Source organism: Camelus dromedarius, chromosome 22 (genome assembly GCF_036321535.1).
Source record: "Camelus dromedarius isolate mCamDro1 chromosome 22, mCamDro1.pat, whole genome shotgun sequence".
Lineage (NCBI taxonomy): Eukaryota > Metazoa > Chordata > Mammalia > Artiodactyla > Camelidae > Camelus > Camelus dromedarius.
The window spans coordinates 21,761,253-21,905,431 of record NC_087457.1 but is presented as its reverse complement, the minus strand read 5'-3'; the positions used below and the strand labels follow the sequence as shown (position 1 = coordinate 21,905,431).

At 36.6% G+C, this 144,179-nt stretch overlaps 1 protein-coding gene across 4 annotated transcripts; it reads left to right on the top strand.

The window, feature by feature from the left end:
* Positions 1-48,717: 48,717 nt before the first annotated feature.
* MSR1 (macrophage scavenger receptor 1) lies at positions 48,718-110,934 on the top strand. Of its 4 annotated transcripts, none has more exons than XM_010995701.3 (10): positions 48,718-48,869; positions 56,034-56,140; positions 57,472-57,585; positions 61,247-61,659; positions 65,367-65,553; positions 74,376-74,456; positions 79,866-79,946; positions 83,103-83,156; positions 98,037-98,225; positions 108,158-110,934. In XM_010995701.3, the coding sequence occupies exons 2-10, from the start codon at positions 56,038-56,040 to the stop codon at positions 108,289-108,291; spliced, it is 1,356 nt and encodes a 451-aa protein (XP_010994003.1). In that variant the 5' UTR covers positions 48,718-48,869; positions 56,034-56,037; the 3' UTR covers positions 108,292-110,934. The 4 variants fall into 4 exon arrangements, with proteins under 4 accessions (XP_010994003.1, XP_010994004.1, XP_010994005.1 ...); XM_010995702.3 differs by having other exon boundaries at positions 48,787-48,869; positions 56,037-56,140; XM_010995703.3 differs by lacking the exon at positions 48,718-48,869 and adding an exon at positions 51,688-51,794.
* The last annotated feature ends 33,245 nt before the right edge of the window (positions 110,935-144,179 follow it).

Below are 144,179 nucleotides of genomic sequence, written 5' to 3'. Positions count from 1 at the left end.
CTAGGATCATATTGTTATGAGTCAAATCCTGGACTAGAGATGAAACTGTTTTTTAGTTTCTTTTGCTTAAGGTTTTGATAAATTTCAGGTCTACACACTTTATAGATGTCCGTGTGCAATTACATCTAAAATAAATTTATAATTTGGGGAAATTGATGTCTAAATCATTCCTTTTCAAAATTTTATTTATTATAAAGTATGACATAAAGAAATGCACAAAACAAAAACTACAGCTCAGTGAATGATCACAAATGGACTGTTCTCTAACTACCACTCAAGTCAAGCTCTTGAATGCTGTCAACGTGTTGAATCTTCTCAGAACCCCTCCTTCCCTCCAAAAGTAACCATTGTCCTGGTCTTTGTGCTAATCACTTCCATACTTAAATTTATGATATCACTTATATGTGGAATCTTTAAAAAAGGACACAAATGAACTACTTATTATTTACAACTTAGATGATTGATTTTGGAATATGTATAAGCACGTTTGACTGTTCTTTATGATTGGATTACTGCATTCTGTTGATTCTTATTTTGTGGTTGACTTTATTCCTTTGATAACTATGTAAGTTTAAAAAGCTAAAGCTCTAAACTATTCTTAGAAACAGTAATCAGTACATATATGTAAACTAAAAAAAGTACAATATATTGCATATATGTATTTACATTGCAATATATTGTGTATGTGCAGTCAAATTGTAACAATTCTGCATAATGAAATAGAAAGATGGAAAAAATTTCACTAATGAATGTTGAGAAATGTTACCATCACGGAGATCAAAGCAATTGAGTCAGCATATCAGCATATATTCTCTGTAGGAGCAGGTTATATACATTTATTTATGAACAGATTTAGAACAAGGGAAGCTAGATGGATCAAATAATAAGTAGTATCTAAGATAATCAGATTCTCGATTTAACAATGGGAATGATATTGCCAACAGGACAGGATATAGTCAGATTATATCCTCTGTGTGTCTCTACACCAGAGAGAGTCTTGCTGTTGGGTCCATAAATACCCAAACTCTTACTGCAAAAATTTCTTCTCCCTCAGGAAAGGCTTAGAACTTCTAGTGTTTGTCTCTGTTGTTCATGTAGATAAACTGTTGAAGACTGAGATAGAGTATCTATTTTTTATACTTAATCTTTTAACATAATGGCTATTGCATCTTACTGGCAGAATTTGAAGTAAAATGGCTTTGCATGTTAAAGTGTAGGATACTAATTCTAATTAAAGAAACATAGATTTACTTGCATTTGCACTTTTGCTGTCATGTTTGGAACTTTCCAGTGATGGTCTCTTTAAATATAACAGAGCAGGTCAGCCTAAGCTGTAGCCAAATGTGAATGAACCATGGAGACTGGTAGAGCCTGAGTAGAATTGGATGTACTGTCAGTATTAGGGGGAAAAATTTGTGATACTCAGAACATGATGCCAAAAGGCGTGGCTATGGCACACATGATGATTGGTAACCAGCCCACTGAAGTTGGTCATAACTGATGGAATTTCTGGGAATGACTCAACTCAGAATCCTCATCCTCATTTTTGACAAGAATGCCAGAAGTGCGCCTGCCATCCAATGATGCATGCCACCAAACCCAAGGAAAAGTATTAGGGAGCAGTTGCAAAATGAAGTATCCCAACATGAACAGAGGACACCACCAAAGGCTACATGGGATTACATTTGCAGCAGGTTGGAACCCCAAAGCAAGATTTTTTTTTTTTTTTTTTTTTTTTTAGTTGATAGCAAAGCTTCAGCCACCCACCACACCTGGCATGGGGTCAAAGGAAAGAAGTAGGGTCCATGGGATGCCACAGTTGCAAAACCATGCCAAAATTGCAATACAGATATTCAGGAAAACATCTTCCAAGATGAAAAGAGGAAGATTTTTCAGCTCCTCAGTTATAAAAACCAGGACTCCAAATGGAACTGGAACCCAGCAAGGTGACATGGTGATACATCCGGAAATTCTTACCTAAATTTGGAATGTTTGGAATTAGACTCTATATGTTTTTTAAAAGGCTTTATTAAAAGAAAAAGACTTTATAGAAATTTTGTAGTACATGTATAATAGTTCACTTCTGTGACAAAACAAAACTATCAGCTGTTTGAATCTAATTAGTAAACAAGTAAGAACTATTTGAAACCAAATATCATGTGGAGAGAATACAAATCTAAAATACATCATTGGATGAAACAAAATTGAAATTAAACAGTGTCTGAAAACATTTATCTCATTTCACTATGAACTTTCTTCTGAAAACATTCAAATATTGGAGGAATTAATTTCATGGTATTTTTAAAAACACATTCTGAATGAAGACTTAATTACAGAATATTAAAATTTGGTATGAGAAAGCAAAACATAGTATTAAATAAATAAACAAGTTTGTAAGATAGATATCCTCTGTGGCTGGTATACTTTGAACAGAAAACATCGTTCATAATCAGAAGTGTTTGTCTGTTGCATGGAAAACAATTTGGGGAACTCTTTGCAACATATATGACATACAGAGGTTTACTGTATATCAGATAACTTAATGTCCATAAGAAAAAAGGCAAATACCAAACCAGGAATATCAGCAAAAACTTGGAAAGGCTATTTCCTACAAGTCACAAATGACAAAGACTATATTAAATTTTTTCAACTGAATTAGTTATAAGATATATCGAAATAGAAATAAAGTATCAGTAGGAGTATAAAATTGACAAAAATAAAGAATATAATACCCATTTTAAAGATGGGGCTTCTGGCAAATTATTTGCACAGTCTTTTCATTTGGCAATTTGGAAATGAAGTAGCAAAAACCTTAACATTTTATGAAGGAAATGTACGTTTAGAAATGTGTACTAAGGAAATGGTTAAAGTATTATAAAAATGTTTAAATATGGAAATAATCCCCATGGATGTTTTTTAATTGAGTTATAGTCAGTTTACAATGCTGTGTCAATTTCTGGCATACAGCACAATTTTTCAGTCATACATGAATATATATATATTCATTTTCATATTCTTTTTCACCTTAAGCTACCACAACATCTTGTATATATTTTCCAGTGCTATACAGTATAAACTTGTTTATCTATTCTATATATACCTGTCATTATCTACCAGTCTCACACTCCCAGTCTGTCCTTTCCCACCCACCTCCCCCTGGCAACTACAAGTTTGTATTGTATGTCTGTGAATCTGTTTCTGTTTTATATTTAAGTTCATTTGTCTTCCTTTTTTTTTTTAAGTTTCCATATATGAGTGATATCACATGGTATTTTTCTTTCTCTTTCTGGCTTACTTCACTTAGAATGACATTCTCCAGGAACATCCATGTTGCTGCAAATGGCATTATGTTGTCATATTTTTATGGCTGAATAGTATTCCATTGTATAAGTATACCACAACTTCTTTATCTAGTCATCGGTCGATGGACATTTAGGCTATTTCCATGTTTTGGCTGTTGTAAATAGTGCTGCTGTGAACACTGGGGTGTAGGTGTCTTTTTGAATTAGGATTCCCTCTGGATATATGCCCAGGAGCGGGATTCCTGGGTCATATGGTAAGTTTATTCCTAGTCTTTTGAGGAATCTCCATACTGTTTTCCACAATGGCTGCACCAAACTGCATTCCCACCAACGATGTAGAAGGGTTCCCTTTTCTCCACACCTTTTCCAGCATTTATCGTTCGTGGACTTTTGAATGATGGCCATTCTGACTGGTGTGAGGTGATACCTCATTGTAGTTTTGATTTGCATTTCTCTGATAATCCCCATAGATTTTTAACAATTATATAATTTTTCAGTTGCTTGAAAGTAAATTGTTGATTGTTTAAATAGACAGTTTCCTTGCCATGGAATACTTGCACAAGTAATACCATGTTATTGTAGAAATTTATTTTGCTATAGACGTACTTGATTAGAATGTGGTTTAAAAAAGAATATATTACGATTTTGTTTATGCTAATCTGCATGGTACTCACAACATGTTAAGGTGATTATTTTTTAGTGGTAGGATTATAAATAGTTAGACCCTTCTTTCTAGGTAGCTATCCTACATTTGGGTTTTTCTAAAATGTAAATTATTCATTCTTTTCCCCATCAATGATACACGTTCTATCATCATTACATGTAAATAGTTTCTCGGCTTTCTGTTCTAATTCCTTTTATTTTTATTTCTGAGCAAATAACATTAGGAGAGGAAAGTCTTCTTTATTTTCATCAAAAAATGTATTTTTGAATGATTTGTTGTTCTTGTTTCTTCAGATAACTTTATGATTACTTCATGAAGGTTTAAGTAAAATAAAATATATAAACAAAACATTCCATTTCTAATCAGATTAGAAAAGCATTATGAATATATTTAATCTCTTCATCTAAGAACGTTAATAATTAAATCCCCTTTGAATAAGTTTTGTGACTTCATGTTTTTCTAGACTATTCTTGTAGTTTTATAATTAATTTTTGAAAATTGTTTAATTGTTCTTTCTGTTGTGAATGGAATATTCACATTTTTAACTCATCACTATAGGTAATATATTTGACTTTATCTTGAAAAAATGAAGAGCAAAACACATGCTTGTTTTTTATAGAACCGGAAGGAGATATTTTAATAGTTTAAGTAAATATACTCATTTTAAAAATGAATAATTAAATCCTAGCAAGTTATTTGCCCCGAGTCACGTGTAATTCTCTGCTTAGTATCAGTAGATCATAAACATTTGCCCTGATAACTTTTTGTAAAATAAATATCATCATTAATACATAACTAGTTCCTAATTTAAAGGAAAAAAAATCCATGCTCTCACTGTGTATATTTCCATTCATGTGTATTATGTAATTTCTTTTACGCAATCCTTAGTAATCAAGAAAATCTTCAGGTATTTTATTTTAGTTCTGTTAGTCTGAGGCTGTGATAAAAATGTGAAGAATGATTATTATATCAATGTCCGGAAAAGAGAGATGCATGACCAGAGGATAGAGAGCAAAACGCCACAGAAGGCCACAAGTCTGTTTGTCTTGCCAGGAGGACGTCACTCCATCGGTGTAGACGATGCTGCCAGCAAATGTCATAATGAAACATACCAATGCCTCCCAGGACCTTAAGCTGCAGACATCTTTTTCATCTGACTTTCCATGGAGTTTTGAATAGACCACTGCAAGACAAATTGTTCAAGCCTTTGTGTTGCCTTTTCATTGTTAATGCAGCTGATATCTTTACAGGGAAAAAGGCCTTTTATAGAATATAAAACACTTTTTTGTTACCTTCAACTAATGTTTTATTTGTTTTGAAGGCAATTTATCCTAAATTGAATATAGGGGGTCTAGAGTGCAGTTGAAAATATCACTGCATCCATTTGCCAATTAATCAGGAGTTAAAAGCACTCGAGCAGAGAATTGGCCAAACCCTCCAGTCAGAGGAAAGAGGAGACCTTCTTTATCATATAAATGAAGGCATTTCCCATTAAAGAAAAAAAGTCAGAAAATAAATAGGCATTATTGTCACATTACCCAGATCATTTAATTTTGTTTTCTCCTCTCTTATAAAATTTGTCACAGAACAAGTGGGTGGCATTGGATCTGTGTGTACTGCTGCTGGTACCTTAACCACCAGCGTGATTTAGGGATTCTTCTATCACTGGCTGTATCTTTTCCTTCGATGCTTTGACAATTCAGGCAGATTCTATCGCCTCTCCTCAGCCATAGTTGTTTGCATTTTTGTCTTCCTCCTTACTTTTAGGGGCTTGAATTTAGCAGGGCTGTTATTCCCAAGTTCAAGGAGAAACGGTCTCTGTCAGAATGTGATCTTGCATTTGCATAGAAATAGGTTGATTCTGACTATTGTTCACAAACACAACAGAAACTTTGGGCACAGCGAGATGTCATCTTACACTCTGGGATGAATGTAGCTGCAATCTTAGTATAATTCCAAATATAATTCCTGTTCTTCCTTAAACAGCTCATGTCTTGTCTGCCATTAAACTCTGTTCTTATATAATCAGGAAGGGAATATCTTCCCAGTGTCAGGCTGTAGGGGCATCACCTGTCTCTCGGGCACTTGAAGAATATTGTTGAATTTAAGACATTTTTGGAAAAAGTCCAAAGCAAAGGGATAAAGGTAGAAGGATTAATACATGTACCACTGTCCTTGGTTTTCGCAGAGTTTACTATAGATAACGTTGCTATCAGAGTGTGCAAGTCTGGTTTAAAGGGCTACAAAGGCTGACAGGCACTGGTTTCCAGCTGCATACAAATGAAGACTGATTTTGCTCTGTTGTCAGACTCAGAGCCTCCTTTCTTTTCCTTCCTCTCCAAGATTTGCCCGCAGAGAAGCGCGGAGTCATCTCATGATCATGGGCTATCTTGCTCCATCGGCTACTGTTCTGCTCCAGCTTCTTTGCATCCCCAAAACTTGGATTCTTATGAAAGCTGACACTGTGTCTTACCTTCTAGCCTGCTGGGGCTTCTTTTGCCCGCATTGTCTAAAGTAATTTCGTTTTACCTGCAGTATTGCAGTTGTTTGTGTATCCTTTTGTCATCCATCCTCTACCCATTAACCCAAGTTCTATATCTCAAAGGGATAAAAAAGTGACTTTACTGCTAATAAAAAGGCTCTATTCCAGGAATTCATTTGGAGATAATCTACCTGAAATTTAACAGTTATTAGAACCTCACTTAGGGCTTACAAAACACTTCCGTGGTATCCTAATTTTTGCTATCATCATCAACATCATAAACATATAATGGAGCAGTTATATAATTTTTTTGGACGACACTGAGCTAAGGGATTTACCAGAATCATCTCATGTAATTTTCTTCGTCATAAAAGCAACATAAAACTTCAGAGAGAAATGATGAGAAAAGCCATGATCAGATCACATAAGGAACTCTCCTAGAGTCATAAAAATTAGTCATCACATGGAGCAAAATTGTGTGTAGAGTACTAAGTTGCCCTGTTGAGTTGTTAGAAATACAAATGAAATTGCCTGTGGAACCAAATATTTCAATTTTCTAGACCTAAATTTTCTCTTCTTTAAAATGCATATAAGGATAATACTTTCTTCATAGGCTTGTTTAGGGTTCAAATGAGTTAATATATTTAACACGCATATAACGTTTCCTGGTGCATAGTAAGCATTTATAACTGTCAGCTATTTTGCTGGTTCAGTTTGGGGCTTGTAGCTACAAGGATGTAGTTATCTTTCAAATACCCAAAGGAGAAACTAAGCCTCATCATTTTCTCTAAGTAATATAATTTCAGGGTTATTAATTACTTTTCATTCATTCACTCAGTAGACATTTGTGTCTGTGATGAGTGGACGTTTAAGTACAGATTTTCCTCATACATATACTTGCTCTCCATGTGTCTTTGTGGTCAGGCTTAGTTGCACCCTAATTAGCTCAACTCTGTCTACAATACTATGTGTAATCTTGAGAATGCCTCGTGAAATAAATGGTACACTGGCCAAATCAGCCACAGCTATTGTGTAGAACTTAAAGGATTGTTGAAAACTTTATGGGATTATCAAAGTCTTCAGCGGTATTTATATCAGGTTTGTTAGCATCCAAAGTATCTTTGTTTTGAATGGCAAAATTGCCTTCTTTTTAACGGTTGAGTAATAGTCTATTGTGTATATACACCATGTCTTTAGCCCTTCATCTGTTGGTGGACACTTGAGGTGTTTCCATATCTTGGCTATTGTAAATAATGCTGCTACAAACACTGAGGGTACATGTATCTTTTCAAATTAGTGTTTTTGTTTTCTTTGGGTAAATACCCAGAAGTAGAATTGCTGAATCATATGGTAGCTCTATTTTTAATTTTTTGAGGAACCTCCGTACTATTTTCCATAATGGCTGCACCAAATTACATTCCCACTTGCAACAACACAGATGGTCCTGGAGGGTACCGTGCTAAGTGAAATAAGTCAGACAGAAAAAGACACATACTGTATATTTTCACATATATGTAGAATTTTTAAAATAAAATAAATATAGCATAACAGAAACAGACTCACAGATACAGAGAACATACTAGTGGTTACCAGAGGGAAGGGGGTAAGGGAAGGGGCAAATTAGGTGAAGATTAAGAGGTACAAACTACTAGGTGTAAAATGCATAAGTTATAAGGAAGTAATGTTCAGCACAGGGAATATCATCAACATTTTATAATAACTTTATAGGGAGTATACTCTGTACAAATATAGAATTACTATGCTGTACACTTGAAACAAATATAATACTTTAAGTCAACTGTACTTCAATACAAAAGGGGTAAAAGTGTTCTTGTTTTTGACAAAGTGCAACGTTGAAATATTCTGAGCTTACATTATTCTGATTTATTTTGTTGAAATTCCATTGGTTTAGATCTTTAAGTCCCCTGTGAACCCATGAATACTGCACCCTCAGTGGATGACTGCACTCAAAAGGCACGTCCTTCTGCAAAACCAATTTCTTCATGCTTTTTCTTACCCAGTTCTCTCATTCTCTTTGTCCCCTCCACCCATGCTCCTTGTGTATAAGTCATGAAAATGCACTGTGGACTAGTAGAAACTAGTTCTTGCAATAATCATGATAATGCAATATTTCCATTTGGTCCCATTCCACTGGCCCACCTTTCCTTGGAATTAAGTTTCCAAAAGGGTTGTGGTATAAGCTAGATGTGCTGACATTGGCATAATTTCACAATATCATCTTATAGTTCACACAAGTCAAGTTACACCTACTCAAAGTATAGACTTTATTTTTGAAATAAAGAAACACCTGAACTTTTGTTTGGATTATGCCCTGCTTCAATCAGGGTAAAAGAAATAGCATGTATACGGCAAAGATGAAGGGCTATTTCTAGATTTCTCAAGTACCTCTTTGGGAAAATTGAACTTAAATTTAATAAGACTGTCATATTGATTTTATGTTCAGTCATACACATACTGATTTTATATTTTCTATTTTTTAAATTTATTTGTGGCCTCATGGTAGTAAAAACAACCAATGAAATGAAAAAACAACCTCACTGAAGATTACCTAAGAGAAAAACAATTATTTATAAGCCTCTGTAGAGATTTTCAGGATCCTCCTTCCTCTTTTTAATTTTCCAGAGTTCTGTAACACATGTCACATCTTGATAAAATAAACAGTACTTAAAAAGATACGTACTGTATTTCTCTGAGGAATGGTAACAAATGGGATATACGTTAAATCTGTCAAAGGGTAAAATAAATAATGAAATTTCTCTCAGAATGGGAAGGAAATAAAAAGTACATATTTTTATAGTGATTCATAGCATAGTATAGAGTTAGTGAAAAAGTAGAGAACCGGCTTTGAGTAAATGTGTGATCTTTTAAAACAACATCCATGATACAGAAAGAATAGATACTAATTCTTGTCTCAAATAGTCTTCCAGTATCTGAACTGTACAGGTGCATCTTTTTAGATGTATTCATGTCTCCACTGGACATTTTTCATAATTAATAACATAGCATTTCATTTTATTCTTTCTAGGACTAAAATGTACAACTAGGCAAATAATATAGCTTAATTTCTTTCCCTGGAAAATTTGGCACTTCCCACCAAGTTTACATGTCTTCTGATCATTTGTGATATTGTGGAAGAATGGTGGCTACCGTGGGGAGTCTGAAATAAGTGTGGTGCTGTTAAAATCAGAAATGTCAGAGTCCATCCTGTCCTTTCATCCCTGAGGAGTCCATGGCCTGCCAGTGTAAGTGTACATTTTAGTGCATGGATGGAGTTTAGTGCTATTGGACTGGATGATGAATCATATGCACAGGGAACGTAAAGAGAGAAAATCAAGAACAGCACGGGCTTGACAAACTTGAAACTGAGATAAAGGATGAACTGGCAAGGGGACCAGTGAAAGGGGGCCAAGATTGTTGCTGAAACTATGAAGAATATGGCATTTCAGAAGTCAGTGAAAGTGTTAGAAGTGGTAAACTTTGTGAAACACTCTAGAAGCACAAATACAATAATGGTTGGGATGTTTGACTAGGGATTGGTGGTTGGGAGGCTATTGGTGACATTAACAAGGGGCGTTGGGTCACTGGTGAAAATGAAACAGACGGGAGTGGGCTGCACAGTGAAGTGTAGGTGGGAGACTAGAAAGTGTGCCCTAGTCTTCAGTGCTTTTGAGTAATTAGTGTGTCAATTAAAGCAGAAAATAGGAGCATGACAACAAAGAATGCAGAGTTAAGAAGAGCTTTTAATTCCATGAAAACAGGCAGCAAATATTAGTTAAGTGTCTTCGTGTTCCAGGTCCTCTTCCAGGTGATGGGACTATCACACTGACCAAGACTGAGAAAGCCTGCCTTCTCAGAGGGCCTACGTTCCAATGGTGGGAGACAAAATATACTTAACAATTAAATAAAACGTGTAATTTGTTACCTGGTGGTGCAAACTAATGAGAAAAACAAAGCAGAGAATCAGAGAAAGCTCATATGAAATTATGAGCTGAGATTGGGGAAATGTATAACTAAGAAAAGTGCCTTTTGAGTGGAAACTTGAAGGAAACGGGAGAGTGACCTTGTGGGTATTGGAGAAGAGCATCCCAGTCAGAAGACTCAAGTCCAAAGTCCTCCCAGAAGAGTGTGTCTGATGTGTTCCAGCAACAAAAAAAAAAGCTACTTTGGCCGAACGAAGAAGAAAAAAAATGAGAGAAGCTCAGACAGATACAGAGGCACAGAACATGCACATCTTAGCATTCTGGGGAGTCATTGTGGAGAATCTGCCTTTTACTGTGAGACTAGAAGACCCTGGAGGAGTCACACACCAAGTCTTACATTGTGACTGAATCATTGTGAGTGTGGCGTTAAGAATGTTCTCCAGAGTCAGAAGCCTGTTTCAATAACTGAAGAGACTATGGTGCCAAGATCAAAGCAGTGCCAGCTGAGTTAGTGCTGAGTGATGGAATTCTGTGTTTATTTTTAAAGGTAGAGCTGATAGGATTTGCTGATGGAACAGATGAGTCTTTTGCAGGAAGGGGAGTGAAAAGTGGACACAAGGATTTTAGCATCAGAAAGGGAAAGAGTTGAGTCATCATTAAATGAGATGTAGATGGCTGAGAAGGGGAGGAGTTTCTGGAAGTGAATGGAAAGTGTCCGGAACACAGATTTTGTTAAATTGAAGTCACCGTTTCAACGTCCGTGTGGAGACATCAATTCGACTATTATTGGATGTCTGGGCCTGAAGTTCAGGGGAGACGTGAGCTGCAGTTGTAAATGTAGTTATCAGGTTGTAGATGGTATTGGAAGCAATAAGATTGGATGAAACCACTGAGAGAGTCAGCATAGACAGGAAAGAAAGGAGGTCAGTAGCTGAGATCAGGATTACAGAATTTAGAGGTTAACACACAAGGAGGATGTAGGAAAGGGGTCTAAATAGAAATAACCAAAAAAGGTGAGAGGAAACCTAAGTGAGATGATACTCTGTGAAGGAAATGTGTCAAAAGGGCAAAAAGATCAATTATGTCGAGTGCTGCTGTGTTAAGTAAAATGGAGACTGCAAAATGGGACTTGGATGTCACGTCCGTCCTTCAGAAGAGCAGGGAGGCGGAAAATGCAAATTAAAACCATGAGACTTTTAAACCAAAGGGATTGGCCTTTTTAAAAAATCTGTCATCACGAGTCCTTCACAAGCACTTTTTTTAAAAAATGGGTGAAATTGAACAGTGCTAATAGGAATAAAAAATGATAAACCTTTAGGAAGATAATTTCTCATTATTTTGGAAATGTGAAGATAAGCATGCACTTTCACCCTGCAGTTCTGCTCTGGTTCTATACCCTGGGGAAGTGTTGCAAGAGGAAGGAATATAAAGAAATGTGGCAAGAAATAGCCTGGCAAACTCAAGGAATAATAAGAAGGCATATGGTTAGAGCAGTCCTTGTGACAACAGTCCAGGTAAGAGAGGCTCCACCAGAATGGATTGTGTCGGTATTGTAGACCTGGTTTAAAATTTGGACTATGTCTCAGCTGCGGTGAGATGCCATTGAAGAATTTTAAGCAAGGAAATGACATGTGAAGGAGGGACATTAAGGGCACACGAGGGGAAAAGCGTACTATCATCACATTTTTGGAAAAGAATATTCATTAGAGTGATGATAAATCCTGGTTTGTTAAGGATTGTTCTGGTTTATCCATGTTGTCCCAAAAGAATTATTAATATCTCTCATGTTGGATGATACATTTTCTGGTCTTTCTGCTATCAGTTCATATATTGGCAAAAGTTTCTGAAGTATCTGTTGAAACACCGCAACACGAAATATTTTCCTTTCGTTCTGTTTTGGAAGAGGATGGAGGGTAGTTTTGATTAGAGTGATTTAGGCATCACTCCATCCAGATACCACATGCTACTTCGCACTAGACCTCTCTCTCAATTGCACTGCAGCGCCAGGGTCTTATGAATTGTATTATTTCACATTAGGTGGAGAATTATGAGACGGTTCTAAACATGCTTCAAGAAATTATCCAAATGGATTGTAAATCATCTTTTTATTATTCCCCACAGTTGCTGCTGAATTGTTTAGATAGGAAAGAGGTATCAGACCCTTTTATTAGCTTGGACAAAAGTGGAAAAGCAATAAAATGCCCAGCGAAGGGCCGCACAGGGGAAATAAAACTGTGATAAAAGTGACTAGGATTTTGTTATTCATATTTGCTGTTTGGCATCCAGTGCTTAGAGACCGACAAGGGGGCCTCATTTTATAGACAATGAATTATTTAAAACCTTTGGATTGTAAAGTTAAAGCACTGAAATTCTAAGTTTTTTTTTTTCTTTTCTGCTCTTTCCCATGTTACTTAGTTACTAGGTAGGTAGGCTTTATCCACTTAAAATGGAATCTGAGAAGGAAAAAATGAGTAAAGCTGGAAGCAGCTGACCTCCACCAGAGCCATGAAAGGCAACCAAACTGTAGCATTCAAATCTAAAGTATTTAAAAATCTCAGAAATCCAGTCCAACTGAAGTTTTCTAGGAACCAAGCCACATGCTGGCTGTTGGCAAGTTTAGACGTTTTGCTATTTATTGTCTACTGCAGTCAGTGTGATGTAACTTTTCTTCTGCTGTTTTAATATTTTATCTTTATTGTGGCAAAGTGCCTGGAGTCTAAAAAGTATTGATGTGGGGTCTGAAACACAAGTTACATGGAAATAAACTGTGAACAGAACTGTATACAAAAGGGGAAAATGTAAATATCACACTCAGCTTTCTACAAACAACCCTTGAATTTTACTTGGAAATGGTTGTTTTATTCCCACTTGTGGTCCATGGGCACCACCATCCACCTCCTGAGAAGGTAACTCTTCAGGATTCTCACTTAGGTTGTGATAGCTTTAGCATTAAGAAAATGACAATAAACAATTATTTTTGGAGTAGTCAAACTGAATTGGGAGTTACCCTTCTAAAACCTTTTGTCCAATCAACTCATTACTTTCCTTTAAAAAAAGAAAGAAAAAGCCCAGTAATATCCAGTTACCCACGAGGTAAAACCTCTCAATGCATGTGTGCTGTAATAATGTCATTTCACAGACCAGTCATTCTGTCTGTGACTTCTACCCCGAGCCCCGCAATCAACTCCAAGTTCAGAGTCATGCATTTTGCTCATTGTATTTTTCTTCTGATGCTTTATTTTTCCAACCATATTAAATGCCTTCTTTTCTTTGAAGCTTTCTGTGACAGTGAACCCCTGGGAACAGTGAATATCTCTCCCTGCCATTTCCCCTAGCACCAGATTCAGGGAAGTAGCACTAAACTGCCTTGAGCATTGTGCCTGGATGGGTGGCATTCGTCTTGAGACAGTATTAATCCCTAGGACCACACTGTGTGGAGTAGATACTGTTTTGACCACCCTACAGTTAAAGCCATTTGGACTCAGAGACAGACAGTGAACATTCCGAATGTGAAACACAGTGCCATGGTTCACTGCCGGTTTTGACTAGTTCCACACGGCATGCAATTTCCATCATGCAGCTCAGCCTGCATAAGTATAAAATAATTATGTTTTATTATGTCCTTCCAGTCACCTCAGTAGGTGTCTGTGAGTGCAAAGAAAAGGGCCCATATATTTATGTCTGAAGTATTTAAAGTTCTCAGTGATCTCCAATGTCCAGCTGAGGCCTGACCCCAGGGCCCAGCAGCCAGCTCAGCCAGCATCGCCCCTGTCCCCGCAGCCTAAAGTGAAGGGGGTTGAGCTCCACCATCTCTCACTTCCCTCCAGCCCTGCGGCCTGTGAGCTGTGTGCTCCCCATTATCTGCTGGGCCAAGCCTGGGCCCAGGACCAGATCTGCCTGAACCAGAATAGGGGGCTGGGGCATGGGGAGTTCTCTCTCCCTAAACTTCCATTCTTAAATAAGTTTTCCAGGCAATTCCAAGTGCTTCCACCTGGACAGAGGGGAGTGAGGGAGATGGCAATCTGCAGAACTGGTCTACTCAGGCACTGTGCTGGTGATTGGAGGAGGCCTACTCTAAAAGACACAGTTGTCCTTGCTCTGGGCCAAGCTCCATGCGCACCCAGGCACTCAGAGTCCCCTCCTCTTGCCTGGGGGTGCACTTCTGCTCTCTGCATGTTCTCTTGGCTTTATAGGTCGCTGAACTGTCACAGAACTTTCTCATAAGATCCAATCAGGGAAAAAAAAAAAAAAAAGGCCCTGTGTTTCCATGTTTGTGAGAGATGTGACCGAATCTGATGGTGGCACCGTCCTCAGCTAAACACTGATTGCAAGGACTGGGCTTTATTCATCTTTTTTACTGTCCCTGGAAAAATTAGGGGCTGTGTGATTACTAAATGAATTTTAATGAGGTAAAATATGTTTTCTATTTGACTCATCATTATGGAGAAGTTGCGTTATCCTCAGGGACACATAACGTAGCAGAAGTATAATTTCAGAGCAATGAAATAGTCAATTAAAAATTCACATGCTGCCATTTCTGATTCATAGGCTCTGTAAATGAACACTGTATTGGGGTCATTTTCTTCCTCTTTTTCTCTTTCTTTTCTTTTGCATATTTTACCAACATGAGTGTTCACTGAAGTTACTCAAACCATGATTCCACATCTCCAGAGTGTCTTTCTCATGCCACCTGAAGAGATAGAGAGGACTAATGTGCCTGTAAAAGCTATTTATTTTTAAACATACAATTCCAAGGACTCGTAACCTGGAAATTCATTCATTTCTTCATTTAGCAAATACTGAGCACCTATTATGTGCTGATCAGAGGCACAGAAGTGAAAGGTTTTTTGACTGATCTGTATCATTACATTTTCCCCCCTTATAATCCATTCTTCTCAGAGCAGCCAAGATGGGATTTTAAAAAAATAAATTGGAAAATGCCATTTCTGTAGTTAAACCCTCCAGTGGCTTCCTGATGCACTAATCCAGGCTCTTGGCCAAAATTTACTAGGTCCTTCCTGATCTCTGGTCCTTTAAAGGCTCTACTGTGTAGGTTACCATTTGTTTACCATTGTCTGGACACCCAGGGCTTTCTATTCTAATACACCAAGCCTGTTCCTACCACAGGGCCTTTGTATGTGAGGTTCCTCATCTCAACCATAATGTTATCTCTTCAGAGACAGAAAACTAGATCCACCTTTCAAAAGTTGCTCTCCACCCACTCCTTGGAACCCTCCATTACTTAGTGGTATGTCCTATATTCTGCACAGCAATGATGCATGTATGACAGTATCTTACTTATTTCCAAATAATTTTATTAGAATGCCTTATAGTTTCTTCTACACCTACCTTATTTCTAATTCCGGACAGGGGGAATCTGTGGCCATGGAGCTATGGAATCTTCCAATGCGCTTGCTTAGTAAATAAATAATGGGTTGAGGTCTTCCCATGGAGATGAGATTAAGGGTGCCTTCTACTAAAATAAGCTGCCACAATTTCAGGAAATGACATTTTCTATAGTTAAATGATTTCAGTTCTGCTTTTCTCATTTAAGTTACCCTGAATGTGGGGTTTTATTTTCCGTTTGAAGTTCCTTTTGTTTTACTGTCTTTGTCTTGAGATGTCAAATGCTTATTTAGTTATTACTTGAGGATATATATATGTGTGTGTGTGTTTGAAAATTATTTTAGGTACACCTCAGTGTGCATTTGAAATCCCATTGCCTTTGAAAATGCAAAGCAGCCTGCTGCAGATCTTTAGTATACATTTAGTGTTATCTGTTATGGTTTATTAAGCATATATATCCTGAGGGAAGGTGGCAGAAATACTCAAAGGTACGTAACGTGCTAAGATTGTAAAAGCAAAAACAGTTTTACTGGTTTCCTCAGGAGGATGTTACATTTTGAATTGAGTTGCCCTTGGTTTTGTACTTTTTTTTAATGTTTATAATCTAACTTACAGAATGATGGGTTGTTTTTTTTCCCCCAAAATGCCTTGCTTACATTCTTGTGAAGAATTACTCATGGATGATCCATGTTTTCCTTTCTAATCATGTTTCTGAATTTCCTTTTGAATACCAGTCTTTATATTTTAGAGAAATGCACAAAAAGTAAAATCATATATTTCAAAAACATCAAAATATTTGATAGCTCTATTTTAAAGAACTGTTTGTGTCTGAGAACTGATGAAAAGATTTTCTTAAAAAAAAGTAACGTATCATTTAAAATCTCCAGGTAAAATTTTTTATGGGTTCTATTAGCTAGCTAGGGTCACAGCAAACCGTACCACAAACTGGGGTGCTTAAACAGAAATTGATTGTCTCACAGTGCTGGAGGCTAAAAGTCCAAAATCAAGACATTGCAGGGTTAGTTCCTACTGAGGGCTGTGATCACGGAAGAGTCTGCTACAAATGCTTGGTTTGTAGATGGCTGTCCCCTACCTGTGACTTGTCACCTCATCTTCCCTGTATGCATTTCTATCCCTAAATTTCCCCTTTTAGAAAGGACACCAGTCATACTGGATTAGAGCCCTCTGAAACAACCTCATTTTAACTTGATTAACTCTGTACAGAGCCTCTCTCCAAATAAGGTCACATTCTGAGTTACTGGGGATTAGGACTTGTACGTGAACTTGGGGCTACACAGTTCAACCCATAACATTAGCCTGTTACAAAGCTCTAACTTTTAACATCACCTGACTTTCCTTAAACTGTTTATATGATTATGCTATTTTAGATATATTCCAAATTAATTTGTATTTTATTCCCTGCATAGTTTCAAAGGGAAAATAGAAACAAAATTCCTAACACACTGCCTTTTTTTCTTTTTTCTCTATGGAAAGAAACTTTGTTGAAACAGGAAGCACTGAGGACATGTTCTGTCAGTGAGAAGTGAAGCTGTCCTTTTCATTGCTTAGATAGTTTCACTCCATTGCCCTCTATCTTTCCTGCAGTTATCTTGTCTATTTTAATATAGTGTCTTTCCTATCTACATGAATTATGAAAATTCATTTGCTAACTACATCTTGTAAAATTCTCTCACCAGTGACATAGTGGATGTTTGAAGATTTGGCATCAAAATCCTTTAAAAACCAATTTACAGGATTTTGTTTTGTTTTGTTTTTTAATTACATATAGAAAAAGTTCAATTTGTTACATGGTAGGACCAACAGCTTTAGATCTGGCGATTATGATTCCCCTAAAGTCATTTTACATCTCATTTCAGATTTTAACTCTTTCATAGAATGACTTGATGAAAACAATTTAATTGAATATTCACATATATTATTTTTACATATGTGTTTTTTCATATATAAAATAATTTTTTCTGGAAGTTGTATCCTTCTTCAGCATTTTACAATCAGTGTAGTTTAAGGACATTCTTTTGGTCTCTAATGTCCATCCATTTAAGAACTTTCCCTGCTCTCTTTTCTGTATTTAAGTTTTATGTTTCAATGTTTTTAATGCAAGTGACTTAAATTTTATTTCCAAATGTAAAAGACAATATTAATGATGAAAGTTCATCCTACAGATAAAAGGAGATAGTTTAAAACATTCTAAATCTATCATCCAGAACCAAATAATGTAAACATTTGGATGAACGTAATTTCAGATATTCTGTGCTTATCCATCTATTCTCTCTCTAGCTACATGTCTATAAAATCGTAATGACTAAGAATACACTTTTATAGTTAGACTTTTTTCCCCTAGCCATATGCCATGAAAAAGTTGCATATCAATAAATATATACAAACATATATATACACACACACATATGTATACATATAGATACGTATTTTTATTTTAGCAGTTACCATATATTATATATATACACACATATATATATGTAGGCATCTATATGTACCTCAGAGGCATGAAAATTGGATAATTAATTTGTATTATAGTAACTATGAAATATAGAATAAATATGTAATATGTACAATAATAAGAGTATAAATAATTATAATAATAATGTGTTTATATATCACACACACACATACACTTAAACAGTTGATTATTTATAATTCCCAAAACTTGGAAGCAACCAAGATGTCCTTCAATACGTGGATTTACAAACAGCTATGGTACATGAATACAATAGAATATTCTTCAATGATAAAAATAAATGAGCTATCAGGTCCCAAAATGATGTGGAGGAACTATAAAGGCATATTGCTAAGTGAAAGAAGCCAGTCTGAAAAGGCTACATGCTGTCTGATTCTAGCTATATGACTTTCTGGAAAAGGCAAAACTACGGAGAGAGTAAAAAGATCACCAGTTGCCAGGGATTGAAGGGGAAGGCGGGGTGATGACTAGCAGAGGGGAGTTTTAGGGCAGCGGAACTCTTCTATATACACTGTTACGATGGATCAGTGGCTTTCTACGTTGTCAAAACTTATAGAACGTGCAACATGAGAACTGAACCCTAACGAGAACTATGAACTTTAGTCAATATTGACACATGATCATTAACAAGTCCATTCTAACAAATATACCACAGTAATATAAGATGTCAATAGTAGGAAAAAACTGAGGGAGGAGTGAAAGGAGAGGTTTTATGGGAACTCTCTGTCTCTGTCTGCTCAATATTCTATAAACCTAGAAGCTGTTCTAAATAATACATTTATAAATAGAAAAAAAAAAGTATCACTAGTATCTTTGATATTCTCTTATGTTCCCCCAGATTGCAGGCTGAAATTTATCCATTCATGATTCTGAATTTTGAGTTAATAATTTACCTGTTTTCCTTCATGATTTTGCCACTTACCTGCAAAATATAATATTTATTTTTTCCAGTTTTAAAATTTTTATAAATGTAATCTAATTATATGTATCCATCTAGAATTAGCATTTTTTTCTTGATGCATTCCTGAAATAATTTATGCTGATTAGCTCTCACTTATTCATTTTCTCTTCTTATAGTAAGCCATTAAATCTGTAGACTCAATTTAGTTATTCATCCTACTGTCGCTGGATATTTGGATCTTTTTTGTTTTTTTTGCTTGTTTTCTGCCATAATGAACAATGCTACTATTAGTACTCTTATACAAGCTTCTTCCTAGTCTAACTTCCTAGTAAGTTGTCTTTGTATTTTCCTACCAGTGTCTTTCAAAGAGCAGACATTTCTAATTTTGATAAAGTCAGTTTAACAATTTGTTATTTTATGAATCATGCTTTCATCGTCGTGTCTTAAGAAAACTTTACCCACCCCTGGTGAAACGAATATCAATGGTTTCTGCCTCTCTGCTATGCAGGAGGTGAAATAGCCCTACAAATCCAGGCTTAGACCAGATGAGCCAGATTCATATTGCTGCCAGCTTTGTGAGTCAGTCCTTCGATGGTACCTGGTGGCCTCCCCACAGCTTCTGGGTGAAAATGAATGCTAAGTGGAAGGACGAGGAAGGGACTGCTCTGAGAAAGGAAACCCATAAGTCATCATTCAAAAAAACAATGTTTATACAAACTTGGTGCTTTGCGAGAGCTGAGAACGAGATTATTATCTCTTAGCTATATTTACTGATGCCCAATAAGGGTTAGGCTATTTGCTTACACCTCTTATGTTTCAAGCTGAAAGGCTAGCAAGGACCCCAGCTGGTTTAAGAGACATCCATCTGGAGCCATCTATATGTTATGTGTCAATGAAACCAGCAATACATTGTGAATAAATTGAATAATTCTGATGTTGCTTCATCTGCTCAAGGCCAGTGGCCTGGGATCATGACAGTAGACGCACAAGGAATGTTTTTGTGAGAGACTTATGGTCCCTCTAGCCTATGCGAATTCATAACTGGACAATGTAATTTGCATAGGTGTTCTCTCACTGCCAAGGTCCACTGATAAACAAAAACCAGGTGCACTCAATTGTACAGTTAGTTGGAATTGGAAATCTGTTAAACCTGACTAGGATTTTACCAGTGAGGAAACATGGGCATTAATTAAAAATTAGGCCCATTGGGAATCAATATCAGTACAATCTTATAGCATGAGACAAGGCTTATGTTTATGCCCATAAAAGATCTGGAATCCAAAATCGGCTGAAATTTCAGTTTTGATTTATACTCTAATCCGTCACTGTATTTCTTATATAGACAAGGGCTTCTTTGGTTGGAAAGGCTGGGATCATGCTATTATGTTTAAAACTGACTAATTTTGAAAATAATTTTATTCTAACTCATAATGTAACCACTTTTCATCATAATATTGGTGTAGTTGGCACAATTAAATTGAATTGATAATAGTAATATTCACATTCACACATTTAATATTCACATTAAAACCTCCACAAAATGTTCTCCAGTTGAGAGTTGGTTGGACAGAGAAGCAACTGGGTTTAGTTAATAGTTAAATAAGTATTAATTAGTTAATCTATTAATACTGTTCCCAGAGTTCAAATTTGAGAGGGGAAAGGAGGTAAAAGAGTTGTCAAGTTTCGAGTGATTACAAACAAGTTGGGGTTGGAATATTTAGAAGTGGAAATGTTTCTTTGAAGCAGCATGTATTTCATTGAGTGATACACATAATTAGCACTTTGGTGATTGTTCTTTGCTTTTTCTGTTGTAAATGGTGTAGATTTACAGCAGATGTGATTGTGAACAGTTTATAATTTTGAAAATCTGCACATGAGTCAGAAGTGGGGAATGTGTTAGATCAAGTTACCCTACAGCTGGGCTGGGGCAGCTTTATGCTTGGCCTTGGTGATGTAGGGAATTCTGGTACTGCCCCTTGGCCAAGATTAAGATGAGATGCGATAGCCAGTGATTCATGATGTGCTGTTTAAAGTTCATTCTTGAGACCCCAGGGGCTACCGTTCGAGGATTATTTGTGAATATATGGAATAATGCCTTACACCCAGTTTTACCAATTTTATAGCCTGGCTTGGCTATGTAACCAGTGAGGCATACAAAATCCCATTGGAAACTTTTGCTGAGGCTCCCCTGGAGCTGAGATTCCCAAGGCATATCATGGTGTGTTACAACCCAGAGATGAAGCCCATGCTGTGTTCTCAAGAAAGGCCCCTGTGGGGCTGCGCCTGAAAATCTCTCTGATTCCAGTGCTGCCTGCACTGTCTCCTCCTCTGCTCTGTCCTTCCGCCTTTAGTAAGAGCCGGACATGCTTCAGGGCACAACGAGAAGTCTGCGAGTCCTTTCCGCTATCCCCAGCTGATGTCAGTGACACATTTCCATACAGTTTCATCTCTGTGAAATTTGTTTTCGTACTGCCTACAATTATATCTATTTTTACAGTTTCTGATTCTGCTAATATTAGTAACAGCTAGTATGTATTGAGTGCTTTTTATGTGTCAGATAGTGTTCTAGATACTTTCAAAAATAGTAATTCATTGATCCTCAAAACAACCTTGCCTGCAGGTTAAAAAAAAAAAAAGTTTTAGTATTTCCAGTTTTCACATGAGGGAACTGAAGTGCTAAAATCCAAGAAGGTAATTCTCACAAGTCACTCTTACTTGTCAAGATACGAACCAAAGCAGTGGGACCCTAAGGTCTATGTAATTCCCCTCCATTCTCCGCTGCCAAGTATAGTATCAGTGTCAGGATTAGAAATGCTTTTTTCAGCCCCAAACTATAAAAGCACTTGTATATCTTTTTTTCTTCTCATTCCTTCTGTACTCAATTATTTGCAGTTTCTCAAATATTTTGTATTTTATACCACCACCACCTTATTTTGTTTTTCTCTCTATACAGAAAACCTTTTTTTGTTCTATAATCTTCTTTTATTTCATTCTGCTCATTAATTAGGACTCACCCCTTCCCACAGCAGTCCAAGCTCAGTGTCCCTGTGAAATATTCCAATGACAAACTGTTTTCTGTGTTATAAGGATTCTTAATGCTAGGTTTTCATCTTCTTTTTTTTTTTCCTAATGTGTATGTATTTTCCTAATATGTATTTTTGCCTCAGAATGGAAGCATTTGAGATCAGAATTATGCCTTAAATTTTGCATCTGCAGGGCCCAACACAATTTCTGAGACATAGTAGTTGTTAAAGAAATATGTGTTAACTAAATAAGTATGCTAAGGTTTATATTTTTGCTACAACAGTTCTGTCCTTTTGATAGGTTTTTCCCACTTGCTTTTATTATTTGGTCATTTACTTTCCCTGCCTTCTATTCAATCAAATACCATTGGTTTAGTTAGATTTTTCTTAATGAAATTACTAGCCACTAAACCACCAACATTCACTTTACTTTTTTTGGTTGAAACAAATATAGTATGCAATAATATATAAAAATAACTATCCCAAAAGATTAATCAAAATGTAACAACATAAATTGATATTTAGTATATGTTAAAGTTATAGTTTTTCAAGAGGGAAAAAAAGAGATTCCACAAGTCCTACTTTGACAGGAATGCTGTTTCCTGTTCTGTTCTGAACTCTCAGATACATCATTTTCAGCTCATTCCAAGAATATGCACTTTAAATTTCCTGAAGAAAATTGTCAATTATCTCTTCTTTAAGAAAGGTAAAATGAGACTCTTAGTGATATAATTAGATTCATTTATTAAGTATGCTTGAGTTAGAATGCTAGGTCTTGAATTAATGAGTTATAGACAACTTTGGACTGGTTTTAATCAATCAGGAAGCTAAAGCAATTCTAATCTGGTTTAAGACTCAATAAACCAGTGAGACTTGAGACCCTGCCATCTTCTGTAACATCCTTGCAGTAGATGGGCCATTTCACATGGAGTAGTCCCAAGTTTGGGGTAGAACTGCAGTTTTCATTTATAGATTCATTGGATTTGAATAGGACCCAATCCTACTCTACTTCTAATGGAAGCCACTCATTGACAGAGAGCAAGTCAAATCCAAGAGGAGCCATGAACATCACACATATCACCAATCTCATTTGGGCCAATAGGAATAAACACTTAGATTGTAAGAGTTTCCTGCCCTACTTCCAGGTGGGAGAATAGTGCCATCTCTTATTCTTTGTACTCAGGAGACCCCCTTTGTTCTTTATTTTTACTTTTTTTTTTTTTAATTTTGATTTTTATTTTCTTAGTATTTAATTAGTATAGGGGCCATCCTTAGCAATTTGGTAACTTCAGTTTTTAATTATGTCTCATGTTTTATAAATCCCTTTTGCTCTCTTTTTCCTAAGACTCAATTCTCATCCCCAGATTGATGGGGCTTCTCTGGACATACACATCTGGGTTTCCCCAGCTGTGGCAGGATGCCTGCCCTCTCTTTCAGAGTGGAGACAGCCACGCCATGAACTATCCCCACTCAGATGTAGCAGTATCGGAGCTGCTTCCTTCTAAATACAGGACCTCATAACACAGCTTGAATTTCACTGACAAAAATTCCACTTTAGAGTTGGGCTTCTTTTCTCCTATGATCCCAGGTGCTTTTGTTCTTAATCCCTTCTCCGGAAACATTTCTGAAGTGTGGAACTCTGTTGGTTTCCCCTTTCAGCTCACGTCTAGCCATCTGTCAGTGAGTTGGTCTCTCAAGAGCATTTCCTCTCCTTGCCACAGGTCCGGGTCTTTGACTCCTGGTCTTCCTCCCTCTGCAGTTCATCCATCCAGGGTTGTCCCCTGACACCATTATCAAAGCAATGTGGTCACACTCACATTGAGATCTGCAGGGGCAGCTAACAAAACCCCCCTTGTTAAGCTAGCTCCCAGTCCTCCTACTCTTTCTGTGCTCCTCCAGCCTCATTCAGCTGCAACATATTTTTCTGGAGTGGCTCAGGACGCTCTTTGGGCTCATTCACTCCCAGACAGAAGAATTATAAGAAGCACTAGAAGTCTCTTTCCCTGATCTGGTCATCACTCTTAAGTGCCCCTCAAAGGAAATCTGAAAATGCAGGTACAGGGAAAATGCCATTACCTAGGCAAGGGTAGAGGTTCAGACCAAATGAAATTTGAATTTAATTGTTCACATATATTTCTCTGTGACTTTGCCCGCCTTTGGCCTCTTACAAAGGAAGAGAACCTTAATCTATCGTCGCATTTCTGATGCAAGATGTGAATATCAAGGAAGTTTCGCTAAATCCCCACAGCAGTTCAGAAGTTAATGATTTGTAAGTAGGTTATGGAGCCACCAATTCCCTGTTCCCCAAACCATGCTGTGATCTTTGGAGACCTTTACTTAGTACATTTATGACCTCAGGGTGTCACTGTAGGAGCAGGGAAAATTCACTCTGATGAACTCTCATTCCCTGAAGTCTTTGTTACAGTTCCAAGCAGAGAGTTCTGGAAAACTTGCTCTCCAATCTAGCGATTGGAATGAAATAAACTCAGTTTCCTTATGATGGGAATGTATATGAGTTTATAAATGCTTGCTTTCTCTCCTGATCTTTTTTCCCCATAGCAGCAGGCTTTTGTAAAGATTTACTGTATCCTGGAACTAGCTAAGCGCTCTACAAGGTTCTAAAGGACTCCTACAAAACCCTATGGACTGACCTTGTTAACACCTTGGTTTTAAAGATGAGAAAACTGACACTTATAGGGATAGTACCTCCACTTTTTCAAATTCTTATTTAGAGTTTAAAATTATCATCATCAAGTGGTTAGTAGATTTTATAAAAGAATTTTTTTCCTATTAAGGTACTTCAAAGTACTACATTAGATGTGAAAATTAATATATATATATACACATATATATACACACATATTATGTTATATACATATGTATGTCATTATAAAAGGCTTCAGAATAATAAAAAAAGTTTTAATCTGTGCCCATTTTTAGCTCCTATCCTAGCAAATATATCTGGGCTCTGATGCACAAACTTAAAAAAGAATTTATAAAAGTTTACTTGATTAATTAATATTCCAAGGAAGGTATAAGAGCAATTCTTTGCTTCAATAATGATACAAATTTAGGCAAAGGTCCAGGTTGATTGTCTACTCGTGACTCTGGGAGTTAATCAGTATTAGTTCTGAAAACTACCATATTTCTGCTCCCAGTTCATGCCCATTAGTTAGGAAAACCATTTGCTAAAACTTATATAGAGATTCAGCTCGTGAGTATCATTACCTCTGTTAGATGTGGCTACAGTAGAAAATGCCATTGACCAAAGTGAAAGGATTATGATTGTACTCTGCTTACTGAAGTGTTCCACAGTGAGAAATCCAGTAACCAGGAAACCTAGCCTTCCTTTCCATCACCTTGCCCCTTTGTTCAGTTTTGTTTGTGCATTTCATGGGCTGGCATACATCACTACGTGGACCCCCATATATTGGGGCTTTCCTCCTACCCTGAAGTGCTACTGAGGCCAAAATTTTTAATAAAATTATTATAATTTATAGATTATAAATTAGTAAATAAGTATAACTTATAGATTAGATTAGATTATAATTTATAGATAGTTAGGTTTTTATTACCCTTGAAAAATAGTCCTTATTTCAAATGCTGCTGTATCATTTGTTAAATTCAATGAGACTTTCCCATTTCTTCTTCATCTGTACAATCTAAAATATTTCCTCATCTTGATTTAGTGTCAGTTGGAGTTCAGCATTATGTAGATGGAAAATGTGGGCCAACTATCTGGCATTATTTAATGTGAGAAATACATCCATTTGCTTAGATTTATTCTTAGCATAAACTCTGTTTTCTTAAAGCTAAAAATTTGGATGAATACTCAATTTTGAATCAATTGATGAAATAATAGAAAGTAAAATTATGCTGCAAATTTTCTCTTTAATAAAAGTATAAAGGTGCAAATCCAGGTGTTTTGCTTCCCTTGGATCAGTTCATTTTTTTCCAGATCAAATCTCTTAAACACCCGTTGCTTGTTCTTGATGATAATAGGTCAGGAGCATATAAAGTATACAATCCCATACAAGATTATCATCTTCTATGAACACAAAATAAAATTACTCTATTATTCACCTTTATTTGTTTCTTAGTATTTAGACCACACTAATGGTGTTTGCACAGAATCAATCAAACACCTAACAGTAACTCAAGTAAGTACGAGAAGACATACTTTGGTCTAAATAACACATTTTTATTAAAGTTTTGAAAGGTGTTTCTAGATCATTCTTTACAGAATCTTTCATAGAAATGCTAAAAGCAGACACACAAAAAGGGAAGGACACCATTCAACTCAATTTTAGGTAGTCACTTAAGCAGCAAGGAACTAAATTAATTTCTTCCTCCACTGCACAGTGGTTCAAATGGAAGGAAAATTTTTGAGAAGCAGAGAACGGAGTGTCTTCTTCCCTCATTATCCATTTTCTTCATTGAAGATTGCACGAGCTTCAGTGGGTTTTACTGTAATTGGCCATAACTGTTTGGGATTAAGTATCACTATGGAAACATTGCTATGAAGATTATTATACATGTGTTTTGGAACATTCCCACTATATAAAAATATATATTAACATTAACTTCTTTTGTTGTTTATAGAACTTTTTATTTTTTGTCATAGTTCTTAAAAAGTATACAATTCAGTGGTTTTTAGTATACTCACAAAGTTGTGAAACTATCACCCCTATCAATTCTAGAACATTTTTACCATGTCAAAAAGAAACCCCATATCCATTCGCAGTTTATTCCCCAATCCCTCCCTCCCCACCTCCCCCCATCCCTGGCATAATATATCTACTTTCCATGTCTACATATTTGCATATTTTGAACATTCCATGTAACAGGTTCACAAAATATTAACATTAACTTTTTTGTGTGTGAATATGAAAGAATGAAATTTTTTTGAAAACAGAGTATGTGGATATTCAGATTTGGTAGATAATGATCAGCAATTTTCTGAAGTATTTGTATCAATTTATAGTCATGCTATCAGGGAATTAGCCTTCAGGTGCTCTTCATTCTTAATAATTTGGTATTTTCTGCCTTTTTCATTTTAGCCCATCTGTTATATGTATGACTTTAATTGGTCTTTCTCTGATGACTAATCCATTTGTGCATCATGTAAAACGTTCATTGGCTTTCAGATATCCTCGTCTATGAAATGCTATTTGAGTTTTTTCCTCCATTTTTCCATTGGGGGATATTTTGCCTTTTTGATTTGTGGGAAAGTTTTTTCTGTGTTTTGTATAAATTATTTGTCAAATAATGTATAGCAAGTATCTTCTTCCAGGATAGTAGTTGGCTTTCTCTCTCTTACCTCTTCTTTAACTTTGTGCCTTTCTAAGGTCTTGAGGGTATTCTCTCATATTTTCTTTTAAAAGCTTTATTCTTTCAGTTCTGTATTAAATCTACAATACAGCTGGAACTTATTGTTATATTTTGTATAAGAGAGATTTGCTTAGGTCTGTTCCGTGTAGCTCTCTAATTAACCTGGCCCCGCTTACTGAAAAGACACTCTTTTCCCAGCAGCACTGCAGTGCAACCTGTGTCACACATCAAATGACGCTCTATGTATGGGTTTGCTTCCGGGCTCTTGTTCTGTGCTACTGGTCTTTTTGTTGTCCTCTTTAAATATCTCACTCATCATGAAGTTTTCACCGTATTATTAGCTAATATCTCAAACATAGAACCCATTCAAAATCTACTTTTTTTTTCACATTAAGTGCAATTTTGTATTTCAGAACACTCAATAATTTAAAATTTTCAAATTTTCGAAAATATTGCAAGTTGAGTATATGCATTTATATCTCATTTGCTCTTATACATCATATTAGTATACTGCTGGTGGAAATGTAAACTGGTGCAGCCACTAAGGAAAACATTATGGAAGATCCTCAAAAAACTGAAAATAGAACTATCATTTGATCCAGCAATTCCACCCCTGGGCATATATGCAAAGAAAATGGAAACACTATTTCAAAAAGATATATACACCCCAATGTTCATACACCATTATTATAGCCAAGATATGGAAACAACCTAAGTGTTCATCAATAGATGAATGGATAAAGAAGATGTCATACACACACACACACACTGGAATACTACTCAGTCATAAAAAATAATGAAATCTTGCCATTTACAGCAAGTAGATGGACGTGGAGGCTATTAAGCTAAGTGAAATGTCAGACTGAAAAAGACAAATATTATATATAATATATAGTATATATTATCTATCACCTATGTGTGGAATCTAAAAAATAAAACGAATGAATATAGCACAACAGAAACAGACAGGTATGGAGATCAGACTAGTGGTTACCAGTGGGGAGAGAAGGAAGGAGGGGCAAGATAGGGGTAGAGGATAAAGTGGTACAAACTACTATATATTAAATAAATAAGCTATAAGGCTATACTGTACCACACAAGGAATATAGGCAATATTTTATAATAACCTTAAATGGAGTATAAGCTGTAAAAATACTGAATCACTATGTTGTACTACTATGAATTACTATGTTGTAAAATTAATACTATATTGTTAATCAACTATACCTCAATAAAAATTGTCATAATAAGAAAACATGCAATTCTTAAAAATAACCAAACTTTAGAGTTAGAAAGGAAGGGAAAAGATCTTAAAATATCCATAATATTTAAGTGAATTAAAGAGGGGAAAAAAGAAAAGTGAAGAAAGGAAAGAAGAAAAGAAGACACTGTAGAGCTCATGGGTTTAAAAATCTGTGTCAAGATTGTAAAGTATTGCTTAACTAAGAGAAATTAAGTTTAGGATGGAACTCACTTCCTACTAATATGGACAAGCCCACTCAGGATTTTGCAAATAGATCAGGGTCCAGGTAAAATTCTGAAGTCAGATTTGTCTTCACTACTTATTATGGCCTTTTGAATTGCTTCTGTCTTCTCTCACCCAGTGCCCATTACCATCTCTTGCTCTCTAACCCATTTATCCCATCTCCACAGCAGCCACCAGGGTAGTTATGTGTCTCTTTGACCCAAGGTCCTGAATATGCTGTTACTGCTGAGACATCACTTGCTACTCTCTTATTCAGTCATCTTGTTTCTTGCCCCAAGTCCCCTCCTATGCCCTGAATGATTGATGATGATGAATTTTTCTGCTGCATCTACTGTTCACCAAAATTCTCTGCAAAATGTCTTCTGGGCTCTGATTTCCCTCTGGAATCTAATTCCAGCTGCTTTTTATTGTTCAAGTTGACCTCTCAGATTTTGATCTCTTTTAAAAAAGTTCTTAATTATTTCTTAACAGTGAGCATTTATTTTTCCTCCTCTGTTTTGGGTTATTTGTATAGATTTGGTACAGGAAGAGAAGACTTCAACATACAATCAGTCTGCCATCTTGAATTGGAAGTATTGTCTATGTTTCTTTTTTAAAATTGAAGTATAGTTGATTTACAACATTGTGTTAGTTTCAGGTGTACATTGTCTTTGTTTCTTGAAAGAGCCACACCTGAAACAAGGTGATACAGTGAGGTGACCATGAGAATGCACCTCTCAGATCTCTGACTACAAAGATCAAATTGACTGACGTCAGGACTCCTTCCTGAAATCCAAGTGTTCACACTGAGGCCATGCTTTCTATAAGCTGCTCACCAACAATTGCCAGTGATACCAAGGCAAGCTGGGAAGACACAGGAGTCCCCTGACAGACAACTCTGATGTATCCCCCAATGGCCTTGAACTTTCTTGAGAAACTCACTGCAGTCTAGGAAGCTTCCCTTACCAGCAAAGGATCTGACTTCTCACTTCACTTTCTTGCTGATTTGGAGGCAACAACAAGGCTCCTAGACAAAAGGGACACATGGAAAGAGAGAGGAGTCATGTTCCAATCAAGGTCAACTTTTGTCAGGGAGAAAGAAGTTTTCCTCTACCGTTCTATAGTCTTCTGGCTGGTCTGAGAGTTAAATTGACGTGAGATAGATTAACAGGAGAAAATCAAACTGAAGTTTAATAACATGTATACATGGAAGAGACTCAGGAAAACTGAGTAACTCATCAAAATGGCAGAAACCCTCAGCTTAAAGACAAAAGAGGATGTGGTTTGGGACTTCAAAGGGGTGGAAAGCAAATCACATCACTTGGAAAAGCAAATGTTTGGTAAATAAATGTTTGCTGGATCCTGAAAAGACAATAGGATACAGAGAGGAGTTTTAACAAACTTTGCTAGATTCCTCCCTGTCTAAACACCTAGTTCATCCTGACTCACCTATGCTGATGCTCCATTCCTGGAATAGGTCCGCTGTCTACATTCTTTTAGGCAGTTGGGGGAGGGTCAGTGTTTTCTTCTTCAGTCTTTTGGGCCTTGATTGCTTTCAGTTCAAAATAATCCACATACCAAAGAGACATTTTGAGGTGACATGATTTGCTCCCCTACATTTTCAAGCTGAAATTACAAATCACGTGAGGAAAATGAACATCAAGAAAAGATAAAATCAAGAATAAGAAGCAAATGTTTTCAAAATGATTTTTTTTATTTTAAAAGGTACATAACTTTAAAATATGTTTAAAATCTTTAGAGATAAAGGGAAGAATAACATACGGAAAATAAACAAGAAAATATGAAAAAATTCTCCTAAATAAGGCCGATATATATTTGTTTTACTTATTTTTCATACTTCTGTAAGAAGAAGAATAAATATATATTTAAAGCATTAAAATTATGTATAAGATAGGTTTGGAAGCTCCTAGATACAAGTCAAAGAATAGTTCTGGGAACAAAAAAGCTGAAATTGAAGAGAGAAAGTTAGAGATTTCCAGAAAAAAAGAAAGATACGAGTTTTGCAAGAACACACCATGTAATGAGAAGAATTGGAAAAAAATCACACCCACATACATGTCATTGTCTACAGAACACCAAGAAGGATAGAATGATAAAAAGCTGACAAGGACAAATGAGATAACCAGGAAAAAAACATAAAATTACTGTGTATTATTCATCCTGCATCTTGGGCTGCTATAATAGCAAAACACCAGGTGACTTAACCACATACATTTATTCTCACAATTCTGGAGGTGAGAACTCTGAGATCAGGGTGCCAGGATGGTGGGTTCCTGGTAAGGGTCCTCTTTCTGACTTGCAAGTGGCTATGTTCTTGCTGTGTGCGCACATGGCGGAGAGAAAACACTGGTCTCTTTTCTTTCTCTTAAAGGCACTAATCCCCCCACATGAATTAAGCCAAACTCCTTTCTTCCTATTATTTTCTAACTCCCAAATTTGGAGTGGGAGGAGGAGCAGTATACATTTTTTCTAATTGCATTGTTGAATAATATTTGAGTCTTTAAAACCAACAATGAAATAAATTTGATAGAATTGATGTGTCTGAACTTCCAGAGTCTACTTTGAATGTTTACAGACAGAATTAATTTTATAAAGGAAGAGGCACAAGGTGTAAGAAATCCTCAGAAGGAAGGAGAAGCCTGAAAAAACATTAGTACTTGAACAAAAACCAGAACTTTGCAATTCTGTGAGAAAAAGGCTGGCTGGGGGCAAAGCAATCTCAGAAGCCAGGGAATTAAAAACCAACTTGTCTTTTAATCTCTGTGCACACATCTGGAAAATGTTGAGCAAATGCTATCGTGGTACCATGGGAAACTGTCAATATTGATATTGCTTATAGATAAAGGAAACTCAAAGTGTAAAACAGGCTAAGCAAACCAACTTAACTATGTCAAAGAATTCCAATTCAGTCATTTTTGAGAACTACTCCACCTTGCCTTTGATTAAATGTGTCATTCAATCTGTATCAGTTTAATTTAATTATAAATTATTTGATTTTAAAAATGGTGTGTTTGTATTTAGTTTCTTGATCACAGCCTATACAGTGATACCATCTTGCTGGTGGAGTTCAGTCAATCAGAGCAATGTGTTTAGAGTTGTTTTTGTCATTGTGTCTGATATTTTAGAAGAAAATTGTCCGTAAGTAACATTTTTCTTCACGTAGACTGTCATGATCATATCTTAATTCTGTTGTTTTCATAATATGTACAGCCTGCCAACTGGATAAAACACCATTTCCCTGTCTTATGAAAATGCTATCATTAGAGATAAATTTGTAGCATTCACCATTATATTAGAAAAGAAGGACAAATTTATCCTGAAGAATATAAAAGAAAAGGCATAATAAAGATGTGACTAGAAATGCATGAAATTAAAAACAAAAAACAAACAAACAAACAAAAAGAAGTCAATCTAACCAAAAGTTTTTTCTTTGAGAAGAAGAATAGAATATGTAATACTCTCACCAGACTAATCGGTATAAAAAGGGAGAACACATTAAAAAAAATGGTGAAGGGGGTCAAAAGGTACAAATTTCCAGTTATAAAATAAATATCATGGGAATGTAATGTATAGCATGATGACTGCAGTGAGTAACACTGATTGCATGTTTGAAAGTTGCTAAGAGGGTAGATTTCAAAAGTGCTCATTACAAGAAAAAAAAATTTGTAACTGTGGATGGGGTTGGATGTTAACTAGACTTATTGTGATGATCGTTTTGCAGTATATACAAGTACTGAATCATTGTGTTGTACATGTGGAACTAATATACTATTACATGTCAACTGTACCTCAGTTTTTTAAAAAAGTCACTAGATATCTCAAAAAAATACTTCATCCTAGTAACTTCATCAATCTTCCTGAAAAAAAAATAAAGGAAAAACACAAATAATAAATATCTAACATGATATCTAGCAGTTGATATCCTAAAGACTTTAAAAAATAAGTGGGAAATATATTTTTATGATAATACATTTGAAAACTTAGAAAAAATAAATAAATATCATAAAAGACACAAACTAACAAGCTTCACATTGGAAAGAATAGATAACCTGAAAAGCCCTTTAACTTTTTATTTAATTGAAGTGTAGTAATGTACAATATTATATAATTACAGGTACACAGTATAGTGATTTACAATTTTTAAAACCTATGTTTCTTTTAAAGTTGTTATAAAATATTGAATGTATTCTCTGCTGTAAATATATATCCTTGTAGTTGATTTATTTCCCTGATGATTAACAGTGTTGACCATCTTTTCATGTTGTCTATCTGCATCTCCTCTTTGGAAAAATGTCTTTTCAGGTCTTCTGTCCATTATTTAATCAGCTTGCTTTTGGGGGGGTGTGTTTTGTTTTTGTTTTTGTTTGATGTTGACTTATATAATTTGTTTATATATGTTGGACATTAACCCCTTTTGGTCATATTACTTGCAAATATTTTTCCCATTTATTAGGTTGTCTTTTCATTTTGTCAGTATTTTACTATGCTGTGCAAAAGCTTTAAGTTTAATTAGGTCCCATTTGTTTATTTTTGCTTTTACTTCCTTTAAGAGACAGATCCAAAAAATATTGCTATAATTTACATCAAAGAGTGTTCTGCCTTTGTTTTTCTCTAGGAGTTTTATGGTTTCCAGTCTTACATTTAGGTCTTTAGTTCAATTTGAGTTTATTTTTGTATGTGGTGTTAGGGAATGTTCTAATTTCATTCTTCTACAGATAGCTGTCCAGTTTTCCCAGCACCACTTGTTGAAGACACTGTCTTTTGTCCATTGTATATTCTTGCCTATTTTGTCATAGACTAATTGGCCATAAGTGCATGGATTTATTTCTGGGCTCTCTCTCCTGTTCCATTGATCTATGTCTGTCTTTGTGTCAGTACCATACTGTTTTGATTACTCTAGCTTTATAGTGTACTCTGAAGTCAGTGAACATGATTACTCCAGCTCTTTTCTTTTTTCTCAAGATTATTTTGGCTTTTCAGGGTCTTTTGTGTTTCCATATAAATTTTAAAATTATTTTTTCTGGTTCTGTGAAAAATGCCATTGTCTTGTCTTGTTCCTGATCAGAAAAGCCGTATAACTTTTAAAGACATTTAATTAGTAGTTAAGAGTCTTCTCACAAGAGGAACTATTTATAGATCTATTCTGTCAAATTCTACTAAACATTTTAGAAAGAAGTAAACCAATTATACTCAAAATCTGCTAGAAAATACGAAAGGAGAAAACACTTACCATCTGATTCTATGAAGTCAACATTACTCTGATACCAGAACCGAAGAACACTACAAAGAAAGAAAACTACAGACTAATACTTTTCATAAACCTAATCTTAAAATTCCTAACAAAATATTAGCAAATTTAATCCAGATGTATAAATAAGAAGGATGTGCTTCATGACCCAGTGGAGTTTATCCTAAGAATACAAGTATGATTTCAGTTTCAAAAATTAATATAATTTGTAAGATTAATAGGCTAAAATGAAAACCCATATATCCATATCAATACATACAAAACAAGGCTTTTGATAAATTTTATCACCTGTTCACACTAAATTTTTTCACCTAAATTAGGCTAGAAAAGAATTACTTTAAGCTCATAAAGGACAATTAGAAACAAAAATAAGCAAACAAAACTTTCACTGAGTGCATATTTAATGGTGAAAGACTGAATCCTTTACCCCTAAGTTCAATAGCAGGGCTAGGATGTCCATCCTTACCACTTCTATTCAATATCATACTAGAGGTCATGTCTAGTAAAGTATGGCAATAAGGAAGTAAAATTCATATACATTGGAAAGCAAAGGATCTTTATTTACAGAACATATAATTATTTGTAGAAGAAATTTTGTAAAAACATGCAAAAACTAAGAGAACTATTAATGAAAGTCAGCAAGATTTTAGAATACAAAATCAATATACAAATGTTGATTGCATTTTTATATACTAGCAATGAACAATCTGAAATGGAAATTAGAAATACTATTTACAATGCATCAAAAATGTGAAATACTGAGAGAAGATATTAAACAGAGGTTGCACAAAACCTGTGCACTGAAAACTGTACAACATTCCTGAGAGAAGTTTTTAAAGACCTAAATAAATCATTTGTGATACATACTGTGCTTGTGGGTCAGGAGACTTGATACTGTTTTGTTCTGACCTAATTATCAATGACCTCTTCATAGTATGCCAGGTGTCAATTAACCTGGCAATAATTATACATATATTAATTATATAGAAATACTTAGAATAATAGTAACATTAATATTTATGTAATATTTAAGTTTGCAAAAGGCCTTTACATGTTTTCTGATTTGATTAGACACAAACTACGGTTGAATGAAAGCTATCATAACTACATACTTGAACAAATGAATTAATGGATGCCATCACTGTTTAGAAACCAGTAAATAGAAATTAATCATTTAGGTTACTATTATTTTAACATAAGCTCAGATAATGTTTAGTGTAATCTAATACACTCCAGATCTATTACTGCTCAAAAGTAAACAAAGGAACAGAAATCAGAAGGTCCAGTCTCTACTCTTCAAAACACCTCAGTAATTAAACAGGAATGAGAATAATGGTCATTGGAGAACTCTAATAAATAAGAGAACACATTGGGTTTTTTTCTTTCTTTTTTTTTTTTTTTTTACCTGAAATAAAATTTCCCATTTCTATCAGTAATACCAGCGGGACTTTATTTTAAAAATTAAGAATGAAAAATCCATAGCAAACACAATCTTAATATACTATCCTTTGTCTTTAATTCATATATGTGAGTTTAGCATTCACTCAAATAATTTTTACACTATTATCTCAGTTTTTATCTTTTGTATCCTGAATCACTTTTTCTTACTAGCATCAATTGATTACATTCTTTTCATGGCCCCTGTTCAATGAAATGCAGAGTAAATTTAGAAGTTCCTGCCTATGTTGCTGAATAATAAATTCTCATTGATGAGTCTACATTGATGATGGTGTGTGATCCATTAGGTTTTCTCATTAGCTAAGTGATTTCCCACACACAACCCTCCCCAGCACGTGTCATCTAAATCCATGCCTCAGCTAATTTGCAAATCACTACATATTCTAAACCTTTAGGTCATTTACAAACTGTCAAACCTCAAATACCGAAGAAAGTCTACTGTCCCTTTTCTTATGCGGGCCAGCCTTCTCTTGACCTTCGGATTCTTTCTATCACTGGATAAAGGTTACAAAGTAAACTTCTTAGACATGCAAACTTACAGAGCATATGTTTGAGGGCACCTCATTTTGCTATCTTTGGAAAGACAAGAGGAATATATGTGGGCTCTAGTGACCCATAATGAGTAATAGGTAAAACAAATTCAACAGTGACTCTGCAGGCAAAAAAAAAAATTCAGAAAGAAGTTAAAGAAAGAAAGAAAGAAAGAAAGAAGTTCAGTATCATAACAATAGGAAATTTTACTGCATGTTACACATGGATATTTAGAAAGGGAAGAGTTATAAAGATGATGAACATTCCTTTCTAGTATGGCTTTTCAAATTAGTAGAGAAAGAATAAACCAGTTAAAGAGGGGTAGTGGCATATCTGAGTAATATTTGGGAAAGAAAAGCTAGATCCTTCCTGTACACCAACAAAGAATAGAAAACAAATATTTTTTTAAAAAATAGAGTAAGTGTTAGTTCACAAATTTTGTTACTTAATTTTGATGTATAATGAATATATAGGAAAGTAGAGTTGTCCTTTAGTATGTATGGGGGATTGGCTCCAGGACCCCTTATAAATAACAAAATCCTTGGATACTCAAGTCCCTTATATAAAATAGCATAATATTTGCATGTAGCCAGTGCACAACCTCCTGTACACTTTAAACCACCTCTAGATTACTTATAATACCTAACACAATATAAATCCTATGTAAACAGTTACTGATGTGTGGCAAATTCAAGTTTTGTTTTTTGGAACTTTCTGGAATTTTTTTTCCCCTGAATGCTTTTTATTCTTGGTTGGATGAATCTGTGGATGTGGAACCGGAAGCCACAGATTTGGAGAGCCATCTGTAGGGGAAAAAAAAAACATAGTATGTACAGTTTAATTAATTTTTATCAATTATTATTATTATTATCACCTATGGAACCACCCGTCAGATTCAGAAATGTATATTTACACCCTCTCAAAAGCCCACCATCTTCCTTTTGCCAATAAGAACTTCCCCAGAGGTACAGAGGTAACTACTAGTATGACTTTTGTGATAAATATGTATTTGTGATAAATACATATATACAGCTCTAGACTAGAGTTCAATTTTACCTGTTCAGAGTTTTATATGACTAAATCACATTGTATTATTTGAATAATCCTTAAAAAAAGTATATAGATAGATAGTTAGATATAAGATTAATCTGTGCTGTTTTCTACATCATTAGTTTGCCTGTTTTCATTGCTGAGTAATACAAACCACTGTAATAATACACTAAAACAGTAGTCCTCAAAATATGGTCTGCTGATCCCTTGGGTTCTTGAATCCCTTTTGGGGAGTCCACAAAGTCAGAGCTTTTTCATTATAATACCATGATGCTATTTGACTTTTTCACTCTGTTTCACTGGCATCAGTGTTACAAGGTCACAGGGAAGTAACGTTGCTGGTGTTTTTATGTGAGTCAAGGCAGTGAAACCAAACTGTCATGGTAGCCATCATAGTCTTCAGTGCCGCCCTTTCACAGAAACAAATGATCTGGCCAGTTTTACTAAAATGTACCCATCGTGAAGCCCTAAATGTTACTAATTTTTTTAAAAAACACTACACACTTTCAAAATATTCTGCATGATGAAATGAGAATATGTGAAGCACTTTGTCATATACCAAAATATGAAAGAAAAGTATTTGTGCAGTTGTTTACATTGTGAGCTAAACTAGCCACTTTTAAATGAAACACTAGTTTTACTAGAAAGAACAGCAGCAGACAAAATATGGTTATTCAGACTGGAGTATTTGACAGACATTTTCTCCAAAAAGAACAAAATGAGCTTACACTTCAAGGGTAAAGATTGAAACATATTGGTTACCAGTGATGTAGTTTATATTTTTAAGCAAAAATTTTGAAAATGTGAACCTGACAGATTTCCGGTACTTACTGACTTTTCTAATGGGATTAGTAGTGTTATTAAAAAATGTGATTTAAAAAAATATTGTATAAAGAAGCATATAAACATTTGGGAGATTTACATAATAAGCTATATTTTCTAAATGACTGTACATGACATTACAAATTCAAGTGAAGTAAAATGTCCATTCAAAGTTCAAGACAGGTCAATAATTTTTAATGGAACAGACTGTAAAATTTCATTATTATGGCTTAGATTCCATGCTGCAGTTAACTTTTAAAAAACTACTACTCATCAAATTTTGGTGTCATATCAACAGAGAATATTTTTTAAATATTTCTCATTTTTCCAATTATACATCTGTGTGAGACTGTATTTTCTTTTGTATACTTCAATTAAATATTATATCAGTTGAATGCAGAAGCTGATACGAGAATCTATCTTCTGATTAGTCAGACATTAAATTAAAAAGATGTACATTTTGTACAAATATAAAGCAATAACAGTCTTTCCTTCATGGGGAATACACTTATTTTTTAGTAAAATAAGATATTTATGATACTATGCAATGGATTTATTATTACCTTAAATACATTTTACATCTTCAATTTTAATTTCTAGTATGGTAAATGTTGATAGACATAACTCACATAAAAGCTCTTTGGGTCATCAATAACTTGTAGAAGTATAAAAGATTCCTGAGATAAAAAGTTTGGAGAACCAACACACCACAATATATATTAATTCTATTCTTAATAGACATTTGAGTTTATTCTAATTGAGGCTTTTACAAAAATGTATATTTGAATACAAGGGTTATATGTCTCTTAGTGCACATGAGCAGGAACTTCTCTGAGGTATTTTCATGGTTGATTGTCAGTCTGGCTACAGACTGCCCAGATTAAACATTATTTCTGAGTGTGTCTGTGAGAGTGTTTCTGGATGAGATTAGCATTTGAACTGTATACTCAGTCAAGTAAATGGCCCTACCTGATGTGTCCATTGGGCATCATCCAATCCATTGAAGGCCTGAATAGAACAAGTGGCAGAAATGTTCTAGCTCCATCAATGAGGCAGGGGAAAAGGGCTGACTTCCTCTTTCCTCTACCAGGATTTCCACAGTGGCTTCCCTGCTTCTCAACCCTTCAGACTCAGACTGAATTACACCATTGGCTCTCCCGGGTCCCCAGCTCACAGATGGCAGATCATGGGACTTCTCAGCCTCCATCATCACGTGAGCCAATTCCTCATAACAAATCAAGCAGTCTCTCTTTCTCTCTCTCTCTGTATATATCTCCCACTAGTTCTATTTCTCTGGAGTACCCTGACTAAAACAGAAATATACTTAGAAATAAAATTACTGAAATATTGTATCTTCTATTAACTAGATAATTATATATATAAGTATATATGTATAATTCATATAATCTGGATATCAGATTTTTTTCACATTAGGTATGCTACAAATGTATTCTCCCACACTAAAATTTTTATTTTCATTGTCCATTGTCATAAAACATTGTTTATATGATACTGAGTTGGGAAAGATTAATTTAAAAAAGTCATGAAATAAAACCATAAAAGATTGATATATCTGACTACATAAAAAGTTTTTAAAATGATATTATAAAATGGCATCAACAAACATAACCAAAATGCAAAAACGAAAAAAGGAAATAATTATAATACTCGGAAAACCAAGAATCATTATCCTTGGTACAGAAATACTAATAAAATAAATAAGGATAAAAAGAAAACAAACTTCTATTCAAGAGACTACATGATGGACAAGTAATAGATAAAATGAATGTAAGTAACCAGTGCACTGAGAACATAGGTTAACCTCTAACCCTCATCCTAGCCCTCACACTAGCCCTAATCCTAGCCCTAGCCCTAGCCCTAACCTTACCTTTACCCTAATCCTAACCCTAACCCTTACCCTAACACTAACCCTAAATCTAAACCTCTAGCCCTCTTCCAAGCCCTAATCCTAGACCTAAAGCTAACCCTAACCCTTACCCTGACCCTAGCTCTAATCATAGCCCTAACCATAAACCTTACCCTAACCCTCTAACCCTCGTCCTAGCTCTCACCCTAGCCTAATCCTAGCAGTAACCCTAATCCTTATCCTAACCCTAACCCTAGCCCTAATCCTAGCCTTAACCCTAACCCTAACCTCTAACCCTCTTCCTAGCCCTGATCCTAGCCCTAATCATAGCCCTAACCCTAACCCTAAACACTAACCCTAATCCTAACCCTTACACTAACCCTAAACACTAACCCTAGCCCTAACCTTAATCCTAAACCTAAACCTAACCCTTACCCTAAACACTAACCCTAGCCCTAATCCTAACACTCAACCTTACCATAGCACTCACACTAGCCCTAACACTAACCCTAACCCTAGCCCTAAGTTTAGCCCCAACCTTAGTCCTAACCCTAGCCTTAATCCACTGTTTTGATAAACTGAATTTTATTTTTGAAATAAAAATATTTTTATCTTCCATGCTATTTAATTAAGAATCCCATGTATAATAATAAGTAAATTACCATAAGAAAATAAAAATGTTTAGTTCCTGGAATACATTGAGGATTCTATCATGCCTTTCTTAAGTAAATAACTCCATGTATCTTTATTGTATATCTTTTTACTAGCTGATTTAAACTCTATCATTGAAGGTCTCACCTTGCTTATTGTATGAATATAGCAAGAGATTTGGGTGCAAAGTGTTTATTTTGAGATGTAAATATAATCATCTCAGTAACCAATTTTCTAACAATTCTTAATCTGCCTCAGCTAGTAGATATATTAAAATGTAAGAAATAGAGTGTTTTGGATATAGGGTTTGGAGCCAGGCTGGAATATTTGATATGCCCATGTCTGCCACAGTAAAAACAAAATAAAATACCAAATAAACAAGCAAAATCTCTTCCATATGATGTAAAAACAGCCAGGCAAGACTGTTCCTTTTGGCTAAGATCAATGCATGTGAATTCTTGTGTAAATTTATTGTAAGCATGATGACAGATGGGAAAGAACTCATTTAAATTAAAAAAAAAAAACAAAGTTTGCCTTGCAAAGGAATTTTCTTAAGATAGTTTGTATTCATGTCTAAATGGTAGAAGACTCAAGATTACGCCGTTTCTATTACAAAGAAAAATGCAGTTTTGAGCAGTTTCCGTGAGTTCCATTTCCTCATTTTTCTGCATCCTCCTTCTCTTTGAACTATTATTCAAAAGGTGATGTTGCTTTGTGTCCTTTGTGGGGTTTCTTCACTTTGGCTGATGATAAAAAGTTGCCATTTCTCTTGCCCCTATTATCATGTTCATTGTTCTCCTTGGTTGGGAGCTTTCTGGATGACGTCCTAGTCCTGCAGAGAGCTGCAGGACTGCATCAGATCTGCTCAGGCATCTGAGCCTCATTAACAACGTTCTAACTATTCTTTCATCACAAATATGGCAAATTAAGGTGTTTACCTCTAAGTCTCTAAGGATTGAATGAATATTTTTAAATGGATCATAACTGAAGATCACAAAGCATATCTCATATTCGTATGACATATCTAATGAAGAGAAATAGAATATGACCAATTTTTATGTAAAAATTCATTTATTCATACTGCCCATGATTCATTAGAGATAGTAAGCCATTTATAATGTCACCATTGAGATCGTGTAAACTACTGAACTTAGAACTCTTAACAACTGAATTGGGAAAAATAGAAAACGTCCTAGGCAATGGTGATTAGCCAGAGAAGAATAAATCAGTATTCTTGGGACTATCTGGTTTCTCTACAATGACTTCTACTTTGTTATCATCACTATTGTCATAGGAGGAACTCTGACTAATGTCAGCAGCAAAAAAATACAGCCAAAGACTATCTGGTCCCTCACAGAATTAGTGGGAAGATTGGAAAACCCAGCTTGAGAGGTAAAGTAGGCTGAGCACACAGGCCCAAACCACCTTCAGTCAAGGACGATGCTTGTAGCATCACCAGCACGGGATTCTTGATAAGAAACCTTTCTCTGAACTCTCATTCCTACCATTGCTATGAATTGTTTCTTACCTATCCTAAGATTTTGTCTTGTTTTCTCAGGACTCAGAATTCAGGCAGGATTGAGTCACTGGCATGGCCTGAGTCGCAGCCTGCACTCCAGGTATCAAGGGGAAGAAGACAAAGCTCTTTGAGCTTCTCTCAAAAGATACGTACTCACAATGGGGAATCAGCCAGCAACAAAAAGGGTCTCTAACGCTGCTGAGTCAACTTTTTGGACCCACTTCGGTCATCACGATCATATTCACAAGGAGTACAGTGCTGCAAAGAATGGTCAGTTAATGAACAATTTGGGTTCTAATTCAGACTTGGTCCTTTACCATCCTCATGAAACCATCCTCATGATTTTGGCTTAAGGAAGTTCTCTGAGCCTTTGTTTTCTTAGTTTTGAACTAGAATAATATTATTCTGTTTAGAATATAAGGTTGTTATAAGGAATAAAATGAGATAGCACATGTAATATTTCTTTCATTTTTTTCCATTCAAAAATGTGTAAGATCTACTAAGTGTGAGACCAAAAAAAAAAAAAAAGTAATGATGTATGCCCTAAAAATATCTTGAATATTATTATTAACATTTTTAAATCAAAAATATGTTGAGAATATGCATGTTCTTATTTGTTATTCTATTTGAAAAGCAGGTGAAGAGTCAAACAACACTATGTTAAATAAGAAATTTAAGGAGAACAGAAAATTGATGCTAGAGTATTCCCAGCACCTGCCCCTTCTCCTCTTCTGAGCGATATTCCTTATCCTAATTCAGCCATTTTGGGGGCAAGAGTTGGCATTCTTATAAAACCCCACCTCCAGGGAAAAGTCTAGTGGATGGGTCTCTCATCAAATTTAACCAATCAGAGCCCATTCCTGAAGCCTTTAAACTTGGAATCGTTTATAAAATACGCTCCTTGATCAGAAGCAATGCTGTGTGGGATCCATCAGTTTTGAATAAGGGATACCCTGCATCTGTTGACCGGTGCTGGGAAAAACAGGAAAGGCAAATTCACATCCTAAGCAAGTGTTTGTTCCAGTGAGGACTGAACATTCCTCCCTGAAGAGGCCATATTAGGAGGTTTCAGTGTCTCCCTCCACTGCTGAAATCTTGGAAACTCGTTAGCGACATCCAGATGGTCCTCGTTGAGAGAAAGCCCATGTGGCCCAGGTCAGGAGTCATTTCCATCTCTGTTGCAAGGTTCCTTTGCATATGTGAGCCTAGGGGAAGAAACTGGCTGACTTTCATCAGAGAACGTCATTTTGTCAGATTGTTGGTTCTCCACGGTGCATGCCCTCTAGTGGACTTTATCTGGGAAATGAGTGTTTTCACTCTTGCCCGTTCTGAAAATTTCATTCACATACCCCCAGAATCGCAGGTTTACAACATTAATATTTGATTGTGCCCTGATCTTAACTAATTCTCCCAACGACACAGTATTGCTTTTTACTGTCCTGGTGGGGAGGGGTAAGTTCAGTGGCTTCTATTTTCAGCCTTTCCAGCATAAGAGCTTTTGCTCGATAGATCAGGAAACCAGCAAGAATTCTGCTGAGTGTTAAATATATCTATTCTTAGTAACATTTTGTAGTTGGTGAAATACGGGTCTGTAGTCCCTTAGGATCCACTATGAGATGGACTTGCGCCAAGACAGGCCGTAAGTGCATGAAATGGCATGAGTTCTGAGCCTCTACTTAACAGCCACCAGTAAATCACCTTGGTATATATTACTGCCTTAGGGCCCTCTGGAGATGGTATCAAAAGAGGTTTATGATACAGTCCTTGTTAATAAACAGAGTTGTTTTCCCAGAACCCCTGTATCGAAGTCCTAACCCCTAGTACCTGACTGCTGGCCACCTCGTGCTTTTTTATTCCAGCCACGCTGGCCTTGCTTTGGTGTGTGGTGCTCTTCACATTTCTGTCTTTTTCAGGCATTTGGATGCACTCTTTTCTCCATCCCAGATAGTCTTTCTCCCTTTTCAGCAATTCAGTTTCCACTCCCTCTTCAGATGGTGAGTTTTTCTGAGCTGTCAGACCACATCGATGTTCACTATTGCTTTTTGCCTCACCATGGAACACCACCCTGTTCTTACCGTCCCGTCTTACCGTCCCATGCCCACGGGGGGTGCCGGGAATTACATTGCTCACAGTTACCTCCCCGTTACAGTTCCTGGTGAGAGTTGGCTAAGCAGTGGTGCTTTGGAGAGATTTGGAAGACGAAAGAGGAAGCCCTTTATTCTCCGAAAGCCAGTGCAGGCCTCTCAAACAGCAAGAGACAGGTTTGAGCTTTGGAAGCACTCCTGGAAAGCAGCGGCAGCAGCTTCTGAAGGTATGGGAGGAACGGAGATGTACAGATGAGGAACTGAGCATGTTCACAGACACTAAGCATCCATGTGGCTTCGTGGAAAGAACACCACAGAATGTAGATTCTGGTTTATGCCCTGTCCTGGGCCAGGTGACTCTAGATAATTTTTTTTTGAAGAATCTTTAAGTTCTCTCATTTTAAAATGAAGTGTTTTGCTATGAGGAAAAAAGACTCTGGTATGTATGAAGTTGCCGTGAGGTGGGGATGGTCAGTGGGCCGCGATTCTCTGAGCCGTAGTATAAAGTCCTGTTCTCTTTTTCAGCCCCTAGACTGACATCTCATAAAGATTCCAGGGGACTTCTGGGTAAGAATCTGCTTAATGATTTTTGCTCAGGCTTCAACTAATTGACACTTGGACCACTTTTAAGCTTCTTTAAACCACGTAAGTCTGTCGCTTTAATTCTGAAGCCAGACTTCCCTAAATTCAGAGCAAAGTGCATTCGTGTTTTTAAAAACAGCACTTAAAAATGAGTTGGCATTTCCTTTTTTTCTTAACTGGCACTTTGGGGCCTCTTTAATAAGACATGAATCACAAGGAAGGGTGAATGGGTCCTGTTGCCCTGGGGAGACGGCCAAACTTGCAAGGGACTTAGTCACTGTACCCTCTGCCCCCTCCACTTCCCTGACTATTCAAGGAGTGTGTGATTTTGTGGGGCTTGGCTCCTCTTTCTGGACGTTTAGTGTGACTTTTTATTTTTTGTAGAAAACTGGAGGTGATCTATCAGGTGTAGGAACTGAGGTACATAGGCCTGTTCGTGTGAAGTTTTCTGATAGCCTGGCTAGGAGTTGAGCTGTGTTTCATATTTGCTGGAGCTGGAGCTGTCACAGACTAAAATGTCCTCCAGTGTCCCTTTTTTTGACTCCTCTGTAGTTTTGGGGTTTCTCTAGAAACTTCCCTTAAAAAAAAGAACTCTGCAGCTCCTCCAGCTGTAGCGGTCACGGGAACCCATGGATGAGGGTAAGGTGTGGGGGAGGGGAAGTGTTTCAGAACTGCTCAGTCCCAGTCTTCCTGGGTCTGTGGACTGTGACCTCCCTGGACTGTGACCTCCCTGGACTGTGACCCTGGGCTGTGACCCACACAGGGGTTTCTTCTCTGCCCCCTCCCCCTTAAGTTGGGTGGAAGGAAGCTGGAGTAGGGTCAGTGCCCCTCAGCTGCCTGGGTGCTGTAAGATTCTGATAAAGCCTTTCCCCTAGAGAGTAAGGCTTTATTATGGAGAATGAGCCAGGTGTATCTAAAAATGGTTACTCCCGCCTCCCTCTGCCGGAGGCGCCTGGGTGATTTTTCTTACCTCTTCACTGTAAGAACCTGGTGGGTTCCTTGGGCATAAAGCCCAAGGAAGTCTGGGGGTCTCCCTAAGGCAGCAGCCCCCAGGAGTCTCTCACTCACACATTGGCCCCCACTTAGACTCCAGCAATTCGTCAAAATCACGCTTTAAGTCTTCTCACCAGTTTATGATTCTGGTGGCTTCTGCTCCAGGTAAGCTGAATGCAGCTGTGAGTTTATGTATTTATCCTGCTAAATTTGGTTGGGTTTGCCCTGAGACCTCAGTTCTCTGATGGTTCCAGAAAAAGTCACTGATACTCAGGTTGTTCAACTTTTTTTCTTAATGTAGGGACTTCCAAGGTCTTTAGTTATTAGGATTGGAACTGGAGTCTCCCATGCACTTTCTTCTTTCTTTTAAAAACCAGCAGAATGGTAAAGTGCATTGTTTCTCCAAGGAAAATAAATATATTGGTCCCTCTACCTCACTGAGTGTTGAAATATTATTTTATTATAATTATATGTTAAATCACAGAGACATAGATTTAGACCTAAATTCTATAGGTCTATAGTTCTCAACCAACTTTTGGTTAGAAATATATTTTGCAAATACAAAATTGTAAATTAAGTTAAAAAACCCTACAAAAATTCTAAAATTTTAATCACCAGCATCGCCTTAGAATCGTGTGGCTGAGCAAGAAACTTTTTGATAAGATTAACAAAAGGAAGATATGCTGTACTTAGTCTGTTACGTATTTTTAAACTTGTATTTAAAACTTGTATTTATCTTACTATGTAATTATTATTTTGAGTTCAAAATATGAAAAAGCATTATCTTTGCAAATGTGTCACATAAATATATGGTATCATGTGCCTTGTAATGACCTGTTGCAATTTTAGACATTCAAAAGTGTAACTTAATGGGTGTAAAATATGTCTTCCTTTGAGTTCAGCTTGCACGTCTCTACCACAGTGAGCCTTGTGAGACTCAAGTCAGTTCTTCCAACCCATTTCTTTGATTCTGAAACTTTATTTGAATATTAGGCACAATATCATATAGTCTTTACTCAAGACAAATACATCTACAAGCAGCAAAAATGAAGTCATTGAAATCCTGTGGGCATAACTGATGGGAAAGCACCTATTTTGAAGATGTGGAACGTGCCCGTGTTAGTGGTTCATTTTCAATGTAGCATTTGTGATAAAGGCTCCTGAGAATACACATACTGTTCTCAGACTGAGAAAAACGTGCATTTTGCCAAGTTTTGAAATCAGACTTCATCGGATTTGAATACCAGCTCTGATGACTATGGTCTTGACAAGTTTACTTACTATCTAAGCCTCAATATCTTAATCAGGAAAATGACCTGACAAAGTTGCTGTGAATTCAAATGAAACAATGAATGTCAAGACTAATTCCCTCCCCCTGTTCTCAATTTAGTTAATCATTAGCTTGACCTGAACATTTTCTACCGGATTGCCTGGTAAGGTATCTTACATATAGTAAGACCTAATAAATAATATCATATGATACATTATATGATATATACACATTCACAGAGGGCTTTTTTTTTTATTTTGAATGAATGGTTGGATTGCCTGAGGAATGTGGAAATAATCAAACAGAGAAGTGGTTAGTGTTGTGGAAGTAAAGATATTTACATGATATAGAGACATCCTAGAAATACATCCCACTCTGACAGAAATAAACCTCATTAGGATAGAATTTTGGAAAGTTGGTGTTTTAGCTTGTTATTTCCAGAGTCTGACTTTTCTAGTCATGTAGAATTAACAGGGGTATCCAAATTTAACAATCTACCAAGGATTTCTTGAACTCTAGATTTTTTTAAGACCCTCAAAGGGCCATATTCTATAAGATGTGTATGGAAACAATTATAAAAGAAATAGTGTGGCTTTGGATGTTAGTCTCCATTCGTCTTCACTAAGAATGTGGTGAACTAGTGTGCTTAGGGAATAGTCTCATGCTGGCCCCACCTGGGTCCGCTTCTGAGATCCATTACCCTGTCTAAAAGTGCCTGGCCAGAATTTGTGCTGTTTCAGCGCCCCTGTCACTAGTGCTGTTAGCCTGTGCAGTAATGACAATGGCTGTGTGATACTGCTTTCTTTCCAACACTGCATACTTCCTGCATTCTCTCTAGAAGGCATGTTTTCTGGGGATAGCGTTTTGTGGTGCCTGTGGGCATGGCGAGATCATTTTGTCCATATTTTGGTAGAACGTTTGACCCTTCCTATTTGGAGCACCAAGACATGTCCATGGAATATAAACTAAACACCTTTCCCCAGAAAAATTAGGAATTAGTTCTAAAAAACTTAGCTAATTAATGTAATGTTGTTTGGCTTTTTGTTTTTTTAACATGTGTCCTACTGGAACTTGAATGTGATTAAATAAATGAGGTTAAAAGGGTAAAACTCTGAGGGAGGTAGAAGATGAAGGCCATTCCTTTCCTCTGATCCCATGCTAAGACCCCTTCCCTCCACTATACTCCTGGGGAAATAAACAGCTTCTTAGGTGCTCAAAAGAGACCTGTAGATAATGCTAATAACATCAGTATAGACTGCTGAAGTGAGCAATATTGGATTACTACCTTTACTTAGTGAGTGTTTGTATCCTTTCCTCCTGTGTTTTGCATTTGAAGCTACAGATAAGGGCCACTGGAAAAAGGATTAAGAAAAACAAATCACTTAAGTGTGAAGTCTTCCCTCAGTGTTACATAGTGCAAAAGAGATCTTGGGAATTAATGGAGGATAAGGAGATTACTAGAAGATAAATGATATGAGAATCTAGAAGGCAGACATATCTTATAAAAAGGAAGAGTCATCTGCTATATATTATGTACCCTGTTACAATCACTCCCATTTCTTTTTCATTTCACTTCTCTTTTTCTTTTGTAATGTCCTAGATAGGAAGAGGAATGAGTTATCTGACAAATTTAGATTTTGCAAACTTGTGCACTGAGGAGAGTACTATTGAAATACATTGTTAAGAAAGATTTTCAACACACAAATGTGTCATTTCCTTTCTTCATATGCCCTGCTGAAATATTATGTGATAAAGCTTTGAGGTTTCAGTTGTTAAGAGAGGGAAGTGGATAAATCAGTGCTGCCGTCTTTGGGACACACGGTAAAGAAAGTTCATTATAATGGTTTTCCCCAATTGCTTCTGTTGAGTATATATGTCCACTCTGTGTCTTTGTGTGTTGATGTGTGTGTGTGTGTGTGTTTATGTGTGTATGTGAGATATGATATATATATATATATGTGTGTGTATGATCAATACTTTCTGGTAGAATTTTTTTAACCTACCATTAATAATTTGATTTGCCTGTTTGAATGATTAAAAAAAATAGAGCTTTCTGCTAGGTTTTCCATGAGTTAAAAAATGTGTATGTGTGCATAAATATATCTGTATATTTTGTACGTTGAATCAGCAAGAGGTTTTTTGTATATAATTGTGCATATTTGATTTAAGATTATTGCTTTATTTTTAAAATATGATTCAATGTATTTTAATGCATCTCATCTTCTTACTTGTCACGTAATACTTGTGACTTTAATCTAGTCCTTTTTATTACCTTTATTGCTCATGTAGCAAATATTGCCTGGGCAGTCACTGTGGGCACTTCACTGAGCTAGAAGTAGAGAAGGGATGCAAAAAATAAATAGAACTACCATGGGAATACAGGAGAAGCCAACATTCCTTCAAGGGGAGAAAGAATTATTTTTTAAAAATCTTCATGGAGATGCTAGAATTGAATTTAAGTGCATCTTGAAGAATGGTTACAATTTACACAGCATAGAACGGGGGTTAGCATTCTCCTTGGCCATGTGAGAGTAGTGCCAGAAAAGCCATAAAACCGAAATGATAAATGTTTTAGACAGTAATTAGAAGCTGATATTCTGGTGGTGCACGGCCTACATTCAAATCCCAGCTCCCCCACTGCCTTGCTGTGTAACGTTAACTGGTCACTTACACATTTTAGGTTTTGGTTTCTTCCAACCTTATAAAATGGAGAAAATACCTCATGGAGATGCGATGAGGATAAAGTAAAGAAAGTTCATATTTTTTTAAAAAAATGATATTTTAAAATAATGCTACTTCATTTGTTGGTGAATTGCTATATACTGGTCAATTAAAAATATTTTTAACCATCTTAATAATTTTTAAGTTGATATTATAACAATATTTTATGTATACATATATAAAGAATCTGCAGTCAAATAAATTAAAATATTTGCCAAAGGGCACATAGCTAGGAGAGGACACAGCCAACAGTCAAGCCTAGACCTCACATGAAAGAACTGACACCCTTTCTCCTTCGCTACCAAAGGTGAGCGTCAGGGATAATATGTATGTTTCTGTTTCTTACCTTAAACCCTGGATGGCTCTGTTCCTTACGTGGACAGCTGTTGGTTTCACAGACACGTTAATTTAATTTTCACTTCATATACATTTTTAACTGTTCACACAAAATCAGAGTTTTTGTTTTTAAATAATAAGGTTACAAAGTTATTATTTACCCCAAATCTTAACAGTGAAATTAACATTGAGAGTTTGATGATAACTCTGAATAAGAAGTAGTCTTAGAAAAAGAATAGTCATTAAATATATGTTACATAAAAAAGTTTCATATCTAGATAGATATGATACCCTGGGGATGTATGAGCAATTGATACGAATAAACAAAACCCCAAAAAAAATAAATAATAAAAAATTACATGGAAATATCCCTTCCACACTAAAAATTAAAAATGAAAATGAAAGCTACTTTTGAGGTGTCATTTAACTCTTCTCAAAATCTAAGTGGTTCCAAAATAAACCCTGTTAGTGAATAGTGGTGAATTTGGTTTTAAACATGTATGTCTGAAATCTTTGTAAATGTGATGATCTTTTTAAAGAGCAGTCAGTCAGTAGATACTAAGAAGTTTAAGACAGTTTTCCTGTCACCTGGCCATTCAACATATGGTGAATTATCGTCAAGAAACATTTCAAAGGAAGAGAGCTAAATTATGAAAGTATTTACGACATCATCATCATCTATATCAGTAAAAGATTGCCCTCCAAAGAAAAGGAAAATTAAAAAAAAATTATAGAAAAATGACTACATGAATAAGATATATATAAATTTGATAAATTATTATGCAGCCTGTCATTTTAAATTTGAAAAAATAATTTGAAGTATAAAAATACTGATATGATTTTAAGGGAAATGTATAAGACCAATGATACTGTACACTGTAGTGTCAATTATGTAGCATGAATATACTCAAATTTTTTCTTGTATTAGAGGGATAGAATGATAGAAATAGAGATTTTGTCCCAATTTATCATTGATAGTGTTATAATGTTTTTATAATAAAAACAGGAAAAATAGAGTATTGTTTCCAAAGAGAATAACACTGAAATTCTTTCATATGGTTTTTTTGTCGTAGCCTCTGTAAACTTTTCACCCACTTGGTGAAGAGCTGATATTGCAGAAATGTGTTTCACTTCTCATGAGAACATACTTCTGATAGATTAAACAAACTCAAAAGATTTCACAATTCTTTGTCAGTACGTTGATGTTTGGTAAGAAATTGTCATTTTCTGTGAAGTTACTTTTTCTCTTAACTTTGGAAAAGACATTGTAAGGCTCATTTGGATTGTCGTTTGTTCACAGGGGTATGTTCTCTAATATAACTGAAAATAATTACTCTGCTAGTCAGAGTAAGGGACTGAAGGACTATGGTTAAGTCTAACAAATGCCTTTGAGGCAAAAGTGGGAACTTGGTGGGGGAAATGATTTGTTTCAGTTTCCTATGTACACACAACTCAGAGAAAAACCTTTTATTTCCCAATGTGTAGCAGAAGAATTTTTTACATTTTGGAAATCTAGCTATCTTGCTAAATATTTTGTCTTTCATTTGTTTATGAAATTTCTTCTCAGATACTTATGTATGTGATGAACATCTAATAAGTGGCAGGAACTCTCTGGTCATTAAACCGAAGGGAGAAAAACTCCTGAATCATGGTTCTACCTTGGGTGAAAGGAGACAAACAGTAGACAAGGTACATAGGGAAATGTATTTTATGTTAGATGGTGATGAGTTTGGGTGGGAAAAATCAAGGCAGGAGGGAGAAGAGGAAGTGAAAGAGGTAGGTTGCAGTTTTAAATCTGATGCTGGAGAAAGGTCTGTCTGAGCAAGTGAGCGAGTGAGTCCGGACTTAGTGAGATGGGAAGGTGTTCATGGGTCTTGAGTAGAGGAGTCACGTGATCTGACTTACTTTGTAAGAGAAACACTCTAGAGGCTGTGTAGAGAATAAAGTGGAAGTAATAAGAAAGAAGCTGAGAGACCAAATGGGGAGCTATTAAAAGAGTCCAGGTGAGAATGATGACGAGGCAGGAGAGAGATGATGGGGAAACCAGGATGGCAGGAGGGGAGGTGATGGAAACTGTCAGTTTCCGTCTAGGGTCTGAAAACAAACTCACAGGATCTGATGGTAGATTGGGGTGTGGAGGATGAGAGAAAGTGGGGGACATGTGGGTCATGTTAGAAATTCAGGCTGTGATGTTGTTAGGCAGATGAATATACACGCCTGGAGTTAACGGGCAGTCTGGGCGGGAGATAAAGATGGGAGAGTCCTCAGAATTATAGACTGCTTTAAGCAGTGAGACTAGTGAGATGACCGAGGGGGTGAACAAATCTAAAAAGAGGACAAGAACTGAGACCAGACGCACTACAATGTTACTAGTTCAGGAGAGGAGGAGGGATAAACAGGGAAAAATAACCCCGTCCTCCATGCATGATCTCAGTATCATCTGCAGTATCTCTTCTCAACAGAAAAGCATGAGCAGGACCAGATTTCTGGTATATTCTCACCCTTAGTTCCTGCTCATTCTTCAAAACTCTGATCAAGCGTCATCTTTTCTACGTCCTCACCTTGACTACACACTTTCCCAAGAGTTAATCGTTCCTTTTTGGACTATGCCTGTGCTTTGTGGGTGTATATATTGCACTGGTTTTTCATGGAGACTTTAATCTTCCATTATGAGTGCATAGGATCTTTGGTGGTTGAGAGTGTTCTATACATATTGACTCAGACATCCCAGAGGCTTGCACGGTGCTTGACATCATGCCACATAGGAGGGGTTTGTTGGACTAGCCTACATGAAGGGACGGGTGTTTCCAAGTTAAAGTCATCGATTGTAAACATCACAATACTTGCCATCTATTTTTTTGTTTTTGTTTTTATGATGTAACATCTAGCATTCTAGAGCCACTTTAAGAAAAATGAGATTCTTTCTGTCTCCGAAGAAAATGTTTTTAAGCCAAGGAGGCCCTGTGGGTTCTGAATTGCAAATGTATTCGGAAGCTCATGTGGAGCTTTTCTGAGCAAGTGTGAATAAAAATAACGTTCATCCTGCTAGCTGTTGAGGCCGAGATTAGATCAGTGGGTTATCATTCTGGATTTGCTTTCTTTTCTCCTTAAAGTCATACAATGTTTAAGTTTTCTGTAAAAAACATTCATATAGGCTATGACAGAGGTCTGTAATATGTATATTTAAAGAGCTAAACACACAAAGAGTGATTTGAAGGATAGCCTCAAAAACAATTTGAGGAATCTGTATGGTTGCTTAAGCTCATGAAGATACTATATTTTTTCCTTGAAAACAAATCTTTATCAAAGATGTGTTAACTGTCAGATTACTCAAGACCAATAGTGCAGAGAGAGGAAGAGAGAAAGTTAAAGTTGAAGAGCTGAAGAGTGGTTCTCAAAGGCGGATGGGTGTTTGGAAGTGTGCAAGGATGACGTTTTTGGATTTTTTGCAGGGGAAGCAGTGATATAATGATTAGGGGACATTGTTGACATTTAGTGGACGGCAGCCAGGGGTGATAAACATCCTCTACAAGGAAGACAATCCTTCACAAAACAGAATTGTCCCAATCAAAATGCTAGTAATGTTTCCTTGAGAATACAATAGCTGCTCACTGATTAGAACTGACAAAATGAACATGAGTGCTGATTAGGGACAGGCTGGCGTGAGTGGCAGTGTCTCAACAGCCTAGCATAATCACCTGGCCCTAAGATTTGCTTCATGTTCAAGGAAAGTATCAAAAGAGTAAGAATGTAGAGAAAAATTATGGACAAAATTGAATTATGGACAAAATCTATTTACAAGTAAATTATCCATCAGAAGAAACAAACCTTTTTTGTCCCCTTATCTCCAAACATCCATCTTTAAAAAACAAACTATATGGGATGACTGTCTCACACAAAACAAATCAGATCATTCATCCAACGGATATTTATTAAAGATATTCCATATTCCAGGTTGTTTTCAGCTCTGGTAACATGATGCTGAACAACGCAGACATGGTGCCTACGCTTATGTAGCTCAGAGTCTAGAGAGATTTATCAGATTCAAAGCTTTCACCTTTTTTTTACAAAAAATATTCCCATCTAGAAGATTGAGTAATACGAGGTGTTTTCTTTGTATTTAAGTGAAAATAGAGTCATAATATCTCAACTATTAGAACCCAAGCCAAAGTCAAACACATGGAGATGGGGCCAGTTAGTAGACAGAGAGGAAAGGTTTCTAGGTATATGGCTGGGGTATCTAAGTGTATACTTTTGAGCCCAACCTTTATAAACTGAGTTCAAAGTTTAAAAGCCTTGCCACAGTCCCAATTCCTTTGAGCTATAGCTTTAAAGTGAATTTAGATAAGTTTCATCGTCACTTCATTGTAAAAAATTGTTCATCTGTTTTGCTTAGCCAGCAAAAAGCTGTCATCCAAGTCAAATAATAGGGTAAATTGAAAAGGGGGAAATGGCAGGAGAGTATGGATCTGAATTAACCATTTTGGTTTCCCATAATGGCCAGCGTTCCTGGGTAATTGTTTATTTCTTTTACTTTACCTCTGCCTAAGAAAAGAGGAAGTAGGTCTATAACTTCCCTGTCTGCCCACTTTCTCCACAGTGGCTGAATCATTTAAACAACACACTCCTGGGTCAGTCAGATCAACAGGATTTACAAAAAAACTAAAACCAGTGCACAGAATGATGCATGTACAAACTGCAGATTGCAAAATAAAGAATCCCCTTGATAATATTTAAAAAAAAAATATTGATGGGAGTTCAGTCACATCCTTACTTGTCAATAAATACCTCTTCCCCAAAGCAGGATGAACGTTTGCATGTGAGTGATTGTCCTTCATTTTCTGGATGAGAGATGAATTTGGTGTCCTGGAGCTGCGCGTGCACTCAGTTAAAACTTCAGCTGTGCTAAATCCATAACTCAGCATTAGAGAAAATAAAAAATGATCAGAAGATGTTGGCTTCATGCTAAATTTATCAATCAAATGAATGGAGCTGTTTCCAAGAAAAAGTCACATAATTTCTTTTCACGGCAAATGTTCTTAAAATGCGGTCTTCAGACTGGCAGCAGCCGTAGTTCTAGAGAAGTTGTTGCAAATTCCTGCTCCTCACCCAAAATACCAGGAACACTGGGGGGTGAGGCCCATCAATCTGTTTTTAATTAAGGCTTTCAGATGATTCTGCTGCGTCTTAAAGAGACATAGACATGGATTGTGTGTGCCGTAGACTATGGATTGTGCTTTAAAAGGTACAAGGACGTATTTGAGAGCTGCCGATGTATGTAGTGAGGGAAGCCCTGAAAAAAAAATATACAAGAAAAAAAAAGTCATGAAAGGGAGAAAAAGGAAGAGGAAAACTCCATTTTCCCTGTGGTTCCTTGTCTAGTGACTAGACTTTATCTTCCTAAAGGGATAAACAGATGCCTTGGCAAAAGAATACTTGGCTCATGAAGCTCCCATAAAAGATCACAGGAAATATTTGTTCTAAATTTTGCATAACTATTTGTTCTATCCAGAACCTGTGACAAAAGATCACAGGAAATACTTGCTCCAACTTCTGCACTACTGTTTGTTTGAAGGGAAATTCTTTTTTTTTTTTTTTCAGCTAAACAGTTGTTTTCTGCCACTTGGGAAAATATACATAAATATTTTAGCCAAGAAAGGAAAGTTCTCTCTCACTCTAAAAAAACACACACATGTAATCACAGGTACACGTTTGTACACAGAAAGATGCAGGAGTGGGTTCCATATAAGTCTTTCAATGTCAAAATGAAAATTTATGGCTGGGCATAATACGTTGCTATATAGGGCAGATTGTTATCCTTGTTCCCTTGCTAAAATTGGATTTTAATTATAAATATTAATTTGAAACGTTACACCAAAGGGCCCTAGCAATTCCATGTAATTAACATATTTTCCCCGTATTTGATAGAAGTATGGACCAGTGGGATAACTTTCTGGATCAGCAGGAGGACACTAAGAGCTGTACAGAGTCTGTGAGGTTTGATGCTCGCTCCATGACAGCTTTGCTTCCTCCGAGTAAGTACAAGGGTGGGGTGCCTGTGGGGACTGTCCTTAGACTTAGTGACACTATGTAAAATGATGGTCTTGAGACTTAACCCTAAATGTGTGTATTCCATCTGCCAGGTTGGATTTCACACTTTGCTTGGCGGATGGAATACTTCATCTTGCTTGTATTGTGGTTGTTTCTTCTCTTTTTTTCCTCCTTTTCTTTATTTTTTCTTTACTTCTAATTTTTTTTTCTCCTTTTCCTTCCAATCCCTCATAGAACATTATTGAACAATGTCTAAACGTTTGTTTTTAGACAATGGGCCTACTATATGGTACAGGGAACTATATTCAATACCTTGTAATGGCCTATAATGAAAAGGAATATTTATGTATGTATAACTGAATCACTGTGCTGTACACTAGAAATTAACACAGCATTGTAAAGGGACTATACTTCAGTAAAATAAATAAATACATACATACATAAACAAACATAAAAAATGAACTCTCATTTTAACTTAGGAGTTTACAACCTGAAAATAAAATTTCCTTCTTTTTTTATTAAGCAAAAAAACAATGGCCATTGGAAAGAAATTTCTAGTGGATGTTTTATTTACCTAATCAGAGAAATATCTTCCTCTGCTACTAAGATTCCCCTCTACATTGAGTTCTCTTTTCCACAATTGGCATCCCATTATGTGCTGTTCCATATAAACAAATACACTAAAATATTAATAAGTTTTAGAGCATCCAGAGGATGGGCTAATTTATTGCTCCATTTCAAAGTTTAATCAAAATGTGAATCATTTTGTTATTTCATTATTTTTGCATTGCATGCAAATCCTAAGAGGTCTCCAACTGCAAAATTATTGAGATGGAATTAGAGAAGAAAATTTGCATAATCATCACTGAAAATAACATTTCTCTTATCGAACTTAAAATCTAGGGAAAAAACCTTATAATTATGTAGTTACTTGAGGAATTTTACTTTCACCCAGAATATATTCCCATGTTAAAGAGAAGAGTAAAAGACATGTTTGGATATGTTGATGTGGTATCACTATTAAAACTTACCAACTGATGCCTGCAAATGAGACAAGTACAACTTGTAGAGGATAGTAGCTTTGTCTTGGATGTTTAGATAATGGAGAAAAGATCAAATGTTCGTAGTGATGCCTGTATTGACTTCTCCTGTGACTCTTTTTTGCTTCCTACTGAATAAATGAGAACCTATTTTTTTGTTGTTGTTCCCTTTTTATTCCAGTAGGTTTGATAGGAACAGTATAATTGGTGATTGCAAAAATTGTAATTAAGAAGAGTAAATTTTCTAACAGTAGTTTGGGCTTTTGCTTTTTTAGATCCTACAAACGGCCCAACCCTTCAAGAGAAGATGAAGTCTCTCAAAGCCGCACTGATCGCCCTTTACCTCCTCGTGTTCGTAGTGCTTGTTCCTATCTTCGGAATCATGGCAGGTACAGGATTCTAGAGTTCGGAGACTCAGCAGCTCCTCCTGCAAATTAGTTACTGCAGGAGCAAAAAGAAACATTCCGTCTTCCATATGTGGGAGGGTCATAAGGGAAACTTCATCTCACAGAGCGCTCCTCAAATTAACTAAAAGAAAAAAGAGATTCTGCATAGTTGTTAAGTAAAACAATTTAAAAAGAAATAGCATAGCAAATGGATATTTAAGATAAAAATAGAGATATGTGGAGGTAAGATGGAAAGAATTAGACCATTTCAAAAATGCTATTCTCTATAGAGTCCTATATACTTCTGGGTGTGCATCATAAATTTTGTGATAGATATTCTAGTCGTCAATGTGAAGGTATGAATATGATCATTTACATTAGCAATGCCTAAAATATAAAATCAAGCCAGTTATTCAGGAAAAACACTTCTACTCCTAATACTGAGAGCAGAAAGAAACATTCCTGTAAGTCTTCAAAAAGAGGAGACCTTGTAAAATAACAGCCTGTATACCTCAGTGAGATTCTTACAGACTATGTGGGCACATATTTCCTAAGGGTATTATTTAAAACACCTCTAAAAATAACCTGATAGCATCCTTTCAAATTAAAAAAAAAAAAAAACAGAGCACTTTACTTGGTTTCTACATGATGTTTTTCAAGTACATATATTTTTGGAGAGTTTCGCTTGAATTGGGGATAAATTTGAGAGTTTCTACAGGGGTGGATGGCTTAAAAATAACTCAAGAAGATCTGTAAATATTACTCCCCTCAGTAGCATTTTTGAGAGGTTGGCATTTGAATTTATATGCCTTGTAGCTCTCCTCCTCTCTGTGACTGACCAAACGTCCACACGTGTGATCTAACAAGAGACAGGCTGGGAGTAAGATATATTTGTATGTGCCTAGTCATCAGCTTAACAAGAAAATGCTCCTAACATAAGGCTAAACCTCCTTTACCAAGAGGCAACCTAAAGGAATAGTCTAAGTCAGAGCCAAAATTCTACTAAGAAAGAAATGATCATGAAAACAACAACTCTAACAATAGCTATCGTTTTTGAGCATTAACTCTGTTCAGGCGCTGGGCTATAAATTTCCTGCAGATTGTCTTAATACTTACCCTTGAGCAGATGCTTGCCTATCCTCGTCATTCAAAAATAGGAAACTGTTCAGTGGTAAAGCTGGAGTTCCCACCCACGGCTCCTGACTCCTAATCTCTGTGGGCTACTATCTCCCAGTGCAATTGGGTTTTTAGAATAAAATCTGGTCAGCCAATAAAAAACAAAACAAAACAGAGTTGCCATAATTTTAGCCAGGAAGGTATTTTCCATTTGTAAAAATGACTCCTATTTTGGCCATTAAAAACAAAATCAAAACCAACCAAAACCAAACTCAACCAAGCAACCAATCCAAGCAACCGCAGCCATCCAAGTAAAAGAACCTGCTGTGTCTGTCATTAGACAACCGACTTCCTGATACACTGAGGTCACCTGTGTTGATTATTTACATGTTTATCTGTAATTAGAAATGTGTAAATAAAAGATGTTTTATTGTTTTTGATCATTAGCTATCAGATAATTAGAATTTGGGTAAAATTCAACACTTTTATACAAACTGTGGCCTGCAGAGCCAACCCCAGGATGTGCAACTTCTTTCTACTAGGCCCCTGCAGAATACAGACTGAAGTCTGGAAAGACTTCAAGGTTGTAACCAAGTTCAAAATCTGTAGGCTAGTAGAAAGTACTACCACAACAACACATTTGTTCTAGGGTTGACAGTGATTGATCTGAAGTAGTTTTGTTTCCTAAAACAAACCTATTAAGATTGACAAAAAACTGAAACTGTTCAAATCTTATGAGTTCACATTAGCTCCCAAAGTCCAGAATTTGGAACATATCTCACTGTGTCTGTCATACTTGAATAATAAGCAATTGATAATCCATTTACAGCTGTAAGTTGTAGATCAGAATATTTTCCAAAAAGAAACTAAAATGCAATACATATCTCTACTTGATATCAGTAAATTTCAAATATAGACAAAAATGTATCCCTGAAATGATAGAAATTACTCGGCAAATATAAATCAGTAGATGAATTTAAATGTAGATGAAAACTCTAAAGTGTCTTTACACATTGAAAGATATTTCTTAAGTATAAAATCACCATGGTACCTTTTTTTAAGAAGCTGCTATTCACTATCATAGTATAACAACATATAATAAAGTCTCTGAACAATAAAATACAATCTAGGATTCATGTATATAAATCGTTATTGACGTACTGAAGATCCTTTAGCTCAAAATAATATAGAATTTTGGTAGGAGAAGGTATTACCAACATGAAAGAGTAAATGTGATCTGTAAAATTAAATATAACTCTCTCCCTAGGTCTTTGCACAAGCCATAAGATTTGTCTCCTTTCAAATATGAAATAAAAAAGACACAAAATGCCATCTCTCTGATGATAATGAAAGAAAGGAACATTTGAAAATAGAAACTCTGGCATTCTTTAGCTATATTGGTGATACAGAGTTAAACATTTTCAAAGAAAGTAAGCATGAGATTAGTTTTCATTCAGAAGTTGGGAAAACAAGCAAAATCTCTAAGCAAAATGTAGCCTTCATTGTCAACTCATGTTGAACTTGGTGTTAAGGAAAATCCCTTGGTAATGTGACGTTTTATCAAATCAGGTCTTCCCTTTCCATACTGTGAAAAGGTCTTATAAAAAAATATTGAATAATATGCAGAAGTCGTTATGATAGAGTACCAATTTAAAAAGTCATTTCTGAAAATAAATAAATAAATAAATAAAAATAAATAAATAAAAAGTCATTTCTGAATTATATATAAAGTCTTATTTTTATAATAATAATAAGATGATAGTGGGAACAGAAATTTGACATGCATATACCATAATGTTAGCACTTAACCTGGAATGGTGAGATTAATAGTAAATTATTTTTCCTTATTACTTGTCTTTTCTAAATTTTCTGCTATGAGTATATATTTTCTAAGAAATAAAGAGGAGCCTTTTAAAAGCAGTATTTTTTTCAAGTTAAAAAAACTTAATTGTCCAATTTCCTGCTCTACTAAAAGTAAATCAGGCCTGAGTAAACTGAAAATGATGATTCTCTGCTAGTTTAGTGGTAAAATCAGGAAGATGAGCCAACAATTTATTCATACAGTGAATAACACTCCAACTTCTACTTTTACTCCATATTGTTTTTGTAAGATCATCATTTATCTTCATAATAACTAACACATTCAACATACTTACTTCAGACACTGTGTTAAACACTATCTCACTTCATCCTAACGGCAGACCTGAGGACCAGGACACAATGTACTTCATAATCTGTAGAATTTACTCTTACTGACGAAGTCAAATGCAATGGCCCAGAAGATTCATCTAAGCAGCAATTCAGAAAGAATGACTTAATCATGGGAGAAATTCTTATGTACAGTGGGAAAAGGAGACTGTTTCTCTCTCAGCAATATGCCTTCCTTGGTTCATACATTGCATATTTAAAATAAATGCCTGATGTAGTAGAGCATTCAGAATGTTAGAATGGGATGGGATGGAATGATATGGGATGGAATGATATGGAATGGAATGGTGGATGCATTTAAGGATACAAGGCATGACTCTATTTTTACTTAAATATGCAGCGCAGCTCCTGAAGTGGGAAATGAAGAATTGCACATTTGGTTCAATTAGTGCAAATGATGTGTATGCAAGTCTCGCAGGAAAAGGAAACGACAGTGAAGATGAAATAAGATTTCAAGAAGTCGTTACAGAACACATGAGCAACCTGGAGAAGAGAACCCAGTATCTTTCAGATAACCAAGCCAATTTCATAGATTCTGAGAATTTCCAAAATTTCAGTGTAGTGACTGATCAAAGATTTAATGATGTTTTTCTCCAGCTAAGTACCTTGGCTTCCTTCATCCAGGGACATGGAAATGCAATAAGTGAAATCTCCAATTCGTTGATAAGTCTGAACACCACATTGCTTGATTTGCAGCTTACTATTGAGACACTGAATGGCAAAGTCCAAGAGAATGCATTTAAACAACAAGAGGTAAGAGTTTTTGTATTGGAAGGTCACATGCTGGGATTGAATCCATTTGGATCCTATCTCTGCAGGTAGTTCGGGGGTGGTGGCAGTGGTGGGGAGAGTTGCAAACCCTGTTTCAACATTATCCTGCTTACCCTGATTCCCCTGGTAATTTTACTGGAAGGTTTCAAATGGATTTACCTAGTGCCTTTTCCAGGTTCCCAGCAAAAGGATAAGTTTGTGTTTTCATTGAATATAAACTTTTTTAATGTATTTTAATTTTACAAATACTCTTAGAATGTCTCTTGGGACTGTCTAAGCCAATTACAGTTTTTTAGATTATCTTAACGGGTTGAAAAAGACACTGTATTTGCAAATTTTACAACAAACCCAAAATTTCTTCATCATCAAAGGACTGGAAGCTTTATTTACTTGGGTAACTTACAAAATCTAAATTTCAAAATAGTTAATTTTGTCACTCTGAGAACGTATACATAAGGCTTTATGTATAAAGGTAACTAGAATTGAGGAATTAAAGTTTGAATAATGTAAACATCTTATGACCATCATAGGATCAAATACACCAGACAAAAGAGCAAGACATTCTAGACCAGTTGCAGCAAAAATTTCTTTGCAAAGGCCCAAATATAACACTTCGGCTTTGGGGACCACATGATCTCTTTTGCAACTTCTCGTCTCTTCCACCATAGCACAAAAGTGGTCATAGACAATGTGTAGACAGACGAGTGAAAATGTGATCCAATAAATCTTCATTTACAAAAAGACTTTGACCCACGGATCATAATTTTCTCACCTCTGCTCTAGACTATTCTGTGGCCAGCCCTCTGGATAACTTTGTATTGATGAGAAAGAAATCAAGAAGCAAGTTGTTTATTTCAAAACTGGATTATTTTTGTTGTTGTTAAGTAATTATAATTATTCCTTTACATGAAAAACAAGCGTATAGCTAAAACTTTACTACGCATGTGAAAAAATAATATTACAGAGTATCAAAACCCTGAGATGGTGCTTAATGTAAAATCTGTGTATTTTCCACCATTAGCTAAGAAATGCTAGCATCTTTGTAGTAGACTTTGAGGAAAATGTCAGTTATGGGAGTAGAAACTGATTAAATTGGAGGGAAAGGAGAAGGGAGGAGAAAAATGACTTTGTGTAGAAACGGGGTCAGAGGAGTAGTGCTCAGAACAGGGCGAGGAGAAAGAGTTGGACACACTGAAAGAATAAGAATGTACTTGATATTGGTAATGCCCCCAATCCATCAGAGACTGCAGAGTATCTATGATTCCACATAAAAGAGAAATTGAAACCAGATTGGAAGCCATTTGGAGGGCAGTAGAAGTCCTAAATATGTTTGAAGTGATAATTGGTTGAAATTATCAAAATCTGGTGATGAGTGAGCTGTTTGCATTTGGATTTTGCACTTAGGTTTTGGAAGGGGTCCCAACATTAGAAATGGGGGAGGGAGTACAGGGGAATGGGGGAGCTTCCAAAGCTAATTTTTTTTAAAGCTTTTTCAAATTTTTTAAGGCAGTAGTCATTTGTAGAGATTTGGAAATTAAGTCAGTGCTAGTGTGTATGTGTATGTGTGTGTGTGTGTGTGTGTGTGTGTCTGTCTGTCTGTCTGTGTGAGCACTTGCTCACTGAAAACAGTATTTGAGATCTCATTCCCACTGCTTAATCGATTTGATTCATCTTTGAATCTTTAGCTCAATGCAGAAATAAGTAAATTAAATGAATGCCTGAATCAGTTAATGCTGTTTGAGGAAAAGGCTTATAAGTAATACCAAAGTAATATTTATCAAGGACAGACCAAGCATTAATTTGAAAGAGAAAAATAAAAGAGGGAAGTAGAATTGATCATCTCCATTGTAGGTAGAAAGAATTGAAAGAACACGAAATTAAATGCTTGTTTCTACCAGTGCCACCGGTGGTAGAGTGTGGGACATGTTTGTGGATGCTGTGTAGGACTTTTAAAAATAATATCAAATACACTTTATCTCTTCCTGATAAAATTATTTCAAGTGGTATCCAGTTAATGTGAGCACCATATGCAGTTTTCAAAGAAAGGGAAAAAGGCAACCTCAGCTTTAGGGATGAAAAACACGGTTGATTTCCAGGTCTTAGGTAACAAAACCATCTGCTAGTCCCTTGACCTTTGCTCTGTGGATATCTGGGACCACCTGACAGAGCTGGAGCAATTTGTAGGCACCTAAATTAAGTTTAGCACATTTATCATGTTGCTGTGCCCCGCAAACATCCACGCTCGCTATTCCACCTTTATACCAAATTGTACGGAAGATGCCGTATAGAGGGGGTAGAGGGTAGAGATTTTCTAATCAAGAACAAGGTTTTGGATGGAGGAAGACACAGTTGGAGCAGTGAAAACTGAAGACTCTGCTTGAGGACAGTGCTGGAGGAGAGGCAAATCTGGATATATGTTCATTCTTTCCACAGGTTTTACTTGACTATCTAACCTCAACTTGTCCACTCTAGTGGAGGGAAGTATAATTTTCTCTTTATACCCAAATTAAGGAGCAATACACCACTGGTTTCTTAAAAGGAAAAGTAATAAAGAAAAATACTGTCAAAAACTTTATAACTGGATATTTAATTTCATCATAATTCTGAAAGCAAATTAAACAAGAATTTCTTATGTCTACTGTTACTCTGAAAACCTTAGTATGTTGATAATACCCAGTATTTGAGGGCAAAAAGTAAGCACTGATATACAATGAGTAAGATTTTTTAAATGATACTGTATATTTGGAAGGCAGTATGGAAATATTGAACAAAATTTATATTTAGTCCCTTTGATCAGATCCACTAATATAGAAGCACTTGAGTAAATATGTAAATATCTATAAAATGGTGTTCCTTTCAGTATTATTTAAAGTTGTAAAAACAAATGTGCTACTTAGAATCTATCAATAGGAATCAAATACATTATTAAAAATACATACAATATAATTCTACTAAATTATACACAATAAGGCAGTCTCTAAGTACTTTAAGAGGTGAATATTCTTAATGTATTATTAAGTGAAAAATAAAAGCATATTCCAGAATGTACTATGATCTCTCAATGTTCACAATCTCTATATATTAATGCATGTGTGTAAATACACACAAAGTATATGTGCGTTTGAAAACATAAAATAATGAAATCTTAAATACAGAGGCAACAAAAATTGAAAGATATTGTTAATATGCTAGTTGTGATTGTATTGAGTCTGCAAAGCTATCCTTAATGTTCATTGCTACTGAGAATTATGACATTAACCTTTTATTGCTATAAAACAATTTAATACACAGATCTACTGAATTCATAGCATTGGAATTACTCTAAGTACAGCATAAAGAATTTCACTTCAGACAAATTAAAAACCATATGACAAGTTTTTTTTTAGCATTTTTATGTCTATATATTTGAGAATAGAAGCATACCTTAAATATATATTTAACCAATTTTTTTTTCTGGCAGGGACTGTGAAAATTCAGCCATTCAGTTAAAAGAGAAAATGCTTCAAAACCAAAGGCTTCAAAACAGTGCTTTGAAAGAGTTCTCTAATTTCCATATTCTTATTCCATTATATTCCTATAATGTTATAATGTGTCTTTAAAAAAAAACCTGACTTGCAGGGCTTCTTAAAATTATGTGTTAGGTAATTACATGTATAATAAAATTGCTGATGTTTGCTCATGTTTCACAGGGGATGAGCAAATTGGAGGAGCGTGTGTACAATGCATCAGCAGAAATTATGTCTCTGAACGAAAAACAAGTGCATTTGGAACAGGAAATAAAAAGAGAAGTGAAACTGTTGAATAACATCACTAATGATCTCAGGCTGAAGGACTGGGAACATTCTCAGACCCTGAAAAATATCACTTTAATTCAAGGTAAAATATCTTCTCATTCCTCCAGAAAATGACATGTTAAAAGATACTGATGTATGTAGAAATTTGGTATTTGAAATTCTATGGTTTAAAATAGTTTGGGGGTATACATTTACTACAAATATCCAGAGGAAGGAGACGAGATGATATCAAGACATATTAAGACAACAATATCTTGGTATCCTTTAAATAGAAAGTAATGGGAGAAAATGAAATCTCACTTAAGTTTTAATGAGTTATTGTTCAGAGCATGTCATATGTACTGAAAGTGAGTCCAAATTTTCTGTAAGACACAAAGTTCTCTGTGTGCCTAAATCAAACTTGTTAATTCTGCTTCTCTAAACTTCCAGATTCTTTCTTCTTACCTGATTGATTGTATTATTAGTTAGAAAGGTCTTTAGAATTTTCCCAAATAACAATTAATTTGTTCATCTCTTCTTCAGTTCCTGTGAGTAAAACAAGGTGAATTGAATCGTACTGTTTTCAGTTAGTATATACAACATACATATTTCTACACTAACTTTTAGTCATTATTTACATTTTAAATATTTTTCCCATATTTTACTTTCAACCTTTTGATATCCTTTGTACTAGGTTTGTCTCTTGTCAAGAACAGTTTCTAAAATTTACTGTGCAGTGTGGCCATCTCTTTTCACTGTGCTTATTAAATTTTACTGTCTTGTTTTGTGCTCTGCTTTTGTCCAGTTCTGTATTCCTTTTGCTTTCTTTTCTTGTTAACTTTTGGGTTGTTTGAGATTTTTGTCAATAAACTTTTCTCTCTACCAAAGGCACCAAAAAGATGTTGGGAACTTTATAGTTATTTTTATTTTGTTGATAGTTGTCCTTGAAATTTACCTTGAAGTCGCAAATTGATCAGTATCTTCACCTTACCATGAAACAGACAAGGAACTTAAAATGCTCTGCTGACCCACTTCCCTAGTTTCCTGCTGTTTTTGAGTACAGCTCATTTCTATTGTATGTATTTTTTTAAACCAGAAATTTTGTCAATATTACTTTTCTTACATTATGCAAACAGTATTTGTTTAGATTTACCCATGAGTTTACCAGTTTTTCCTCCTTCTAAGTGCATCTGTGACATCTCTTCTGGGATCACTTTCCTTCTTCCTGAAGTACAGTTTTTGGAGGTTCATTTAGTGAAAATCCACTGGTGGTGAGATCTGTTGATTTCATTTTTTCCATTTTGTCCTTGATCTTTAAAATTGTTTTACTACCTGCATATTTCTTAGGGTGACAGTTACTTTGGTGAGTTCCATCTATATTTTCTTCTGGTTTCTGGCCTTTCTTGTTGCTTTTCAAATGATTGCTACCAAACTGCTGGTCAGTCTCTTTATCTTTAATACCTGTCGTTCTACTAATCTGTATTTTTACATTAACAATTTTTCCATTTGGCATTCGTTTTATTTCATTTTCTTCTTAAATCCACTTCTATTTGTGGATTTAAGTCTATCATAAATTTGGGAACATTATCAGCTTCAGTCTCTTTGAATATTGCCTCTTCACAACTCTCTCTGCCCTTTCCTCTGTAACCCTAATTAAATTCATGTTGGATTTTCTTTTTCTAGCTACCATATCTGTTAAGCTCTATTTTAAAATTTTAACCGTTACATCCTATTAGTAATAAGAGAAACAGAAATCTATGCAATTTCATTTTACAAAGCACTAGGATAATTAAGAAGTCTTAATGTCCAAGTTTTTACAGGAAAAGAAAAATTAAAAAACAAGTCCCAGGAGACTCTATATAGTATAATTTTTGTTTCTAATGCTCACAATTTACCAAAAGTAAGTGTATGTTTACCAGTACATACACATGTAATAAGAATGGTTGTTTTAAAAATGCAAGAAACTGAGAAACACATCAGCTTAATGATGATGATGATGATGATGATTTTGGTTAATGATTATTTTTGAAAAGGAAGTAGATGAATGGGATTGGTGAGCAGCTAGATCGATAGCTGCTCGTCTGGTCGTTATGTTGCAGGTGTATTCTATTTATTATTGTGCTTTGTAGTTTAATTATATAGAACATTCCACATGTATTCTTAAATTATTACATTAAAACCAGTGATAAAGACAAATTTAAATTAATCCAGTTTTTCACTAACAATTAGACATTCCCACTTGGGATTGCAAATAAATATCCCAAACTTCACAAATCCACACCTCAAACCATTAGTTCTGGAGCACCTACCCCCATCCACCCCTCAAATCTATTGCTTCCCCAGTCTTATCTGTCAGTTGAGTCATTGTCCAACTGATACCTCACTCCAAGATCTTGGATGCAAGCTTTGATCTCCTCTTTCTCTCACTCCCTATGTCCAATCCACATGAGTCCTGTTAACTCTTCTTGACATACACTAAACTGCCTTCTCCCTCTCGCCTCTGCTGCTGTTCTGACTCAGGCAGCTGTAGTCCAGTCCTGTGCACTGCATCAGCTTCGCTACTGTTCTCCCCGATTTCACAATTTAAAACAATTTTTTTTTAGATTTAAAATTAAAAAAAAATTTTGTGGGGGGAATTAGTTTTATTTATTTATTTATTTATTTATTTATTTATTTATTTATTTATTTATTTATTTATTTATTTATTTAATGGTCCAGGGGATCAAACCCAAGACCTCGTGCATGCCAAGCACGTACTCTACCACTGCGCTATACCGTACCCTCCCCTTTCCCTGATTCTGCTCTTGATCCATTCTACAGAGAGCAAAAGAGTGCTATCCAAAAATGATAATAATAATACATTATTAGATCTTTTCTCTCTTATGACCTTCCAGTATCTTCCCTCTGGGCTTGGAATAAAATCTGAACTCCTACGTGACCTGACACTCACCTACTTCTCTGCCTTCTTTTCTAATCTGCTCTCGGTCCTTCTCTCTAGCCTGAGATCTGGAAGAACGAAAGTGCATGAAAAAGTGTAAGTTATTAAGGAGGAAGCGCTGGTTTCGCTTCTTGCTCTCCGCATTGTGCACGAGACGCCTTCTCTTTCTTTAAATGTTCTCTCTTGGATGTCCATTCCTTCCTGGGTCTACTCAAAATTACCTTGTTGGAGATAATTTCTCCCTCTTCCATTCTCATTTTTTCCCTGTCTCTCTGTGTCATTGGTGCTGTGACTTCCTCAGAGTACTCAGAACCGCATGATGTGGTTTCACATACGCAGTTGCTCTCTGTTCATCACACATCTTCTCTGATGGAACGTGAGCTCCATGCGGTTGGAGCTCATCTCTCCTGTCCACGTCTCCATGCCCGGCACCTGTTAGAGGGCCTGGCAGATAGTGGGTGAGCGATTGTATCTGTACTGGATGAAGAAGTGAAAGTGACACTTCTTTTTTATGAAGTTACACTTTGTAATGGCAATGTCATTCTTCCAGCTTTCTGAGACAGAAATTTTAATTGTTGTCATTTTCTTTTCTCCCAGGAATACCATTAGTTCTTAGGTTCCACATTCTCTATCCCTTTCTCATTTGTTTGTATTTGTGTAAACTATTCTTATCACTTCCCTGCCAGAATGTTTCAATAGTCTCCCATTTATTTCCTGCCTCAGTCTTTCAGACTACGATCCTTTCTGCTCTTGTTAGAATGCAGCCTTCCTAGAGGGAAACCCTAGGTTACAAAAAGCCTCTCTGTTGCCTCCTTATTAGACACATTTCTCTCTGTAGCACCCTAAGAGCTTCTATAATGTGTCTCTTAATGACTTAAATGCCTCACTCTCTCTTTTCTCTTTTATAAACCAGTGTATCAATTGATGTTACTGTGATTCTAACATATCCAGTACTTTTTACATCCTGCCTCTTGCCTTTTCCTCCACTTGAAGTGATATCTTTCCTCTTCTATTTATATCTGAAAATATCTTATCTGTCATTAATGTCCATATAGTATGCCACCTCTTACATGAAGCCTTTTCTGCTTCCACTGGATTTTTATAAGGATCTAAATATGAGGGAAGACTGAGAACAAAGTGAGGAGTTTATGATCATCATGAGCAGAACACGGAGAAGCACAGCTCTGGAAATGTTGGCAAATATTATTAATATTATTAGTGCTATGTTATCATCTGAGGATTTTAAGTGATATAATATTCCTGGGTTTGCTTTTCCAGTAAAATGGATAATTTTGATCTATGATATTTTTAAATTGCTGAGTATTTTAAATCAGTACGTCTCTGTGGCCATGTAGAAACCTTAGTTCTTTTTCCCATAATGTGGCAGAACAGATGGCTACGTTTCTTTACAGTTGATGCAGACATTTGTTTTTAAACTGAAACTGAAGGAAATATGAGGGTAAAATAGACAAAGTATGTTCAGACCAAGTTAAAGATAAAACAACAACTCTAGACTAGTCCAAGTGCAGGATGGTATATGAATGACAGCAGGATTGGAGAGACAGGTTTTCGGAAAAAAGCTCGAGAGCATTGTATTGATAATGTTCTCAAAAGTTCTACACAGGGAGCTATGAGAAAAGTACTATGTCATCTGTGTACCTCCATCCCTCCAAAATATCTGAAAGACACTAACACCATTTGTTGAGATACTTCCTACATTTTGTTCCAGGCAGTAGAAGTCTAACATCTTAAAAATTAAACACAATATAATAGGTGAGATTAATGCTACCTAAAAACTAAAATAACAATAAAAATGTAACATCCAGCACATCTAGTTAGAACTCTCTAAGGGAAGCCTTAACCTGGTTTTCTTACTCTGGGATTCAGGTAGCTGGTATCAGTATTTTTACATAAAAATAGACAAAGGGATCTTTAACTCAGAATTTTATAAAATAACACAGATGTATTTTTGTGATTGAATTAATGCTCCCACTTTTTTTGTTTGCCTTTATTGAAGTATAATCATTACAATGTTGTGTTAATTTCTGATGTGCAGTATATTTCAGTCATACATGTACATAGATACATATATTCTTTTTCATATTCTTTTTCATTATAGGTTACTAGAAGATATTGAATATAGTTCCCCGTGCTACACAGTAGAAACTTGTAGCTTATCTATTTTATATATAGTAGTTAGTATCTACAATCTCAAACTCTCAATTTATCCCTTCCCACCCCTTTACCCCTGGTAACCATAAGTTTGTTTTCCATGTCTGTGAGTCTGTTTCTGTTTTGTAAATAACTTTGTGTCATTTTTTTAGATTCCATGTCTAAGTGATATCATATGGTATTTTTCTTTCTCTATCTGGCTTACTTCACTTAGAATGACTATCTCCAGGTCCATCAATGTTGCTGCAAATGACATTATTTTATTTTTTTTTATGGCTGAGTATTGTTCCATTTGTGTGTGTGTGTGTGTGTGTGTGTGTGTGTGTGTGTGTGTGTGTGTGTATCACAACTTCTTTATCCAGTTATCTGTAGATGGATGTTTAGGTTGTTTCCTAAATGTTGTCTTGGCCACTGTAAATAGTGCTGCTGTGAACATCAGGGTGCTTCTATCTTTTCAAATTAGAATGCTCCCACATTTTGTTCTGTGTATAATTACTATACACAGTTACATGCAAAATAATTGAAAGGGTAGTTGGTGATTATGAAAGAGTTCCATTTCTTACTTATTAAAGAAATGGTGACAACTCTTCGTCTCAGAGGCGAAGAGCCCAGAGCTAGTCTGTGTCCCCTCTTTCTTGTCTCACGCCTTCTAGCTTTTCCTGGAACGTCTGTGCCTTGCTTTAGAGCCCTGATCACTAACTCAGAGTCTTTGTGTGTGCACTTTTTTTTGCAAAATGTCATCCTGGAGTACTGTGGATTTGCTTTCCTTCAATTTGCTCAGCAAAATTCAGGCTGCAAATTGAGTCTTTCTGTCCTGCTGTTCCCCTCCTTTGTCACCGTGCAGAGATGAATGAGCTGCAGTTGTGTTCATAGTTGTGGCGGTTAAAACCTCTTTGTTGGGAAGAACTACACCCTGCATGGAATAGATGTGTAGCTTCCCATGACTGTAAAACCATAACATTCCTTGTATAACACCCAGGTGTATGTTCCCAACACCAAGCTATATCATAGGAGCATTTGCTAGTTGTTACTACAACTGCCTAATGCCCAGGAGTGTGTAGTTTACATGATAATTATGTAAAACAAACAAACAAACAAACAAACAAAAAATAGACACAACACAAACAGAACATTTGTCAATGGTTATTCTCTCAAGATGACAGAATTATGAATTATATTTTTCCTCTTATTTTTTCTAGGCTTTTATATTTCCTATAATAAGTAGAGTTGCTTTTGTCTTTGAAAGTGCAATAAGACATTACTGCCCAGTGGTGTCTAGGAAGAGAGATGGATAAGGTGCCATTGAGAAGCAGGATGATATCTAAGTAACCAGGGAGGGAAAGTCCCGAAACCCAAACTAAACCTCAAAAAATCAGAAACAGATCAGAAAAATGGAGAGAAGCAGGGACAAAGATTTCAAAAAAAAGCAAAAGAAATGGACAGAATATACTTATTCATGAGATCATTTTTATCTATTTGTGAATTCCCTCTTATTTTCGTTTACCTTAAATTTTCAGGTATTATATCTTCCCACCTGATTAAAAATTGTAAACAAGTGCTCTCTAACCATTGATGCTAAACATAGTTGTGTGTTGACCTTGAGTTATGTGGCTGAATCGCAAGAATTGAAAATGCCTCTTTCAAAACATTGCTATTTGATTATTCTATAGTACATCCAGATTTGTTTCTTCCTTTTGGAACTGAAAATTGCTAAGTGTTCTGCTTTAAATGAAGGGACTAATACTTGTCCTGCAGCAGTCCATGTGGAAGAGGGACGTACTCAGTGCCATCTCGCTAAAGAGGTGGTCACCAAATATCTGTTTTGCTGGGCACAGAAAATTCACATGATGAAATCAGGGTTGCTCAAACTCAGTACCAGGGGGACACCTTGGTAATTGTGAGCCTAAATAGTTAAAATCTTCCTTGGAACCTACCCGACTTATTTTATGTTATCTACATCCATCTAGGAATTCCTCTCTAGGAATTTTACTTGAAAAGACATTCCTTTAGCCATTTTCACTTTCCTCCCTTCCTCCACATCCCTCCTGCTTACCCAGAATTCTCTTTCTTCTCATTCTACCCTTTCCTTAAAGTATCCTGCAAGTCCTACCTCCTCCCTCAGTAGTCTTTTCAGCCATTGCTGCTCATGCTGATCAGCATCTAACAAATACCCAAGCTTCTCATTTTCAGCAGCTTGGTTTGGGGTTGTCTACTGCTATGTGTGGAGTTTGGTTTCCCTGGAGGGTATCACATGACTTATAAGTCTTTATTCATTAATTCTCCACAGAGCATCTAACTCAGGATAATGAAATCTGCCTGTTGGTGAGGTAACAGGGAGATATTCCGGGAGTCTTAGTCATCAGCCAGCCTCCTGGTTCCAGCCAGTCTGGGGTCGTGTGCTTGTGGTCAGCATGTAGTCACCACCCTCCGCCTGGGTGAGGGTCTTAGCTTCCGCAGAACTACTCAAAGATGTGCATCAGATTGTCCTGTATGTCCCTCGAGGATAAACTAGGGCTCTGTTTTATCACTACTGACCATTTTTGAAGCTCTCCTTACTGTTCTTGCTTGACTGCCTCTCCTTTATTTCTGCTCCCTCACGTCTCTGGTAACTTCTCTGCCTGCTCTTTGGAGCTCAGGGAAGGCCTAGGAGATGAAAGGCTTTTTTTTTTTTTTTTAATACAAACAAGAAACAGGGGACCTGTTTAAGAAGTTGAGGTATATGTATATGTATGCATGTGTATATATATATATATATGTATGTATGTATGTGGTATATGTATATGTATGTATGTGTATATATATTGTGAAATACTACTCATTTGTAAAAAGGAATAAAATAATGCCATTTGCAGCGACATTGATGGACCTGGAGATTATCATAGTAAGTGAAGTAAGCCAGACAGAGAAAGAAAAATACCATATGGTATCACTTATATGTGGAATCTAAAAAAAAGATGCAAATGAACTTATTTGCAAAACAAAAACAGACTCACAGACATAGAGAACAAATTTATGGTTACTGGGGGGTAAATGAGGTAGAAAGGGATAAATTGGGAATTCAAGATTTGCAGATACTATCTACTATATAAAATACATAAACAAGTTTTTCTGTGTAGCACAGGGAACTATATTCAATATCTTGTAGTAACCTATATTGAAAAAGAATATGAAAAGGAATATACGTATGTATATGTATGACTGAAACATTATGCTGTACATCAGAAATTGACGCAACACTGTAAACTGACTATACTTCAATAAAAAAAGAAAAACAAACAAACAAAAACCAGGGGACCCAAAGGGGCTTTTGTATCCTGGAAGGCCCTATGGTGTCCTGTTTGGTGTCACTGCCCCCTTTTCTTTGATATTCCTCAATCCTAAGGGGAACAGAGAATAGGAGACCAAAAAAGGGGATAAAGATTTGGATAGAGAGGTCAATCATAAACTTGGCAGGGGAACTCGTTTTAGGGGGACTGTGTGTCATGCCCAGTAGGTGCACAGTACTCATGTGGGTTTGTGCCATCGTTGACTCGGTGTCTTTTCTCTGCCCCCAGGATCTGTGAACCTAGAACAGTGCTGGGCACATTTCAGTACAGAATCCACAATTAGGTTGTCTAATTTAGGGCTGTCTCATCATTGCACTACTCAGTAGCAGGGTCTGCTTCCACTGGGGAAGGTCAGTCTTACTCATTCTGTGGAATTGAACAAGAGATAAAAGGCTTTGGGTTTGCCTGTGTAACTGTCTTGACAGATGACAAATGCATTTTACCTGTGCTTTAAAACTATGATCAGTAATTGTCATTTATTTTTTAAAGGTCCTCCTGGACCTCCAGGTGAGAAAGGAGATAGAGGTTCCATCGGAGAAGTTGGTCCACGAGGCGTTCCAGGTCCAGTAGGTATGGTAATAGTAACTACTCCATCCTGCACTACAGGGCTAGGTGATAGACATCCATGGATGTGTGCAGCGGTAGGAGCCATCTGATTGGTTCCCTGTGTGGCGTATGTGTGCATGTGTGTGTGTATTGAGGGGATATTAAATGGTCCGGTAGCCTAATCACTATAATGTACTGAATGGTAAGCACTGAATTGATTTTTGAAGAAAGTTAAATGCTTTAACAACATGGGGTTGCTCATAAGTCTAGGGAGTGCTGTCTACTCACTGACTACAAACAGTGTTTGGCAGACCTAGCTTTAGGTCACATGTGAAGGAGAACACGAAAACCATCTTCGCATTGAATATATTTGCAAGTTATCTGGTTTTTAAAATACAATAAAAAACACCCAAATTAATATGGGGGGAGGGTATAGCTCAGTGGTATAACTGGAACTTATCTGCTTAAACCTATGCAATCTCAGTGTAAATATTGACCAGAATACAGATGACTTTGACTTTGCTGTGAGCCACTCTCTGTATCTTATTCAGAGAAAAATTGTTTCAAGTTATTTTCCATTGTTTTGTAAACTTGAAAGTAATATTTTGAAAGAAGATAATAGAAGACAGAAAAGGAGAAAGAGCATGAACTTTCTTTGCTCTTAAGAAAATAAAGGAGATAATAATAGTAACATGACCATCATGATATTCATGGCTAGAAATAAACACCTGCATGCTTTTTGAAAGTAGAGAGTATATTGCATGGTCTAATTATAACTAGAATGATGTGTGCTGCTAAAAAATGTCTAAACACCATGAACTTCATCTTATTTTTCTGTGTTTGGATTATATAAAATGTTCTTCTTTTTGATCAATGTATCGACCAGCCCAGGTTACATCAGAAAAACAATTTTTAAAAATGAAAAGCATGAATTTGACACATGCTTGCCCTTTACATCATAGTGCTTAAAAAGCCAATATATAGAGTTTACATTAAAAAAAAAAGACTTTAAAGTTTTTTGAAAAAAAATATATATATAGGGTGAATTGTTGGTTTGCTTTTGAAGGTACTGCCAGGTAAGATTCTGTATTCAGAAAAGTCCTTCTACTTGACTAGCATTCAGCAGATCTTAGCAGTGGTGCATTAATGTCACAAGCAGGGGAAGTCACCAGCGTTAAATCATCTGCCAGAGCGGCTATTGTCAAAGGTCTGTCAGCTCCTCCATTACAAATTGCAATTGTCAAAGCTTTATAACTCAACCATAAAAGTTCAGTCTGGGCCACCACTTGCTGTACAAAGCATCATCTTGGGAACATCTTTTGCAGCTGTTTCTGAACTGTGGCTGTATGAAACAGAAAGAGGGAGTTTAAAGTTTCAGCTTTCATTAATACCGTGAACAGACACTACTGCAAAGCTGCTTTGATTCTTCAAGTGAGGTTTTAGTCTGCTGCTGGTGGTACTGCTCATATACATAAATAGGCGTTATCCAGCCCCTCAAAAAAGAGAGGCAGATTTCACTGTTGGTGTGGTAGATGACTCTTGGATTATTAGGTTGCCATTTGATTTGGTGCACCGCAGCAAAAATACTGACATGACCAGGCATCTCTCTGCCTAACTGCTGCATTCTGTCTTGCTCTTGGCCAGATTGCCTATTTTCCCCATGCTTGGTCTTGGAATCAGAAAGTTAAGCGTCTGTGATAGACTGTCATGGTAATCCTACATCCTGTTTTCAGCAAGTTTAGGAAGACTCCGCCATACACACAATCAAGCCCACTAAATGCAGCCTGAGTCACAACTGTGATAGGAAAATCTGAGAAAAATGAGTGTTTATCCTAGTGGTCTTAAATGATCAATATAGTAAATATATTACAATTGTTACTCATGTCCTGGGATGGATATTATGTTAAAATAATATAATAGAAATCCATTTCAGAGTGCCATTTTCTTGCAAGCACGCAAGGGAGAATGACCTAAATAGAAAAAATGTTTCCTGAGACCTTTCTTGCACCTGATGCTCTACGAGGCCGCAGGGTCTGTGTACAGGGGTGGCGTCTTTACCGTCACAGAACTGCCAGCATGACAAGTAGTTGTATCAGGCTGATGAATGCCGTGATCGAGGGTTCTTGATCTCATCTCATCTCATCCCTTCTGGGGACCACTTTTAGAATGGTCATTCCCCCATGACAGCAATGCCTTAAAGAAAGGATACTTCCTTGGTTCCTAAAGGAACCTTTTTGTAGGCCATCTAATGGGCTGTGTTTCCACCCAGAGGGATCGGTCACAGGGCAGCCTGACCTGTAGTTATGGGAGGGGCTCCCTACAATTGATGCCTTGGGAAGGGAACCAAAGGTTCCTCCATCTGAAAAATTTTCATCATCACCCAATGCTCTTTCCTTTTCTCACACAACCTGAATTTTCCACCATGGAAATCTGGCATCTGGAAGGGAAAATAAAGTCCATCCTGACTGTAGAGATTGGAGGACAGGAACCATATTTCATTAATCTTTATATCCACACATGTCTTTACTCACACCCTCCCCTCCTCCCGATCAGTGCCCCAGAAAGTCCTCTTTCCCAGCTTTCAACAAGAATGATGCTTCTGAAAATACTCATCTGAGTGAGGAAAGCTGCCAGCCTGCGGCTGTAGCTCTGAGTCTGGGTATTGAAAGTGGGTTTCTTCGGGAGGTCGCAAATTGTGCCTGTGAGTGCAAAGATGTTGCTGCTAACCCAGTACAAAAGGCTGGTGAAAATGATTATGTTACTGTGATGAAGAAGGAGGAGGGAGAAGAAGAGAAGGAGGTGGGGTAAAAGAAAAGCTAACCAGTGCATTTTTTGCATGGCAAGCACTTTTCCATGTGTTTTCATGTGTGAGCTATTTTAATCATCACATCAAACTTAGGATGTAGGGACAAATTATATACCTATTTTACAGATGCACAGAGAGGTGAAATGACTTGCCCAAGATCAATCAGCAGCTGGTAAGCAGGAGGGACAGTATTTGAACTCAGAGGGGCATGATTGCAAAAATGCATGCTCTTAACCAGTCTACTAGAGCAGAAAAAGAAGTGAAAGGGAGAGCTGGGAGCCCAGGATATATGGATAATAATCAGACGAGCCATGAATGTGTGTGTGTGTGTGTGTGTGTGTGTGTATGTATGTATAGAGAGAGCGAGAGAGAGAGAGAGTTGGATTTCTCTGATCTGCTATTCCTGCCTCAAGAAAGTGACAGATTTGGATGGTGTGATATGTAAGATCCCTTAAAACTAACATTCCATGGCTAAGTTTCTGTGTCAAATGTACTTATGTTGCCTTTGAGTTAGAAGCAGGTGCCAGACCTTCCCCTTGCTGCTGATTTTTGTAGGAAATTAGCTAACTGTCTCCTCAAAGTTTCAGAGAATCTGACCTCTTGGAGTAAAATTCAGTCGTGCTAGGCTTATATTTAGGGGTTACATTTTCAAACCTGTTAAACAAACAAGTCATATAATTCTACAGGCCATGTAGAGTCTGCTTAAACTTCCCCTCAAATAGAAGTCTAATGATCGAGTGGTTTCTATGAAAGTTCTTCATTTATAGATTAATTTGTTCGCCCATTGAAAAATGTAGTATAAATCCTAGTTGAATAGCTGTATTCTGGGAGTCGTTGTAATGTAGTCATTGAGCCATCACTGGAGAGGTTCTTTCTGGTCCCCTTCAATAAAGCAGATCTACACGCATTCTATATAACATTTCTCCATTTTTTCAAAAATTTATCATCTCCAAAATTATTTTTTCATTAACTTTATTACCACCTGTCTCTACATTGGAAAAATCTGTTTGGATAAGAACATTTGTTACCCCAGGGATGTGCATGGACTGACACAATATGTGTGCTCAACCTGTTATTGTTGCGTTAATGGGAAAAAAAAGTGGTAAAGATGGGAGTCACCAATGAGTGGTACTCTAAAAAGAGTGGGGAATGTTCTAAGATTAAAAAAGACAGAGAAAATTTAGAGTCAGTGTTTTTATTTGTAAATTTGTGTGACGCATCTTAATACTGCAAGTACAAAGGTCTGACTGCCTGGCTTGGATATTGAAGAAAGGCGTAACTATTAATCTATCAGCCTGTTTTGAGAACTTATATTAGACCTTGTTTTTAGGCTGTATGTTGTGAAGTCCAGCCAATATATACTACAAAGTCATATATCAATATATTTTATATGTACATGTGTATGTACATTATATAGATATACACACACACACACAATATGTCACTATATATACAAAGTAGTATATATTGAGTAATTTAATTAAGTTGAGATGGCTTGACTTTACTAATACTTCTAAACATAATTTGTCACTGTATTGCTTTGGATATCTGCTTAATTTCTGTTAGAATCAAAGTGTTAATACCTGTTGAGTAATATTTCTTAACTATTTAGAATAATATACTTCTTAAACTGCACACTTCTTGGAGAACAGTTAGCTCAGTTTTAGGGATCTATATGAACGAACCTCAAGGAAAGATTTTTTTAATGAATTAAATATGTGTAAGCCCTGCCTTCTGAACCTGGTGAACCAATGGCAATATGTTGAAAGACAGACATAGGGAAAAGATGTGCTTCCCAAGGAGTTAACTGAAGGTTGGATTAATAGGATCTCTGTAAACGGATAATAACACCTAAAATGAGATCTTTACAGTAGTTTATTCGAAACTGCTGAACTCCAGAATGAAATATTTTATCCCATAGGAAGACAACAGTTGCTTTTATATGCATTTTCATTAGTCACCATAGTGATTTGGGGTTAAAAAGAAATGACTCTTCTTATTTAAGCATGTAAAACTCTGGGTTTATATATATATATATCCATAAGTGAATCTTTGTGTACTATACACACACACACACATATACGTATGGTTACATTATGGTTTGGAGTTACAGTGGAATATGTAAAAATAAGTCCATGAGAGGTAGAGTAACATTCCAAAACCAGGACTTCAGTTTTTTTTTAACAAATTTTCTTCAGTACTTCTCATTTCTTGACTTGTGCTTTTTCTGGGACAAATATTTAAGAATTCAGTTTTCAGCTTATACATTTCAAAGTTATTATTTCAGCTACAGCAAAATTCTGCCATTTGAAGATTCCTGATTAGACTGCATAAGCCTGCTGGTTAAGACTCTTAAGATTTTTTTTTTTGGACTCATGTGTTTTTTATTTGTAATAACAATTTGTTAGGTATTGAATATCTGCAATGTATGGAATGCACTAATGTTTCTACTTGTTGGTACTGTCTATTAATGGTGCACATGAAATTTAAAGACAGATATTATTTCTCCATTTGGAGATACACCTCTCATATTCACTAATGATTGTTTCATTATACTCTCAAATCTTTATGAAAAATGAATTGTTACCACTGTTTTTTTTTTTTTCCTTCATTAACCATGTACATAGGTCCTCCAGGTCTCAAAGGTGATCGAGGATCGATTGGCTTTCCTGGAAGTCGAGGATTCTCAGGAACACCGGGAAGACCAGGTATTATGATCGTGTGTATTTTCTTTATAGAATATATCAAATAAATACCACCTCATAGCTATTCCTTTCAACTTCTCAGGTAACAAAAACAATGGTCATCATAGTACGAGTAGTGGCACTCACATGCAGTTCATTTTGTCACCTGAAACATTTTGAAATGGATTTCTGTCCACCAGAGGAAAGTTTCTATGTCCCAAAGGAAAATAGCTTAATATAAAACCACAACAGAGGATCTGTCAACTCCAGACCACCATAAATCACCATGAAGAATGGCATCTATCTTAGAATAGAGAGAGTGGAAAGACAACAAAGAAAAACAAAGAACCAAAGTATTAACACCCCTTTAACCAAAACAGACCCAACCCTGTTAAGTTAGCAAAATACAGGTAGACCTGAAATTCTATCCTTTGCAAGAAGAACTGCCTGCTATGGTATATTAGTACTTAACAATCAACATTGTTTGGGGCTTTTAAAATTTGCATAATGACGATATTATTTCTGCTTCTTACGCCAGTAGCCTAAGCTTGAATTGTGAATTTTGCACAGAAATTTAAAAGGGAGTAGGTGTGTTGTTTCCTAACTTCAAAGTCAATTATGACCAAGAGAATAGAAGCCTTATCATTGAGGGTTTTATTTCTTTTTTCTTCTTTTTTGTAACAGATTTTGTTTTTTAGAGTACTGTTAGGTTTATAGAAAAATTGCCCAGAAAATGCAGAGATTTCCCAAGTACCACCTACCCACATAGAGTTTTCCCTATTTTTAGCATCTTGCAGTAGTGAGGTGCATTTGTTAGAATTGATGACCCAATGTTGATACATTATTATTAACTAAGGCCCACAGTCTGTATTAGGGTTCATGCTCCGTGTTTTACATTGTATGGGTTTTTACAAATGTATGGTGACGTGAATCCACTGCTAGTGTACCATTTAGAATAGTTTCACAGCCCTAAAGATCCCCTGTGTTCCCCCTACTCATCACCACACTCCTCCCTACCAACCCCATGATAACCAGTGATCTTTGTGCTGTCTCCACAGTTTTGCCCTTTCCAGAATGTCATCTATTTGGAATCATACTATATGTAATTTTTTCAGACTGGCTTATCCCGTTTAGCAATGTACATTAAAGTTTCTCTGTATCTTTTTGTGGCATGATAGCTCATTTATTTTCAATGCTCAGTACATTCTAATATTTGGTTGTACCACAATTTATTTATCTACTCACCTGTTGAGAGATACCTTGGTTGCTTACAAGCCTTGGCAATCAGTGAAAGATGGTATAAGCATTCACGGGCACATTTTTGTGTGGAGGCACATTTTTGTGTGGACATGAGTTCACCTAGAAGTATGATTGCTGGATTGCATGATAACTAACCTTATATTTAGCTCTGTTAGAAATTGTCAAACTGTCTTCCAAAGTAAATGTACCATTTTGCACTCCTACCAGAAACAAGTGAAAATTCTTAATGCTCCACATCTTCACCAGCATTTGGTGTGGTCAGTGGTTTGGATGTTAGCAATTCTAACAGGTTAACATAAGGTATTTCTGACAGTATCAGTGTCAGACTGTGTCAGTGGCAGTCAGGCTTGGGGAAAAAAATCAACTAACCATAAGTAAACAACCTACAGTAGTCTCCACCAGAGATCTGATTACCTGAATTGAACGGCATATTTATGTACCAGTCATCTCTAAAACCATGTAGCTTTAAACTAATCAGCTCTTTTTAGCAACATGGGAAAGAAGCATTTGTTAATTTGTTGGAAATTATCTGTATCACTCAGAAATTTCCTATATGGGCAATTTGTGTTCAACAGATACATGTATTTAAAAACTTTGAATTGGGCAAAAATCACAAAGCTACTTACAGAATCCAAGGTAGTTCAAAATAATTCTGTGAAGTGAGAAAGAAAACATCTTTTATCTGTGTTCTAAGTTTAAAGTTAAAGTGGTACATTAGCCTGTCTCAAATAGATTGTCATTCGTTATTTCTGGCAAAATCATGGTAAGGTTTTGCTGGGAGTCTTTCTAGTGCAGTCTATTTATAACTTCCTATTTACACTAAATATAAAGGTTAACTTTACAGATGTGAATCACTACGAGCTACGAGTAAGTCAGTTACTAATTTGTCTTTCAAGAAAGCCTACACAAAAAGGAGACAGGTGGCAGAAATTTTAGGAATATTGAAACGGCCTGTTTCTCACAACCATCTATATACATAACCCACAGCCTTTCTCTCAGGGTGGTCAGGGAAGAGGGAAGGAATAAACCACAGAAGAGACAGGTAATTAGAGCACAGCGTAACATTTATTCCAAGAAGGTGATCACTTGCATGGCAGGTGTCTGAGGACTGGTGGAAGAGAGATCAAGAAGCAAGAACAGCACCCCTCTCGTGAGATGAAACTGTCACCATTGAACTCTCTTGTTGGGAGTAAGCGGTGATCCTCCAGACACACCTTTACGAACGGGACTGTGGGTAAAACAGCGACCCGCTAGCAAAGGGCAGGGTCGTAGCAATGTTTCCACACTTATCTGAAGCTTACTTGACCCTACATAAAGCAGCATCTCTACCACACTTCTAAGTATGTGAAGGGGGTTTCTCGAAGCCAGAAGTAACTACCTAGAGGTTTAGACACCAGTCAGACCTTCCTAGCTCCCCCCAGGAGTGCGGGAGTCCGGATCTCAGCTCTCCCAGAAACCCCTTCACAGCCCAGTCCAGAAACAGGAAACACAACAGACAAATTGTAATGGGGAGAGAAAAGTGAGTTTTGGGGTAAGACGGGAGACACCAGGCTTCCTGGGAGAGGTGGGGAAGGCACAGTCAAAGAAGGAGAGGGAAAAGGAGCCTGAATAAGCCTCAAACTGCTTACGCCTCAGTTTTGCCTCTTTTGGAAAATGGAAAATTTAATGCCCTGGTACGTAATTTAAGAGAATACATATATAAAGGACCGACCCAGAAAATGCCAAGTTCATAATAGGGCTTCTAAAATGGATAGCTATCATCCTCCTCCTCGTCCTCCTCAGCAGCACTGTGTTTGCATATCTGTACTTTGTTCCACCTCGATATCTAGATGACCTTGTGACACTGTCTTCATTTAAGACCAGCGTTGTGAATTGCCTTAATTAAAAAGAATTTGTTTCCTTTTTTTTTTTTTTTCTAAGGAAATCCTGGACAGAAAGGCCAGAAGGGGGAAAAAGGGAGTAGAAGCACGCTAAGTAAGTCTAGACTTTCTTGTTTGTCGTGTGTGCCTTGGGAATCAACAAGCCTGTGGTCATGGTGGTCTGTTGAGACCTTCGATGTTAATCCACAGAGCGTCTCTAGAAGTCAGCCAGTTTCCTACAAATAAACGGTGCCGATTGGAGCAAAGCAAGTAGATTAAATTAAGCGACTCTAAATCTCATTACCCATTTGTATTTAGTTTTTATGATGAGCATACCTTTCTAAAAATTCACGTAGAAAATTGTTCCATTTTCAAGCCAATTTCAATCTGCTGAAGGAAAATTAAGCTTATGAATAAAAACAATTACAGCCTCCTTGCCTACTAACTGAGGTAGCTGAAGAGTCACATACAGGAATTTGGACGTTCTCAGAACCCTAGCAGACTCATTCTCTGACAGCTGGGTTTTTTTTTTTTTTTTTTTCATTTTGTTTCTGTTTTAATAAAAACTTGAGAAGTAGTATTTGATATCCCAGACTTTCAAAACAGCAACAGAATAGATTTCACAGCAGGGATCTCTGTGGATGGAATGCTGACCTCATGTTCCAGTGTAGAAAATCTGTAAATTGGACCTTTAAAAATGAAATACTAGATGCGATATCTTCTATAGTCATAATGCCGTTAAGTCAGTAGTCGTGTGTCTAGGCTGAATCTACCCGACATAATGAAAAGATTATGAAAAGCAATGAGGAGTCTGCACTTGATTTCTCAGAAAACAAGTGTTCTTCCTCCATATTCCAGTAGGAGCTGTGTGTGTGTGTGTGTGTGTCTGTCTGTCTGTCTGTGGGACTGGCTGATACACGGACACAGTGATAATCCTGTTTACCCATCAAGAGTCTGTTTTAGACAGATTTTGGCAAATCCTTTGGTAGACCCCCAAATCTAGCAGTTTTCAGGTGTAATGATTGTCTAAGAAATACAGTATCAGTTTCTCTATCTTAGGAAAAATAATTATTTTAATCTCAAGTGCAGGTGGATTCCACAGTTAGGCAACTTCGGGTAACCATTGTGAACACCAACCGTTAGTGTGTGGTGTAACCCAGGACGATTTCCATGATTCTTTCCCCAGAGTGCTTTGGTGTTATTCCATGACTATCGTGTTGTTATAGTTAAGATAATAGAAACAACAGGAAGTCTCCCTCCTCTTTCTCCTTTGGGTCCATTTACTCTTTAAAGTGATCCGTTTTGTCTGCTGTTAACTTTTTATTCTGTTTCTCTCCTTTCTCCTTGTCACTCCCTTTATCTTCATTTGAGCTTCAGGGCAACACTCTTCCCTATCTGCATGTTTATCTCTGCCTTTATCTTCATCTTTGGTGCTTCTTTATCTCCTTGTCTCCTTTTCCTGAGACTTGCTCTGAGCTTCTTAACCTTGACTCTGGTCAAGCATGGGATGCTTTTATTTTGCAGACTGTTAATCCGACATCCATGCTGTCTTGTTCCCTGAGGTTATCAGATGCTTTGTACATTTTTAAAAAATTATGTTCAGAAACATTCTCAGTTACAGGTATTTTCATGGCTGTTTTGAAGTATATGTGCTTGCTTTCTTTGAGAAAGCATTATGAGAGAGATTTCTCTGTATAAGTGTCTAAAGCCTCCAGATTCCACTGAGAGTGTATCATTCCATGATGTTTCAGAAAGACAAAGAATCAGTATGTTCTGTTTTTGCCTTAATTTACCAGTCACCTGCCACTTCAGTATATACGGCTCTTCCTCTGTTCTCTCAGTGGCTACTCACTGTTCCATTATACAGCTCTACCATGATTACCATAATAGAACATTCAGTCCCCTAGTCATGAACACTTGATGCTTTTTGTTCACTTTGGTTTGGCTCTAAGAAACAGTGCCACATTCAGCATTCTCGTACATGATTTGGGGAGAATGTTTTTAATAGAGAATTTGCTGTTAGTAGAATCAATAGTTCAGAGGTGACATGCATTTTACAATTTGAAGGATTCTTGCAAATGGCTCCAAAAAGGTGGTACCAAGGTATTCTGTATGATAGTGCCTGATTCCCCACATCTTCAGTGAATTCTGTTATATGAAAATTTATATCGAATTATTTTGCTACACATCTTTTTAATATTTTTCAGGTGTGATTTATGTAATGAAAATAACCATTGATTTCCTCTTTTTATATATGTGTCAGGACCAGAATAACTCCCTGATCATAATAGGGCAGGCCCCTTTTAAGATCAGGTGAGTTGGGCGGGACACCATGTGCTACCATCTCATTAAAAGGCCCTTCATCTCTGGACAAGTCATCAGCACAACTGACTCCAAGATCCCTTTGTGGCTCCTCCAAACAACCTTGGCTCCCATGTGGTGCCTGGTTTCTGTATGGCTTCCTCGCCTGGTCCTTGGCACTCTTTGGGCCTCTGCTTCCCCGCTCAGACTTCTCCCCACTCTCTTACCACCCCTCCCCCCCGTCAATACCATCCCCTTGCCAGGACTCCTCCCGTGTTCTGACTGGCTGGCTGCTCCTACCCATGCAGGAGCCTCTGCTGCCCACTCAGCTAGTGTCTCCTGAACCCAACCTAACCCATTGCGTTCTAGGAGAAATCTCATGGCTACTGATTATACGTGGGTTCTTTGTACTCAGAAACACTGGTCTCAACCAGAGATAGGGATGCCACACAAGAATCCATTTGTTCATTCAGTATACGTTTATTGTGTACCTCCTAGAGCTGGACTTAACAGCTAATAAGATAGCTCTTGTCTCTGGTCTTAGGGAGATAATTGTCCCCACAAGACATAGACATGGAAACAAGCAATTAGACAATAGCAGAGCTGTGTTGGGGGAAGGACAGGGCTCCACTAGTGTTCAGAGGAGATCAAGATTTTAAAATTCCTTAGAATTTTAAGAAGGTAAACTGACTTTGATTGGCTTAGTTTACCTTCTTATATTCTTATTCTCCAAATTACAGCATATTTTGTTCAAGTTTCAGAGTGAGGTGAACCGGAGTTGGGGCCGTTCATTCAACACATTTGAGCCAAAAAAAAAAAAAAACACCCAAAGCTTGTTTCCTTAAGTTACCTGGCCATTTCAAGCAAGAATGTTTTGATCATAAATAATAATTCTGAAATTTTTTTTTTATTCTGAAAAGCTCTTTTCGCCACATTGCTTTGTTCAATATCCTAGGTAAAAAAGCACATGTGAAAAAAAAGTTTCTAAGTATGCTGGTTGTGTAAATAAATAAAAACTGTCAAAACAAACAAACAAAACCCCCACACAACTCTTTGTATTTTATTCTTTAAAGATCCAGTATAGGTCCTGGAGAAAAAGAAATATTTCAGTAGAACTGGAGATGTTTTGTGTAGGTGAAGAAAGGGCTGAAAATGAGAAAGGAGAAAAAGTAAGAAAAGGCAAACCAAAAAAGGAAAAACCAGGGATTCCATGTTAGTTTTGAAATCTATTCATCAGCAGTTTGAACTTTCACAACCGTCCTTTCTTTCCCGGTCTAACATGTAGCCCCCAGGGTTCACAGCATTGAGTTTCCAGTATTGTTCTAAGTAGTGTCCCTAAGTGTGTCTCCCCACTTGCATTTCCTCCCATGTAAATAATGTCTGTGTTGTGAGGGTCACATAAGATACTGTGTGTATGCAGCTGGTCTGGAAAATCACAAAGTGGTTTCAGTATGTGAGGTGTGGTTCACAGTGATCTCTCTGAACTGAAACCATTCTCCCTCGCTGGTATAATGCAGACATTTTCCATCTGTAATCAGAACAGAAGTGAGAGCAGAATGAGAATGCAAGAAGCCAAAGAAATGCCATGGACCAAAAGAGAGATGCTGGAGAGTTAGATAAGATTATCCATTAGATAAAGCAACACAAATGTGACCGGATCACAAATCAATGAGTTTATCTGAGCCAAGCAAAAGAGCCTAAGTTATAAATAAAAGGAGCGACTAAACAGAGTGTATGCCAGAGACCGGAAGCTGTCAACAGAGATCAGAACAAAATGTCAGGCTGATAAAACAGGAATTCCAGGCTCTGAGGAACAAAGCCTGAGCCCAAGACACTGATGAAGAGAAAGTTCCAAGAAGGGTTGAAACATATTAAGAGTTGTCAATTGTACCCTGGGTCTGTGCCTGCTGACACCAGTCTCCAGGAATGAAGGGGCAGAGAGGAATCAGTCCTCAATATTAGCAGACCGGCCAGGCTGACTAGCCTGTTAATGCAAACGTCTGGAAATTAGTTGGATCTCCTTGTACATGGTTTGGTTGACAGGACTTCCTACCCCATTCTGCACTGAGGGACAGGTAGCACCTGGGAACTCTCTTGTCTTCCAGCAGAGCTTGATCCACATTGGCCCAGGATGGGAGACAGTTCCAGAGAATTTGGGAGACAGATTTTGGGATCCCAGAGATTTTGGGAGACAGTTCCAGAGAATTCAGTTCACAAGTTACCTGGGCACCCCAGAATGCAAAGAGATGCGTAAGTGTGTGAAATACTAACCCAAACTTTCCAAATGAAGGGAGAAGGTCTTCCTTAGACAAAAGTAGATGCTTAATGCCCAGTTCAAATGCCCAAATTATACCAAATTTAATAATGTATAATAAAAAGAAAACAAGTCTGCACCAAACTCTTAATGCTCCTCACCAGTTTGTCTGCTATGTCTCACCCTAACTTGGAAGTGTACAGCCCAGAAGATTTCCTGCCACACAATTGAATTTTGTGTGAAGCTCTGTCCTAAATGTACCAATTTCTGCTGTGTCCTTTGTTAGTGTTTTCTGCTGTATTTTTGGCCCAATAAGACTATAACTAGGTTGTGAATTTTTTAGCAAATGTCTCATCTTGAAACTCATACCATGATATGAAGTCTCCCTTTGTCTTTCATTCAGTTACTATTGAGGACTCAGCACAATCTTAAATGAATTCTGGTCTTTCTCGAAGCAGTCAGCTGACCAAAGTAAATGCTTCTCCAACCACAAAATACCTAGAATAATGAACATTTAGAGAACATTTGCTCTGCACCACGGGCTTTCATGCATGATCTCATCTGAACCTCAGAGGAGCCTTGGAGGTAGGTCCTGTTATCACTCCCATTTTATAGATGAGAAGCTGAAGCTCACCACCACGTGGCAGAACAAAAACACAAAGCCGGGTGGATTGATGTCAAGTCCCTGTTTGTAACGGTGGCTCCATCCCACGCTCCTGCACTAGTTTTGTATATTTTTATATATAGATACCACAAATATGTCATACGGAGGGTGTGGAGAGAGAAAGAAGGAAGAGAGACAAAGAGATCTGTAATGAGCAGTTTGGTTTTCTGGAATGGGCCAAGTCATTTGAAGACCTTCAGGAGATAATAGGTGTTATAGTAGGAACTCCATGATGTCAAATTCCATAAAAGCATTCTTGATTAATCTTCATTTGCTTGTTTCTTCCTTCAAGTCCACTCTAGCAATTGCATCCAGTCTCTCCTCCAGCTACATTAACTCAGACACACAGTCTTTCTGGAATGTTCCCAAAGCTTCCATTACCATACTAAGAGTGCATCAGGGGAAGGAACGACCTCTTAATATGCTATTTTAATTTCAGGAACTGGCTCGATTTTAATTATTTTTCAATATATTATGGCTGCTCTGATGTCCCTCTTCTTTCCTTGTGTGTCTTCTTTTCCTCCTCTCTGGACTTTACTCAGTGGCCCCAGCTGTGCTTCAGCAGAGCAGCGTGTCCCTGAACAGTGGTGGCTCAAGCTAACCTAGACAAATGGTACTCATCTGTGGCAGTCAGGTGGTGTTTCAAACTCTATACGGTTCCACAAGTTGTTGCTAAAAACGCATAGCGTTCCATTAACACAATAAATGTGTTCCTCAATAGTGTGTGTAACACATATGTCTTATAAATTGAAATCGAGATTTAAATCATTAATGAATCCAGTGGTGAACGCTTGTCCTGTTGAGGATTTGTCCCAGCTGACTTGGCAGCCTGACTCTCACCAGAGCTAATGAGAAGGGAAAAAAATCAACACAGTTCCAGCCAGGTCTTTTGCACCAGTAAAATTTGAAATTCATCCACCTGTGTGCCAGAATTCAGGCGGAGTAGAGAGATCCAACACACCTCTTTCCGAGGAGAATGCATGTTATCTTTCAGTCCACCTTCCAGTCCAGTTCAAGGTACAAACACTGAGTGATTTTGGAAAATTGTTTTCTCTTCAAAGTCAGAGACTCTGGACTGAGTTGTCGGCCCTGCCAATAACTGGACAGATTCAAGTTTAGTTGGCCAAATTTGGGACATTTTTCTTTACAAGATCCACAGCTCAAATCCTCTACAGTCTATGATTTCACAGGTTCCCAGAATAACTTTCAAAATAAAAGATGATTAATAGTTCTGTTACTACCATTTATGTAGTACTTTACAGTTTAAAATACATTTTTTCACATACTGTCATATTTGAAAGCTCAATCCTAGCAGGTAGATGTTACCATATTTATTTTATAAATGGGCGGATGAAGGCTCAAAGAGCTTAAATCACTTATCAATGTCACAGCCCCTCTTAAAGGGAGACAAGAGGGCTCTTACGAGGTCTGGGCTAAGGCCTCCATTTTCAGAAATTAGAAAGAATGGTAATGTAATTTATGCTCTTATATAATGTGAAGTTTCTAAAGTAGCTCTGTTCCAGATCTTAATGAGTAACTTGATTATTTGGATGCCCTGGGGTTTTAAATGAAGAGCAAAAATTTAAATACACTATAGATAGGTAAATGAAATACCCCTTTATTCATTTTTTAAACATTCTCCTAAGTAACTCTGGAAACTAAGACTCCCTTAGAAGTGAAATACTAAATAATAACAAGATTTCTCTGAATGATAATAAATATCTCAATATAGGAACTGTGTCCCTTGGAGAAAACAATGTGCTCTGTGAAATGCAGACATTTTTATTTAATTGGCAATTTAAAAATCCAGTGGTAGAATTGGTGGCTCATGACACTCAGAAGAGAACTTAAACTTACACTCACAGCTGTGCTCTGCTTTTCTTGTCCCAGTCGTCTTTTCAGGTTTGGGGGAGAGAGGGGGAAGTAATTAGGTTTATTTTTTTATGTATTTAATGGAGGTCCTGGGGATTGAACCCACGACCTCGTGCATGCCAAGCACACCCCCACCTTTCCCCCCATACACTTACTCTTACCCATCCCCGTGGGAATCTGTACAACCAGCGAGGGATTCTTTATAAATACCAAGTTCTTCCTTCATCTTAAATATTTGTCACTTATTTTAGCAAGATTATTTTAAAGTCCTATCTGATGATTCAGTTTACAAACTGAGAAATTAAATATAGGACATATAGCCTTCTGCTACTTTTGAATTTTCATACGTGGAACTAATTTACTCTTACTGATAATTAAGTTATGTTTACTCAGTATCATCTGAGTTTAGTACAGTTTATTTTGACGCCACAAACTCTCAGTCTCTGTTTTAGTTATTGAGCCACTGAACCATGGGTGTTCAGTGTCATCGTGATTGACCTCTGCTAAATCACTCATTTCCAATGTAACCAAATATCTCCCACCCAGCTATTCTGCATCCTTAAATATTGGTCATCAGTTCTTTAATATTGAAATAAAATTGAGCACCAACCAGTCTCATGTTCCAAGGCAATTCCAGTGCCTCCTGTCTAAAGTAGTTTGATGAAAATACAGAAAAATTATATTCCTCCATGTCTCCTCATTCAGATCCCTGCCACCACTGAGATAGTAGGTTTCATAGGGTTTCTAGAAATTCATGTTCACCTGAAGCCTCAGAATGTGCCCTCATTTGGAAGCAGGGTCTTTGCAGGTGTAGTTAGGCTAAGACGAGGTCATGTTGGATTCAGGTGGGCCCTATTGCTAATGATTGGCATCTTAATAAGAGGAGGTGGCACAGAGAAATGGTGAAGGCCATGTGGAGACACAGCAGAGGTCAGAGTGATGCAGTTACAAGTTGAAGAACACTAAGGCTTGCCAGGAGCCACTAGAAGCTAAGAAAAGGTGAGGAAGAATTTCTCCCTACAACCTTCAAAGAAAACATGGTCCTGCTACCATCTTGATTTCAGGCTTCTGGCCTCCAGAACTGTAAGAGAATAAATTTCTGTTGTTTTAAGCTGCACAATACGTGACCATTTATTGTAGTAGCCCTCGGAAACTAGCCTGCCTCGGCATGTTTGGCTGCGGCTTTCCCCCTACGTGACTCGTTCCAACAATGAGCCCCACTTCTCTCCCTTCACTTAGGAAAGGTCCCTAGCTCCACCTGGGGATCTAATAGAGTTTTACTGAAGATTCACGTAAAACAGGAAAATCTAAGCAGAAGAGTCTACAACTTAAAGTTAAACCTTAGACTTCGCTGCGCTGAAATTCCCAGCTGGCTTAGACTCCAGATTTTCCTCACCGGCCACTCTCCTCAGCCTCTCCCCTCGCCACTGACATCTTCTCCCTCTAGTTTCTCCACTTTACTCTATCTTGGGATCCAAAATACTTGTCTCCTTTGACTTCCACAGTAAGATTCAAAAATCTGTTACATTATTTTTCCAAGAAATTCAACCTGTTTTGCCAAACATCTGATACAGGTGGTGCCTTTTATAACTAAATACCTCATTAAGTTAATTATCTTACATGAAAAATCACTTTGCTTTCTAGAGGATATTTGCCATATTGCAAGAACTTTCAGGTCAACTTGGAACCAGGATTTTTTTTTTAAATTTTTTTGTTACATTTGGAGCTCAAACATAATAATCACCGTAGAGTAATAATTAACTGTAAATCCTAATTCTAATAAATAATACTAAAAAAAACCTGATCATGAGGTAAACAATATGATAATAATTGGCATGAAGTAACTACATCCTCAAAAGTCATTTTAACCTCAGTTCTTTACTTCTGCTCCAGTAGCAGTGATGGATACAAGCCAAAAAGCTTCAAGAGTTCACATCTTCCCCGACTCTCTCTTCAAGTTAGAATTTTGTCTAATTGGGGTTAGTAGCTGTGTAGTATTTCCTAACTTTTAAGGAAAGATTTGTGTATGCATTTTTATAATTTATTTAGGACTTGTGTGTGGCCCCATCAGCATCCCTGGGAACATGTTTTCTTTATAATATACTTCAAATATAAAGAAAATAAGGAAGAACATTTACAACAAACAGCTAATAAATAGTTATTACACATCACCTGGATTTGAGAGATGCTGTCATTTTACCACGTTGATTATATGTATATGTTTTTTAGGAAATATGTAAACTGATTTTGAAGCTGCACTTAACCCTGCCTACATTGCTTTTTTTTCTTTTAACATTTTTTTGAGTTTTAGTCATTTTACAATGTTTTGTCAAATTCCAGTGTAGAGCACAATTTTTCAGTTATACATGAACATACATATATTCATTGTCACACTTTTTTTTCGCTGTGAGCTACCACAAGATCTTGTATCTATTTCCCTGTGCTATACAGTATAATCTTGTTTATATATTCTACATTTTGAAATCCCAGTCTGTCCCTTCCTACCTTCTGCCCCCTTGGCAACCGTAAGTTTGTATTCTATGTCTGTGAGTCTGTTTCTATTTTGTATTTATGTTTTTTTCTTTTTTTTTTTTTTTTCTTTTTAGATTCCACATATAAGCGATCTCATATGGTATTTTTCTTTCTCTTTCTGGCTTACTTCACTTAGAATGACATTCTCCAGGTCCATCCGTGTTGCTGCAAATGGCGTTAAGTTGTTGGTTTTTATGGCTGAATAGTATTCCATTGTATAAATATACCACATCTTTATCCAGTCATCTGTTGATGGACATTTAGGCTGTTCTGCCTTCCTTGCTTTTATCAGGGAGTTTACATGTTTCTTTCCATTCATGGTTCTATGCATTTACTACATATGTACGTATGCATAAACAATAAACGGTTTTGTGTGTAATTTTATGTATGTGCTAAATCTCTCACTCTGAACTTGTTCTTTCACTCGGTTTTATGAATTTCAGCTTTATTTTAGTCATAAACCCTTTACAACAGTAGGGATGTTAGTGATTATCTGGCCACCACTTATTTTAATTAAATTAATCTTAGTTTTAAAAATAGCATAATGACAGAAAATAAGAAAAAGATTGTGTATTCGGGTTCTGTCCCATATACAAAATAAGTGTATTACTGTCAATATGACTGGATACTTCCAGTCTTTTTATATATCAAATTTTTTGTATAATTAAAATATTAATCTTAATATAGCCACTTAATACTATATTATCATCTTCCATTTTCTAAATGATTTTTCGATAGTTATGTTGAATGCCTCTAAATCTAAGGTATGTACTGTAATTAGTTCGGCTATTCCTCTATCCTGAGATATTTAGTATCTTTATTTTACTCCCTCCTTTAAAAATAAGCCTTCAATAAACAAAACAATAATAACCACTGAACTTGTTAACTTTCACTATATTTGAAGTTATTTTCTCAGATTAGGTTAGAAAACCTTCTTTTGTAAATTATCTGCTCTTTAATTTTTTGTTGGATATCTTAAGGTCATAGAAATCTGAATGAGCTATTTGTATAATGAATATTTAATAATATTGTTTTTATTTTACATACAGACTTTTTAAAAGATACAGAACTTATCAGTCTTCTACTGTTCCCTCCCAACCCAGAAAATAAGAATAGTAAGATTGCCTTTCAAAAGTTAAACTACAATGAATCAGAGCAAAGAGATGTCAAATCACCTGACCCGAGGGAACGTATTAACATATGTAAAGAAAAATGTATTAACCAAAGAGCCTTGGCCAGTCCCAGAGGCGAAATCTCACTGCTATGTCTCGTTGTAAATTAATAAATTAATTAAAGGAGTAATTCACTGGTGGTGATCTGACTTCTTGTGCTGATTGCCCACGGAGAGAAAATGGCCTTGTCAAGTAGTTAAAAATATTCCTGGTTTTGAGGCAATTACATTTCTGGTTGTAAATTGAATTGACATTTAGTCCCAAGATTCTGTTTAACATTAGTCTGCCACTAAATGATAAAGCCTCTAAACCTACAAAATCAGGCTTTGGAATAGGCGAGGCTTCTGATCAGACCCTCCCACCAGACCCTTCCACCTCGGGGGTCTCTCAGGAGACAACAGTGTCTTTTTGTCCCATAATAGGACTCAGGTTTATCTCAGTTAAATCAACCTTTCCTTCAGAATTTCCTTTACTGCTTTTACACATAGGAACTAAATTCTCTCTAGAGGCTGATGAAGCACTAAATTCTGTTTCTTTTATTTAGTGTTTGCTATTTTCAGCATTTGCCAATTTAATCCACTCAAGTAGTCCAGTTTCCATATCCCAAAGAGCTCAAAATCCATTTGTCCCTTCATTCATACCATAACTCTTCATCAAGTGACAGTTGGTCAGGTATTGAAAAGATCACTGTGAGGATCCCAGTCTAGGGGAGAAAGTCCCCTAGTTCACGTTGCTTTGTAGGTCAGCAGTGCTGTGCTAGCTTGAGGAGGGTTATGGGGCCAAATCTGGAGGGTGAAGAAATGGAAGTGGGGGGAGGGGAAGGTGCAGAGGCTGGAGGGAGCATTCCAGTCCGATGCCCCAGGAACCAAGGAGAGCAAGGCTTATATGGGAAATGTGAGTAGTGATACAACTGGAGTAAAGGGAGCAAGTAGAGGAGAGGTTTTCAAAGGGTTAAACTGGAGAAGTTAGAGATTAATCACAACCTTATTTGTTCTAGCAAGATTTTCCCTACTGAAATCCTTTGTCAGTCTACTCTTGTGTTTTCAGTTATTCCCGGGGTTAGCAAGTTTTTCTGTAAAGGACCAGCTAGGAAATATTGCTGGTTTGCATGCAGAAGGTCTGTCATGCTGTTCAGCTCTGCCTTTGTCACCTCCTGAAAGCAGCCCCAGACAGTATTTAAACTAATGAGTATGGCTGCATTCCACTATTATTTACAAAATAGACAGCAAGCTGGGATGGGCTTATGGGCTATCCTTTGCTCATTACTGGTCATCTCTTCAAGATTTATCACGTTTGGAAATAACAGAAGTCAAATACACTCACATCTGAACCCCTACGGTAGGTTTTGTCTGTCTACAAAAGTTTATCCTCCTTGGTTAAGAACATCTGTTTAAGAAAGACAAGCATTAAATAGGGAAGTAGTAAAAAAAAAATTAATAAGTAAGGTATTAATGTCGAGATAATATATTTCTCCTAATGCTTCCACCACAAAATGTAAACCTTTTACATTGTAAATGTAAAAACTTTACATTTGTACTTCATTTTAAAGAATGAACTATTTCTCTAACCTTCATAATAACCTCAAAAATACTTGAAACTTGAGGACAGGATACCTGCTTTACTCAAATAATTCCTGGAACCAAAAATAAAATACCTGGTACAAAGAAGTTGTGTTTAGAAGCATTTAAGTGAAGCAGGTATCATTTTGTCTTTTTAACAGTTGGAAAATTTGGTCCTAGAGTTGTTGGATGTTTTAAAGAAGGTCAGACAGTGTCAGAGGTAGAACTAAAGTCCAGATTACCTGACTCTTGGATTTTTAATTTCAGTTATACCCTACCATCAGATTAATGAAAAAGAACACAAGCTAAACATATAATCAATATTTATAAATACACCAAGATTATTAAAATGTCTTTTATGAACTGGACTTACTGTCTTTGCTCAAAGACAAAGACTTCAAAAAAAAACAAACACAAAACCTCACCTTCAACAAGGAAATGTGCCCCCCCCATCCACCCACCATTAATGCTATTTGATGCAACTGACACTGTCTTTGGCTCAAGCATCTGGCCCAAATATTTTAGAACTGTCATTAAGGAAGAGACTGTAAAATGTAGGTTTAAGTGTTGTTATCAGACATGTTCTGTCCAGAGGACTGGAAAACAGAGATACCCAGCTCGCAACCAAAGATAAGAATGAAGCAACTTAAAGAGAGATTCTTGGATAAAAGTTGGGAAGAGAATCCTGGGCAATTTCGAGCCTTGGCTCAGTTGCTCTGGACGCCTAACTACAGTCTCTTCCCTGCGACCTACAAGGAAACCTGTGGTCTTTGACATACAGCATCTTTTCCGTTCTGATTTGTGTTTCCGTTTTTAGCCAATTACAAAGTAATAACTAATACAGAGAATCATTCAGTGGGCATATAGTCAGGGTTTATCTGTGGTTACTTGATGTGAATCTGGAAAAAGTCTACCTCAATAAAGTTAAGAGGAGAATTGAGACAGCAATGCAGAAAAAAAAATACATAAAAATTATTCTCTTCTGAAATCTTTAAGTAAAAAGACAAAAATACCCCAATGGAAAAAAAAAATCTGCCTGACTAAATATATTAGCTTGATGCCAGAGAAACCATTGGCATTATTTCCATTCACGTAAGGATGAGTTGGCTAAACTCGGAGGAAATTGTAATCTGCAGTCTTGTAGAGAAAATGCTATGATTAAGGCTGAAAAAATGAACTTTTCTCCATCACCGAAACAGAGTAGTTGAATGTGATGCTGACATTGGAGTCTGTTGACCTGCCTCATTCCACTCTTAGTTCAGAGATGGTCAAGGATCAGCAAAGTGTGGTCAGCTATCAATAGCTGATTTATAAGTGAAAATATTTAGGTGACAGGTAAGTACAGGCATGCCCAAACATATTTGGCCCTAAAGGATTCAAATAGAGGGATTCAGTCTCCCTCAAAATCCCACAGGCACAGGGGATCTGGAAGAAATCTGCAAGCCATTCTCCTTGAAATAAATGAAGCCAAAGTGTTGCATGCAAGCATCAGCAGCTGTTTCTCACATAACATGCCTTCTCTCTTAAATATGGCATATAACGTCATCTTCTGGGATAGTGATTCTTAGAGTGTGGTCCCTGGACCAACAGCATCAACACCACCTGATGCCAGCACCTTGCTCTTGAACTTTCCAGCTTCCAGGCTGTGAGAAAGGAATGTTTAACCCACTCAGTCTAGAATGGTACAGGCTGTTGAAAGAAATTTTCTATCTCAAAGTGAAATTTTTTTGTAATACTCACAACAGGCTTTATTTATCTGTCCTTAGGTTCAAAATGTATATGTTGATTTTAAAAATGGGAAAGAGCCATTTCATATTTATGTTCATGGCTGCATATGTTCAAGGTTTTATAAAGGTTTCCTGTATATATGGCAATGTTGATTACTTAGGCAATTGCAGAACTTTTAGTATTGTGGACATGTTATACATCTTCCCAGAGTTTACTGCTCTAGTGATTTCTCAAAATACACAAAAATTGTCTGATTTCTACTTTATTAAACCTTTTTCAAAACAAGAAAAACACTTTGGGGCAAAATCCAGGGGCCTTATTGCAAGGAATATCCTTGCTATTTCTAAATTAATGTTGTCACTATAGTTACCTTGTTTTTCTTGGTAAAGGATAGGATGTTTGTTCATCTATTTTTGTGTTTAGAATACAATGAAATACATTCTCTCTAACCTATATCACTGGACATAGTGATATAGTGTGTCAGTTTTTGTGTTAGTGTGTCAGTTTTTGTGTTAGTGTGTCAGTTTTTGTGTTAGTGTGTCAAGAAAACAATCACTTTGTTACATTTTTTTAAAATAGTATGAAAAATCTCTGTAATGATAACAGACTTGTAGCTGTTAAATTTTAAAGTCACTGGTACGTAATCATTGAAGTGTTCTCATAGATATTACCTATATTAATGTCAAAACAGAAAGAATAGATTTTACTCTTCAGATTTGACCAATGCAATGTTTGCAGTTAAACTCTTTACCAATAGGTGGTGCTAGAAAGTTTAATATTTATTCGAATAGTTGAACTTAATGGGGAAAATGTGCTAAAATGCTTGTTTTTAAACAAAAAGCATCATAAAGATATATATATGCAACTAATTATATAGATAGATATAATTAACCTCTCTTTGTTTCTGTTGCAGCATTATCTAAGACAGTTCGACTCGTTGGTGGTAGTGGCCCTCATGAAGGCAGAGTGGAAATTTTCCATGATGGCCAGTGGGGTACCATTTGTGACGACCGCTGGGAATTGCGTGTTGGACAGGTCATCTGTAGGAGTTTGGGATACCAAGGTGTTCAGAATGTGCATAAGGATGCTCATTTTGGACAAGGTAATTTTTTTTTAATGAAATGTAGGCATCATTCTCCAATATATACAGTCAAGTAGAGACAGGAATATACAGGATAGGATATAGGATTTCTTTAAAGGCCTTTACTAGAAAGTAGAACTGAAAAGAGGGATATTTAAAAATCAAAAGACATATGCTCTTAGGCAACCTTTAATGTTTGAACATTTAGAGTCAGTCTGTTAGCTGGAGAATGTAACGCAGAGGAAAATAAGGCAAAGTGATTGGTAAAGGTAGAACAAGAGAAATAGGGAATTGGTGACAAGGGATGACTTCCTGGGAAACTTGGTTGACATACCCGAGTCTTGTGGGCATCTGGGCAATCCCATGTCCTCTCTCATCCTCTCTTCTGTGGAACTGGAGAGGAGGCTGCCTGCTTCTGCACCTGTCTCCCAGTCATGTCCCACAGGAATGAGGTGTATCCTTAGTCCATGATGGAGCACCTGTGTTCTGAAAGGACAGTGAAGAGCTTTGAAAGGGAAAGAAGCAATTACGTGGGCTCTCTGTCCCTACTAATCACGCCTTCTCCTTGAAGGAGCATGATGGGAAAGAAGGGAAGAGAAATGTTATTTCCCTCTCTGTTCGAGGTTGAAGTGTATAATTTTTTCGCAGCATGTATTTTGTGTATTTTCTTCTGGATGACTCAGTTATCTGTTCTCAGAATGTATTGAAAGAGCTAGGAAGAAAATCCTCAAGAGGTAAAATATTTGAATGTTCACCCATGGTATGTTTACCACCTCCTTTTTTTCCTCTAAACTGGCACCTAATAATAGGTTTTACATATAATTACACATATGCTTCAATTCTGAATGACAGGTTAGAAGAAAGTAGCCATATATATGTAAACTAGAATTTCAGAGTCAGTCTTTCCTATCTATTTATTCTACTGGCTATATCCGGTAAATAATTGGTGTCACTAAAGTTGATGTGGACCAAAAAAAGATTTAACCATCTCAATTTTATGTTACTCTTCTAGATAGCTGTGGGCAATAGGAAATTGTGTGCAAAATTATAGAGATAAAATAGCATTGCCAGATAATCAGGTATAATGATAAAATAGTAGAGTGTGTCAAATTATATCCGAAGACTAAACAAGATAAGCCAGACTTCTTAAATTCATAAAAGATATTATTAAGTATTATTATGCTACAATTTATTGAGTAATAACCATGTGTCAGGCATGTGCTAAACACATAAATAGAATGAGTAACAGGTCACAATTATTTTCTTTACTCCTTTACCTAAATGAATTAATTGTATCAGATTTAAGAGATTAACTTAAGCAGGGACCCAGTTTTTAGAAGCCAGAAAGGTAATTTAATTTTATGAAGAGGGCAGTCACAAGACAAAAGAGTATGGTGATGTTGAAAGTTTCTGCACCCAGTTTCAGCCCCTGGGCACCAGTTTTTAATTTGTGCCTTAAAAGTTTGAATAGAAGAAACAAATGAAATGGAAAACATCTGTAATCTGCCACCACCAGATAGATCATTGGAATTTTCAAATTTTCCATTTCTACTACACTTTCAGATTTCAGACAGTGCAGATACAACACACTGTAAAATTTACTTCCTAAAGTGAAATGTTTTCAATATCAATAAGGTAGATTTTTTTTTTTCCCAGAGAAGGTAAAAAGAAAAAAATCCCCAACTCTTAGTCACTGGAGAATCAAATGAATCAGTTAACTGTTTATCAAGACTAACCTGTGAATCTGAGTTTCCGCAGTGGTGTGTGGGGACAGATCCATAGTATGAAAGGCCATTTATTTTAAATACGTAATTGTACCAAACATCTCAGATCACTGTTAGCACCCACGACATGGACAGCTGCAGTCGTTATAGAAGGTGTACAGTTCTGACGCACGGTGCCTTACTCCCCTGGTAGGTGGCTAAAAAATGCTTCGGTTTTAGAAATAATGGTGGGCAGATGATTTAAATTTTTAGGATGTGCCTTTGAAATATAGTTTGCCGGTTGTCCAGACGATCGAATAAACATGGACTAGCTGAATAGTACGATCCAAAAAGAGAAAAATATACTAAAATACCTTTCATCAACATGAGTTTTGTTTTTTTTTTCTTTTTCGGGGTGGGGAGAGATAATTCTGTATTTATTTATTTATGTATGATTTATTTATTTATTTCATGGCAGTACTGGGGATTGAACCCAGGACCTCGTGCATATGCTAAGCACATGCTCTACCACTGAGCTATCCCCTCCCCTCACAAGATGAGTTATTTTATAGCTTAAATTATCCAAGGAATTAACAACTCTGCATTCATGTTTATATCTTTAAGAAACAAGCCCAGGAGTCTAGCTTTCTAAGCTCTTATATCTTAAAGTAAACTTTTAATCTATGACAAAGAGGAAACCAAATTCAGAACAGCAGCAATAATAGACGTACCTTAGTTCCAGGGAAACGAATACGACTTGGCAAAATACAATCCGTGGTAGGAAAGTGAGTAAGATGTTGTACCCTGGCTCTGTGCCTTTTCTGAGTGTGAAAACTTGCCATGGACTTCAGTGCTGTTTCTCCACTGAGGTTCCAAACCTAGATGGTAAACCCACAGTTCGAGACCATTGTCTTAAGATGCCATTCGCTTGAAGGCCTGGTCTCACAAGTGAAATAGTCTTTTCCCCATGGCTTTTATTCATTCTTGCTTATACCGCTAGGGATTTCTAGTCTAAAGCACAGATAAGAAAGGACGAAAAGAAATATTCTGAAATAGTGGCCAAAAAAAGAAAAAAAAAAAGCTCATTATTTAAATATGAAGCAATAGAGTTTAGTCTCATGTGAAATTATTTATTTGACTATCTGGAGACAATCCTCTGACGTTTTCTTCAGATGACTGACTACTTGTCTAAGATGAGTGTCTGTTTTCAGTGTATTTATGGTAGCTGATAATTCCATCCATTATACTATAGTTTTATTATGATAAAACAACAAGGGAAATCAGAATTTTGGTTTTCCACTCACATTTTCAAGTGCCTACTAAAGTAACTTGGAAAGACTGAAAGTTTTATATGCTAATGAGATACGAGGTGAAACCTTAGCTCTAATAGTGACATCTCAGACTTTCAGTTTCCTTTCCAATAAAATGGGAATAACACAAACCCAGCAGATTTATTTGGACTCTTAAATAAGCTGGCATATAGGAAGTGCCAACACAAAGCCTGACCCAGGGTCCTGCTCCACAGGGGCAGAGATCACTGGGGGTGACACCGCCAACTGTGTGAAGACACATTTATTTGCCACCTCTTTGAAAGGTAGAAAAGTCAGGTTAGTGTGATGTTGTATAGTGGCATTAACAATGTTCCAAGGATGGTAAGGTTGAATGTGGCTTTCCCTGTACAGAGGTGTGATTTAAGAAGCATCTTTTGTAACAACTCTCCCATGCTCCCCACTCAACTCCTCGCAGGCCCTGCTCTTGTTTCAGCTCTCTGGGTAGAGTTCAGTTCCAAACAATTGAAGAATGATTATGAGAATTTTTAAATAATAAAGCAAGATGAGCTGGGAGAAGGAACAGAACTGAGGTGATTTGCTCTGGAGAAAAAGAATCCAAGAAATAAATTTCATGATCTGGTTCCTTGTACGTTGTATTGTAAGAAGCAGGCTTACCTCGTAAGCTGATTTTGGATTAGACATGGCAAACAGCCTTTTTATGTAAAGCTGTTTAAACTCCTCCTCCATTTTCTAGTCCTCCACCTTAAATTTACAGTTTACTTAGGAAAAGAAAAAGCAGTCTTGAATGCAGAACCAAGACAGGAAAGGAAATTTAGCAGTATGAGCAGAGGAGTAGAGGGGAGAGGAGGAGAAAGGTGAGTTAGAGTTTTAATATGTATCATTCTCTTAGGAAAGCAAGGAGAATCAGATTCATACTATATTGTACATTATTATCAAAATTGAAACAAGAAGAAAAAAGTTTAAATTTATCTCTTTTGTATAATTCTCCCATTAAAGAAAGAATACAATTTTCTGAACACAGTTTCTCCCCTTCCTTTTTATTTTTATTTTTTTTCCTTTCTGGCTTTAAAATAGTAAACCTGGCTCACCAGAGATAATCCTTATTAGCTTTAAGAACAATTAGTTTTACAGCTGCAAGCAAAATGATTTATAGGAATAAAGCTTAAAGCACATTCCTTTAAATAAGTTCTTTCATGCGGATGCACCTTTTGCATAAAGTGGAACATTCTTTTTTTCTGAGTAGACAAAAAGGTTACATTAAGGAAGCACTGAGCAGGCTCTGGTGCCTGCCACTGCATGGAACAGGGAGGGGACAGTGAGTCTCCTCTCTCCCTGTGCAGACTTTCCAGTCCCTCGTCCTAGTGGTCTCCCTATAGCAAACTTGGATGAGCTCTATCAGACTTTGGTGGCACTCTAGAAATTTGTTCTAGGCGAGTATGAGCCTGTAGGCTGAGGCAGGAAGTGAGAGCTGGATCTGGAGAAGCTATCTCATCTTCTCCTAAATGTAGAGGAGTTGAGGCTGAAGCTGCAAACTTCAAAGCAGAAACACAAGAAAATTCTAAGCCTAAATGCCATCTTTTTTTATTCATTACTGCTTTTGCATCCCATAATCAATTTTCTGAGTGGAATTTTTAAAATTACAAGAATCAACTGAAGAAAATCAAAAATATAACTGTACTTCTGAACTGTCTGGTAGTGATTGGGAGTAAAGACAATCTCAAAAGATAAATAAAATGTATCAGTAGGTCAGAACTCTAGTTCTTACATACTGCTCCCTGCACACTGAAAGTTTTAAAATGTAGATGTTTATATGTTTATATGTTGGATATTATATGTTGGAATCTGATACAGAATTTAGAAGGTTCTTAACATTCGTTTTGTTACTTGTTGGTAACAAAGACAATAAATGAGGCAATGAAAGTACAGAATAATATTGTTTATCAAGTGTTTACTACGTGCTCTCATGTAGTGCTCACAGCACCTGTGAGAAATAGATTTTATAGCCCCAGTTGTCATAGAGAAACTAAGTAAAGTGATAGAACTGTCAAAAAACTTGCCCAAATTTACAGAGCTACTGCAGTGGTTGTGGGGGAGGGGTCAGCACTCATTTCTTAACTTGTCTCTGCACTAGACAGAATGTCCCTCCAAGTTCTTTGTCCTTAAGAACTTCATTTCTAAAGAGCTTGCTTCTTCAGGATCTTAGAATCATAAATTCTAAAGATAAATAAGATCTTAGAGCTATTTCAGCCCCACCCCTCTGTTCAGCATATATGATAAAACAAGGAAAATAAGTAACTTCTCCAGAACCACAAAACTAGACCCAGAACTGTAAGTTCACTCATTCTCTGTTCTGATTCTCATTTCATTTTTTACTTTGATCCAATAATAACAACAACAACAACAACAACAACGTTTTTCTCAAGGAAGAAGCTGTTGACAAAGCACTTCCCAACTAGAAGTCTTAAAAGTGATATAAATGCATGTCACCCAGCCGTGACTGGATTTAAATTTCATTCAGAGACTTTTAACCATCAGTGACTTTTGCTTCCCCACTTACTGATTCAGCAGCTGATCTCAAATCTCATCGTGTCACTATGTATCTCACTAACGTTGAAAGTATGATTTCCTCTTTTTTTTTTTTTTTTTTTTTTGGTTACTGAAGAAAAGATTAAAGAAACTCAGATCACTCAGAAAAAATATCAATATTTATCTTTTCAAAAGAGAAATTAAGAGGAAATGGTATCATCTGCCAAGCATACTCCCAAGCATCACAAACCAAACTCATAAAGTCGTGGGTTCCACAGACAACACGGTTATCGTCGTCGGCTTTGGGAAACACAGAATCAGTCCATTTGTCCTCCTTATGCAGCCTTCCAGTTGAGAAGGGAGTTGTAGATGTATGGATGGTTAGGTAGGTAGATAAACAGATCAGTAGATAGGATTACAGAATAAAAACATATCTAAAATATACACATCAATTTTGCATAGGTTTCTACCAGTTGAAAGAATAGTTCAGAGGCAAAAAATAACAATGACAGCACAACAAAAATCCTTGAATAACAGTTATAACCTAAAGAAATAAAAACAAATCTAGTTTTTAATCTTTGAGGTATACATGAAGATGAAATTTTATGAATTTTATGCTGCCTTTGCATTAATTTTTAATGCAGAAAACAATTTGTAAGGAGATGAGAAATACATAGGAAATAAATTTTTTCCTTAGGCTCAATAGTCCTGAATATGTTCACATAAAAATAAAATGGCAAATCTTTGAAAGTTATTTTTACATCTCTATTTGGGCTTTTTTGTGGTCAGTGAATAGCACCAAGTTTTAAATGTCATCAGGTTCTGTTGTTTGGCTCTGTTCTCTCTCCTACTTCGAGAAAGCCATGCATCCTTTCTGAGGCTCAGTGTATTTACCTGTAAAACGGAGATAATTGCCAATATTTTACAAAGTTATTAGAAGAAGATTTTTTGAATTATATGTGAAAAGACCTAGCATGTTCACTGTGTCTGAATCTTCCACGTAGCATGAGATCAGAGTTATTGAATGACACAATATATTTATCATATCTCTGTATTCTTGATGGGAAGAGCACTGGAATATGAGCTAGGGGTTCTACATAAAAGAATCAGCTTTGCCATCAGTTTACGTATGTGACCTCAGTTGCAACATTTACCTAAAGCGGAGGCCTTCACTAGAAGGTCAGTGCCAGAGAGAATGGATTCTGATTTTATTCACTCATGTAGGCCTTCAGAAGAGATCTGTTGCATGACTTAATCTGTTAACACAGGGGACTGCAGTCAATCACTGGTTAAAGACACTGGCTCTAGGCCGACCCGGGGTGGGATGCTGGCTCCATCATGCACTGGCTGTGTGACCTTGGACAAAGTGACTTATTCTCTCTGATTTTCACTTTCCTCAAGAGTAATGTGATACCATAATAGCATTTCTTAACTTTTTAAGGTTGCTTGAGAATTCAGTGTGATAACAGCTCAAAATACTTTGAATATTTTCTGCCACATAGTAAACTCTTAAAAGAATGGGCTTAAATGTTCATTATTATGACAACAGCTCTGGTACTCTAACATTCATGAATTCCTCTACTGCGGTTTCTGAAAACTTGTGCTCACATGTCAGCACATTGACTGAGTAATACCTGTTTGGTGCTACCCCTGTGGGGATGGCCCTGCTGGATGTTCAGCCGTTGAGAGAATTCTTACCCTTAATTCTCTTTTCCTGCATTGTAAAAATTCTTCACTGCTGAGATAAACATCGAGTGACTAGATCTATAAAATGTAGAGCAAAAGCACCTCTGTACCATGACAGAGGTCATGGGGCCATACGGTTCTCGTGCTCCCAATCTCAGCAGAACCATGGCTTTCACGAGAAGTTTACTTATGTTTATTGATACAATGTCTGTAAGTGTAATAAATACAATTTATAAATGCCCCACTGTTTTGGCTCCCTGCCATGGTAACATGGAAGTAGTTTTACTGTTTATGCAATTGTTATTATTTGCCTGTGGTTTTGAGTTTCCAAAAAGTTTATGTAGACTTTATATATTTAAAATGAACATGCATACACAAACATGCTCCAACATACAAACACTCACGGGATCATAATATACACACAGAAAGAGCAATTTGTAAACCAAAAAGTACTCCTGGCAAGGTTTGTGACTTTGAGATCCTATTTCCCTAATCTGTTCCTTTATATCTGCCTTAAAATTTCAAGTTGAGAAGGTTCAATACTGTTGTAAACGTTTCAGAAAACCCTTGAACTCTCCAGGTTACTACTCTTATAAAGGATCAGCCCAGGAAAACCTTTGCTTGTCTAATAGAAACATTGTTTGGATCCTAATGATTTAATTACTATTATATGAAGTGAAAAAGTGCAATATCCCAAGTTATCTTGATAATATAAACCTAAATATAATTTGTCTTGCATTGGGGTGTTTCTAGTGAAGGTACAAATCATTCAAAAATTAAATGAATGTATCTATCTATATCACATGTAGAAATCAAAATCTCCTAACTCTAAGAGTAAATCTTCACAGAAAATATCTATATAAACACCCTATTAACTGTTTTTTTAGCTTACAGATTTTTTTCTTCTTCAATCCAGCTTGCAAATTTTGCCAGACATACAGTTGTAAAATGTAGTTCTGATGATGTTATTTTTTTCTGGTAACTCACAATATAAAATTCAAAAATGTTTATAGCATGATCCCAGCATTCTATTCAACCTTCCGAAAGAGCCCTTCTCTCTTCATTAATATACTTCGTGTTTTAGTTGCCAGGAGACCACTAACTGTTCTAATATAGCAAGCATTTTCATGCTGCCCCCACTGTATGGTGTGACTTCTTTTTAATCCATGGAAAACCTCCATTCACTTTTTTAAGGTTTGGTCAGATGTTATCCACATTGTGATTACAAAATTTCTAGTATCTGTTGATTTATTAATATAGGCACATACTACTGAATAATTATGCACATTATTAGCCATGCACATATTGTTAATTTTTATTTATTGAATTCACAGAATATTTGAAAATCAGTCATAAATAAAAATTAACAATATGTGCCATTATATATGCTTCTTTAAAAAACGTCTTTAACTTTTAAAGCTACACAAAGTCTGTTTCTAAGTTTTGAATACATTTCTAAATATGCTTTATGTAGCTCTTGTGACTGAAACATCATATTGATCCAAATGGAAAAAAATACATTATTGATTATGCTTACAGTATTAGGATATTTATTTACCACCCACCAATTTTGCAGAAGTATTTATTGAAATTTTGCTATTAAAGCATCAGTTTCTTGATGGCATAAAATGTTCTTGAAAACTCATTAGGAGGTTGACAATATTACATGTTTAACAAAACCCAATGAAATCATTCTTTTAGAGTTTTTTTTTTAAAGGTTCTGTTCCCACATATGTTAAGTGTAAAAGAAAGAACTTTTTAAAAAATCTTTAGAGAATATCAGAAAAACAATTCCAAACATTCATTCTAAAGTTTTCTTGCCATGAATTCCTTTAAAAAAAACAGTTGTTGTCTATTCATTGATAAAGTAATGTCCTTATCTTGAAAGTGAAGGTTAAGTTTGTTTAGTTAATTATCTGCTCAGTAGCCTACTGCTGACAGCCCTTGTTTTTCCTTCTACTCTGTCTGAGAAAGAATTCAGGCAGAGAATAAGTGTTAGCTCTGCCTTTGTCTCTTGGTTTGCTTGTGTTTGCAATTAATAATCTATGGTCTTCTTGCAGGATAGGTTGTAATCCCTTTGCTAATTGTGTTAGTCTTACTTTGGAGTTTTTTTTTTTTTTTAATTGAAGTGTATAGTTGATTTACAATGTGGTGTTAGTTTCTCGTATACAGCATAGTGATTCAGTTATACATTCTATATATGTATACATTCTTTTCCATATTCTGTTTCATTATAATAATAAGATATTGAGTGTGGTTTAATTAAAAGTAGATAATACACTTGGTAGACCAGGCACGTGCAAACTGAAATACACTGGAACTTAAGAACTCCAGGATCTCTTATGTTCCAGATATGCCTCGTACAGATACACCTAGATCAGTAAGTCACTGCATACATCAGTTATTATTAAAGCTTATTTCCTTCCTTCCTTCTAAAAATAAAACTAATTTATTAAATCCTTAGAGAAAACCAATCATTCTTTACTCTATGACTTCATAGAACTGTGTATATACCTTTGTTATGGCTCTTACTACTTTGTATTGCAGCAGTTTACACATTGACAGAATATAAAATTTTATGCAGCAGTAGGATTAATTTTTGAATCTTAATACAGAGCACAGAATGTGTATATAGATAATGATCAACACATTTTTGTTAAACTAGTGAATAAATTAATGGCTCTGTTCCATTCAAACATAAATATTAAACTATGCTTATTAATACAGTTATATCTGATTTTTGCAGGTACTGGTCCAATATGGCTGAATGAAGTATTTTGTTTTGGGAGAGAATCATCAATTGAAGAGTGCAGAATTAAACAGTGGGGTGTAAGAGCCTGTTCACATGCTGAGGACGCTGGAGTCACTTGCACTACATAATGTATCATATTTTCATTCACATGTATGAAATTGTTGCAAAATGATTTTTATTACTTTGCTTCATTAAAATCAGTTTAATGAATATTTAGGGGTTAAGAATATTGTCCAAAGGAAAGGGATATTTAAAAATCACTCGATAAACATATTAAATACCTTCTACTTACTGTACGTCTATATTTGAACCATTTTAACTTCTCTAGCTTTTTAAATGTAATTTTCTAATATAGTGACTTATGTATTGAATTGAATATATTGAAGTTAAGCCTTCTAGATGACAAATGCCACTGATAATGAAAACACACTCTGATCATTGGCTCCAATTTATATCTTCACCACAAGATTACAGCTTTTGCCTTCTTTGTAATCTATTTAGTTGATTTTAATGTGATTAATTTTTGAATAGGGTTGAGAAGATTTCTTTTGTGCTCAGTTTGCAAATTCTCCAATCCATACACATTTTTAAAGGAAGAATCTTGCCCAGCTATCAAGGTCTCTGTGCAGTAACTATAGCAATGTTAATGATACGTTTCTGCCATGATGAAAAACTCATATTGATGTGACTAATAACATGGTTATTAACAATAATATGGTTGTATATTACATGGTCATGTATTGATAGAGCTTTTTTTTGTCTTTTTTTAAAGTGAACCATAAAGTTAGTTGAGAGCAGGACGTAAGAGAAAAGAACAGGCCCACCATTGCTGTAGGTGTCTAGACAATTTGTGGATCAAAAATGTCATTTTCAACATGGAGCTCAGTTTGTTATGCATTTTAAATTAAGTTGAGCAGTTGCCTTGTTACAATTCTAGAACACCATGTTTAAAAGGTAAGTAAGATCGATACTTAACTCCATTCTAACTAACAGCATGCAGATGTCTTGAAAGCAGAGGGAAGTTTCAACAACCCTTCTGTGGAGTCTTCCATGAAGTGAGTCAATAATTACAACCAGAGACAGAGGCATCTTCAGCCCTAAAGGGTTGATGACCGTGCACAGGCCAAACTAGTACCAAGTTCACCCTGGAACCTGGTGACTCTGCCCAACTGTCTAGGTGGACAGGCAGAAAGACCAGTGATTGCTCAAGTCCAACTGAATCTAATCTCAGCCTTGAGAAAAATAATTTCCAGGTTTCCTGAGCCCAACACACAGGAACATGTGATGAGAAAACAGTACCAGTACAGACTGGCTCTGCTGTCCTTTCTTTAATAGTGATAAGCCAAAGCACAGGCTTAAGCATTTTTTCATATCCTGAGGTCTCAGCTCACAAAGAGTAACCAGACAGTACCCTCTCGCTTGCAAAGGCACCAATGTTGTCTTGGAATTTGAACTATTGGAGAAGGCCTGCTGGAAATGCACTTTTATCGTGGTATGTTCTGCTTGTTGAACATAGGTGATTTTCTCCAGCAGTGTAATTTTGTGGTTAAGAGAATGAACTCTGAATCTAGACAGACTGTCTCAAACCCTAGCTCTACCTTGAGCTAATCATTCATTCTCTTGGGCTCAATTTCATTACGCAGCTGTTTCCTTCATATGGTAAACAGGATGGTGTTCCTTCACATCATCAGCCTGTGTGAGAGGTCTGGGATCAGTGCTGTGGGTTATGAATTTTATACTGCTGTAGGCTATGTGGATACCAATTTTCCCCCGTCTGTGTAGACACTCATATCTTTAAAACTGATAAGTACACTAAAAGCCCTTTTTGTAACTGAGATAATCTACTAAACTCAGTCCAGTGTAGGAAGGAACTTAGCCATGCCAGTATAATTCGGGGGCTCGAGTTACTTTGGAATGGTGAATTGCATTAACTCCTTCAGGAAGTGGTAATTTGTGATTTGGTTTTGAAAGGAAGGGAGGAAGAAAGTAGAGAAGGAAGGAGGGGAGGGAGGGAAAAAGGAAGAGAGAAAAGAATACCTGACCAGAATCAATGTATTCTACTTGTCTGGACACCTAGCATCAAAATAAATGCAAAATATGCATTAACTTATTTTTTAAGAGGAAGAAGGAAAAAAAAAAGGGGGGAAAGGAGGTAGAAAATAAGAATACCGGTTGATTATTTGAGAATCAAACATATTTTACCTCAATTATCTGAATAATGTCACCTAAAACTTTCAATTTTTCCAAAAAATTATGAACCATGGGAGTCTATACGCAGGGAAAATGTTGAACTGAGGCATATGCCTAATACAAATCACACAGCAATCCTGTTATTAAGAGGGGAGTGGATCCTTTGGAGCCTGGGTCATTTAGGTGTGGTCAGGATTGCTGTGATGGTTATGCCCAAACCAGTCACTGGCAGGAGAACCAAACGTACCGTTGACGGATTAGAACAGTAAGTGTGATTTGCTCTCCAGGGCTGGAAAAGCTCAAGGTCCCATGTTAACTAAATGATATCATGGTTCTTGACAAAACAGGAAGGGAATGGCTGTCAAGGAGACAATTAACAGTGTTTCCACAGAAATAACATTTAGGAGATGGTTCTGTTGACATGTTATTGAAATAGAATATAGGAATTTTAGAAATATCTGTTTGGCACTAGGTGTAGCTCTGTGTCTCTTCCACAAGAATGCTACGGGTAAAAAAAAAAAAAGACCTTAAAACAAAATATACATCAAATAAGTGATATATGGTAACAATAATTGGTGTAATAGGGTTACCCAACTTTTGCCTCCTCCAATCTACTAAAAGACAAACACAAACAAAAATAAACAAAAACAAACAAAAAACCCTATACTCATTAGGCCATCTCCTCTCTCCACCACAGTGCTGGATTTAGATTGCATCCACATCCAAGTAGCTAGGGTAGAACCACATTTTCCAGAATGTTCTCTCCTGCATTGTTCCGGATTATCATGAACCAGCAAAGACATTTTGCATGGGACTGGGAAACAGAGTTCAGCAGCGGCCAGAGTCCTTTTTATGCCCAGAAAGTCACTGCAGGCAGCCAGGGGCACAGGTGCAGCTCACGCAGGTGAGGCTGCCTTGCTGGCTGACCTGGTTTGCAGGACGGCAGAGCGTGTAGCTCCTGAACTTCCCTCTGGAGCCTCCTTCGGTGTCGCGCCCTCCTGAGCCAGGTGCACGCTGAGCTCCATGATGAATTTACCACCTTCTCCCGCAGGCCGCCTGGGTCGTCAGAGCTGGAGGCGTGAAAACCTAATGTGGGTTCCAGCCTATCTCCATGGGTTTTATTTTGTCCTTCCTCTCGTATTGCAGCCTAAAGCCACAATTGCATAAGACTGAATCTCTTGGAGGGAACAAAAGAAAAGTTGCTCTGGATTTTGAGACAGTGGCCTTGGGCAGAAAAGAGAACAGGAGGCTATAGGACATTTATTAATTACAGCTGTGGGCTCCATATGTCGATTCTCTTCCCGTTTGATAAAGCACACATGTAAAACATGGAATTATTTTGAATTACTTTGGCTGTTGAACATGCTTTCTGACAGCAACACTGTGCTGAGGCTGAAAAACATGGGCCCAGGTTTTTTAAAGTGTTACGTAAAGTATCAAACTATTGTGCTGTACGTTTTTCTACAAAAAAAAAAAAAAAAAGGAAAAAAATGCCAAGTATGCAAAGAATTTTTTAAAAAGAAATTAGTATATTGTTTTTAATAACTCTAGAATTGATTGTGACCCTAAAGCTCTTTGAGGTTCCCTGAATGAAAACTTTAGAATTACATACCTAGGTTAGGGAGAAAAGAAAAAAAAAATTGAAATATATTTGTTAATTACCCATTAAGAACCTCCCTGGGGCCAAGTGAGTTCAATCAAACCTACTGTAAAGCATTTCAATTTTTTCAAAATATGTCTTTGATGCTTCATTCTCCTATCATTTCCCTAAGAAGACTGATAAAATTAATGACATAAATTGCTCATTTATTTTCTTTCATTAAATTGAATAAGGTTGTTCTGCTCTAAAGTTTCAGTGGCAGAAGAGAGTGAAAACACAGCATTATTCTGAATCAGGGCTGATTAGAGAGGGCAAGTCCTGCTGACTTAGAACTAATATGTTGTATTGAAATCAGCTGAGTGAACAGGGGGTAAACAGCATAACCAGAAAGAGTTCAGAAGGAAAAGGAAGGACGGACGGGTGGGAGGAAGGAGAGGAGAGGGAGGGAGAGAGAGAGAAGGAAAGAGACCTATGGAATAGCAAAACTCCTGATCACCACTTCATTATACACCAAAAATTTTGAATTTGAAGGTAAGTTGAATTGTGATATTTTTAAAATCTTATTCTGAAGAAACGAGGTAACAATTGAGAAAAAAGGCCCTTGAGACTAGTAATATTATTAGACCATTGTTTTTATCTTAATATTCAGATTCTAAAGTGGACTTCCTACTTAAAAACAGTTTCATTTCCCATTGCAGGTAGGAAGGGAATCTAGAAACTCAAGGGAGCAAATTTAACGTATAAAAATTTCTCCTAGTGGCTGAGCACTCAAATGACAATTGGGGGACTTCTCTACCGGGAAACTTGACTTATAGTCTCAGTGCGACAACAAGACAAACGTTTCCTGTGCTGGGACGCCGTCTGTGGGGCTTTTCCTTCTTAAATACAATTTCAATATTACTATCTTTTAATCCTTAACTTTTAGAAAAATTGCATTAAGATAAAGCTCAAACGCGTAACGTCCTCTGTCTGTGGATTATGCTCTTCTTAGAGAGATGAGAAGTTTAAGCAATTTGTTAGAATTTATCAAGTGCCTTCTCCAGGAGCGAGGCATTTCATTTTCATCACTTTACGAAAAGACTGGTGTTCGGAAGCTGTGCTGTGGTCTGTGTACTGGTGGAAGGGGCACAGCCGTATTTCTGCCCAGGCTCTGCCTCCTCCTGACTGCACGTTCTTTAGGCAAGTTATTTAATTCTCAAACCCTGGCACATAAAATGGAAGTGATTATATGTGCCCTTCTTAACTTAGGGTGTGCTTGTGAGGACCGAATGTGAACGTGTGTTACTGATGGGGCAGAAGTTACTCATTTTCAAGGACCCCCTAAAAGTCACTAGCCCTCACATATTTGATGGTGTGAATACAAGTAAAGAAACAGAATGGTTTTGAAGTTTCTCTTGGTTTCTAGACTGTATCCTTTGCAGTTGGGCATGACTCTGAAACACCAACATATACCATAGCATCTTTGGGTTCAAAATGTGATCATGTTCTGTAAATTCAAACAAAGTTTGCTGTGTGTCTAGAACTTTTAATCAGATCTTTAGGGAGGGAGAAATGCTGTGGGAATCGGCTTAGTCTAATTGGGTAAAGGAATTATCTTGTAAACTGGAAAACATTCCAAAAAAACCAGTAAGGCGGACACTTCCAAGGCTGCCTGGGGGTACTTAGCTTACATAGTGTAGACAGTAGCTCGAGGCCTCCACAGGAGTTCAGAGAAAGAAAAAGGGAGAGAGACAAAGAGGAATTTGCTCAGAGACTGATCTGGAGCCCCCACAGAAATCTCAGACAAAGCAGCCAAGACACTCCCCAGGTGAAACCTCTCTCCCTCTGCCTTCTGAAATGTCAGTCCCTTTCCCCGAGGAGTTTTCTCTCTGCGCAGGTTCTCTCACCTCTGCTTTTCTTTCCTTTCCTCTCTCACTCTGGAAAAGGCCAGGGGTTTCATGCCCAAGCTGCTAGATGAGAACGGGGCTGGCCTAGAGGAGGCCTGCCAAGGTCTGAATGCAAAGCCCTTGCTCATTAAGTGAGTCCACCAGCACCTGACACAGCACACGCTCCTCTGAGTCAGGCTGCGGGAAGTCCCAGAGGTGGAGGGACCAAGAGACAGGAAAGAAGGAAGAAACTGGGACCCTTCTTGGGCCGTGGTTATGATCTGAAGAAGAGGAATGTGGTTTGGCGCAGAGCTGACTTTTACCAGCAGGGCCATGAAAGGGTAAACCTTGCACAGCCTGAGTAGAAAGAACGCTAAGAGCTGAAAACAAACAATCCAATGGCTAGAGGGAGACAAACGCCAACTCAGGAGTTTTTAACTGGATTTAAGAGGCATCTGGGAACCACTGTAAAGCCGTGGAAAGGGAAGTAATATCTGATGATAATTGTGGCTGAAAGGGAAGCTGGTTATCTGCAGGCTTGATGGGCTGGTGATGTGAAACACCAGGCATCTGCTCAGCTCGGTAATAGGCTTGTCAGTCGGAAAGGAGTGCTCCTCTCTGTTACTCCACAGCCCTTGCAAGCGGGTCACAAAACCTGTACTGTAGCCGCCCTGGGGCCCCGACAAGTCGCGTGAAATTAAGCAGGGCAGTGACACGATTTATGCTTAACCTTCATTTATCTCTAAGATATTTACACCTCACCTCCTACTTAATGGTGCCACTGTTGTGATCAGATGAGAGTCTGATCTCTATCCGGGGATACTGTTGAAACGTTTTAGTAGCATTGAATTTAGCATGATTATTATTGCTGTCTAGGAGGAGGAGGTGAGAGGCGGAAAATGTGTTGCTGTTTTATTCTCTGGAAGTCATTCTGGCTTGGTTTAATTCTGCGTATAGAATTACACATGTGTGGAGGATGAATTTTTAATATATGATAATATTATAAGTTTCTTAGTAGCTCTGATTAATCATTTTGGCGTAATTGCACTCCTTTATTGTATAATTCATGTTGTGACATTGCCAGGTGCCAGCGTCGTTTGTAATAGAGATTCTGCTTTAATTTCCATATTTTTTGTAAATGGCTTAAGTAAGGCCCACCTTGGCATATAAAAGGTACAGTGTTGTGTGGAAAGTTTTAGGAAAAGAATTTTTAGCACAGATCGTGATGGCCAGATTCCTGTCTTAACTCATCGATACCTCCTTTAGGTCTGATGGTCAGATGGAGTGAATTTGGTGCTGGTTCCTATATACGACTTTAAACTCCAGACTTCAGTCCATGAGCATCAGTCAGTGGTAGTCTATTTGAACAATGAATGTACTGTAGAAAGAAATGATCTATAGCCATATATACCAATATGAATAGATCTCACAAACAATTAGCTTTAAAAAAGTACAGTAAAATGTAAATTGCTATAGATAAGTGTAGTTTAGCTCCGTTTGTATAGAATTTAAATAAATGCAAATCAACAGTATAAATTATTTAAGGATACATACAAATGTGATCAGAAAATAAAGATAGACAACACTGACCAAATTGAGGGCTTGGGGAATGAGGAGTGAGAGGGAGGATCACTGTCAGGAAATGTCTGGGGGCAGGAAGGGTGTGGTTTGAAGTGCATTTGGTGTTTGACTCTCTTGAGTTAAAGAGGTGGCCTCATAGGTATTCATCACAGCATTAAGACGTTTTGCAATTTTATTTCATAATTTTAAAGGAAAAAGTATGGTCGGGGCACAGTATGTGATGGTGATTGTTTTCAGAAGGAGGGAATGATAGCGTCAGATGCACTCAAAAATGAAGAGGAAAGAGTGTCCTTTGGATTTAAGGACCTAGTCAGTTCTTGTTGACTTGGTGGCAGGAGAGTGGAGTGGTAGGGATGGAGGTTGAGAAGAGACTGGAAGTTGTGGAGCTGGAGACAAGGAGCATAGACGACATTTCTGAAAGGTAGACTTACACCTGCTGAACTCTTGTAAGATGGTCTGTGCACAGTTCAGAAGCAAACCTCCCATGAAGAGGTTTATCCTGTGTGCTTTTCTCTGTGTATACGCTGGTCACCCTTTAAACCAACAGACGTTGTAATCAGTTCCTCTACTGAGAAGCAGCCAAAACACAGCAAGTGTTTATAGTCATGCATTTTGCATTTTTAGAGACCTTAATTGCTTTGACTCTAGGCCACTTTCCATAAACGAGAAACAGCCAAAAAAGGTCAACAGGGCGGGTGCAGCGGAGTAAATTTACCTAAGAGTTTCCATTTGTTGGCTCAGCTGTAGGGGGATAGGAGGCAGAGGAGAGCTGGAGAGGAACAGATCCAGGGATCAGGAAAAGACCAGAGAAAAACAGGAGAAATAAAATAGCATGAGAAGTGAGGATCAGGGAAAGCCTTCCTCAATTTGCAATTTCTGACCCATGAGAGCACAGTTAATACTTCCTTTGCCTTCAATAAATACATTCACAATTAAAAGCGCATTATCAGGGCATAACACATTGTAAAACTATGTGCTCACTTCTTGAAGCAGCCAAGTTCAAGTATTTAACTAAATGCTTACAAAAATGTTAATCCTGTGGCAGTAACATCCAGAAAATCCTGTATACCAAGTGAAGTCAGAAACAAACGATCACAAATGAAGGTTAAACCAGAACATCATACTAAAATAGAAAGGTGGGAAATAAAAATTTAACAGTGATCATCAAAACAAGATTTGGTTGTTGATCTGTTCCTGATAGAGTTGCCAGATTTGACAAATAATAATACAGAATGACCAGTTAAATTTGAATTTCCAATTAACATTTTTATAGCATAATAATACCTCTCATAATATTTGAGAGAAATCACAATTGTTTATTTACTTTTTTAAAGTGTACAGCAAATATCAAGTAATAGATATTTTTAAGCATTTCAACTAAGACTTTCGGTCCAATTTGACAAGAACTCAGAAGAACACTGAGAAGATGGGAAGGAATATTCCTCCAGGAGCTTTGGAGGCAAGGATGGTCTGATAGCCAGGACTCAGAGGCCAGGCTTCTCACAGTCATTTCTTTTGTCACAGCTGCTTTCAGATGAATGGATAGAACTTTAATCAGGTCACCCAAGATAAATCAGTCTCTCAGGCCACTTCCACCTCAGTATTTCCTTAGGAGACCTCATACCATTTTTCATCTGCCTGCAAGTCAGGGAAATGCTTGGACCCAACTGCAATCCATACAGGGGCACATCTTTTCTCAACCAAGAGCAATCAAAAAACCTTTCTGCCCCTTTTTCCTTTGCATTACGTTTTTGTTCTCCTGGTAAACGTTGGTATGAAGATAGGGGAAAGAATGCTGTTTTTGTCAGAGTCTTCTGGCTTGGTTTTAGGATCATTCATAAGAAAATGTCAGGTCCGAATTATCTTCTGTCGACAGAAAATTTAATAGGAAATTCAAAGATCATCCTTAGGATGAATGTCAACCAAAAAAACATTTTTTGAGTTTCAGAATTAGACTTAAAAAAAAAAAAAACAGTCAAAGCCTAGGCTATATGCTATCAAAGATGTGGAAATGTGAAGTATGGTGAGGAAGGGTCCTTCTCTGCAGACTCCATCTTACATGTGGTGCCCCCTTAAATTACCTCTAAGGAGTGTACAGCAAAGAAATCTCTATGGCATGGTTTCTGCAGGAGTGATTAGTTGTGGCCTGTAAACTCTGCTGACTGCTTGGGAGAAAAGAAATGGAAACACTAGTTAATTTGGCCATGAGATCTCTGCTACCGGGGCAAAGTAGGACCCAGAGGGAAAGAAACAACCGTTCCTGTTTAGCTGAAAGTACAGAAGAGCAGAGGGGGATCCAAACGTGGCAACGTCACAGAGCTGCTGCATACCCAGGGCTTACTCGGGAGAACATCCCTCCTTGGGAGAGAACAATGTTTTTTCGTAACGTTGTCAGCAGTTGTCCTCCAGGAGGCAATTTATGGTTAAAAACCTTGAAATTGTTACTTTCTTTTTATTTATTTATTCATTTTGTTATTGAGATATAATTGATATATGACATGAGATTGGTTTCAGATACACACCGTGATTTGATATTTGCATATCTATCTAAATCCTCACCACAAGTCTAGTTTACCCGCATCACCACGCGTAGTCACACATTCTTTTCTTGTGATGAGAACTTTTAAGATCTACTGTCCTAGCAACTTTCAAGTATATACTGTAGTAGTATTAACTAGAGTCACCAGGCTACATTATATTCCCATGACTTATTTATTTTATAACTGAAAGTTTGTACCTTTTGACTCCCTTGACTCATTTTGCCCAACCTCCACCCCATACCCTGGCAACGCTCAATCCATTCTGTGTATCTGTGTATCTTTTGCCTTTAGATTCCACATATAAATGAGATCATACCATTTTTATCTTTCTCTGTCTGACTTACTATACTTAGCTTAATGCCCTAAATGTCCAACTATGTTGTCTTAAATGGCAAGATTTCCCTCTTTTTATGGGTGAATAATATTCTATTATTCTACACACACACACACACACACACACACACACACACACACACACACACTATATCTTCTTTATCTGTTCATCCATTGATGGCGACTTAGGTTGCTTACATGTCTTGACTATTGTAAATGTTGCTGCAGTGGACATTGGAGTGCTATCTTGTGAAGTTAGTGTTTTTGTTTTCCTTGAATATGTACCCAGGAGTGGAATTTCTGGATCATATGGTAGTTCTATTTTTATTATTTTGAGGAACTTCCGTACTGTTTTCCGTAGTGGCTGCACCAATTTATTTTCCCACCAATAGTGCACGAGGGTTCCCTTTTCTCCACATCCTTGCCAGCATCTGTTATCTCTTGTATTCTTGATGGTAGCCATTCTGACAGGTATGAGGTGATACCTCATTGTGGGTTTGATTTGTATTTCCCTGATGATTAGTGATGTTGAGTGTCTTTTCATGTGTCTGTTGGCCATGTGTATGTCTCCTTTGGAAAAATGCTTATTCAGATCATCTGCCTATATTTTTAATTAATTTTTTTTTTTGCTCTTGAGTTACACGAGTTCTTTATATATTTTGAATATTAACCCCTTACCAGATACATGATTTGCAAAGTTTTCCTCCCATTAAGTAGGTTGCCCTTTCATTTTGTGGATGGTTTCCTTTGCTGTGCAGAAGCTTTTTAGTTTGTTGTTACTTCCACTTGCTTATTTTACTATTGATGCTTTTAACGGACTCTTCTCTATAGATATATTTTTAATTGAGAAATTACTCTCTATAGGGGCAAATTCTACTGGATAGAAAATATATTCAAATCTATTTTTGCATCAAAATGTATAAATATTGTGGCTAAAATACTTTCACAGGTACTGGGTTGTTTTTTTTTTTTTTTTTTTGGCTTCTTTCAGAAAGAGTACCTTTCTTTTATAAACATTTTTATGAGACAAAAATAGTTTCTATTTATGATAATTTGAATGTTTTGTGAACTTTAGATAATGCAAAATCATAGATAGGGCTTCTTATTTCATTCCAGTACAGAACTGAATGTAAATGTATCCAATTATTTAAAAAAAAAAAAAGTACCATCAAATGATTCTTCACACATGTCAATTTTCCTGGCATACATATAATTTCAAAATTATATCTTTTGCACTAAGCTTTAATTAATCTGTTCAGTTCCACTCTTGCTTTTGCTGGGATAACAGTATCTTCCTGTTTGCAACCACTGTTTTCAAGATATTTTGGCATAGGTTGATATTTTTTTATCTGATTTTTACAACAGCCCTCAACAGCCCTTACAGATGTTCTATTTTGACAAGGAAAATCCTGAGTTAGTGACATAAATGGTTATGGGAAGTACATCTTGAATGCAGAATCATTCAAAATTATGAGGAAACAGCCAAAGAATATCTGTAAAACCTTCCCAGAGATCAGAAAAGTGTAGACCATTTCCTACCCACCTATTTTAACCTACACATTTAATATGAGTGCAGAACAGAATTATTGACGTATTCATTGAGACTCAGATCATCTTCCACATATCACCTGGTGGTTTAATTCCCAGCCACTACAGTAGGTAATGCTCCTAACAGTCGTGGGTATCAGAACATTTAGCCGAATAATGCAAGATTTGAACACAAATAGAAAAAAAAATGGGCATAGATTTTTAATGGGAAAAAAAAAAAAAAGACCCACTCACTGGAGTCAATGACACTGGATAGAAACACTTCTATTCTTATGAACTTTAGCAAATTAAATATTGAGAATGTTAGCTTGGATTCCTGACAGTATAAAAATTAGACAGGTAGAAAAGAATATTTGTAGGTATAAAGTAAGAAAAAAAGAAAAGATCAGGTGTTCTACATGGATTTAGCCCATGAATACTTTGTGTGAGTGTGATGGGGGAAAAAAATGTTAGGCATGATCCTGATAGCCCCACTCCCCTAATGGCAACCAGAGATGCCTTTTGGCCAAAGAGTCCCTTGGAAGAACACCTGTATCAAAGGTCTGATCATGTTTGTGTCTGTACTTAGGGAGATTCTGGGTCAACATCAGCCAAGCCTCCCACCCCCACTCCTGACAGGCTAAGGCTAAACAGGTTCTATGTGAGTGTCTCCAGTCACAGCGTACACAGCACTTGCTCAGCGCTTGGGAAGACTATTAAACGCCACAGGTTCAATAAAATTTTAAAGCATCACCTTGCCACATACTCTTCATATCTAAGTCAGTTAGTAACTATATTGGCTGCTGACCTAGATGTTAAAAAAAAAATGATGATGGGGTTCAATATTTGATTTATGGGTAGTTGCGCCAATTTATAAATCTCTTTGTCTACTTAGCACATTGATTTGCACGTGGGACGGACTTGACACACGTCTGGCAATTAAATGGAAGACCTGAGTGTGAAATACTTCTGGAATTGGGTTTTTAACACAACATTAATTTATATGGATATATGCTTGTGGCTAAGAATTGGGTATCTTTGCTGACAGTTTCTTAAATTTCAGGAGTCTGTTCTTCCTTAAACTCTCATTCTGAAAAGCTTGATTTTCCCTCCCTTTAGATTTGCTAATGTCTAAACTGAGAGTAAGGTTCAGAGCAACGGGCCTTGTTCTGCAAATATCATGCAGTTTGAGAATACTGTCTTTTTCTCCGAAGGGGCTACTGAAAGGGCTGATGACCCTGACTGGTTTGAATAGTAGTGACTCTCTTTCCTCCTCCTCCTCCTCATATGTTGAAAAACATAGTTTCTTTTTTCTTATAATGAAAAATACTGTCATTATTTAATAGTATCTTTATTTTTGTCTTGACTTTTCTCTCAGGAGTAACATCAACTCATTTTCAATATATATTTTGTTTCGCCTGTATGATTTTCTTATTTCTCTGATATCCAGACTGATTTATAAGGTTTAATTTATGAGTTCTAGGTTTTGTTTTTTTTTTCAGTTCTAGGGTTAAGGGGGTGATTCTTTTCTTACTGTGACCAGTTCCTTTAGAAAGAACATTTTTGTTGCCCTCTTCTCTCTATAAATGATCAAAGATCACTTCAATTCCCTTGTTATTTCTAAACTTACTCCTTTCCTATAAAAATCAGTCTTGAACTCTTTCAAATTTCTGGCCATAATATTTGCTTTCCTTTCTCTCTTTTCTTCTCTCTTTCTGGGCTCTTCTGCTCAGTTTTGAATAATAAATAGCCTTCACATCTTGTCTCATTTATCTATGTTTCTGCCTGTTTTTCTACATTGCATTATATCGATTATTTAAAATATGTCCTACCTACCTCTTTAAGGCAGGCCACCCCCACTTATGTATTGAAAAGTATAATTTATCTCCCAGTCTACTTTCTCATTATTGGGGGAGCAACTTGGCTCCTCTTCCCTCGTGCAAAGGTGAAAAGTCTCATAGCAAGTGAGACTATGATGTACCAGAGAAAGAAAGATAATAAGCAAATCCACTTTATTGAGTTACATATTAAATGTACTAAAACAAGGAGAGCAAATTTCTCATCCCAATATTTGATCCTGATGGACTATTTTTAATAAAGAGTATGCCGAGTGGCAAATGAGCTTTCCTGGGGATTTGGAGAGATAGAAAAGAATGGTATCCATCCCCCGCTCGCTGGGAGCTTAGAGATTATTTGTGGTAAGCAAACTTCTAACACAAATATTTAGACAAGTGGACAAGAAACTAAGAGGTAATGCAAGGTCATATTTGATTAAGAGGCAAATAAGTGGACTAAACCATTACAATTCTGAGTCCAGAAAGGAGAAAGGAGTTTTATTACAAAGATCAGAGCCCTGATCCTATTGCATTATTATTTTTTCAACTCTCAAGTAATAGTGTGAACTTTCCTATAAGGTAAAAAGTTTTTTGTGTACAAATTTTGGAGCCAGTAGTTCTTACTGATTATTATAAACCTGTGGTTATTTAAAAAGGAGGTTGGGATGTCTGCAATTTAAAAAAAAAGTTTGGAATGTTTGCAAGTTAATCAAAGACAGAATAATCACAAAATACGTGCATAAAATGTCAGTCTTTAATAAGCACTCATCACCATTTGGAGCTGTAAAGCTGAATGCGTAACTGCCCAGGTTACTGGTAATCAGGACTGAGTAAAGGCTGCTGCTGGGATGCCAGATGCAAGAGGCCAGGGAGTCAACACAGGGAAGAAAATTGAAAGTAAAATTTAAGCTAGTAGCTAAAATCATAGATTATATTAAATAAATGATAAAATAGCAGAGTTTGAGATAGAGGTTGTCAGTAAGTGTAAACCATCTCAACTGCTTTTTTTTTCCCACAATTTTCTGCAATTTGCCACTTTTCCTGCTAAAGCTGTCAAAGAAGATGACCGCAATTTTGTATGAGATGTTCCACAATTTTCTTATGATGTTGATTAAAACTCGATAGCAAATATTTTGAGCTGCCCCCATGTGCACTTGAAAATGGATCACTATCACAGCAAAGTAACTGAAATCTTTCTCAGAAAGCAGTGTGCCTCAGCATACCACCCTGAACGCGCCCGATCTTGTCTAAAATACTTGATATGTCAAATCCACACTGGCTCATCAGGAAGGAAGAATATGTCGAATCAAGTAGAACGCCCGTTTGGAGAGATGCAGACAATTCGGGTTGGTGTGGTAGGTGCTAACGTTCTCTTGTAGTTCAGAAGCTTTTATTTTAACTGCCCTGTGAGGACTTTGCTGTGTCACATTAATGGAGGATATCTATTTCTGTCTGTCAATACAGATAGTTAACTTACGGATGAATCTGGTTAAATTGGCTTTACTCGGTATTGTTTCTTTTAATCTCTCTAACCTGCAGCCCCCTTCTCAGTATTTACGTGATACATAAGGGGGACACCCTTCAGAGAGCTTGACTTCCCAGACTGTGCACATCTTTATTTAACTTTCTGTCTGTGATTAATGGAGTATTTTTGGTCCAGACCCTGTAATGGGTCTAGCCGTGTTTGCCTACTACCCTCCAGTGACATTTTGCTTGACTAAGATCGGACTTAAGAGGGGGAAAAAATGAAAGAGGAGCGATGCACCTGTTTGTCTTCTTTGTTCAGTCTTTCAGTGGGTTGGGTTGAAAGCAGGAAAGATTGAGCCAGCTGGATAAAAGATGGAAGCTTGACAGGCAATCTGGGTTATACAAGGGGAGGGAATTCCTTCTGAAACACCTTGCTGCAATTTTCTGCCTAGCCAACATGAACTTGTGTTCAGAAGGACGTTTAGGGAACCACGTTTTATTTCCAACGTTCTCCAACAGCTGCCTTCCTCTTTAAAGATGCCAATAGTTAACGACTGGTTCTAGAAACTAATCGCTTATGACCATCATTGGAATCACTGTTGGTGGAGCATTGGTGGAAGGTTCCAGACAATTCCCAGAGATCAAAGCATTAGCTTCAGCATTTTTTATAAAGCTTCTGTGGATGTCTCCAAATTCAATTTTCTGTTCTTTGCAACAGAGGTTCCAAACATTTCTATCAAATTATACTGTGAACAACTCTTTCCACACTGGCAGGGTCTCCTTGGGAATTGTTTTAACAACAAACTCATTTTAAAAGTTATGGTCTGGAATGAACTTGCAGACTCTTCCATTAGAAGCCAGTTATCAGCACTGTGTACATGAAATTGTTTTAATTTGCTCCCTTCCTTCATTTATCTTTTTATTAATGTATAACATACACGCACAAAAGTTCACATATCATGTGTGTCACTTCATAAATTTTCATAAACTGAAAACACCCGCATAATCATCACCTAGGTAAAAAGAGAATGTTGATGGCACATAGGAGCTTGTCCTGTCCTCTTCAGTCACCAGCCAGCCCCCAAGAGCAAATACTCTTGTGACATTCACCAGCGTATTTAGTTTTGTCTGTTTGTGCAACTAGCTCCCCTTCTCCCTGCAACCGCAAAGAGATGGGCTGATAATCATGCAGGTGTCTTTGATTCAAACAGGAGTGGCTTTAGACTGAATAAACAAAGTTCCCCTCCAGAGTCTCTTGACACTCTCTCCATTCACGAACCAAGGCTACAACATCTCCAGGTGAAGGAAGTCTGTCAGGGACGTGAAGTCTGTCAGGCCCCCAACTCATGAGGGCCAGCAAAGCCCGCCTAGGCATAAACTCATCAAGAATTTGACCCGCCTGGTAACTTGTCTAAAGTTAGGACCATTCACAAGGAGGCTCGTCTACAGGCTTCGGAGGTGACACAGAACCCCTCCCTCTGTTTCTCCCCTGCCACGTCATTCCTTTCCCGCCCTCCCTCCTCACTCCTGTAAGCAAACAAATGACTCTCATTTTCTTAATCAGTGCTGCTGTATTCCATTATGTGACAACCATGCTCAACACAGCATTTTCCAAAGTCAATTAGCTCCTTAAATTTAAAACAGTAATTCTCTTATAGGTAGAAAATACACTTTTTATCTGTAGAAAAGCACAAGATAATTATTACTCAAAATCCCACCAACCAACAATAGTTTCTGTTAATATTTTGGTGAACCTAATTTTGGACTTTAAAAAAAATTCTTTTTACACACACACACACACACACACAAAAGTGGCCATCATGTCATAAATTTAAAAACTTTTCCTCCTTTTCATCATTTAGTGTCACATCTTTATATACTCTCATATAAACTAATATTAATAGGCACATAGTGTTCCATTGTATCAGTGTTCCTTGATTTATTTAACAAATATTCAATTGCTGAACAATTAGTTTTTTCCTAAATTTTCTAAATTGTTATAAGCATTGCTATGAAAAATAAATATTTCATAATTTTCACCTACAGAGATATGTTGATGGTGCCCTTTTAGGTTTAAGCCAAAAAATCAGTGCAAGATAAGAAAGAACACAGTTAAAAAGTAAGAAGAAAAATTTACAAATTGAGTATCTTCAGTATGGACTGAGGGAATGCCTGTGTATTTTTAAGAAACTGTTTTTCTGAAAAGATTGTCACAGAGCCTTCCTTTTTTTAAGTAGAGCAGACAGAGTATCAGAAAACATGATGGATTCACTGACAGATATCATTTGAAGCAAGACAACTAAACCATCTACAGACACTGCAAACCAGTGGCAGAATTCCTTGATACTTGTTTTAATAAAAAAGGAAATCAGATTCCCAGGAGCAGTTCTTTTCTGTACTGAAAAAAAGATTCAAGGAAAAGTGATCTTTCCAAAGCTATAGCCACCAGAGAATTCCTCTGTTTTTAGACTCTAAGCACTGAAATCTTGGAGAATCTAAGCATTGAAAGAATAGGCTGCCCGTGACCTGTGTTTCGAATCCACAAAAAATGTTAACACCATGAACATTGTACAAAGCCACTGAAGGCGAGTTTACCAGTTACTTCAGAGATCTTCCTGTATCTTTCTACCATTGATTGACAGATTTAAGGGGGCTTTTTTCAACGTGGACAGAGTGCGGTGTAATGTAATGTGTGTCTGTGTGAATGCACGCACGCACTGTTGTCATTAGCGTAGAGACATACTAAACAAATAATCACAGGAATAAGTATGATTGAAATAAGAGCTATGTAGAAAACTTCAAGTAGAAAAATCTTACTTACATACATTTTCAGACTATAAATTGATGGACAAATGAGAACTATATAACGTGAAATATATGTAAGAATATTTTTGTAAATATCCTGCGTACATATATGGCCCCCAAATATTTTACTTTTCTATGTTAAAGGCAAATTAAAAAAAGATCAATTATATGCTAAAGTTTTAAACTATTTAATTTTCAACCAGGGAGGAAATAACATTTAAAAATAATTTTATTCCAGGGATTTTTATATTTCCCTAAGGATTTGTTTGCTTTCTCCCTTCCAAATTGAGAATGCTATAACAAATTGGTTTCTCTTTTTGTAATAATTTTGAGTAAACACAGACAAATTAAGAATTATTTTGAATATCACAGCTAACATTTGTAACCTTATTTTCCTTTGTTCTGACTTTCTATTTCTATTGCATTATTACTTGTATTTATCTTTTACCATATGCCATTTAAAAAAACTTTGTAAATAAGAATTTGAATATATAAATAACTTCTTTGAATAACTGAAAACAGTATAATTATGAAAATGTATGTCTATATAGATATTAAAAATTTTAGTCATCCATATATTTCTTATCTACCTGTTCTGAAAATTACCCATGAATATAAAAATTATTAATAAAAGAATCTATGACCCTAAAAGGTCCACACAAAAGCTACTAGAGCTGATTGAAGAATTCAGCAAGGTAGCAGGTTACAAAATTAACGTTCAAAAATCAGTTGCATTTCTTTACACTAACGATAAATCAACAGGAGAAGAAAGTAAAGAAACAATCCCCTTTAAAATAGCACCCAAAGTAATAAAATATCTGGGAATAAATCTAACCAAGGAGGTGAAAGAATTATACACAGAAAACTATAAACCATTGATGAAGGAAATTAAAGAAGACTTTAAAAAATGGAAAGACATTCCATGCTCTTGGATTGGAAGAATCAATATTGTTAAAATGGTCACACTGCCCAAGGCAATCTACAGATTTAATGCAATCCCTATCCAATTACCCAGGACATATTTCACAGAACTAGAAAAAATCATAATAAAATTCATATGGAACCATCAAAGACCTAGAATTGCCAAAGCATTACTGAAGAGAAAGAAAGAGGCTGGAGGAATAACTCTCCCAGACTTCAGACAATACTATAGAGCTACAGTCATCACGACAGCATGGTATTGGTACCAAAACAGACATGTAGACCAATGGAACAGAATAGAGAGCCCAGAAATGAACCCACAAACTTTTGGTCAACTCATCTTCGACAAAGGAGGCAAGAATATACATTGGAATAAAGACAGTCTCTTCAGCAAATGGTGTTGGGAAAACTGGACAGCAGCATGTAAAACAATGAAGCTAGAACATTCCCTTACACCATATACAAAAATCAACTCAAAATGGATTAAAGACTTAAACATAAGACAAGATACAATAAACCTCCGAGAGGAAAACATAGGCAAAACATTATCTGACATACATTTCAAAAATTTTCTCCTAGAAGAAATAAAAGCAAGAATAAACAAATGGGACCTAATGAAACTTACAAGCTTCTGCACAGCAAAGGAAACCAGAAATAAAACAAGAAGAAAACCTACGGAATGGGAGAAAATTTTTGCAAGTGAAACTGACAAAGGCTTGATCTCCAGAATATATAAGCAGCTCATACGACTCAATAAGAAAAAAATAAACAACCCAATCCAAAAATGGGCAGAAGACCTAAACAAGCAATTCTCCAGGGAAGACATACAAATGATCAAAAAGCACTTGAAACAATGCTCAATATCACTAATTATCAGAGAAATGCAAATCAAAACTACAATGAGGTATCACCTTACACCAGTCAGAATTTCCGTCATTCAAAAATCCACAAATGACAAATGCTGGAGAGGCTGTGGAGAAAGGGGAACCCTCCTACACTGCTGGTGGGAATGCAGTTTGGTGCAGCCACTATGGAAAACAGTGTGGAGATTCCTCAAAAGACTAGGAATAGACTTACCATATGACCCAGGAATCCCACTCCTGGGCTTGTATCCACAAGGAAATCTACTTCAGGATGACACCTGCACCCCAATGTTCATAGCAGCACTAGTTACAATAGCCAAAACATGGAAACAGCCTAAATGTCCATCAACAGGTGACTGGATAAAGAAGAGGTGGTATATTTATACAATGGAATACTACTCAGCCATAAAAACCGACAACATAATGCCATTTGCAGCAACATGGATGCTCCTGGAGAATGTCATTCTAAGTGAAGTAAGCCAGAAGGAGAAAGAAAAATACCATATGAGATCACTCATATGTGGAATCTAAAAAACAAAAACAAAAACAAACAAACAAACAAAAACAAAGCATAAATAAAGGACAGAAATAGACTCACAGACAGAGAATACAGACTTGTGGTTACCAGGAGGGTGGAGGGTGGGTAAGGATAGACTGGGATTTCAAAATTGTAGAATAGACTACACTGTATAGCACAGGGAAATATACACAAAATGTTATGATAACTCACAGAGAAAAAAATGTGACAATGAGTGTGTATATGTCCATGAATAACTGAAAAATTGTGCTGAACACTGGAATTTGACACAACATTGTAAAATGATTATAAATCAATAAAAAATGTTAAAAAAAAATAAACACCAAAATTTCCAGACTCAAAAAAAAAAAAATCTATGATAGCCATCTATTATTTATCATATACTCCAAGATATAAGCAATAAACTAGAAAAAGGTATTTTTTCTTCAACCTATTAATGTTTCTGAAAATCTATGTGATTTTTACAAAACACTCATATGTTTCATATCATTAAATATACTTCAAATTTGTTGATAAATGTACAGTCAAAAACCTACATAAATAAGAATATGTACTTGAGGCTTGCTACCTATCTCTCATTGCAATCATATTTATTCCTGTGATTCTTTGATTAACATCTGCTCCTGTTTTAATGAGGGCAGGAACTGTATTACCTTGTTCATCAGTTGCCACATTCCACTAGAGCAGGAGTCAGTAGACTTTTTTTGTATAGGGTCAGATGATAAACATTGTAGTCTTTGCAGACCATAAGGTCTCTCGTAAGAACTCAGTTCTGATGGTCTAGCATGAAAACAGCCATGGACAGTAAGTAAATGCCTGGGTGTGCCTGTGTTCCAATAAAACTTAATTTGCAAACACTGGCGGCAGGCAGGCCCTACTTTGCTCAGCCCTGCAGTGGAGTTCAATACGCATTCAAAATTTTTGAAACTGAATGAATGGGAATCAAATTCAACATAAGATCTGGAGAAAGGACAGATTTCGTAGTTAACAGCACTAATGGTGGAACCGTTGTTTGCTCCTTTTTTTACACGTATTACTCCTGAGTTCAAAATAACATTTAATATTCCAAAAGCAATTAAGACCAAGATTAATGTGCTCACATTAGCCAACTCTGGATGGTAATGTAGTCTAAAGAAATATTACTTTGGTTGTTTGCAATATAATTTCAGTGGTTTATCATTATATTTTTCCCTAAAAGAAATATTAAATATTTCAAATTTTCAAAATTTTGATTTATTTATGCTTTTAATTATCCCCTCAAGCTATAAACGTTACATTACAAAACAGATTTGGTAAGCTTTAAGTGACGATACTTAACAGATTATCTAAGACAAAATCTATAGTTGCAGAAGTATAGAAAAATAAACAAGACAGCTGAAACTGTGATCCCAATAATTCAACCCAAAACAGTACCTGGCCATTTTGAGAAAGGATTGTTTAGTCTGATTTAGCAATGTAATTAGTCAGTAATGACTGTCTTCTTTCTACAATATTCAGAGGTCAGTAGAATAACAGCCCATTAACAAATATAAAGCATATGCGTATTGACGTTTGTGACAAGTGTCATCAAATCAAGGAATCACTGTAATTGACTGAGTTTAAGCGGCAAAAGCTTCTGAAAGTACTTGCCTATTGAGCTGTGTTTTCGAAGGGAAAGAAATGGATTGCCTGGGAGCACAGGAAAGGACGTTTTAGACACAGCACAGTGGAAAATGGATGCGTGGCAGGACAAGCCTTAATTCTCCCCTCAACCTTGCGAACTTAGGCCTCTCTAAATAAAGACATATTAAATGAATACCTCCAAGTCATTTAGCTCTTAAAAGAAAGGCCAATTTGTCCTCAGACACAGCTTTCCAATAGTTGCCCTAAAAGTATTTTCTACTGCTTCTCACACAGACTATAACATGCTATTGGTTTTTGTGAGCTTTGTAATTTCTTTTTTTTTTTCTGTCTACCATCTCTTTCATGCTCTGCTTTAGAACTTAGCTCACCTGCTGGGCATGCTGCTGATGGAAACATTTAATCTGAACTTCAGCCATTTTCCTTCTAAGCCTCAAAGAAGAGAAGAATTTTTTCTTTTAATTTCTGATCATTTATTTGCTGGGAAAAAAAGTGAAACATGTTGCAGAAAGAATTAACCCAAATTATGTTGAGATAGCAAAGTAGATCCTGATGAAGTGCTTACCATGTTGCTGGTTTAATATGCTTTGTGGTGTGTGCTTAGATTGGTTCTTTCGCAGATCGGCCTGGAGGACTTACAAAGTACAGAAAAAGCATTGTCAAGAGTTTTAGACTAAAACAACATTTACTTTAAGAGAGAAATTTTATAGAATTGGGAAATAACTGTGCAAAACAATCAAAGAAAATCAGAAAGTAAACTTCAGTATTGGGGTGGGAAGTAACACTGAAAAGAATCACTGAAAACTTTTACATATGAGAGTGAATGCAATTTATTATATTCTATGGCTCTCTTGAAATGGAAGCATGGTAAGTAACCAACATATAAATGAAAAAAGGAAATACATGAACAGAAAATGTGAGAAAGACAAATAGAACTTGATAGCAAATGTAAGGACACACTTCAACACTTGTAAACAAAGACTGCTGTGTAGCAACAGTTTGGTCAAACTCATTAATCCATTTTAGGTGCAATCCCCAGTGTTGGTAAAGATGCAATGAAGCTGGTTGGGACTAAACGTGCTGGCGGCATGAAATTTCTTTAGGAAGTGATAAAATAGCTGATAATATCCGTCAAGAGGGGTAAAAATGTTAACACTTGGGATAAATCATCCCTCTTCAGGGAAATCATGCAGTGGAGATAATCTAAATGAAGAAAGGTACATATCTATCTAAAGATTTTCATAGCATCTTAAAAATAATAAAAAGCTATGAAAAATCTAAATATTAGTGATGATGGCAGATGCAGATATTTAAAATAGCACTTGTGAATACCATGTATCACAAGAAAAATGCTGCTAATAGTATTAAATAAAAATCTGAATACAAAATTGTATGTATCCACACACCTATACACACACACACACACACACACACACACACACACACACAATGTTACATAATGATATGTAGTAGAGGTGGGAATATGGCTGATCTTAAAAATTTCTCATTCTAGTTAATGATTGGAAAATACAATTAAAAATTTAAATTAAGATTAATGCTACAAACTTAGTAATTTTCAATATAATTAATAGAATCATTTAATTAGAATAGTTAACATTATCGGGTAGCTTTTTTTATGAACTCACACTTTTTGAAGTTAGAAAAAAGTTTATCTTTCTTAGTGGCATCATTGCTTTTACTTTTCAAGGATCTCTTTGGAATTGGCTCATCTGCCAAACTGCACATAAGCCAAGTTTCTGCTTTGGGGTGATGACAACAACCTGAGAAAAAATATCTTGGTGAAATAAAGATTCCACAGACTTCTCTTCCCAAAATAACACTGATTCCTTCCCAGGGAAGGCGAGGTTGTATGAATATGGAGTATCTGAAAACATTTCATAAGGATGTGGCTTCAGCCTGTTTATTTAATCAGGAGCTTTAGATTCCTAATCCGTAAAATGGAAACGATGTTTTCTATTTTTCAAGATTATCGTAAGGATTAAATGAGATACACCTAAGCTGCATTAACATAAATATATTTCACTTCCTCTTTTAAGTAATAAAGTGAAAATCAGAAAAGCATATGATAAAATTCCCTGCCATGAGAAGCATGAGACCTGGTTCTAAACTTGTGCTTCCTGGATACTCACCCTGTTTGAGTCTCAGTTATCTGATCTGTGAAATGGAGCTTGTCTGGATGACTTACTGAGGTTCTGCCTCACTTTTTTTTCCTCCCAAAATTGAGTTATTCAACCATATGCATAATTATAATATTTTCCTCATTTCATTTTAACAAAAGATTTATGTTTTGTCACTAGGAATAATCATCTCTAATTAGGAATATTCTTAAATGTCATATTTATAACTGAGGAACTTTTAAAGCACCAGATTGCAAGTTAAAAATTGAAAAAAGCATTGTCTAGATGAGCTTTTGTTTGCTTACTGGACGTGAGTCAGACAGACGAACGCCAAGTCAGCCTGGATTATGCTAAGTTAGCTCAGACAATAGTGAGTCTGCGCCAAGTGTGCTGAGTCAGCTCAGACCACACTGAGTCAGCTGAGATGACGCTGAGTCACCACGGACTCAGAGGTGGAGATCCATGTGACAGCTCCCTGGTCGCTCCTCCAAATCTCCCAACTCCATCAAATTGGCCTTCTTTGTTTAAAGCTATCAATTGACCATATGTTACAAATGGGATGCTCACATAATGATTCCAGTTATACTAGACAGTCCCTCTCCATGATCGTGCTAGTGCCTTGGATATCTCAATGCCCTTGACCATTCTGTCCTGGGATTTGATGACAGGCTATTTCTTCTGGCTGCAAACACAAGATTGCCTTGAAACTGAAAACAGAGAAGCAGACTGAAAGGAAGGCAAAACCCATTTTCATAAGAGAGGCTCATCACTCTGAGTAATAAACACTCAAGCTCCACTTGAAAGTCAGGCTTTCTCTCCTAGATGGGGAAAAAATAAAGATTTGAAGAGGAAATACAATGTAAAGAATACAGAAAGAAGTGAGGACTCAATCAGATGCCAACATCCCGGAAAGCAAGAAGAGCAGGGTGCACCATCCCAGCTGACCTGGTCACCATGTGGCTGTACCAGAGCCTCACAGAGAAAGCTGTGTGTTATAAAGCACAACATAGATGGGAAATTCCCAGAAGCTTTAAGAATACTCCCCATGTTGGTGCATATGTGATTAAAAATAGGACTGAAGAAAATGTGCCGACGGGGATGGTTAAAGGGAAGATGCCCTGCATTTATTTAACACTTACAAGACTCGTGTTGGGTACATATCCCTGACTCAGCAGGGTGGTAGCAGTAGACCTGTCGGTGGCAAGGTCTTCCAGAGCACACAATACTGCGTTTTTATGGTTTCCTTTTTTATAGCAGATACTACTTAATTAGGAAAAGAGATTTTATTGCGGATTTTATTTTACTATAAAAGTCAGAGCACTTTCAGGAAATGAATGTCGCGTTTTCCCAAGGTGCTTAGCTAAATGAGAGTTTCCAAAAAATGGCAACTGGCAACATCCTCCCTTTTCCTATGAATGATTGGCGTAAAGAAAAGTGATGGAATAATCCTCTGCCTGAAAAACCTAAATACCTGTTAAATGTATATTTAATCTTTGTCAGATTTAAGCTTTGGAAGCTGTAGAACTGTTCAGTGACTTTTATACAAATCTCAACCTCCATGGGAATGGCAGATTTGAACTTATATTCACTCAATTTTGATTATTTCCTATGCATAGCATGGTGCTGGATGTTACAGACATAAGGGGCTCCACTACTGTCCCTTTGTGCCTTTCACTTTTGAACCCATTAAGAAATATGACCCCCAGAAAAGAGACATAGTCCAGAATTCCCATCCCTTAAGAAATTCCCACGGAGACTATCAATTAGTAGTTCGGCTAGTACACACCAAGTATGGACCGTGGGTTTTTCAAAAAGATACTGATAAAGCAACACGAATACAACAGGGTTATAAAGAAGGGGAAGGAAGGAGGATTTGGTTGGGAGGGTTTCAAACTGCAGTGCTGCTCTAAGAAACTTCTGCTAGGTTGACCCCGGGGACTTCCTGGCCAAGAGAAGTCAAAAGAATGAAGTGTGTGGGTTCACCCTCTGTTCTCAGGCATTTGCTGGGAGCAACCTAGCATAGCAAAGCCTCAACACGCAGTGTCAAGAGGGCAGCAGTGAGGGCTGACAGTGTACTACGACCCGGCACAGGAGACCAGGGTGTTGCAATTTACGCTGCCACACCTTGTACGGTAATTATGATTTTTTTCCTTTCAGGCTAACGTCAGGTCAGCATAGTTATAGACTGGTAGAAAACTCTCTCAGTTTTTTATCTGCAAGCATATTTGTTTCACCTTCATGCTTTAAATATATCCCCTGTGTGGTATACCGTATCGATAGGCACAACTCTAGTCCTTTGAAAATAGTCTTGCATAATTTTTAACTTTCATTTTGTAGTAAATCATAGAGACTGGAAGACCTGTGTTTCCTGGACTGAGAATCAATGTGTTGGGTGTCAGGATTTTCTGCAAGAGTTGTGATTTTAAAAAATCCATCCACTTTTTGGGGAAGCATTTATGAATTACCCATCACCAACCATTTTTTCTTGGATACTACCGTGAAACACCAGTTTGCCAATTAGAGTTGTCATTTAATTTGATGCACATGGGGATGTGGAAACATGCAGTTGTCTTCCTCACCTCCACCAGGTGTGTAGTATTTAAACTGTTAGTGGAATTTCAAGTCTTCTGAAAACAGAATGGCAGTATGTGCATGGTACAAGTGCAGCTAATAATGGTTTCCATTGTAGAATGTTTCAGATGTTAAATCAATTCAATTCAATTTTTTAATTAATTCAAGTCTTTAATTGAAAGAAGTTGTTTTTAATATATGTTGCCATTCCACTTTAAGAGAGCTTTCATATTACACATCCAAGTAAATGGCTCCCCCTTGGTTTATGTAGTGCACAGCCTGTGTGGCTGTAGAAAGTGGTCTTGTTTGTTCATGTAACTGGAAAAAAGTTACCACATTTCCCTGCAGAGGTGAGAAAAATGCTCTCATTGCATTAGTCTTAAGGAAATTCAATAACTACTATGATTACTCTGAACAACTTCTCAGTAACACTAATTATTGATATGCATCCATTCAAATTGATATGTTTACTGATATATGTATGTATGGTAATTTATGATTTTCAAAATGTTAAAACTATTAATCTCATGCAAAAACAAAACACAAGTCAGCAATTTTATTCAATTCAGGAATTAATGAGCAAACTAGTAAGGTGTAAAGATTTTTTTAAAGACAAAGCTCTTAATGAAGTGAGAGAATTTGAAGATCATATATCTGTGTGTGCACACAGATGTGTGTGCAAGCAACAAATACGTTATATAATACTAAATTGGTTAGTATCTCTTAGGGAAATAAAATGAGATATTGGTGGTTATCTTGTCTACATGGCAGAAATTGCTTTGTCTCCACTAAACAAAATTTGCTCTATTACTATGGACAAATATTTTTTGCAGTACTAATAGTTCCGTACAAGTGAATTTCTAACCCACAAAATTATAAAATAGCCTACAAATAGAAAATCAATTAAATATGCACCCTCATACAAGATGAGACAATCGCTGGAGGGTTTCATAGACAATGCGCACTGAAATTCTCTGCTTCTTTCCAAGTCTCAACTCAGAGAACCACCAAATATATTAGGGATGTGAAAAATGTGAATATGGTGGAAGATACGTGAATTGTGTTGTCCTGGGCTGTTTTCTGAACATACAATGAAAGCAGAGTCTTTCTAGTTACTTACTTACATAGTTATATTTATGGAGCTAAGTATAGTATTTCTTCTTAAGGAACAATTTTTTTTCTTATATAGTCTTTCTGGGTTAATCCTTTGTGTGTGTGTGTATGTAATTTACTTCGGTCTTTAATATAGGGCATGTAAAAAATTTAAGATGTAAGATCAATGGATTTAAGTAAAAAGTCTTTACCATCAAGCCCAGTGTTATGTTTACATTTTAAGCAATGCAAGATAAGCTTGTCTATTAATCCCATCTGCTATGATGGTTTATATAATGATTTTATACAATGAATATTGTCTCATAATTGGCAGATTTTTCTTTTAGATACCCAAATAGTTAACTTACTTGCAAATTCTTCCCACAGAGTTTAGACATGATCTGTGCTAGTATGTTTCTTTCCTGCCTAAATTTTTTTTTAAGTTGCCCTAAAATGTTGGTCTTTTTGTAGGGTGAGATGCTCTCTGTTCCTTACTCCCATCATTTTTCTGTTCCTTCATCAACCAAAGTATTGATTGGTCCATATTTACTAATGGGCTGAATCACTGAAGCCTGAAATGCACACTTGTGTGTGTACCTCTTACACTAGATTCCTGTCACCTCCCGGTGACATCAGCAAGCCAATTAGTTCTCCCTTCCTGAACTCTTTTCCTTGTGTACACAGCTAAAGCAGACTTGGGATCACTTTGGATTGTGCAGCCAAGTGGAAGGAAGTACTCAAGTCACAAGATTAGGATTTAGGCTTAGGGAAAGATGTTCTGTTCACTTCCAGTAAGTTGCATGTTCCTGTGGTGTTTTTCCAAGACTCTGAACTTGAGGTCTCAGGCAGTAGACCAGCTAAAGACATAGGGGCTACTTTTTGCCCCAGAAGTGTTGCCTGCTGCTTAGTGTCCTCAGCTCCCTTGGGAAGCCTGGGGAGAGAAGGAATGATGGGTAACTTCACTCATACACCTAATAGGTGTCACTATTGATTTTTTCTGCAACATGCATATACAGATTGATGCTTGGTACAGATGGTTGTACTGTCACATTGAAGCTCTTTATGGGACATAAAAAGAGGATAATATTTTGCATTAAAAAGAGTAAAAACGGAAAAGAGCTTTTTTCAGTACATTTTCCAGTGTATTTTTCTCTAGTCCTCCCCACTAGGCAAAAACGACATTAAAATTACTACTTAAAATAGGGGAAAGAAAAGCAAACAAGCAAAAAAAAAAAAAAAAAAAAAAAAGGAGAGAGTGGAGGAGAAAGAGAGAGACTGAGAGAGAGAAAGTGAAATAAAAAGGAAATTGAGTCTTTCTTGAGTTCGTTAGGTATCAGGGGCTCTGGTTTTCCTTGGGAGCAGCATATTGCCATGATGAAGGGGTTGGATTCTGAAATCATATTTCCTGGACTCAAAACCTTCCACCACTTACTGGCTAAGTAACTTTCATCAAATTATATAACCTTTTTGATCCTCAGTTTTTCCATCTGAAAAGTGGAATTAGTAATGGTTGCTGACAGGATGACGTAACTTGTTGCCTATGAGACACATACCAAGTGATGTGATTTGGGGTGGTTGCCTTCAATTTTCACAGACACATTGTAAGAAGCACTTAACATTTCAATGAGAAAAGGTAATCAACGTGTGAAAGATCATATCTAAATTATTAACACTTTCCTTCTTACTGAAGTAAAGAAGTAAATATGAGTCTGTCTTTTAGATTTACTGCAAGCAAAATAAGTTTGGAGGTGATCAAGAGTTAGAAAACACGTGTCTGTAAACATTTAGTTTATTTGTTTTTCTCATCAAGACAGCCCTAATGTGTAGCAGAGAGAAGTAACACACTGAGGTAACTTTTTCCATTTATAAGGAAGATGGACAAGAAGAGACATTTTATTTGGAGAAAATTGAAACCCCTTTTACCAAATTTCCTTTAGATTGTAGCCACTACTTAGCTTTTCCAAATTACTGTCATGGTTTCTGACATACCTCAGATCTCTAGGCAAAAAGCGTCCCTTGCTTTTTCCCATACATGCACCAGTATTTATTGTCTCTGTGATAGATATTTTGGTATTCAGGTCGATTCTAGAAAGCAGTTATTCTATCCCTGAATTATCCTAATCACACTGCTGGGCCAGCCAAAATACAAAGAAGTCTTGACTGAGTCTGAGTTCCCCAAATAAATGTAAACTCTCCCTCCTCTAAACAGACTTCAGACTTTCTCTGCATGCCTCTTTAGACATTGTTGTCATTATTATTATTATTTTTGTGATGAAGAGGAGGAATTGCCAGTTGCAGGCTATGTTGTGGCTGAGTGTGCCATTTACTCTACATGGCTATGTCTAGGGAGTTACACAGTCTGTTAAACCCAACTCCTTACGTCTCACATGATGCAGCTTCCAAGGAGAACATCTCTCCTAAGAGAGAAGGGCGTTAGACATAATGAAGCTTGGTTTGTTGGGGAAGTGGTGAGAATTGCTTGATGTCTTCCACTTGAGTTTGTTGTAGTGTATTTCCGTCTTGCATGTTTAAGAAAATGGAGTTGCAAGGAGGTTGGAAATTAAAACAGAAAGATGTTTTCCTAAAACTCTATGAGAAGTTGGAAAATAATCTGCTTTGCATAATCACAGTGCATTACACAAAGAGAAAAGGGCCTTTTCCTCTTTATGCCTTGGATGTCTTGGGAGCCATTGTGGTAGCACCTGACAGAAATCTAGAAGTCAGCAGCAACACTTATTAGGTGTTGATGGTGGTGCTTGGACGTTTGAGATGCCCGGTGGAAGAAACCAAGGAGCTTCCTTACAGCTCTGTACCTTGAGAGTGTCCCAGAATCTAGTGAAAAAGGCAAGGATGCCCCAAAGACCCACATGACCTGGGGGGGCCCAGTGCCCATGGCAGGGGCCAGCATCTGTTGGATGAGGGACAAGTCCTGTTGGAGCCTAAAAATACTTGGTGGTAAATGACTCCACAGTAAACTGAAGTCTTAATCTGGAAAATGACAGCAAACATAACTTGTCCCATCCAGTGTTCATATATTCTATACAACTCTGCTCTCTCCTACTAGGATTGTAGGGAGGAAGCTGAACAGAGAACAAATCCCACAATGATAACCTAGTATCACACGTGAAATAATGTAAACAGAAGTTTGAGAAGTAAACGAATGAAAATGGAATAACATGTAAGTAATGAGATTAGTGATTTTTAGATCCTGACTATGTGTCTGGGATCATATATTTATTGGATACAAATGACATATGAGGAACTGTGTTAGGCACTGTCAGAGGCACAATAAATAACTACAACCGACAATGCGAAAACAACACAATTTTCTTAACAAGATGACAGACCTAACAGGAAATGAGAAGTTAGACAAATGAGATATCTAACACAATTCTTATATAAGTAGCTTTGAATTTGGCCTCAATCTCTTTCAGTTTTCAGGATACCAGAAATGTAGGAAATACATGCTTCATGCCATAAGAAATAAAGCATAAGCAATTTGAAAACTGCTTCACTTCTTTTATTGATCAAAATAATAATGATTGCTATATATCTTTGTTCACAAAGCGTGATTCGTTCATGACATAAAGCTACTTTTAAAAAAGGATTCTTACAGCCAAATTCAGGAAATGCTACCTCATATTTCATTTTCTTGAAGAGTCACCAAATATGAGCATATTAAAGACCTTGATAAAAAAAAATTACCTAGCACTTACACCATGCCATGTGGACGACAGGTCAAGATTTACAAATGAATGTGTGTACGGGGGAAGTTGAATTGCTCAAGAAGATAGGTTGAAAAAAATTATTTAAATTATTACCTTACAATAAATACAAATGTACTAAAATGTATATTTTAATTGAAACTAAAAATAAAGCCAAAAAAATATGAAAAAATAGTGGAAAATATTTAGCTAATATATAATTATAAACTAATTTGTAGGCATATGAACAGTGAATACATTTTTAAAGTCAGCGTATGTGATGATGCTGGTATAAAAGATCTGTGCCTTGGAAATATCATAAATAAGATTGAAAAGCAAATATCAAGTTGAGAAATATACCAGGTGGGAAGGACCCAACCTGCTGTTGCCGACTTTGAAGGAATAGGAGGAGACATATGAGCCCAGGAGTGCGGGAGGCCACTGAATGCTGGAAAGGAGGAGGAAAAAGCTTCTCTTCTAGAAACTCTAGAAGGAATGCGGCACTGTCAACACTCTGCCTTTACCCAGTAAGATCCATTTCAAACTTGTGCTGTAAAGAACTGTAACATATGTGTGTTGTTTCAAGTCAGTTGTGGGAATTTGTTATAGTGCAGCAGAAAGCTAATCTCCCAAGCATAACTGAATGTGTTTTACTATTATGCTCTCATCCTTACACTTCTGAAGGTAGAAAGCACATATTCTAAAGAAAAAAAGACTAAACAAAAGTAAGAGTCCTCTTATATTTCTGGCGTAGACTTGGATGTTCTCTGAATCCTGGGTTGAGTCAGAGACCATGTCTAACTTCATCTGAAGAGTGTCACTCAGTCATGCTAATTCAGTTCAAAGAAGACTTTATCCACTGGGCAGATGGCTATGAGAGAGAGCCGAGAAACAAACCCACTTTCTGAAAACTCAAAATCATTGTCTTTCTATTTCAATATTAAATTAAGCCATTATTTTCTGTATAGTTATCTTTTTAATTGCACCTTTTGGGATACCTCAGCGGGAGAGACATAATTATAAGGTGTGATATGAGCAATTTCATTTTCCTTTCTGTTTATTCAGTGGCTAAGAATGGTTGAAAATTGTCCTCTTATTTTTCTGGTGTAGTATTCAGATATTTAATCTGATTTGAATAAAACTGCAAAAGGGTTTCTGAACAATTACTTTGCTCACACATTGAAACCACAGCCCTCATTAAAATGTAATCATCAAGTTCTGTTTTATACAAGAATGGAAACATACAATGCATTCATTGTCAATTTACTCTGGAAGAAAAAAGGAGATATTTGTGGGAGAAAACCTGCATCTTTACGAACAAATTACCGATGCCTTCTAAATCGAAAAATGACAGTGCTCTAACGATTATCCATGTCTATGACAAAAAAAAAGTTTAAGCTGATAAAACTGAGAATGACTTAGACTTACTTTCAGAGCACTGTAGCTATTTCCCTGTGTAGTATACATAGGCAGATAAATTCTTGGGAAAGAGAATCATGCTTTGTGAGCATCACTGGTGTGGGTGATGTATAGTAAATGTGGCCTCTTTGCTGGGGTTCATCAGTATAGTTCGTTTCTTGCCTACTTCAGATAATGAGCTAGACGATCATACAGAACTTGTAGCACTAGGATGAAGATGTCAGTTAAACACCTGAGCATCCCCACGTCCTTGCTGTCAAAATAATAGTTTCTCACTAGATCCCCAAGTTGCTCAAAACAACAGATGACTTCATAAATATGTAACTGATTTAGTCAAACTTAACATTTTGAACTGAAGACTTCACTTAGGTAAACACCTACAAAACACACATTGATGTGTATATACACATACAGGCATTTATACATATGTACAGACATACACACCACACTATACACACCACTTACACACATGAATTCCACAATTATGATTAAATGTGATTATTTAATTTTCAGACAAAATTCATTCTAGTCATTAAAATTCTATAACTGGAGAGCAGTGAGACCCTATAGTTAATATTCTCATTCTATAAAAGGAAATCTAAGACTCCCAAATGTTAGTAAATAAAACTGTATATAAATTAGGGCTGAAACTCAGGTCTCTTCATGCTTCTACCTCTTTTTTCCCATTGCTTTAATCTCACACTATAAATAGTATGCATGGATTTTATAAGTGTGTTCAAATTTGACATTATTTTTTACAGTGAGACATCTGGCTCAAAATCTTTCATTTGAGAAAAGATGCCTGCATGATCTCTAACTGTTATATGCGTGTATAGATACATATATATCTACATACACATGCACACATACATATAATTTGAAGGTATATGAAGATTAAAAATCTACAAACCTGTGTTGAGCATACCTGGCTTAGATGATCAGTGCATTAGCTCAAAGCTTTCCTAGATATTTCTAACATGATGTATTTACCTACCAAATTAGTTTGATTTTCTAGGTCACCTTTTTTCTACTTTTTTCCTCCAGGCAGATGTTAAGGAAAAATGAAATGAATTCACTAGCTTGTGTATTTTATGCAAATCGTTTCAAAACCTACTTTCTAATATTCCTTTATCTGTTTTAAGTCCTTCAAATGAATCTCATCTACGGCAGATTTTTAAAATTTGAATATTTTCTAGTGTGCTTTTAAAAGCAAGGCAAAATAAATCTTTTCTGATTTTTTTTTTTTTTCTGATCTACTACAACATGGTAGGGTAAATTGCACTGCGATCCTGAGAAAGAGAAACAATATGCTTTCCTGCATCTCTTCAAAAATTTTCCTTCTGGAGTTTCTTTTTCCTACTTCTTTGTGTTTCTACCCATATACCACCCAGTCTCTAGAGGCATGTTCCTCTCCCCCAAACAGCGCAGTTGATGTATGTAAGTGCGTATCTGTATCTTCTTAGTTTGACTGTTCACTAGGGCTGTCTGTTTCTACTCTCAAATGGTCTGAAGTTTCGGATCAAATCTGTGATTTGATAATGTTACCATATGGAAGTTTTTCATTAGCAGGAATTGATTATACATAAATGTGACGCTTTCTTTTTGTTTTTACACTTCAACTCGTATACAAACCGTATAAAGACAGTCAAATCAGTTTAATCGTGTTGGTAGCCTTGTTGAAGAACTGGTCATTGCATTTGGAAAGATGGAGTTCTTTAGTGACCTTGGAAGAAGTAGTTGCAGGATGGTGAGGACAAAATCCAATTGGAAAAATTTCTAGAGAGGATGGAAAGTTAAAATGGAAGGTGAAAGCTGCAGTAAACACAGATAGTGCTTTCTGAGGGTTTTTCTGTAAAAGAGAGTGGCGAAATCAGGCAGCAGCTAGTTGGAAATGTCGGGTCTAGGCAGATGTTCTGTTTGAAGATGGGAGATAGTCTATCAAACTCTGATTAAATCATCCTAGGTGGGGGAAATGGTGCTGATGGGAAGGAGGAAAAGAAGAAGAAGGTGAGAAAGAAAGAATGAGAGAGGGAATATTTGTACGAATAAAACCTTGGAATAGGAAATTTGTGAACAGTACACACAAAGGGAGGGATCAGTGGAGATAGAAGCAGAAACAGTTCATGCTTATAACCAGAGGAAAGACAGATCCTCTGGGTCTAGATGCAGGTAAGAAGGTCTGGTAGAGGACGGATGAGAACATTCTTTTCTAATTGTCTCACTTTTTTTGCAAAATAAGAAGTATTTCCTTCTGCTGAGAGTGAGGCTCTAAAGAGGGTGTTGATGGTTTGAAAAGGATCAGAAATTCTGACTAGTGGAATAAATGATTGAAGGGCAGGGGTGAGCCCACCTGGAGATTTGTGGTAAACACTTAAAATGAGAGAGGTCACAAAGCCGGTATGTTTTCTTCAGCCACAAGCACTTACTGGGGTTCTGACACAGACTGGATTAGTCAGTTGGGTTTGGCCAGGCCAGGACCACAGAGAGAGATTTGGGAGCCTGCCCTGGGCATGTTTCCTCATCCTGCTCTTAGAAGCTTTTGTCCTTGTGTTGCTCCTCCCTTCCCCCCAACTTCTCTCTCCCAAGAGTTTAAAAAACTGCCCAAAATTTCTGCAACAGGTAGGAAATAATAGGAGACTGTGCCAGGCAAAGCCAGAATCCTTTTGCTCAGGGACAATAAAGAGAAAGACAGGAACAATCTATATATCTTAATAATTACTCTGATTTGTTTTTTTTCTTCTCAGTTAAGCCCTGTGATTTCTGAAACATCTTACCAGTTTGGAAATGGAATTAAAATTCTGCAGTAGACCCTAGTAAGTTACATATTATCGGTAAATACAACTAGTCACCAGGTGTAAAACTTTAATATTTCCTGTATTACCTGCCTACCCTGGGGTTTCAGAACCCAGAAAGTAAAATGAAATCAACCTTATTAATTGAGCAGAAGGGATTGCCTATAAAATCAGTGATTTGGCCATAAAGACATTTACACAGGCAAAAATGGTTCTATTGTTGTTTGTGAGTGGGCGTTTATTATAAATAAGGGCTGGAGAACCTGTGTGAAACAAACTCAGTGTGCTCAATGCTAACTTTCTAAAATACTCAGTTACCACCCATTTGTTGTAAAGTACAATTTATTATTCGGGAGTCTACTGGTTAGCCTAAATTATTACTTTCTTAACCTCCAAAATAGAGAAGATTTTAATAATTATCACTACAGGGCACTGAGAGCTATTTTAACTAAATAACTCAAAAGATAATATATGAAGGGAATATACTTCCTTAGGTCTTTTTAAACCCTTCAGCATAAAGTGCCAAGAAGAAGTAAAACACAGACTTTTTTTTTTTTATCTTATAAGACACAAGGAATCAAAGAACTAGCCAGAGTCATTTGCAACAATCAAGCC

What these genes read in the sequence shown, in the direction of transcription:
- MSR1 (XM_010995701.3), top strand. Translation starts at nt 56,038, where the DNA reads ATGGACCAGTGGGATAACTTTCTGGATCAGCAGGAGGACACTAAGAGC. An exon ending in AAATATCACTTTAATTCAAG is followed by an intron (nt 65,554 to 74,375) that starts GTAAAATATCTT and finishes TATTTTTTAAAG; the next exon opens with GTCCTCCTGGACCTCCAGGT. An exon ending in AGGAACACCGGGAAGACCAG is followed by an intron (nt 79,947 to 83,102) that starts GTATTATGATCG and finishes TTTTTTTCTAAG; the next exon opens with GAAATCCTGGACAGAAAGGC.